We start from the raw sequence: 144,179 nt of genomic DNA on the forward strand, positions 1-144,179 counted from the left end.
GAAGTCGTATTGGATATTTATGTAGCCTAGAAATTAGATTTTTAGACCAAAACACGTTTTGGACTGCTTTGTGTTATAAGCTATTTTTATTTTATAAACCATGTAAATGTTTTCACGAAATTAAACAATACATGTTATTTGAAGTTTCTTAATGTTAATGCTAGTCAATTCAATTGGATGCACTACATAGCGCTCTCTCTCTCCATGATCTTTAGAGTCCATAGAAACATTATAATTATAATTATATCATTAGAAAGCTAAGACCTCTTTTTCACCCCATCCACATCACTAACGGAGTTGGCCACAGAGGAGACAGCCTCCAACACCCTTTTCCATACCTCTCTCTTACTTTCCGACGTGATCTAATTACCAAGCTTCCCAAGGAGAACTTTCTTGCAGTAATTTCCTCAAAAAGAACCTCCAGCTCTTGTCTACTGACATTTTTGTTTCTTTTCTTTTCCAACAAAAGCCTTCATCTGCCAACTAACAAAGGACAATGCATCTATGTGAACTTCTGCAGTTAATCCAGGATAAACTTCAAAGACATTAGTCATTAATCTTACAGTTCTTACAAAATCTTTGTTTAAACACTGGCCCTTAACACTTTTTAAACCATGACCTGCACTGCACATAAAAAATCTAATATTGGCATTATATTCATGCTGGTTAGCCAGAGGGGAACTGGCCCCCACAGTGAGCCTGGTTTCTCCCAAGGTTATTTTTCTCCATTAAGTTTGGATTTTGTATTCCTTGCCACAGTCACCTTCAGCTTACTCACTGGGTTTCTAAATACAAATATTATTTAATTACTTATTTTTATACACACTTCATAATCATATTTAATCAAACTACACAATGATGACTCTAAGACTTTATAGATATTACAGTATCATTTTCTATTAATGAATGATTTTCTGTAAAGCTGCTTTGAAATGATGTGTGTTGTGAAAGGCGCTATACAAATAAAAATGACTTGACTTACCAGCAAGACAAGTAAATTCTACTATGACAGGTAGTGTCGTTAAACTAACACATCTCATGCACTTTACATAAAAAAAAAATAAAAAAAAAAATATTGCGCGCTTGCTACTTAAAAAAAAGGTTAAGATACATTTATCATTGCGATTTGCCAGTGTTGAAGTATTGAATTTGTTGTAGGCTATTAGACAAGGCAACTTCATGAGCAGGCTAATACAGTATGATCAGACTAATGTCAAAGCCTGTCATTTTATTCTTAAGAATAAACATTTTCTTAAGAAAATATCTGAGAATTTAAGAATGTTTCAAGAATTGCACTTAGTAACATTCTTATGAACTTCTTATAATTTATCCTAAGACCTTTCTTAATTTTTTTCTTAAGAACACAGGTAGTTTTCAAAAGTATAGAAGCACAAACTATTGTTTTGGTGTCTGCAATTTTGCTCCCAAAAGCTGCTCAAACTAGAAATCAAACAGCCAAATTAATTAACAGAAACAATTTACTAAGCTTAAAACAGTCAAATTATCCATTTATGAAAACTGAAATAAATGTTACGTCAGATTGCAAATAACTATGCAAGTTATCTATGTAGAAAAGAGAAAAAAGATTGCATTAGAAGAACAAACTGATTTTTACAATTTGATTCACTAAAATATTAAAATGCACAAAGTGTAATATGTAATTTATATAGATTATTTGTACATAAAGTAAACTTGCCATTGCTGCATTTCTTATGAAATTACAAGGAAAGCTTGCTTCATGTGTAGTATTTGTAGTATAATCGCTTCTGGTTATCTCTGCGCTTGCCCAGATTATCGATTATGGTAAGCGAGCAATCAGTTCTCCTGGTCAACGTGTTGAATGCAGGAGAAATGGGCAGGAGTAAAAACCTGAGCGACTTTGTATAGGGCCAAATTGTTATGGCCAGACAACTGGGTCAGAGCATCTCTGAAACGGCAAGGCTTGTGGGGTTCTCCCAGTCAGCAGTGGTGAGTACCTACCGACAATGGTCAGAGGAGGGACAAACCACAAACTGGAGACTCATCGATGCACGAAGGCAACAAAGGCTATCCCGTCTTGTCCGAACCTACTGAATGTCTACTGTGGCACAAGTCACAGAAAATTTTAATGATGGTTACTGGAGGAATGTGTCACAACACAAAGTGCATCACACCCTGCTGTGTATGGGGCTGCATAGCCGCAGACCGGTCAGAGTGCCCATGATAACCCCTGTCCAGCACCGATCTGATGAGTCCCATTTTCTTTTATATCACGTGGATGGCCGTGTATGTGTGCACCATTTACCTGGGGAAGTGATGGCACCAGGATGCACTGTGGGAAGACAACAAGCTGGTGGAGGGAGTGTGATGCTCTAGGCAATGTTTTGCTTGGAAACCCTGGGTCCGGCCATTCATGTAGACTTCAGTTTGACACGTGTCACCTACCTAAACATCATTGCAGACCAGGCACCCCTTCATGGCAATGGTATTCCCTGATGGCAGTGGTCTCTTTCAGCAGGATAATGTGCCCTGCCACTCTGCACACATTGTTCAGGAATGGTTTAAGGAACTTGATGAAGAGTTAAAGGTGTTGCTCTGGCCTAAAAATTCCCCAGATCTAAATCTGACTGAGCATTTGTGGTATGTGCTGGACCAACAAGTCCGATCCACAGCGGCTCCACCTTACAACTTACAGGGCTTTAATGATCTGCTGCTAATATCTTGGTGCCAGTTCATATTTGTATACTGCCCCCATGAAAAACATAATCGATGGCAAAACATCCATTGCTAAACTCTTAGGCATGATGAACATACTCAAGTTTGCATTATTACACTGACAACTAATGTAGACTTGCTAGCAAAAGCGACTGTAGTCTGAACAGAAGAAAAAAATTCAGATCTGGCCAAATATAACTTGCAGTTTGAACAGTCAGTCTAAAAAAATCGGATGAGAAAAATCTGCAGTGTAAACAAAGCCTAAGAGAATCCAGAAGTGTTTCCCCCACAAATTACAACAAAGAAGATAACTTTATGAACTGCTGAGCATGACTTTTATCAAGCTATACAAAAAAGACAACAGTAATAGCCAAAGTATAATTATGAGTTTCAATAACATCCTTATGTCATTGTAATATGTGGTCATCACACACTTTCATAATTCATAATTGATCCTTTTTCTTCTTGTTGAACGAGACTGACTCATATGCCACACTTAACGAACGATATGCCTCCTCCACTCATTCAGTCAGTCAACAGATCCTTGTTTGTGAACAAAATGCCCGATTTGTTCATTTTGTTCACTAACAATATGTACCAGTACATTAAATTTTTTCATGAACAAGATGTCTCTTTACATTCAAATCACTGATTACTTCAGTAAAGCGCATATTCGTTCAGTTGATCAAATCAATTTATATATCTCATGATTTGCCCTCATGCAGAAACCGCTCTAATGTCCACTCCACAAGTGCTTTTGAACTCATTGAATTTCTTCGCTATTTTACATTCTCGTATATCTGGTAGCGCAGTGACTGGATTAAAATCAATTGGATGTCTTCACTCTCATGTATCATGTGGAGATGCGCTTAGAATGTAATGACCTGGACACGTCCTCTCATATCAAACTGAACATGTTTACCTCACATGCAGTGACATTGCAACAAATATGGTTTTTAAACCAGAAGAACAAAATAGCTTCACAAATTTACCACTTTTTCCTAACCACCTGTACGGCTGTACGCACTGTGCATACCATGAGCACTCTGACTGATCTGAGAAAAATTTTCCCTAACAACATTCCAGCAATTATTACTAGTGTCCCGCATTTCTGTCAGCTATTTGGAATCATACTGATGCCTATTTTGTGAATTAATCTCTATTTTGATTTGGTTCTTTTCAGAGAACTGGTCAAACAGGTCAGCAAAAAGGTCAGAATCGATTCATGATTCAGTTCAATTCGTTCAGACAGTTCATTCATGCACTGAATCGTTTGGAGTGTAAAATTATCTACAAATATCAAAAAGGCTTTTTTCTAGAAAGATCACAGAGAAACTGCAGCTACTGTATCAAATAAATCAATTATTTGATTTAATCTGGACAGACCACAAGAATCTGGAATACATCAGGTCGGCCAAGCAGTTGAACTCCAGGCAGGCCTGCTAGGCTCTCTTTTTGGGTGGTTTGAATTTAACATTGTGTACTGTCCTGGCTCCAAAAATGCCAAGCCTCCCCTGACACTGTTGTTTTCCTGGGCAGGGTGGTAACGATGGTGTTGTGGGGGGTCGAGACTCAGATCAGGAGGGCGCTTAGGACGGTGCCCATCCAAAGAGGGTGCACGACTGGTCTGCTTTTTGTTCCAGAGTCGGTCAGGTCTCCATGGGCAATACCGTGGTGCTAATGGTGGTGGATTGTTTCACCAAGGCTGCCCACTTCATTCCCCTTCTATTCCTACTGTCGGGATTTCGGGCTGATCTGCCAGTTAGTCCAATCTTTGTTGTCTACGTGCTACCTGTTTCCCTCACGTGTCTCTGTGTTTACTGGCTCGTTACCTCAAGCTTTGGTACCTGTTCCCTATTTGCACTCTATTTCTCTATTAACATTCTGCAGAGAAGTGTGTTTTTATATGAACTGCAGCAGTGCTCAATGATTCATATCATTAACAATATGAACGGTCTATCAATATATGAATCAAACTCACTCAGAATGCCGACAGTTTCTGATATGGTTTTCCATGCATCATTGTTTATTATATCCATGCAGACTCACATTAAAAGATAATGAACAATGAAATCCCTCACAACATTAACTCATCTCTGTCTTGCCCTTACTCTGCTCCAGTATCTCACAGAAGATGGACGACATGAGCTCCGCACGGTCTCTGAAGGAGATCCTACCGACTTGGTAGGAACTTCAATAGAAGTTGCAAGGTGCAGTGACCAGGACACTCAAGGTGGTGTAGAGGCTTCTCCTACAGCAGCCACAGTGGAGAACAGCCCAACAGGATGAATGAATAGATGGATAGATTTTTCTTTTTTTTTTGTGCAAATAATGGTATATACAATTTACACCCCAGTGCAAATAGTGGCAGATATTATTTGCACCCCAAACCTGGTGCAAATAATGGTAGATACTAATTGCACCCTGGTGCAAATAGTGTCAGATACTATTTGCACCCATATTTAAATACTAACATAGCATATGGGCATCACTGCAGTGTGTTTATTGTGTTTATTTAGAGTCCCACAGACACACTACATTAACCCCTACCCCTAAACCTAACCTTAACCTTACCTTAGAAAAAATAACCTTGGTTTTACTACAGTAACCATGTTTTCACCATGGTATTTTTTGTAAATTTACAGTAACCACAAAATTAACCACGTTACTATATTCCATATTACTGTACTAACACCATGGTTAATTGCATTAAAACTATGGTTTCTGCTAAAAAAAATAAAATAAAAAAAAACATGGATACTACAGTATTAGTAATACAGTGATGCAATCTACACACAAGCCGCGGGAACGAGTGCGATCGACAGACCCCGCCTCCGGATCAAACTCTTCACTGCACTCCCCGACATTCACTGTGACCAAATCACTGTGATGAAATCAACATTTATATTCATTTTTATCTATTATTTTAAGTAGTATTAAAGGAAATATTAAGAGTGGAAACAGGAAATTGGATGGGAAAAAGAGTGGGACAAAATGCAGGGACAAAATGCAGGTTCAAACTGCGGTCGCCAGGACAACACTACATTCACACACCATCTTTACATCCCATGCCACTGCAGTGACACCTGCTGTTTAGTTTGTAGTACATTTCTGTGATTCCACCAGACTATTGGGGTGCAAATTGCTGCACTGGGTGGCAGATTCTATTTACACCGGGGTGCAAATAGACACTGTTTTTTTATTTATTTATTTATTTATTTTTATTATTATTATTTGTAATGTATTAATGACAATAGCCTATGAAAGTTATTTGAAATTAATTTTGTATGCTAATTTTAAGATTTTTTTTTAATTCTTCACCAAAAGTAAGCTTGTGTTTGTTGTCTTGATAATTGAAAAATCTGATAAATAGGATGGACCCATATAACTTTATTACTGTATGATATGCTGTATGGAATATTTTTCCCCACTTAATTTTCTGACATAAAATAGCTCTAATAACAAAATAATTTATTTTTTTCGAAAAATATAAAATAATGTAGGAACATGGCCATATGGCAACTCTGCAGCATTATGGAAAATGGTCCTAAAACTAGTTCTGTATATATATAAAACATTTTAAAAAATCATTGAATTAAATTAATATTTCTGTAATTACATTCTTAAATTGGCTATGTTAAAAATAACCCAATTGGCAACCCAGCACTAGCCAGGTAAATATTGGACAGAACACACGTTGGGTTAAACCAACCCAGAAAATTGGGTTACAGTTGGAATTCCGACTTCAAGTGCCGTTCCATTGTAATTTTCCTTGTAGGAAGTTGGAAAATCCGACTTTCCGAGTCAAATGGAATGCAGCATAATGCAGCATAAGCTCTGGCACATGCTTATGATCTGTGATTGAACTCATCTTTGTCTCATTCCACGGGATCTATTTAAGCAGTGAACAGTATTTAACTGACACTCAAGCTTGAATTTGCCTGTGAGTTTAATGGGGTGTTATCTTGAATCTACTCTGTGACTACTTGATTATGTTTTGTTACCTGTTTGCCCCTCTAAGAGTGAGTACCTTAGTTGACTGTTTGCAAAGAGTTTTTATTTTTCTTCTCACCCCTTGTGGTGTTTGTTTGTTTTTTTTTTGTTTTGTTTTTTTTCGATAAAGTGTTTGTGTTACTTTACCTTGTCCAGCGATTGTGCTTCTTCTGGGATCCTGACAGCAAGCTCGAGTCAGCCATGTGCGCAGCAGACAAGGACCTTACCCGAGCCCTTTATAGTCTGGGACAGCAGCTGAATACACAGCAGCAACAGTTGGACCAGATGGGTGCTGCTATCCCATAAATCCCATATATAACAGCTAGCAAAGACCCTACAAGATATTCAGGAGAAGCTCCAAGCATCACCTGACCCCGTCCCTGTACCTGCGCCTGTAGATCTATCAGTCTCGTCTCCCAGGTATCCCTTCATCTCTTTGCCGGACCCTCAACGCTATGCTGGTTCTCCTGAAGCATGTCAAGGCGTCCTCACTCTGATCTTCGAGATCTCCGAGTTCCCTTCAGAGAAGGTGAAGTTAGCCTGGATGATCTTGCTGCTGACTGGGCTGGCTTTGGCATGGGCAACATCAGTCCCCCACCTGCAGTGATGCAGGAGGTGACCACGGGGGTGACTGTCAGACCAGTGTCCACCAGCAGGTGGTAGCAGAGAAAGCAAACTAGTCTAAGCTCTGGCACATGATCGTTGATCTGCGACTGAACTCACCTGTGTCTCATTCCCTGGGATCTCTGTTATCATCACCACCTCCGAATGTGAACAACAGCAGCACGTCGGAGGGATCAATCTCAATGAGCGCTGTGTCAGTGTGGACTCAGGCCAGGCGATAAACAACGCTCGTGCCTGACAGGGATAAACGGCAGCGATACAGAGCATCCCCCTCATTATAATCTCTGCCGAGCATGATTGTATCATGCACGCCAGTGTGCAGATCATCACAGTTGTACTTGACAGACGAAACTGCTTTAGATGGAGAAGAAGAGAGTCGCAAGTCTCGAGCCGGTGACAAATCATCCTCAACTTTCCGTAATCTATTCTCACATGCCTAGGAGGAGTATGGCGGGAGGAGATGGGAGCACCTTCGGCTTTCAGAATGAAAGCGAGCCGAGAGCAAAGCGTGTTGAGTTTCATATATTCACAGTGAACAGTCTCAGCGAGTGCCGCTTATACAACACAGCTCTTGTGCCAATCAGACAGAGGGATATGTCACTTTAGTTTTAATGTTTGTGGAAACATTTGCAAAACAACGTCCTTAGAAAGACATTGTTAAGGAAATAGCTCTTTAATGCTTTTGTACAGTAAGACACACAATTACAAGAGCAACAGCGAAGTGATAAAGGATACAATTTCTGTTGGAGCACACAAGGAAGTATAATAATCCACTTGCTGAAGCTGTGCAGTATCAGTGGCGAAGCGAAGTTGCATCCGCACGACAGGGAGAAGAAAACAATCCACTAGCTGTAAAGGAGTGCAGTATCGACAACAAAATAAAGATTTGGGCATCCAGAGTGTGAGAGATGATTCTATCGTGACCCTGAAGGAGAAAATTCTGATTAAATAGCATTGCACTCCACCGATTACGTGTGCATCGGGGGCGGAGCGTCAAGTGCTATCTGCCAGTTAATAGAGATTGTCACACCTGGGCAGAGCTTCCCATGGCATTAGCAGTTGACGCAGCATCAGAGTTACCGACCTGAAATGGAACCAAGGTGTGGCGAGGAGGAGGGCGTGTCCGAGCCGTGATGGTGCACGGCCGGCACTGAATTTGCTGATCAGCAGGAGAGCGAGATAATGGGGAGCCGAAGACGCCAGTTTGAGAGAGAGAGAGAGATGCACGCGGCCACGCTGCATGTGTGTGTGTTTGTTTATGTTTGTTTTATGTTTAATTTTACATTAAAAGTTACATTGACTGTTTAGCCAGTTCCCGCCTCCTCCTTGCCCGACCTTTACCTGTTACACAAGGTTTTTCCAGTGGTAGATGACCTACATACTGTATGGTCATCCACACTTTCGAAGTTGGTTGATTACATAATTACAATTATTTAATAATTAACAATGGATTTATTTTGATGGAACCTTTTGAATTTGACAAGGTTTTTTTTTTTTTTTTTTTTACTTCAAGGTGCTATGGGAAATCAAACTATTCTATTCTGTACTAATCAAACTACTTTATTTAATTAGCACTTTATTTCTGTAGAGGTAGTTATAATGTTGTGACTGTACACATGAGTAATCCATTTTACTGAGTTGGGGCTATGCTTCTAGCGAAATGCTTTTTTCCCTTTCATCGGCTTAGTGATTTAAGTCAGCAAATTTCCTTTGGCACAGCTTTACCCAAACAAACAGCTGAAATGCAGCCCAGGTCAGAAAGTGAATGACCTCCCAAATCTGGTACATATCTTTTTAGCCAGAACTGAACAAAACAGTGCTATAACTACACCAGTAGAGAGTGGTCCATCTGTATGTGGTCCATACATGGGCCTTATATGTCATTCTTGTTTGGCTGTTGTTTGAGTTCTGTTAAGGCCTGACAGCCCTTATGTGGGCCACATGTGGCTTATAGACTAAATGCCAGTATTCTCCCAGAACTGAACCAGAAGAACACCAAGCCTACTCTATACTTTAATTTACTGCACAATAAATCAAACAATAACAAAACTTTAATTACAATATTTTTTTATTTGAAGTACAAATAGCATGTTAAATATTAAAGAAGTGTGTTGATGTTGGTAGTAACATTGGAAGTGATTAGAATTGTCTAATGTATGCATTAACAATCATTTTTATTTTTAATTTAAGATAATGTTAAACATTACATATTAACAGTGTATTTCAGTAATGTTGGTAGTCATATTAGAAATGTCTATAATCTAATGTGTGCATTTTTATTTTGGCCCTGAATCAGCTGATCAGTGGGAGAGCTCGATAAAGGGGAGCCGGAGATGCCAGTTCGAGAGAGAGAGAGAGAGAGATGCACTTGGCCACATTGCATGTGTGTCTGTGTTTGTTTATGTTTGTTTTAAGTTAAGTTTGACATTAAAACCTTGTTTACTGTTCAGCCAGTTCCTGCCTCCTCCTTGCCCGACCTTTACCTGTTACAATGACTAAGAAACCGGAGTAGACAGGAACCAACCGACAGGATAACACACATAAAACTATCTGGCAGAGACATGAGGGAAGAGGGCACAATAGATAGGCAGGAACCGGGGGCAGGTTGGACGGCAGCCGCTGGACAGGGGTCAGGTTGGACAGCAGCCACTGGACACTGGACAGGGGTATTGTCCGCAAAGAGCTGGATGCAGTCAGACTGAGCAGCGGCTGCTGGCGAGGGGCCAGAATGTGTGACAGCCACTGATGACTAGACACACTCGTTGACGACCACAAGGGACTGGACAGCCTCATCGATGACCACAGGTGAAGGGAAATTAGTGGTCGCCCAGGGGACAGAAGCAGACTTGGACCCCTTGTGGCGAGCTGCAGCGGACTCTGACCCCTCCAGGGGTGCCGCTGCAGACTCTGACCCCTCCAGGGGCGCCGCTGCAGACTCTGACCCCTCCAGGGGCGCTGCTGCAGACTCTGACCCCTCCAGGGGCGCTGCTGCAGACACGGGCCCCTCCAGAGACGCCGCCGCAGACTCTGACCCCTCCAGGGGCACCGCTGCAGACTCTGACCCCTCCAGGGGCGCTGCTGCAGACTCTGACCCCTCCAGGGGCGCTGCTGTAGACACGGGCCCCTCCAGGGACGCTGCCGCAGACTCGGGCCCCTCGGTCACGGTCAGGGAGGAGTGCTCAGGTTATGAAGCCATCACTGAGTAGAGCCTCCATCTCGCCGAGACGGCCAATATTGGCCACTAAGTCCTCAGAATGGCCAAAATGGGCGAAACCACTTGATAAGGAGTAGTGGGGGCATGCAAGTCTGGGCCAGCTAGCTCAAAAGCATATATGTGACAGGGCCAACCATTCTGAGAGCTGACCAGAGTATTGTTGTATTGGGTGGTGCCCTGAGAGAACGATTCCTTCCGGGCGGGAGCTGGGTTGAGAAAAATGCCCATGTTGCCTCTGCTGGATCCTGTAATGGCCAGATTGTTATGTCACAGTAACAACAAACAAAACAAACAAGCAAACTGACTAAGAAACTGGAGAAGACCAGGAACCAACCGACAAGGTAACACACATAAAACAATCTGGCTGAGACATGAGGGAAGAGGGCACAATATATAGGCAGGAAGGCACATGAGGAGCAGGTGAAACGAATTAACATAACAAGGACTCAACGAGAGTGATGAGGAAAACAAGAAGGCGGAGTCGGGGAAGCACATGGCAGAACAACCACAAAGCCATGTGCTAACATACAAGACCAACCAGTCACGAGTGCACATGGCAATAAAGAACCACAGCCATGTGCACTCACACAAGATGCAAGACTGACAGAAGAGTGCATGGCAAGAGAACCGAACTGAACCCAAAGCCATGCGCTCACAAAGACAAGACATGGAGCATGAGTGTCCATATCCCGACTCAGAACAGAAAACGAACTAGGCTGAAGAGTCAGGACCCAGACACCATGCTCCGAACACGAAAACACAAACACAGAACATGGGAGTCAGGATCCTGTCACAACAAGAAACCTGACTGACAAAGTGACAGGATCCTGACACACACTAGTATAACATACAATTAGTAACAGACATTATTTCATGGAATAATATAAAGTGCATATTTCAAATAATATTTACATTAGCTGAATAACCCTACACACATAATTTATAGCTAACACTTTTGATCCTAGGTACTGAAGGATTGCTTTAAGAATTAAATTACTGTGTATTCGTAAATAGTCCTGAAAATATCAGTAATAGGATTTTAAAATGCCATTGTTGAACATTCTGAGGTGCGGACTGCCACAATTACATGTGTTTAGCAATGCCAGATGTGACAGCTAAATTCCAAATTTGGCCCAAAGTTTCTTGCTATTGAAATATCTGAAGGCAAACGTGGCCAATTTGCTGGCTATCAGGTCCTCCTCATTACCAAGGTTAAGGGCGAATTCCAAACGGCATTTTTGCACCCTTGAAGGCAGTAGTGTAGTCTAGGGCATACGCAGGCATACGCCGTATGCCCACCTATATTTCTTAGGATTTTGCGTATTCCCGCCTACGTATGGCTGCCAGAATGAGTTCACCGTTGAGTGAATTGTGTTTTTTTTTTTTTATTATTATTATTATTGTTATTATTTTAAAAAGTGTACAGTGATTCTCTCTAAACGCGAACGGAGCAGCGGGAGGCGGGAGCGCAACTGATGGCATGGCAAGACAGACAGTCCAACTAAGCTGATTCACCAATCAGAACGTTCATTTCAGATACGATTGGATATTTGCTAACCAATCATATTTTCCCTTTCAGTAAGGGGTGGGACATTTCCATCATCTAATATATTATATGTATATATATATATATATATATATATATATATATATATATATACAACTGTCTCCCTTACTGTGTCCCTTAATTATTTATTAATAATTTATTTATTGGGAGGGGAGGGCCCTTCATAAATTCTTCATAATATGCCCACCTCTTCAGACACTACTACACTACTGCACGAAGGGGTTTTCCATACGAAAGTGAGCACCTCAAGCCCTCCACAAAGGGCCCTTCCACAATTCCGTTAGCGAAGGGTACATGCAATGATCACTTTGAGGAAGTAATTTTACCATTTATGATCATGTGACCCTGGGTAGCATGTCCTCGGGATATACACTGGCGGCCAAAAGTTTGGAATAATGCACAGATTTTGCTCTTATGGAAAGAAATTGGTACTTTTATTCACCAAAGTGGCATTCAGCTGATCACTATGTATAGCCAGGACATTAATAACATGAAAAATTACTATTACAATTTGAAAAAAAAAACTACTACTACTAAACTACTTCAAAGAGTTCTCATCAAAAAATCCTCCACGTGCAGCAATGACAGCTTTGCAGATCCTTGGCATTCTAGCTATCAGTTCGTCCAGATACTCAGGTGACATTTCACCTCACGCTTCCTGTAGCACTTGCCATAGATGTGGCTTTTAGATGTGGTCTTGTCGGGCACTTCTCACGCACCTTACAGTCTAGCTGATCCCACAAAAGCTCAATGGGGTTAAGATCCATAACACTCTTTTCCAATTATCTGTTGTCCAATGTCTGTGTTTCTTTGCCCACTCTAACCTTTTCTTTTTGTTTTTCTGTTTTAAAAGTGGCTTTTTCTTTGCAATTCTTCCCATAAGGCCTGCACCCCTGAGTCTTCTCTTTACTGTTGTACGTGAAACTGTTGTTGAGCGGGAAGAATTCAGTGAAGCTGTCAGCTGAGGACATGTGAGGCATCTATTTCTCAAAGTAGAGACTCTGATGTACTTACAGGTGCATCTCAATAAATTAGAATGTTGTGGAGAAGTTCATTTATTTCAGTAATTCAACTCAAATTGTGAAACTCGTGTATTAAATAAATTCAGTGCACACAGACTGAAGTAGTTTAAGTCTTCGGTTCTTTTAATTGTGATGATTTTGGCTCACATTTAACAAAAACCCACCAATTCACTATCTCAAAAAATTAGAATATGGTGACATGCCAATCAGCTAATCAACTCAAAACACCTGCAAAGGTTTCCTGAGCCTTCAAAATGGTCTCTCAGTTTGGTTCACTAGGCTACACAATCATGGGGAAGACTGCTGATCTGACAGTTGTCCAGAAGACAATCATTGACACCCTTCACAAGGAGGGTAAGCCACAAACATTCATTGCCAAAGAAGCTGGCTGTTCACAGAGTGCTGTATCCAAGCATGTTAACAGAAAGTTGAGTGAAAGGAAAAAGTGTGGAAGAAAAAGATGCACAACCAACCGAGAGAACCGCAGCCTTATGAGGATTGTCAAGCAAAATCGATTCAAGAATTTGGGTGAACTTCACAAGGAATGGACTGAGGCTGGGGTCAAGGCATCAAGAGCCACCACACACAGACGTGTCAAGGAATTTGGCTACAGTTGTCGTATTCCTCTTGTTAAGCCACTCCTGAACCACAGACAATGTCAGAGGCGTCTTACCTGGGCTAAGGAGAAGAAGAACTGGACTGTTGCCCAGTGGTCCAAAGTCCTCTTTTCAGATGAGAGCAAGTTTTGTATTTCATTTGGAAACCAAGGTCCTAGAATCTGGAGGAAGGGTGGAGAAGCTCATAGCCCAAGTTGCTTGAAGTCCCGTGTTAAGTTTCCACAGTCTGTGATGATTTGGGGTGCAATGTCATCTGCTGGTTTTGGTCCATTGTGTTTTTTGAAAACCAAAGTCACTGCACCCGTTTACCAAGAAATTTTGGAGCACTTCATGCTTCCTTCTGCTGACCAGCTTTTTAAAGATGCTGATTTCATTTTCCAGCAGGAATTGGCACCTGCCCACACTGCCAAAAGCACCAAAAGTTGGTTAAATGACCATGGTGTTGGTGTGCTTGACTGGCCAGCAAACTCACCAGACCTGAACCTCATAGACAATCTATGGGGTATTGTCAAGAGGAAAATGAGAAACAAGAGACCAAAAAATGCAGATGAGCTGAAGGCCACTGTCAAAGAAACCTGGGCTTCCATACCACCTCAGCAGTGCCACAAACTGATCACCTCCATGCCACGCCGAATTGAGGCAGTAATTAAAGCAAAAGGAGCCCCTACCAAGTATTGAGTACATATACAGTAAATGAACATACTTTCCAGAAGGCCAACAATTCACTAAAAATGTTTTTTTTATTGGTCTTATGATGTATTCTAATTTTTTGAGATAGTGAATTGGTGGGTTTTTGTTAAATGTGAGCCAAAATCATCACAATTAAAAGAACCAAAGACTTAAACTACTTCAGTCTGTGTGCATTGAATTTGTTTAATACACGAGTTTCACAATTTGAGTTGAATTACTGAAATAAATGAACTTTTCCACAACATTCTAATTTATTGAGATGCACCTGTATCTTCTTGTTTAGTTGTACATCTGGCCTTCCACATCTCTTTCTGTCCTTGTTAGAGCCAGTTGCTCTTTGTCTTTTTGAAGACTGTAGTGTACACCTTTGTATGAAATCTTCACTTTTTTGGCAATTTCAAGCATTGTATAGCCTTCATTCCTCAAAACAATGATTGACTGATGAGTTTCTAGAGAAAGCTTTTTCTTTTTTGCCATTTTTGACCTAATATTGACCTTAAGACATGCCAGTCTATTGCATACTGTGGCAACTCAAAAACAAAGACAATGTTAAACTTCATTTAATGAACCAAATAGCGTTCAGTAGTGTTTGATATTAATGGCAAGTGATTTTCTAGTAACTAATTAGCAATTTAGCATGATTACTCAAGGATAAGGTGTTACGGTGATGGCTGCTGGAAATGGGGCCTGTCTATATTTGATAAAAAAAATGACTTTTTTCAAATAGTGATGGTGCTGTTTATAGTGATACTTTGTGATCAGCTGAATGCCACTTTGGTGAATTAATGTACCAATTTCCTTCTGAAACAGCAAAATCTGTACATTATTCCAAACTTTTGGCCACCAGTGTATTTTAAAGCAAGGTTGTCAATCAGAACATATTACATGTTCAAAAGTTCAGACATATTTATAACAGATACTTCTCCTTTACATTCATCCTCAAACATAAGATAGTAGATAGCCATAAGCAGATAGATACTCCAAAAACAGGGCCCATTTTTTTTTTTTTTTTTTTACTGTAGGCTACTCTAAACCCTGTAGTTTATTATTTCTTTATTATTAAGACCTAATAACTTTAATTAATGTATTTTATATACATTTATGTACAGATATATTACTATTATTATTATTAAAACAGCAACAGTTAGCAATTTTAAATAATACACAAAAGGCAATGTTTGAAAAAAATATTACAAAAAGTATTTTTATTTGCAACAAATTAACAGTAATAAATAAGAGATTATTGTTGTTAGAACAGCTGCGCTGCGTCGTCATAGTAACGTTTCAGGCGAAGATAAAGTGGAAGTCACAAAACACAGTTATTACTGCCTTTATCACGGGTGTTCCAAACGGCCATACATGAGGCGAGAGTGCCCTGCTCCCTTCAGAGTTCTCACTTCAAGGGCTCAGCCCTTCAGAAGGAGTAGGGCATAGGGATGATCACTTGAATTCGCTCAGAGCCTGAAAGCTGCGTCTCTGTGAATGTGAGAGAGCACTATGGCAAGCCGATTTAGCTTTTAATGCATCCAGCGTTACTCGTTGTAATTGTAATTGTATTTGTACTAGTAATATTTCAATCAAAGAGCTTTACAATATATTTTCTACTAGTAAGAATTCCAATTAGAGAGTGCTCTATTTGCATTTCTATTAGTGAGAATGCAAAATTTTGCAGAGCTCTACAACTGAATTACAGAGCTCTGCAATTGCCTTTTTACTAGTAACAATTCCAATTAAAGAGCTCTGTAATTCAATTCTTACTAGCAAAAATTGGATTACAGAGCTCTCACATTCAATTTTCACTAGAAAGAATTTCAATTACAGAGCTCTATAATTGAATTCTTACTAGTAAAAACTTGAATTCATTAGATGCAAAACAGAAGCGATTACACCCATTTCCCTCTCCAAATCCCACCTGAGGCAGGCTACATTTCAAAATAAAGGCCATGTGTGACATGGTAAGATATTAGCATGAAATATTTTTACAAGCTTATTTAGCAAACACATTGATTGCATTCACAAAGTGTCAGAATTATCGAGAATATTGATATGAAAACACAAATATACATTGTTATTGAAAGATAATATTTAATCACTATATTCATTCATTTCTGTATACTCTTTGAAAAGATTATGCAAAAAAGTTCAAAGACGTTTTACACATGTCAGAAACTCATACAGTCCACTGCGTTCAACAGTATAGTTTTTTAGAATCCTGCCAGTCAGACACTTGTGGATTTTGTCCCAAAAATTATACATATATATATATATATATATATATATATATATATATATATATATATATATATATATATATATTTATTATTACAATGTTTTGAATGCAAATGTGTAGATTATGTGAAAGTTTGCAAAGAGTACAGAGATGTATGTGCAAAACAGTAGAAAGACAAGTAGTTTTAATTTTTTATCATAAAGGAGGATAGCACATTTTTTTCGTGTTTTTTAATTGAATAAAATGTTTTTCTACGTATTATTTTTTCATTTACCCTGGCATTGTTTTTCCTTCTTTCACAAGTTGTGCCTAATGTACAAAATATATGACTATATTGAATATTTTTTATAACAGAATTTGTTATTGTTTTAATCTTTTTAATAATATAATAATATGTGTTATATAATAATAGTATAATAATATGTGATATAATATATAATCATATATAATCATATACTGACTGTATATCCCCCATATATATATATCCCCCATATATATCTTGAACATGAATATGCTTGAGGCACCATTACCATAATGAGATGGCACTGAATAGAGAGCTCTACATTGCAATTCTTACTAGTAAGAATCACTATTGCAGAGCTCTACAATTGCATTTTTACAAGAATCTGATTACATAGCTCTGCAATTGCATTTTTACTACTAAAAAAATAACTGCAGACCTCTATAATTGAATTAGAGAGCTCTGCAAGTTAATTTTTACTAGTAAGAAATGCAATTAAAGAGGTCTGCAATTGCATTCTTACTAGTGAAAATGTATTTGCAGAGCTCTCTAATTCAAATACAGAGCTCTGCAATGAAACATCTTTAATGTGAAATTGTTTTTTTTGTTTGTTTGTTTGTTTGTTTGTTTGTTTGTTTTTTTATTAGAGAGCTCTCTAATTGGAATTCTAACTAGTAAAAATTCAATTTTAGAGCTTTGTAATTGGTATTCTTACTAGTAAATTATGTAATTATGATGAGTAACGCTGGGAACATTAAAAGATAATTTGGCTTTCCATACGGATACTACACACGTATTTTCATGTTTCACCTAAGAATGCATTGTCCTGTCAGATCAGTCAGATTCGAGTCACTAAATCAATATCCCCAACAGTTCGCTGATATGTGCAGGAATGCAAATATGAGAGCACGTAGAACTCTCTTGCGAAAATGTTTATTTTTATTTTCTCCTACAAACTCATTTTCCCATCACCATGTCCACTCAGGGACTCCGTTAAGTGGACTTTGGAAACAAGCTCTGCCGTGCAGCTAGCTCTCTCACTCCGTCATGCTATTATCATTACTGAATGCATTAGATGTTAAGAGCTTTTTGAGCTTTCTTCTCATATCGTTACTAATTTTTGACATATGGAAGAATAAGAATGCGCCAAACTTTCCACCAGGACCATGGGGCTTTCCTTTCCTTGGCAACGTTTTCTTCGATTTCAGCTATCGTGCAATCGATAAGGTACATGTATCAAATATGCTACTTTTATTTATATTAAAGAAGAACTAATTCATTATAAAGGCTTTGGTGTGTGTTAATGTTGTACATTTAATAATAATAATAATAATTATATATATATATATATATATATATATATATATATATATATATATATATATATATATTTCCATATATTGGCGCGATCCAAAACAAGTGAACATCAACAATATGTAGTTAACATTTCGTCACGACATTCAGCGAGTCTCTAAGAGCACTTCAGTTCGGTAAAGTTCGACATATATTCACAGATTCGAACTTCCCAGATCAGTAACTCATAAAAAACTCGCAAAGAGCTACAAACTAATTTTCATCAAAACGAGCCGTCCTCCGAGCTGGACAAATAACATTTGTCTCTAAGTGCAGCCGGCTGTGAGATGAGTGCGCAGGGACCGTCTACAAAGTGCAACACCGAAAAGCGATACTACAAAAATATTCAATAACTTCACTCTTACAAAGTGTAGTGTCACCAAAATCACTTCACACATCAGTGGTCTCCTGTTGGTTATACTACAACACTTAGTTTGGAAAAACTTGTTTTTGCATAATTTGGGGAATTTTTATTAGGAAAAAATATTCAATAACTTTGCTCTTATACAATGGAGTGTCACCAAATTCACTTCACACATCAGTGGTCTCCTGTTGGTTATACTACAATACTTAGGGAAAAAAGGCTTTTGCATAATTTTGGGGAATTTTATTAGGGAAAATATTCAATAAATTCACTCTTATACGGTGTAGTACCATCAATTTCAGTTCACACATCAATGGTCTCCTTTTGGTTATACTACAACACTTAGTTTGGAGAAATGTGCTTTTGCATAAATTTGGGGATTTTTTTTTTTTTTATTGGAAAAAATATTCAGTATCTTTACTCTTATGCAGTGTAGTACCATCAAAATCAGTTTACACATCAGTGGTCTCCTGTTGGATATACTACAACACTTAGTTTGGAAAAAATGTGCTTTTGCATAATTTGGGGGAATTTTTATTGGGAAAAATATTCAATAACTTTACTCTTATGAGATGGAGTGTCACCAAATTCACTTTACATGTGAATAAAAAAAAAAATCCCCAAATTTATGCAAAAGCACATTTCTCCAAACTAAGTGTTGTAGTATAACCAACAGGAGACCACTGATGTGTGAAGTGATTTTGGTGACACTACACTTTGTAAGAGTGAAGTTATTGAATATTTTTGTAGTATCGCTTTTCGGTGTTGCACTTTGTAGACGGTCCCTGCGCACTCATCTCACAGCCGGCTGCACTTAGAGACAAATGTTATTTGTCCAGCTCGGAGGACGGCTCGTTTTGATGAAAGTTAGTTTGTAGCTCTTTGTCTACCTTACTACGGTTGGAAAGAGGCGTGGTTTGTGTTTTAACAACGTTTCGCTTATGAGTTATTGATCTGGGAAGTTAGAATCTGTGAATATATGTCCAACTTTACCGAACTGAGCACTTTTAGTCCGCATCTGCTAAATGTTCTGTTTTTATATGTACATTTTTTACTATAGACTAAATGGACAATTCTGAATGGTTTCAATGGACAATTCTTACGTAAATAGTACCACTGAAGTGAATGTGTCATTTACGTAAAATAAATAAATAAATAAAAAAGTTTACAATATAGTTTACGTACGTGTTTCATGATTAATATTCATTGTATTTAAAACTGTCCCATTTGAATTCGGTTCTCATAAAAAAAAAATAAAAAAAAAAATAACAAAAATAAAAAAAAATAAAAAAAAAAAACCTTAAAGTGTTAGACTGCTTTAAAAGACGACATTGCAAATTAGCAATGACCAAGTGACTCATTTAGCAGCTGGATGTTATCATGGTTTATTGATTTCAGAGTTAAAGAGAAAGTTCATACAAAAATGAAAAAAAATAAATAAATAAATAAATAAAAAAAATGTGTCATTATATGCTCACCTTCATGTTGTCCCAAAACTGTATGTTATGTTATTTGTTGTTCCGTGGAAGTCAAAAGGAGACATTTTGAAGAATCTTTACACAGTTCTTTTTCATACAACAATACCATACTTCATAGTGACACTGTCTGTTAAGATCCAGAAGGGACGAAAAAGACCGTAAAAGTAGCCGTAATATTCTAAATCCATGTGCTTTTATTTTTTGGTGGAACACAAAAGGATACAAAAATCACACAGCAATTTTCCATTCAGCAACAGGTCAGAGTGACCTCATCTGTCAATCTCCCAAAAGGACAAAAACAGTACATAGTCCATACAGCTTTTGCACTTCTGATAAAATATGGTAATCTGAAGGGATGCAAATTACATTTCAGTGAATAATGACTGAAATTTCGGGCTGTTACTCACACAAAGCTAGCTAAGGCTCAGGACTTATATATAGGGTACTTTAATGGTGCTTTTTGTCTTTGTTAGATCTTGACAGACATGGTCACGTGATTCCTCAAAATGCCATTACTCCTTGTTGTTATCAACATATGAATGTTATCAACACTCAAATTATGCACTGAAAAGAACTTAATTACAGTTGTTCCAACTTCCTTGTTTGTGCACTGTAAAAAAATAAATATATAAAAATTCCACCCACTTCAACTTAAAAACCTAAGTTTAATTGCTGCTTCAAGGTTTTAGGTAAAATCAGTGTGGCTTTACAGACCATTTCAACTCATTATTTTACATCTAGTCTTACATGTTTATATTAAATTCATGTATGTACTGTAAATGTAAATATGATAATATGTACACAATCAGCATTTTAAAATGTATTTATTTTGTTCATGCAGGTGACTGAAAAATTTGGCAACATATTCAGCCTTAGAGAAGGTTATGACAAGATTGTGTTGGTGTCTGGATACAAATTGGTAAAGGAGGTTTTGGTAACACAAGGGGACTGCTTTCTGGACCGACTAATTTCTCCTCTTTTTACAGAGGTGTTTCAAGGAAATGGTAAATTGCCTACTGTTGTCTCTTGTGCATTAGCAGGATTAAAGATTCGCACCCAGATTATGTACAGCTGAAGTCAGAAGTTTACATACACCTTAGCCAAATACATTTAAACTCAGTTTTTCACAAGTCCTGACATTTAATTGTAGAAAACATTCCATAATGCGGAATAACAGTAGAGAGAATGATTTATTTCAGCTTTTATTTCTTTCATCACATTCCCAGTGGGTAAGAAGTTTACATACACTTTGTTAGTATTTGGTAGCATTGCCTTTAAATTGTTTAACTTGGGTCAAACGTTTTGTGTAGCCTTCCACAAGCTTCTCACAGTAAGTTGCTGGAATTTTGGCCCATTCCTCCTGACAGAACTGGTGTAACTGAGTCAGGTTTGTAGGCCTCCTTGCTCACACATGTTTTTTCAGTTCTGCCCACAAACTTTCTATCGGCTTGAGATCAGGGCTTTGTGATGGCCACTCCAGTACCTTGACTTTGTTGTCCTTAAGCCATTTTACCACAACTTTGGAGGTATGCTTGGGGTCATTGTCCAATTGGAAGACCCATTTGCGACCGAGCTTTAACTTCCTGGCTGATGTTTTGAGATGTTGCTTCAATATATCCACATAATTTTCCTTCCTCATGATGCCATCTATTTTGTGAAGTGCACTAATCCCTTCTGCAGCAAAGCACCCCCACAACATGATGCTGCCACCCCCATGCTTCACGGTTGGGATGGTGTTCTTCGGCTTGCAAGCCTCACCCTTTTTCCTCCAAACATAACGATGGTCATTATGGCCAAAAAGTTCCATTTTTGTTTCATCAGACCAGAGGAAATTTCTCCAAAAAGTTAGATCTTTGTCCCCATGTGCACTTGCAAACTGTAGTCCGGCTTTTTTATGGCAATTTTGGAGCAGTGGCTTCTTCCTTGCTGAGCAGCCTTTCAGGTTATGTCGATATAGGACTCGTTTTATTGTGAATATAGATACTTGTCTACCTGTTTCCTCCAGCATCTTCACAAGGTCCTTTGCTGTTGTTCTGGGATTGATTTGCACTTTTCGCACCAAACTACGTTCATCTCTAGGAGACAGAATGCATCTCCTTCCTAAGCAGTATGACGGCTGCGTTTATTTTAAATGGCACTGCAGTGTGACAGATGGAAGTAAAAAACATTCCATGTAGTCTCTTAAAGGAATAGTTCACCATAAAATCAAAATTCTCTCATCATTTACTCACCCTCATGCCATCTCAGATGTGTATGACTTTCTATCTTCTGCAGAACACAAACAGAGATTTTTAGGATAATATCTCTGGTCAATACAATGCAAGATAATGGTGGCCAGAACTCTGAAAGTCCAAAAAGCAGTAATATATAACCTCTTCATAAACTTTCCAGGCATTTCTCTAAGCAATGGATACAGGTGGAGGAAGCAGCGCCACTTTACTGCCTCTCACCTGAAGACCTTTGCAGAGGGTAAAAAAGATTTGGAGTTTCACATTCAACGAGATTGCAAATTCCTATGTGAGGCCTTTGAGCAAGAGCAAGGTATGGTGCTGTATTTGCTCATTTTCTCTATCGAATTTTGATGTGGTATTTAAATGGAACAAGTGAAAAAAATAACACTTTTTCAGATAAGATTTAACTTATTTCTGGGACTGTGTAAACGCAATCGCCCAGTTAGTTGCCTGTGTTTCTTAAGACCCAATAAAAGGACACGACATGCACAGGTTATCTGTCACTCACTCGACGTTGTGTTGATTTAGTGACACTAGGGGTCAGTCTTGGGAGCCCGAGACACCTCTGGTCTTTGATAAAAGGCCAATGAAATTTGGCGAGTGGTATTTGCATGCCACTCCCCCGGACATACGGGTATAAAAGGAGCTGGTATGCAACCACTTCTTGGTTTTCTCTTCGGTCATGCTCTCTGAGCTGAATTCCCATGACTGTTCATTCACCTCTGCTGGATCTGACGGCGCATTTCAGCGGCTTCTCCCTCCTCTGCACTGGTGCACTGCAGAGAATGCCCCTGTGCGCTTCGGCAGAAATAAGAGTATATTTCTCTAAAAGAGAATATTTCTCTAAAAGAGTATATTTCTCTAAAAGAGTGGCACACACGGAACGTCTTCTTAAAGATGCGTCTTTTTAAAGATGCCTTTCCTTGTGTGTTATTCCTGGTTGCACTCGTTATCTCTCGCCTTCGTAAGAAAGCAAGCCACCCCAGAGGCTCCCCGCCTCGGTCCTTTTACCCACGGGTATGAGGCCAGCGCGGCTAGCACTGGGGGGTGATTTGGGGACCCCAATGGGACCGCCTCCGCCGGGTATCCCCCCACGGACCTCCCATTCCCCAGCATGCTCGTCTGCCCCGATCGGGCTTCCGGATGAGTCTGCCGGCTCGTCTCATGGCGAGTTTGACCTCTTATTCGGAGCCCACGAAAGTGATGAGCTCTCAAGCGCAGCATCAGAGAGCGGGCTCGTCCAGTCGGACATGGAAGCCTCAGTGGGGTTCCTCCCTTCGGGTGCGGTCGTCCGGTCACAGGCCGACACGGAGATAATGACATGTTGTCCGGGCAGCCGTGAGTATCGGGCTAGAGTGGAACCCTCCGCTCTTCCCTGAACCCTCGCAGCTCGATGATTGGTTCCTGGGCTCGCAGCGCCACTCAAAGCCACGCCCGCCACGTTCCTTTCTTCCCGGAAGTGCATGAAGAGCTGACAAGGTCGTGGGAGGCACTTTTTACTGCCCAGTCCCGATCTTTTCAGCTTCCCTGCCCTCACTACCCTCGATGGTGGGGCGGCCAAGGGCTATTCGGCAATCCCCCGGTGGATAAAGACGCTCGCGGTGCACTTATACCCGCAGAGCGCCGCCACCTGGCGCAGGTGACCAAAGCCCCTGTCCAAGGCCTGTAGGTTTATGTCATCTCTGACGGCCAAGGCCTACAGTGCCGCTGGACAAGCCGCCTCCGCCCTGCATGCCATGGCTCTCCTGCAAGTCCGCCAGGGCGCTAAAGGAACTGCATGAGGGTAGTTCCGCCCCGGGATTGATGCAGGAACTGCGCTCGGTGACCGACCTCGCTCTCTGAGTGATGGAGGTCATGGTGCGGTCTCTAGGGCGGACGATGTCCACATTAGTGGTCCGGGAGCGCCACCTTTGGCTCAACCTGGTCGAGATGGGTGAGGCCAAGAGGACACGGTTCCTTGCTGCGCTCATCTCCCAGGCTGGCCTATTCGGTGACACCGTCAAGACTTTACCCAGCAGTTCTCGATGGTGGAGCAGCAGACGGAGGCATATCCTGCCCCGGCGCGGCTCAAGATCCCGCACCCCGTCTGCTCGTCGCCAAGGGCGTTCCCCTGCGGTGACTGCACCGGCTCCGCTGCAGCCTGCCCCTTCGGCCCAGCCCTGGCATGGAGCCCACCGCAGGAAGCAGATGCCACCTGTCTCGCGGCTGCCAAGAACCCATGAAAGGCTTCAAAGCGCCCCTGAGATGGGCGACCCAGGGACGACGAAACCCGCTGCTCTGGAGCTGGTATGCAGACCTCTTCATCCCCCGGTCAGGGCCGGGAGGAGAATCTTTTTGTTACCTTTGCATTTAATTGTGCTGCATGCCCAAGTGGCTGCAGTACCCAGAGTTCAGCAAGAGCGGTTTCCTTGTTCCCTGGGTCACGTATCCGGTGTGCATGGCCATCATCACAACCACCATCCACCACTCTATTTGGCAGGTATGGCGCTCCAGCGGCTGTTTTCTGCCCCTGAGTGCCCAGCTGTGGCACAAATCCGCCCCCGATGTGACAGTCTACATGGGTCATGAGGACAGGCCTCTTCCTCCCCCGTCCCAGGCTGTTCTGGGGGTGGTCACAAGGAGCCAGGTAAGTGCTCCGATGTCCCTAGACTCAGCACAGCCACAACATGGTGTGGCACCTTGAGCTCCGCCCCGCCGTGAGGCCCCACCTGCCGGTACGTCCGACAATGTTGTCCCTTTGGTCCACCTTGCGTGGAACTTGGATGCGTGGCTTGCGCTTTCCAATCCATCGCAATGGCTGGTCCGGACCATCCGACTCGGCTACGCGATTCAGTTCACCAGGCGTCCGCCCAGGTTCCGCGGTATCCACTTCACCTTGGTGAAGGACGAAAATGCTGCTACCTTGCATGCAGAGATCGCTACCCTCCTACGGAAGGGTGCGATAGAACCTGTCCCTCCAGCCGAGATGAAGGGGTTTTACAGCCCCTACTTCATCGTACTGAAAAAAGGCGGTGGGATGCGGCCAATCTTGGACCTGTGAGTACTGAACCAGGCTTTACACAGACTCCCGTTCAAGATGCTGACGCAAAACGCATTCTGGCGAGCGTCCGTCATCGAGATTGGTTCGCGGCGGTAGACCTGAAGTACGTGTACTTCCACATCTCAATTCTACCTCGACACAGACCCTTCCTGCGGTTTGCATTTGAGGGTCAGGCGTATCAGTACAAGGTCCTCCTTTTCGGCCTGTCCTTGTCTCCTCGCGTCTTCACGAAAGTCGCAGAGGCAGCCCTTGCCCCGTTAAGGGAAGTGGGCATTCGCATTCTCAACTATCTCAACGATTGGCTAATCCTAGCTCACTCTTGGGACATGTTGTGTGCACACAGGGACTTGGTGCTCTCATACCTCAGCCGATTAGGGCTTCGGGTCAACCTCCCGGTTCAGAGCATCTCTTTCCTCGGTTTAGAGTTGAACTCAGTCTCTTTGACAGCGCGCCTCATGAACGAGTGCGCCCAGTTGGTGCTGGCCTGTTTTAAGGATGCTTATGGCATCCTCAGCAGTGGCCACCCCGCTCGGATTGATGCACATGAGACCACTTCAGCACCGGCTTCAGACTCGAGTCCCAAGATGGGCATGGCGCTGCGGGACAGACGCCTACAAAACGGGCTGGGGCACTGTTTGCATCGGGCACACAGCCGCCGGCTTGTGGACGGGCCCGCGACTGCATTGGCATATCAACTGCCTCGAGTTGTTGACAATTCTGCTCGCCCTGCGGAGGTTTCGGCTATTGATCCAGGGCAAGCACGTGTTAGTTCGGACAGACAACACGGCAACGGTAGCATATGTCAACCGCCAAGGCGGTCTGTGCTCTCGTTGTATGTCACAACTCGTCCGCCATCTCCTCCTCTGGAGTCAGCAGCACTTCAAGTCGCTGTGAGCCACTCACATCCCTGGCAACCTCATCACTACAGCGGACGTGCTGTCACGGCAGGTTACCCTCAGGGGAGAGTGGAGACTCCATTCTCAGGTGGTCCAGCTGATTTGGAGTCGATTCGAACAGGCACAGGTGGACCTGTTCGCCTTCCAAGAATCCTCCCACTGCCGGCTCTGGTACGCCCTGACCGAAGCACCCCTCGGCATAGACGTGCTGGCACACAGCTGGCCCCCTGGCCTGTGCAAATATGCGTTTCCCAGGGAGTACAAGGAGCAGGTCATCCTGGTAGCACCCTACTGGCCCACCCAGACGTGCTTCTGAGACCTCACACTCCTCGCAATTCCCCTGAGGAAAGACCTTCTTTCTCAGGGACAGGGCACCATCTGGCACCCACGACCAGACCTCTGGAATCTCCATGTCTGGGCCCTGGACGGGACACGGAAGACCTAAGTGGTCTACCACCCGCAGTTGTAGACACAATCACTCAGGCTAGGGCCCCCTCTACCAGGCGCCTGTATGCCTTTAAGTGGCATCTGTTCACAAAGTGGTGTTCGTCCCGATGGGAAGACCCCCAGAGATGCGCAGTCGGATCAGTGCTTTCCTTCCTGCAGGAGAGGTTGGAAGGGTGGCTGTCCCCTTCCACCTTGAAGGTGTACATTGCTGCTATAGCAGCACCATGGTGTCATGCACAGTGGACGGTAAGTCCTTAGGGAAGCACGACCTGATCATCAGGTTCCTGAGAGGCGCCAGGAGGCCGAATCCCCCGCGCCTCGTTCCCTCACTGTAGTTCTTCAGGGTCTACAGAGAGCCCCCTTTGAGCCTTTGCAGTCAGCTGAGTTTAAGGCACTCTCTTTGAAGACTGCCCTCCTGACTGCGCTCACTTCCATCAAGAGGGTAGGAGACCAGCGCTCTCTGTCAGCAAAATGTGCCTGGAGTTCGGTCCAGGCTACTCTCAGGTGATCCTGAGACCCCGACCGGGCTATGTGCCCAAGGTTCCCACGACCCCTTTTAGGGACCAGGTAGTGAACCTGCGAGCACTGCCCCAGGAGGCAGACCCAGCCCTGTCGTTGCTGTCTGGTGCGCGTTTTACGCATCTATTTGGATTGCACGCAGAGCTTTAGGATCTCTGAGCAGCTCTTTGTCTGCTTTGGCGCACAGCGGAAAGGAAGTGCTGTCTCCATGCAGAGGATCGCCCACTGGCTCATTGATGCCATAGCTATGGCATATCATGCCCAGGACGTGCTGCCCCCGGTAGGGCTACGAGCCCATTCTACCGGGGGCATAGCGGCTTCCTGGGCCCTGGCCAGGGGTGCCTCTCTAACAGACATTTGCAGAGCAGCGGGCTGGGCAACACCCAACACCTTTGCAAGGTTCTACAACCTCCAGGTGGAACTGGTTTCGTCCCAGGTAGTGGCATGCAATACAAGCGGATAAGCCTGGGATAGCCAGCCTGGTGTATCGCTTGCACATAGTGCCTTTCACCTCCTCTGAGCTGAAGACATGCGCCATTAATTCCCAGTAGTGTTCACAAACTATGTTCCCTGGTTGACTTCCTCCGAGCCCTGTGGCAGTTGAGTTTTCAGAGAGACTCGCTGCTGTCCCAGTACACATGCTAACTAAGAGCCCTGTTCTGGGGTAGGTGCTCCGCATGTGGTGGTTCCCTGTAAGGTAACCCCATGCAATGTATATCTTCCACTAATTAGTTTCCCTGTTGGCAAACTACGTCTTCCTTCGGCAGAGCCCCCTCTGCCACAGTCTCCATGTTTGTAGTAACTCCTCCCCCGTTGGGTAGGATCTACCATGAGACACTCCTAATGGTCGGCAAGACCATGTGACGTATTTTCCACTTAAATACCCCCCCCCCTTTGGGCGAGGTGTGGTCTCCGCGGTGTCCTCCCCTTGGGAGGGACACCCCCCGACTAGACCTGGTGGCCCAGTCGGATAATCCCCTTTCTTTTTTAGGGAGTGGAAATAAAGAAGGGGAAAAGAGACCATGACTGGGTTAGCCTGTCTCTATCTTTTGGGTAGTCGACTTGTCCCCAAAGGGCCGTTTGACACTCATAACTATGTTGGGGGAGATTACGTGCCGGCCTGGTGTGCTGGCTATGAGGCACACAGTGGTCTGCCCATCACACACCGCCAGTTCACGTAACACAGTTCAGCCAGTTGTGGCGTTTCGTATATGGACCCCTAGTGTCACTACATCGACACAACGTCGAGTGAGTGACAGATAGGGAACGTCCTGGTTACTTGTGTAACCTCCGTTCCCTGATGGAGGGAACGAGACGTTGTGTCCCTCCTGCCACAACGCTGAACTACCCGCTGAAATGGCGGGACCTTGTCTCGGCTCCTCAGCATTAAACCTGAATGAGTGGTTGCATACCAGCTCCTTTTATACCCGTATGTCTGGGGGAGTGGCATGCAAATACCACTCGCCAATTTTCATTGGCCTTTTATCAAAGACCAGAGGTGTCTCGGGCTCCCAAGAGTGACTTCTAGTGTCACTACATCGACACAACGTCTCGTTCCCTCCTTCAGGGAGCGGAGGTTACGCAAGTAACCAGGACGTTTTCTTTCCTGTATTATTATGCATTATTTTTTAAAAAAATCATTTTATTTATTTATTTATTTCCCTGAAGTCCACTAAATGTGTATATGTGCTACAGTACATCAATTATTATTTGTTTATTTTAACATAAAATACATTTTTAAATGCATATATCTTCTAAAATGTTTATTTTGTCAACTTTTAGGAGTACACTAGCATACAGATGGTCTAACAGATAATGGCTGGGTTTCCCGATAACATTGCAACTTAAGCTTTAATTATCATCTTAACTAACCTCACTCATTATTTTACGATAGAGTAATGCCTGTTTCCCAAACCAGCACGTAGATCATTTGTTATGAAGTTGAACTTAAGTGCTTCATTACGGGAACTGTCCAGTCCAAAGGTGCTGATCACTTTGACCAATAAGTCCAGGAGTTTGTCTTCTCAACATGAAAATAAGGTGGAAATACTGACAAACATGGAAGTTGTTTGTAACCTTGTCGAGGCGGCGAAATTTATTACATAACTATTACAGAATTTAATTAAAGAAATAATTATGGCTTTAGTAAGACAGAGTTTCAGATGTATTGATGCTCAGTCATAGAGATTATTGAAAGTGATGCAATAAATGCATGTATTGTGAATGTATGCGATGTGAATCATAAGGGGCTCTCATGTAGCCTGAAGTTTTTGGTCTGGAAACTGAACAAATGCACATAGAACAGGATTAAAATGAAGGGAATCAGTACTGAACTACTCATAGACCTGTCTAAATATTAATAGATCATCTGGTTAGAGTTCAAGGTTCTGTGTACTTGTAGCCTTACTGACATTATGCATCATGCAATTTGTTACTGCCTTGTAAAAAGACTATAGGCGAGCCGATTTGAACCAGCCACTGGAGGAACAAAGAAGAGGAGGAGTATGAAGAGAGAGAGAGAGAGAGAGAGAGAGAGAGAGGGAATCTTTCAGTGCACACTCTCGCTCTAATCTCCTCTGTTAACCATATTTTAATTATTTATTAAGGCATATTTATTTAAGTTTTAAACTGTGTGGTCACATTACTCACGTCTTCTTAAATAATCTGTTTAATTTGCCATTACAATTATTCTTATCAAAGAAGGCTAATATAACATTTTAACGTATTACGTGTCTTGTAAATCTAGACCTATCACGTCGCATGCACAGTTAAATGTTCCATTGTCTCTGATAAACTGTGAAAGATGCCAGAAAGATATGTTTAAGTTGCACTTAATGGATTTAAGAGCGGTTCAAAGCTCTTGTTAATTTACAGACTTTTTTACGAACTACTTAGATAACGAAGATTTTGGGAAACGACCTTAGAGATTAAGGACTACTTAAGTGCTGCTAACGTTCGACTTAGTGCTTTGGGAAACCCAGCCAATGAAGTATTTTCAAACCTAATTTTTTTAAATTTTTCAAGTTGCCAATACAAATTCAACACAAATTTCATTATGCTATGATTAAAGGAAAAAAGTTGATCTATCAGTCACCTTTGTGAACAACAATTGCAAAGCTCTGTAACCTTCATTTTAATTTTGATAAACCTCTGGACTAGCACACTGAGAAAAAAAAATCTCTCACTTATATGCTAAAGTTTTGCCAAAGTAGAGTAAACAAAGCAGGTCATGCTGTGAAAACATTAAAAGGACCAGTCATGTTCGACTTTTTTTGTTCGCACCCATCCTTATACAAGAGCAGATCACATAAACTGTGATTTTTTCTAAGCACTTTTCAATGCTAATCTTTTTTAACCATTCAGAATCTGGCCCTGATTAACTGAATTATTTGAAAAAATATTCAAATAGCATTATCCATTATCTACTTATATTAAAAATATTATCAATTGACAGGAAGACCTTTCAATCCCCATGATGTCATAAACAATGCCACAGCTAATGTAATTGGATCTTTTGTGTTTGGGAAGCATCTTGACTTCAATGGCACTGACTTCCAGAACCTTCTACATGTAAATTCAGAGTCCGCTCTCTTGAACAATATTCCAGTGATTCAGGTAATTTTTTTCACTATTCTGGCTATGAAATCTGGATTTTGTTTATCAAGTTTACATGAAGCTTACCAATGTTTGGCTTGAAAAAGACTTTTTAACTTATTTTTAGCTTTACAGGGCATTTCCTTGGCTTGTTAAACGTTTCCACGGACCACATGAGACAATTTTATCAAGCTATACAAGATTAACATCTTTCATTAAAAAACAAATTGAGAAACAAAAGAAAGATTGGGATCCTTTTGATCACCGTGACTTCATAGATGCCTACATCGGAGAAATAGATAAGGTAAGATATGAATAATTATTTCTTGCTTTCTATAGTACTTTGTAGTTTGGTACTTTTTCACTTCAGGGTATTAAAGTCAACATGAAAAGGCTATTGCAAGCCATTTTACTTCCACAGTGTGACATACAGTATTTCCTAGCAAATCAAGTAAAATTATAGGTCAGCATTTTATCCTCGAGTAACTGATTGTGAAAAGTAGACATTACATAACAGAATGGATCTAGGTGGTCCAGTGTTTTCTAATCCATTGTTTTATTTTAGAGACGCAAGGATACAGAGGCGGCTTTCACTGTGGATAACCTTGCCTATATCACCGTGGATCTGTTTAAGTCTGGGACACAGACCATGACGGACACCCTACGATGGGCTTTACTTCTGATGATTAAGTACCCCAAAGTCCAAAGTAAGTAAACTTGAAGACATCTATTCAATAAATTCACCATATAACAGTACATGACACAGTATATGAATAGAGTTAATATACAGTTGATGTCAGAAGTTTACATACACTTAGATTGAAGTCAATAAAACTAATTTTATAACCACTGCACAGATTTAATATTAGCAAACTATAGTTTTGGCAAGTCAGTTAGGACATCTACTTTGTGCATGAAATGAGTAATTTTTCCAACAATTGTTTACAGACAGATTGTTTCACTTTTAATTGACTATATCACAATTCCAGTGGGTCAGACATTTACATACACTAAGTTAACTGTGCCTTTAAGCAGCTTTGAAAATTCCAGAAAATGATGTCAAGACTTTAGACAGTTAGCTTCTGATAGGAGGTGTACTGAATTGGATGTGTACCTGTGGATGTATTTTAAGGCCTACCTTCAAATTCAGTGCCTCTTTGCTTGACATCATGGGAAAATCAAAAGAAATCAGCCAAGACCTCAGAAAAAAAATTGTGGACCTCCACAAGTCTGGTTCATCCTTGGGAGAAATTTCTAAATGTCTGAAGGTACCACGTTCATCTGTACAAACAGTAGTACGCAAGTGTAAACACCATGGGTCCACGCAGCCATCATACCGCTCAGGAAGGAGACGGATTCCATCTCCTAGATATGAATGTAGCTTGGTGCGAAAAGTGCAAATCAATCCCAGAACAACAGCAAAGGAGGTAACACTTTATTTTGATGGTCCCAAATAGATATTTAACTGACTATAAGTGACTTATCAACTGGTTTGCTATAGCTAGTAAACAGTGTTTCAACAAACATTCAGTATAAAGTGTTACCACAAATGACCTTGTGAAGATGCTCAAGGAAACAGGTAGACAAGTATCTATATCTACAGTCAAATTAGTCCTATATCAACATAACCTGAAAGGCTGCTCAGCAAGGAAGAAGCCACTGCTCCAAAACCACTAAAAAAGCCGGACTACAGTTTGCAAGTGCACATGGTGACAAAGATCTTACTTTTTGGAGAAATTTCCTCTGGTCTGATGAAACAAAAATGGAACTTTTTGGCCATAATGACCATCGTTATGTTTGGAGGAAAAAGGGTGAGGCCGAATAACACCATCCCAACCGTGAAGCATGGGGGTGGCAGCATCATGTCGTGGGGGTGCTTTGCTGCAGGAGGGACTGATGCACTTCACAAAATAGATGGCATCATGAGGAAGGAAAATTATGTGGATATATTGAAGCAACATCTTAAGACATCAGCCATGAAGTTAAAGCTCGGTTACAAATAGGTCTTCCAAATGGACAATGACCCCAAGCATAACTCCAAAGCTGTAGCAAAATGGCTTAAGGACAACAAAGTCAAGGTATTGGAGTAGCCATCACAAAGCCCTGATCTCAATCCGCTGGAAAATTTGTGGGCAGAACTGAAAAAACGTGTGTGAGAAAGGAGGCCTACAAACCTGACCAGTTCTGTCTTGAGGAATGGGCCAAAATTCCAGCAACTTATTGTGAGAAGCTTGTGGAAGGCTACCCAAAACATTTGACCCAAGTTAAACAATTTAAAGGCAATGCTACCAAATACTAACAAAGTGTATGTAAACTTCTGACCCACTGGGAATGTAATGAAAGAAACAAAAGCTGAAATAAATCATTCTCTCTACTATTATTCTGACATTTCATATTCTTAAAATAAATTAGTGATCCTAACTGACCTAAGGGAATGTTTTCTACAATTAAATGTCAGGAATTGTGAAAAACTGAGTTTAAATATATCTGGCTAAGGTGTATGTAGACTTCTGATTTCAATTGTATGGTCAAAACATATTGTTAACTGAGCCTATAAAAGTGATTGTTTTAATTTTTCAGAGGAAGTCCAAGATGAGATTGATTATGTAATTGGAAAGTTGCGGCACCCATGTTTGGCCGACAGAGGCAGCATGCCGTACACTGACGCAGTTATTCATGAAATTCAGAGAGTGGGCAATATCTTACCTCTAATTGTGCCCCGTCTGACTAGTCGAGACACTACGCTTTCTGGATACATCATCCCTAAAGTAAGAAATAAGACACTTAAGAGCTAATTGGACAGTGCCAGTGTCTTTTAAATATACAAATGAAATGGCTCCACTTGAACTCTATAGGCAAACAAGAGGCTTTTTGCGTTAGAAGACTTTTGAGCATCGTAGCAGTGATGTAGATTAGGTATAAAGTTGTAATGCTTGAGGTCAGATCATTTTTTTTTTCTAAAGTCAACTGACACTCTCGGACCCTTAGAATTAAACATTTGTTGTTTACTGTGCAACTGTGATTTCTTGGCCACATCTTGTAGATCATAAGTTAATACTTGCCACTGTTTTAGACAAAAACTGCAAAATCACCTACTAAATAATATCAACTTTAGCATTGCATTATGTAATGTAAATGTATGTACAGTAATAATATTACTGAATATTACTGAATATTACTACAGGGCAGTGGTGGCTCAGCGGAGGGCAGTGGTGGCTCAGCGGTTAAGGCTCTGGGTTACTGATCAGAAAGTCGGGGGTTCAAGCCCCAGCACCGCCAAGATGCTACTGTTGGGCCCTTGACCCAGGCCCTTGACCCTATCTGCTCCAGGGGTGCCGTATCATGGCTGACCCTGCACTCTGACACCAGCCTAGCTGGGATATGTGAAAAAGAAGAATTTCACTGTATATGTGCAAATGTGTGATAAATAAAGAAAATTATTATTAATATTAAAACTTTTTCTATTTTTCTTTTCACAAGGGCACACTGGTCATCTGTAGTCTTTCTTCTGTGCTGAAGGATTCATCACATTGGGAAAAGCCAAATCAGTTTTACCCTGAACACTTCCTGGATGACCAAAGGCATTTTATGAAACGGGAAGCATTTTATCCATTTTCAGCAGGTAATTTAAGATCTAGGTGCTTAATGGCCCAAATCAATAGATCACACCCTTAAAGCCTGATGATATTCTTCATATGGCTTGTGTCCCTCCTACAATTGGGTCCAGTCATTTTTTGCCACTCGGATCACTTAGAAATGTAATTAGCACACTCCTTTTCAATAAGCTGCACAATTTGATGTATCATTCATGTCTATAGCACAGTTTCGAGTCGGACTCAAGACCAAGTCGAGTGCGAGTCTGATTCTGAGTCGAAAACTGTAACTGTAAACTCAACACAAAGTCATTACATCAATGGTTTAAGCTTATTTTAACCTTCACAACTAAGAAAAGCAATGTGTCAAATGTAACAAAAGCATACCTCTGTTGCATTTCATATTAATATCTACAGTATATAGAAAAGAGTACACCTGCTTTAGAGTCATTACAACCAGGGTTATTGTAGTTTCAAATTTAAAGTAGTTTTTATTACTATTTCATTTTCAATTTGTCCTTTCAATTTAGCTTAGTTTTATCTATAATTATCCCTATCTAAAAAATAGTCTGTACTGAGATTTGTTTTATGTCTATCTGCCGGGGTTTGGAAAAATACACACAAATGATTTAACATCGTAATTATTAACTCGCTGAGAAGTTTGACTGCAAATGGCATGTCGGTAAAGCTGTTTACATGCATGTTTTTTGCTGAAACTGTTTATGACCTTACCACATTTAAGGAATGCCGTTTAAAGGCATTTACATGACCTTACACGTTGTCAAGGGTATATTCCTAAAGGAATATTCTGGGCTCAATACAAATTAGGCTCAGTCGACAGCATTTGTGGAAATCGGCACATTGCGAGTGGTTTTCTCAGGGGTGTTCGTGCACCCAAACCCCTGCATCTTGCAGCGAGTATGATTTTACTGGTTGTGGGGTCCTGTGCGACACTGCCTTTTATAGTATGTTGGCTACATATCTTTCTGTTTTCTTTCCACATGTCGTTAGACATTGGCAGTTGTGTCAGCCATAATTTATGTTATACATTATTCTCCCTAGTACCTTTTAAGCATTTACATTTACATTTATTCATTTGGCAGATGCTTTTATCCAAAGCGATTTACAAAAGAGGAACACATAAGCGAATCATCTTAAAAGAGACAGTGGTACGAAAAGTGCCATATTACAAAGTTTCACTAGCATCAGAATAGTAGCATTCAAAACAGATTAAAGTGCAACAAGGTTTTTTAGTGACTGGTTAAGTGCTCATGGAAAAGAAGTGTTTTTAGCCGTTTTTTGAAGACAGAAAGTAAGTCAGCTTCACAGATGGAGTTGGGAAGGTCATTCCACCAACGTGGAAAGTGTTTTGGTGCCTCTTTGTGTTGGTACAACAAGGCGATGTTCCTTAGCTGACCGCAAGCTTCTAGTGGGCGCATAACTCTGCAGAAATGATTTTAGGTATGCTGGAGCAGACCCAGTGTCTGTTTTGTATGCCAGCATCAGAGCCTTGAACTTGATACGTGCATCAACCGTCAGCCAGTGAGGAGAGACAAGGAGTGGTGTAACATGCGCTCTCATTGGTTCATTAAAGACCAGACGTGCTGCTGCATTCTGGATCATTTTCAGGGGTCTAATTGCACATGCAGCTAGGCCTGCAATGAGAGTGTTACAGTAGTCTTGTCTAGTTATGACAAGTGACTGAACAAGAAGTTGTGTGGCATGTTCAGAGAGGAAGGGTCTTATCATCCTGATATTGTAAAGTGTAAATCTACATGATCTTGCGGTCTTTGAGATGTGGTCTGTGAAACTTAGTTTGTTATCGATGGTTACCCCTAGATTTCTGACCGTTTTGGAAGGCGTTACTGTAGTTGTACCCAGCTGCGCGGTGATGTTGTGTTCAACAGCAGGGTTGGCAGGAAAGACAAGGAGTTCGGTCTTGGCTGGGTTAAGTTGCAGGTGGTGTTCCTTCATCCAGGCCGAGATGTCTGCCAGGCAGGCAGAGATTCGAGCAGTCACTGTGGTGACATGGGCTGGAAAGACAAATAGAGTTGCGTGTCATCAGCGTAGCAGTGGTAAGAGAAACCATGTGCCTGAATGATGGGTCCCAGTGATGTTGTGTATAGAGAGAAGAGAAGTGGCCCAAGCACTGAGCCCTGAGGTACCCCAGTAAGTAGCTGATGTGACTTCGACAACTCACCTCTCCAGGCTACCTTGAAGGACCTACCTGAGAGATAGGAATTAAACCAGTAAAGCATAGTTCCTGTGATGCCCAGTGAAGACAGGGTGGAGAGCGTATTGCGTATTGGTTGAATGATAAGTGTGCCTGTGCGTATGTGTGTGTGCAACACGGTGAACTGCGGATATGACATCAGGGGGTGCTTAAGCTTCATACAAACAGAGATGCATTCATTTATTTTTCTAGGACTTGGGATCCATGCCTTTTTCACGCATCGATAATCGGAAGATTTTCCCGATGATTATTGATATGTATCTGGATTTTTTTCAGAAATAAATTGGGCTGCTCGTTGCACAATAGTCTTTTTCTTTTCAAATATATTTCTCAACACAACTTTAATAAAGTGTGAGCGGCAGGGTAAATTAAAGAGGGTTGCACACCAGATGCACCTGGCAGATGACATGGCACGTTCTAAAATTAGAAACAATTATTTATTTTCTAAAAAGTACGCATCAACATTCTGCAGCGCCACGGAGCGCAAGTCGCATAGTTTTCCATTAAATTCAATCAAATCATTATCAAAGAACAAAGATTATTTACTCTAGTATAACTGGATGATATATTGTATATAAGTATCTTTCATAGAGCATACACAATGTATTTTTAGTAACAAGTATGTCGTTTTGTGGTTTGACAGCTTGAATGAAAGGCCTACATACAGAGAAATTGCAAAATAAACATCGGCATTTCTAATCGTTCAGTTTGCGCAGTTACACCAACCTGCAAACTCATCAACGTCACTTTGTTCATTCTGGTCTTTTTTGCACGTCTGGGCTTTTGTTCATTCAGAAGTACCAAAACTTTCGTAACTTTGGACTAACATCTCCTGTGCCGCATCAGCTCATCCTGTGTGTGTGTGAGATGCATATTATATCGCCCTCTTGTGGTCTCCCAACTCTATTACGCCAGGCTGTTAAACAGAGGCCAACAGTATTGGAAAGCATGCATATTGGGCTTCTAATTTAAATGTTGGCTAATTTTAATATATCAATGCTTCAAAAATATATATCGATAAAATGACGTGCCGATCTATAATCGATATATTGATATTTTATGACATCTCTAATTTCTTGTTTTCGTTATTTTATTTTTGTTTAAATTATTTTTTCTTTTTCTTAGTTTTTCAATGCATCACAAATGCCAAAGATTTCCAGAGTCCCAAAGGCTCAAGTCCAAGTCAAATGCATCCAAGTCCGTGACAAGTCCAAGTTGAACTTGAGAGCGGACTCAAGTCAGAGTCCAAACTTGAATACCACAACTCTACATTGTCGACATTACAACTCAAGGTTCTACTCAGAGTTGTTCACGTCCTCAGACTCGGAAATTATTTGTTTCTATGGTAATGCTCATAACACCAAAATGGATCCGTGTGCAGCTTTATTGTTGATGTAATCTTTAATCACTACATTAATTCAATAATTCACCTCTATGTTTTAGCAAAATGTTTAAGAACAAAGACGAACAGCTCTCCAGGTATCAGTGGCTATAATAAAATGGCATATCACATAGACATTTGTGTAAACTACTTTTAACTGTGGAGGCCGCTGCCATTCTGGTGCTTTTTACTTGACATCATGATTGTCAAATCTCAGCTTCCATAAAATTCCAACATTTATGAGTTCAGGAAAGACCGTTTGAACGAGTGAACGAGTATTACAAGTCGGAAACTTGTAATAACGGCAATTTCAACATATTGTGAGCGTTTATTTAGGGTTAGGTGTTATTTCAAATCAAACAGTAGTAGTGATGCTTGATAATTGGGTGATTCTCTGAAACCTGTCAAGAAAATGTCCTGGTTATATTTAACCCCCAAAATAAAATAAAGAAATTATATTTAGCATATTTTCCCTCCATTGTTTTCAATGCTGATTTTCATTATGTAATTTTTACTGTATTACAGTAAAACTATTTTTAATTCAAATTAGCAAAAATTAAAGGCAGTACCAAGGGAGTACTGCTATGATGTATTAATACTTTAAAATTTACATAATATGTCATTTTCTTCACATTGCAGTTCACATGCTAATTGGATTGATAAAATGTGCGTGATTGTCATGAAAATGATCTCACAATGTAAAAATTGTAATGGCCCTAAAATGTAAATTTTTTTAAATGTAAAATATAATTTATTCATTTATTTGCTTGGAGTAAAATAGGAGCAGGACATTTTCTTGACAGGTTTTGTGAATATTTCTTACTAACCGTAACCTTGTTATGAAGAGCAGAGTTTCTTTTTAAGCTTTCTAGAAAGTATTTTATATATGTATCCTACCTTTAAATTCTCCAGGGAAAAGAGCATGTCTGGGTGAACAACTGGCACGGAATGCACTCTTCCTGTTCTTTACTTCCCTGCTTCAGAGGTTTTCTTTCTCGCCTCCTGAGGGACTAGAAGAATCTTGCCTTGAGCCCCAGGAAGCAGTCAATATGTCCCCTAAACCCTTCCAGATATGTGGGACATTACGTTGATAAAGCAATGGGTCACAATTTAATTCTTCTGATTTTGTGCTAATTCCTAAGATGCAGTCAAAATGAACATTAGTCACTAATGCTATGAGTTAATACTGTATATATGCATTAGCATTTATTTGAGTGAATTTGACTTAATTTAAAAGATCCTGTGCAAAATTATTAACTTAATGACAAAGGTTATAAAAGCTTTAGATACTAAATAATAATATAGTAAACAATGCTGTATAATAGTGTTTATGGTAGGACTGTATCCTTATGTCAGTATATTAAAAAGCTTCAAATTTGATTAAGATGATTAGACTTCAGATTCTTAATTACAATTTAAATATAATGCTATGAATTAGTATGTAGTTGTTGTGATGTAACAAACATTCTGTAAATTCCTGAAGAACAAAAATATGATGTTTTTGGGATCTAATGTTTTGGTATGTCTGTGTGTTTCTTTCTTTTTTTTTTTTTTTTTTTTTTTTGCGATTAAAAAATTACAACCAAATCTGCATTGTTTTGTGTGAACTTTTTATTTAAAAAAACAAACAAAAAAAAAAAACATTTAATCTGTCTTTTCTTGTAACATAAATATGTTCCGGAATAGTTTTTATTTGTATCGACTGTTGCCTTTTGCTTGCTCACTGGGTGTTGTATGGCACTTTCTTTGCACAGCTAATTTTGAACAAAATTTATTGTGAAAAGTGCATTACAAATAGAAAAGTGCACTACAAATTCATGTCAAATATTTCTCTTCAGGTTCGTTGACATAAATATTTTTCCGCATAATGTTTTATTAGTACAATGAATTAAAATCCATTTATTTTGTTTTGTAGTATTTACTATTTTCACATAAAAATAGGTCTTTATTAGTAGTACACTAAAAAAAAAGGGAAAACTAAACTAGTACACTTGAAATCTTAAAATAAAAATGCATTACTTAATACATTTATGTTTAAGATGAGAACATAATTATATTGCATAAAGTCCAAGTGACATTCAACACAGTCATCAGAAGGTGACACGATCACATTGCTATGAAATGTTTAAATGGATTCAGACTTCTAGCGGATGGTGTTCACTCAACGTGACATTTACTGTTTGCTCAATTAACTTATTTAAAATGAGCTAATGCAACACAATTCTTTAGCATTTGGCCTCAACTTAATTTCACTGTGTACAATCCATCTATGTTCACGTGATCCAATTGTGTTGGGACTATGCAAATAATATTTGTTGCATAAATGCATTGCTGAAACCGGGCAGGAGATATCCAGTTGCCAGCATGCTTTTCAGAGGACTGGATTGAGAGAGTAAATTATAAAATTGTATCATTTTAATGTATTTCTATGCAAAATAAAACCAATAGGAGACTAGTTAGTCTTTCTTGTTTTGTTATGTTGGGATTTTGAAGGTTACCATTGTGGAAGAGTGGCAATCTGCAAGGTTCAAATAAGTTATTTGAACAGATCACATTTAAGTTAGGTTAACTCAATTCATTTAGGTTCTTGCTACACAAAGTATTTGAGTACAATGAAAAAAACTGATTCATTGCCACAACAACAACAATGTATTAAGATAAATAGATTCTCTCAAAAAATTGCACATTTCTGGCATTTTTAGTTTGACTTAAATGATTGTGGTGCACACATTAATGCATTTTAAGTAATATCATTAACTTTTTTGAGGAACTTGATGAAGAGTTCAAGGTGTTGTCCTGGCCTCCAAATTCCCCAGATCTCAATCCAACAAGTCCGATCCATGGAGGCCCCACCTCGCAAATTACAGGACTTGAAGGATCTGCTGCTAATGTCTTGGTGCCAGATACTGCAGGACACCTTCAGGGGTCTTGTAGAGTCCATGCCTCTAGGGGTCAGAACTGTTTTGGCATCATGCGGAGGACCAATAGCATATTAGGCAGGTGATCATAATGTTTTGGAAACTTGTATTAGTTGGTTTATTTTATTTAAAAATGTTTTCAATTGATTACAGCCATTTAAGTCCATCTCACTTGCTTTAAATAAATTAGACCTATATAGGCCCATTGGCATCAGCCACCCTGCTATATACCAGCATTGGCCTCGACCATTTAAAAAAACCCATATCGGTTGACCTCTACTACGTGAAAATATAGGCAATAGCTACCTTATATTGTATGCATCATGTATGCCATACTAGTGCATATCTTTGTTGGGGATCATCATATTTGTGGGTTCATGACATTAAAAAGTTTTAAACCCTGAATCTGGCTCAACATGAAACCAACATCTTCCTGCATTATCACCACTAGACGGCAGTAGAGAGCAGACTTAAGACAACATACTGTAAACTTCTCTTAAGAGTTTACGTTCATTCTTTCTCTTGGAGCAGCAATGAGGTAAGTTACTTGTATTTAGTGAAAGAATGCAGATAAAATGCAGTTTAGAGTCCTAAAATAAATCATGTAACCTTTTGCATAAATTCTTTTTTTTTTTTTTTTTTAGCATGCATCCACCGTCATGCAGTCAGACGCCTGGTTAAAGTACAGTTTACTGAAGCAAGAAGTTTTCAACCCAAGTTCCTTGATTTCTGCATCTGCTGGAAAGAATGGACACCATCATGTAATTAGACTCGAGCTTTAGAGGTGGATTGTAGAATACTGAATGGTCCGAGTTTTGGCACATATGGAGTTGTGAATTATTTGTAAGTAACGATGCTTTAGTCTGTTTTGTTGTTGTTCAAGCGCGTTTGTTTGAACTTTGGTAGCTTTGGTATTTTCAGCGGGTAGCTCACCTTCTGTATGAGCTTTCTACACACTTTAGAGCACAAAGTATAGCATTTCACCATTTTTTAGTTTTGTTATATTTTTTTATTTACATAGTGAAATGACCAGGAATTAAAGCAAGTTCACCCCGTAGAAATAAAAAAAAAAAAAAAAAATAATATATATATATATATATATTATATATATATATATTACCCTCATTCCTCTGTGGAACCAAAAAGGAGAATTTCTGAAGAATGTTCATGCTGCTCCTTTCCGTATAATGAAAATGAATGGCTACAGTGGCTTTCAAGCTCCACAAAAGACAGAAGGCACCATAAATGTACTTATAACGTAGTTCATACAACACAAAGCTATCATATGGTTTCAGAAGACTTGGAATATTGTACATGAGTGTGTGGACTACTTTTATGATTTTATTTTTGGAGCTAGACAGCGTATGTCCCCATTCATTTTCATTGCATGAAAAAAACACCTTGACCATTGTGTCTGATGGTGCGTTCAAGTCCTCCTGGGAAGTTCGTACTTACGAGGTCGGAAATCGCGGTGTGTTGAAGTGATTTTACTTGGAAAGAACCGACCCATTTTGCAATTTTATATTTCTTTATCTCTTTTTCAGTTCTTGGCAGAAAGCTTTTTTTGCACCAATGCAACAAAATGAAGAGCAAATCCATGCATTAGGTGTGTAATTAATGCTTTACCTATTTTATCTAGAGGTGGTTAAAAATATCAATTTCCCAATGCATTGTAATCTCCATTTGAATGATATTATTTAATCCCAAGATCGATCTTTTACTCTATGCGCAACTCTCTACTACAATCAGTGGAACTCGCTCGCATTTACAACCAGATTTTGCGCTATATACAGTGGTGTAGCCAAGGGTGGGCTGGGGTGGGCCTGGGCCCATCCAAATTATTAGAGATTATTCTATTACTTCAAATATATATTTATAAAACAGTTTAAAAAATGCATAAATTCTCATTTCTGAAAGTGCGAAAGAACTGCTTGAATGCGCCTCTTCTCTGTTGTTAAGGAAAATTTGGTAAAAAATCTAATTAAATTGGGGTGAGACCTCGGCCCGTCCATTTTTATTGAGGCCTACCCAAAAGTAATTTCCTGGCTATGCCGTTGACTATATATGTTACTAAAAATGTATATATTTGACAAGTGGCTGGTAAATGTTTAGATTTCACTCACCAGTGAATGAATTGTGTAGTATTCAGCAGTGAGATCGTACTCTCTGCGTGTTCCAAAGACGAGATCCATGCAACCTATTTGTCCTTGTATAATGTCTCTTTTAATACCCTTTCTATTCTTTACAGTCAGTTGTTGATCAAAATCATCAAAAAAATAAACTAATTACACATAGCAGGGATGAGATAATGCCTTTCGTGTCTCTCTCGTTAAAATGCACTCATTTACACACGCTCTGTACAGAAATGCCGGTCACCTTAAAGAGACAGTACCGGTTTTTAGCACGTTCAACAGATCAATGTAAATACTTGTAAATAGTACAAATTATGCAATTAAACAATAAACATGAAACAAAATATATATGCAATATGATATCACACTTATTGATTGAATACATTGATTTTTTCATTTTTAAAAAGCTAAAATGTGACCGAAATGATTAATAACTAATAAAATATAATTAGTCAAAATAAAATTTTCAAAATGTACCTATTTAGAAGATCCCCTGTATAATTAACAGCATTAGCTGGGAGGGAATTTCTTTCATATGTAAAAAAAAAATAAAAAAATAAAAAAAGGGACATTATAACTGAAATATACCCATATGAATAGACATTGAATCAAATCAAAATCCGAATCTAGAGCTTGTGAATTGGAATCGAAATGAATTGGGAAATCTGTATCAATACCCAGCCCTAATTTTATCATTCTTGTGCAACCATAATGATGGGAAATGTAGTTTTGTTGCAAACGCTTGTCGCTGCATAAACCAGCTAAATGAGTCTTACTTTCTGGCAAGTTTTATCTTTATTCTTCATTAACAGTACAGAAAATTCATCCAAACTAAACTGCACAGTAAAAATCCTCAAGTAAAAAACTTAATTATTACCAATAACAGTTTCCTTCCGCCATTACTCTTAGTCGAAATCGACACGCTTCCAACTCGGAAAGTCAGGGCTCGAGGAAAATCCAGAGTTTCCCACTCGTAATGATGACTTTTTGGTGGCGTTCATGTGTGGTTAACTCGTAAATACGATCATTCCGACATGACTTAAACCAGAGACTATTTAGCAGAGACGGGCCACTTACATTAAAGTGAATGGGAGAAATTGGAATGCCCAACAGTCAACGGATGTAGAAAGGAAGTCCCGCCTTACAGGTAAAAGAACCAACCACCTTTTAGATACAGACATCACCTGTCAATCAACTCGAGGACGTGCATGCGCATTAGTTATACAAGATGGGAAAATGTCGGGGGTGTTTATAGCGTAATCTGAAGTAAAAAATGTATAATTCCAGATTTTACTGCTGATTTGAAATTTGCTCTTTGATCGTAATCTTGACCAGCCACTTTGGAGATTTCGGTCTTTCCGCATTCAAGTAGATAAGAGCACTTGTATGCCTTGTATTGTTTACAAAGAAAAATAGCTGCCTGAGAGTGTTCCAAAGATGGCCGCCGAGTGGACTGACTTGCTAAAAAGACTTTGCTTGAATGCACCATAACATCTCCTTTTGTGTTCTATGAAAGTTAATGACTGAATTTTCATTTTGAGTGAATTATTCCTTTTAAATTGAAGGATCTCTCATAAATGGAAGAACACTCTACATTTTCAACTACAAAATACATTTATTATCAGTATGAAAGCCTGTAAGAGCTTGTTGTTTTTATCTTCCAATAGGTAAAGAAATCTGCCATGCCGTTTGAGGAATTCATTGCAGGATGGATTTCAGGTAATTGCTTTTCTGGTCTCAATGACAGCACTTATAATTCCTTGATGTGACTTTCAGTCCTGGAATCTATACGTTTGCAATGGCCAGTATTGTTAAATTCTTTTACATTTAATAAATCACTTACCAAAAAATTCTGGGTTATGTATGTGGGTTTTAGGTGCTGTGGGTTTGGTTTTTGGACACCCATTAGACACAGTAAAGGTGAGTGGTCTTGACTTACTGTATATTTTAAGAATATGATTTGTTTTAATTGCTCACACTAATCAAGTTATTATTTAGCTCTTTATTTTTGGTCATAGGTGCGACTTCAGACCCAATCTGTGTATAGTGGGATATTAGATTGTGTGGTCAAGACCTATACACATGAAGGGGTGAGTCTTCTTAAATTGCATAGAGAAAAAGGCCCTCTCTCAAGATTTAACAGTTACCTTTTCATCTTCACAAATTCCCTAAAGTTAATGAGTCACTTTAATGACAGATCTTTTTTTTTTTCATCAATCTGCAGTTCCATGGATTTTTTAAGGGCATGGCATTTCCTGTCCTCACTATTGCCCTTAGCAACTCTGTGGCCTTTGGGTCCTACAGCAATGCTTTGAATTATCTCACCCAATCCCATCGCAGTAACTCTGACCAAACCAACAGGTCACCACTCCCAGCGGTCTTCATGGCTGGCTGCTTTTCAGGTCTTTCACAAGTATGTTTGGTTTAAGCAAAGTTGCACTGAATATCCTAAAGAGGCATATTAACCCTCAGAACCCCACTATACCGAAATTACAACACTATGTTTAAAGCAATTAAATAATGCTTATTATTCACTAAATATGGGTAAAATCTTAATACAACAGCAGTGATATAGGAACAACTATGGAAGGAACGAATTTGAATTTGAATCACCCAGCATGCCAAAGTCACACATACTGGCTGTTTTGGATCAATCATCCAAGTAGGTGTGTGACTTTTAATATTTTTTCTCAATTTCTAACATTTTTAGCTATACTTAGCTATTTAGTTAACATAATAAAATACAAAATATATACAGTACACTTAATAAAATATACACTTTCAGGATCCCATTCGGTAATACAGATACAAATTTCATATGGTTTTGGATGTAGCCTATTGAAACTAGCCTAATGAACATATGCAAATTTCAAAAGCTTCTTAGCTTGCTGGAAAGGCTCCTTCAGAACTTCAAAGTATACATATGTACATGTACACTAATCAATATTAATGGCTGGGTCTCTGAGGGTTAAACTTTGCTGCATTCAAAATATGTGTTGTCCATTCTTTTATAAAACAGGGCAAACAAATGTTTAACTATACTGTAATGTGAAGCATTGAGATAGTATATCATTTCCTATCCAACAGGTGTTTGTTACAGCTCCGATAGACCTGGTCAAGGTGCGTTTACAGAGTCAGACCAGGGGCAGGTCAGGTGGAAATAAATACAGAGGCCCCCGTCATTGTGTAGCAGTTATCTTAAGAGAAGATGGGGTCAAAGGGCTTTTCAGAGGAATGTGGGCTCTCGCGCTACGAGATGTACCTTGTTACGGACTTTACTTCCTGCCGTACGAGCTCATCTGCAGAATGCTGACAGAGACAGGGAAGCAGACAGGTGACTATGCATGAATGGAGTATGGTATTGGTATACTGAAACAAAAACGATGTGACATATGGGCATTTCTTAGACTTCGAGTGGTTGGCTTTTATAAAAATAAAAAAATAAAAATTCTACTTTTTTCACATAAAGGGTACATTCCGGGTTTAGCTTAATCGACAGCATTTGTGGCATAATGTTGATTACCACAAATATTTATTTTGTCTTGAAAAAATTACAAATTCAATGATCTTTAAAAATAACCAAATCTGGGTTACGGTGAGGCACTTACATTGGAAGTGAATGGGGCCAATACGTTTCAAATGTATAGACACAAGACATAAACAAAATGCGTGTTAACACGATTTTAGTGTGATACAATTGATTACTAACTTTTCCTATGTAATGATATATGTATATCCAATTTTACAACTTAGGGTGGCAAGAAAAAGTATGTGAACCCTATTTGAATTAGCTGTTTTTCTTTATTAATTGGTTATAAAATTGTATCTCATCTTCATCAAAGTCACAAGTAACAACACCCAAACAGCTATATTCTTTCATGTCTTTATTGAACACATCCAATTAAACATTCACAGTGCTGTGGAAAAAGTAAGTGAACCCTTGGATTTAATAACTGGTCGATCCTCCATTGGCAGCAATAATGTCAACCAAGCGTTTCCGGTAAGCGGATTAGACCTGCTCAACGTTCAGAAGAAATGTTGGACCATTCTTCCTTACAGAACTGCTTCAGCTCAGCCATATTCTTAGATCTTGAGGTCATTCAACACCATCTCTAATGGGATAAGGTTTGGGATCTGAATACATATCACAACGTTGCTAGAACGTTATTATGACGTTTTTATCACGTCCGCAAATCTCATTTGCTATGTCCACCCTGGTTCTTCACGTTCTGTGGTCAAAATGTTCCCACCCCACCTACTATATTATATTCTAAAGCAAAAGTTTTACTGGCAACATACTAGCAAACTACGTTGCAAAAATGTTTTTTTTTCCCACGTCGTGATAATGTTTTATCCAATGTACTTGATAAGACAGATGTCTGGGTTTTTCCACATTATAAATATGTGTTTTCACAACGTTGCAGAAATGTCGTTACTACGTTTTTATGATATCGGCACCTCTCCTTGCAGAGTTGTAAGTAGGGCGTATTATGACTAGCAAGGGCCCCAGGGCCAATTTTCTTTTAGGGCACCCCCGGTCCAATTATCTTTCAAAGTTGAGAGAGTCAATTTCAGTCAATTTTCATTGATTTAAGTCTCTTTTAATACCCTTTCTGTTTTTTACAGTCAGATTAACTCAAATATACAGCACGGTCGTGGTAAAGAAACCGCTCAACCGAAGCAGGTTTGCTGAACAGCCCCCTGTTCTTAAAGAGACAGTACCATTTTAACATTTGCACTTTTCAAGCATAAAGCTTAACCCAATAAAGCCTAAAGTATTAAATAATAGTCAGAAAATTCAAATTTTTAAAGAGTGGCTAAAAAATTGTTTTCATTAGAAACAGGAAGGCAAAAGGGTCCTATAAGTGGGCTGGGGGCCCTCATAGTCACAGGGACCTATTGAGGGGTCCTTGTATAAGCTGACAGCTGTGGGGGCCACATATTCAAGCATATATAAACATTTGTTTTCAAAGTTTATGGGCTGCCAGACCTTGTAAAATACATTGTTTCTATACTTAAAATCCATGCCCTCAGTAAAGACGGTAAGTACACAGTGATATTTATATCTCACTTTAAAAAAAAAATTAAAATAAAAAAACCATCTCGTACTAAGTGATTCACAAAAATATAAAACAACAATACAAAACAAACTAAGGATAAGTGAAAGAATAAAAACAAAAAAAACCCAAAAAGAAAAGTGTTGGTAATAAAAGAAAGAGAAAATCAAAATAATAATTAGGCCTTAATATGGAAATATGTAAGCAATCCTAGTTAAAATCAATAATATACTATGGTGTTGTCACATGACCTCACTATTTAGTTTTTAATTTCTGCACGTGGCATCCAGTTATCATCTCGAAAAATAAATATGGTTTATCTGCATTTCTGATCTAATTTTTTGTCAAAATGCATTATACTTTGTCAGTCCAATCAAATAATAGGTTAAGAAAAATATTAAAATATTGTTAAAATATTGTAGTTGACCGCAAACTGCCTTCTGTTTGTCTTCTGCCTTCCATAAAAAAGCATTAGTGTCCAACTCCATATCTAATTAAAAGAGACTAGCTAATCAGATTCACTTAGATTAGTTAAAAGTGGAGATGTAGCGGTTCATATAAGATAATAATGACATATCACATGTACAGTGCATTCAGAAAGTATTCAGACCCCTTCATTTTTTTTCACATTTTGTTATGTTGCAGCCTTATGCTAAATAATAGACAAATCTTTTTTTTCACATCAATCTACAATCCATACTCCATAATGACAATGCAAAAACCAGATTTTTGATAACTGCAAATTTGGACTGTCGGTGGACAGCCATTTTCAGGTCTCTCCTGAGATGTTCGATTGGGTTCAAGCCCGGGCTCTAGCTGGGCCACTCAAGGACATTCAGAAAGTTGTCCCTAAGCCACTCTTGCATTGTCTTGGCTGTGTGCTTAGGCCATTGTCCTGTTGGAAGGTGAACCTTCGGCCCAGTCTGAGGTCCTGAGCGCTCTGGACCAGGCTTTCATTAAAGATATTTCTGTATTTTGCTGCGTTCAGCTTTCCTTCAACCCTGACCAGTCCCCCAGTCCCTGCCACTGAAAAACACCCCCACAGCATGATGCTACCACCACCATGCTTCACCGTTGGGATGGTACTGTGCAGGTGATGAGCGGTGCCTGGTTTCCTCCAGACATGACGCTCGGAATTGAGGCCAAACAGTTCAATCTTTGTTTCATCAGACCAGAGAATCTTGTTTCTCACAGTCTGAGAGTCCTTCCAAGCGGGCTTTCATGTGTCTTGCACTGAGGAGAGGCTTCCGTCTGGCCACTCTGCCATAAAGCCCAGATTGGGGGAGTGTTGCAGTGATGGTTGTCCTTCTGCAAGTTTCCCTCATCTCCACACATGATCTCTGGAGCTCAACCAGAGGGACCATTGAGTTTTTGGTCACCTCTCTTACAAAGGACCTTCTCCCCCAATTGCTCAGTTTGGCCGGGCGGCCAGCTCTAGGAAGAGTCCTGGTTGTTTCAAACTTCTTCCATTTAAGAATTATGGAGGTCACTGTGCTTTTGAGAACCTTACATGCAGCCCAAAGAATTTTGTAGCCTTCCCCAGATCTGTGCCTTGACACAATCCTGTCTTTGAGCTCTGCAGGCAGTTTCTTTGACCTCATGGCTTGGTTTTTGCTCTGATTTTCAGCTGTGAGACCTTATATAGACAGGTGTATGTCTTTCCAAATCATGTCCAATCAGTGGAATTTGCCACAGGTGGACTCCAATCAAAGTGAAGAAACATCTCAAAGATGATCCAGATAAATGGGATGCACCCGAGCTAAATTTCAAGTGTCATAGCAAAGGGTCTGACTTATGTCAAAGTGTTATTTCAGCTTTTTTCTTTTTTTTTTAAATTTGCTTTTTGCTTTATCATTATGGGGTATGGAGTGTAGATCAATGTGAATTATTTATTTATTTATTTTTTTTTTTAAAGCATTTTAGCATAAGGCTGCAACATAACAAAATGTGCAAAAAAAAAAAGAAGGGGTCTGAATACTTTCTGAATGCACTGTAATTCTTCCAACTGTGCCTTGCCTTTATGAATATGTATTCTAAAAGTATTCTTGTATTCTGTAAACCCTACTTTTTTATGTGATGTATTTGGAATACTTTACTGAATGCATTTAAGAAAGAGTATTTGAAATTCAGCCCAGAATACTTTCTTAAAGTAATCCGCACAACCCTGCGTGTTCTTCCCAAACAATTCAACCTTAATTACATCAGTGCTCAAAAGTTTGCATACCCTGGCAGAAATTGTGAAATTTTGGCATTGATTTTGAAAATATGACTGATCATGCAAAAAAACTGTCTTTTATTTAAGGGTAGTGATCATATGAAGCCATTTATTATCACATAGTTGTTTGGCACCTTTTTAAATCATAATGATAACAGAAATCACCCAAATGGCCCTGATCAAAAGTTTACATACCCTTGAATGTTTTGCCTTGTTACAGACACACAAGGTGACACACACAGGTTTAAATGGCAAATAAAGGTTAATTTCCCACACCTGTGGCTTTTTAAATTGCAATTAGTGTCTGTGTATAAATAGTCAATGAGTTTGTTAGCTCTCACGTGGATGCACTGAGCAGGCTAGATACTGAGCCATGGGGAGCAGAAAAGAACAGTGAAAAAACCTGCGTAACAAGGGAATGGAACTTTAGAAAGATGGAAAAGGATATAAAAAGACACCCAAAGCCTTGAAAATGCCAGCCAGTACTGTTCAATCACTTATTAAGAAGTGGAAAATTCGGGGATCTCTTCATACCAAGCCAAGGTCAAGTAGACCAAGAAAGATTTCAGCCACAACTGCCAGAAGAATTGTTCAGGATACAAAGAAAAACCCACAGGTAACCTCGGGAGAAATACAGGCTGCTCTGGAAAAAGATGGTGTGGTCTGCATTATATCCTATTTGTGGACTTCAGTTCAGCCTTCAATACCATCATGCCTGATCTTCTCTCAACCAAACTAACCCAGCTCTCCGTGGCCACCCCAATCTGTCAGTGGCTCACCAACTTTCTGACAGATAGGCAGCAGCTAGTGAGACTGGGTAAACTCACATCCGGGACCCTCACTGTTAGCACTGGTGCTCCTCAAAACAGTGGAGATGATAGTGGATTTCAGGAGAAATCCCTCCACCCCCATCCTGAACAGCACTGTGGCAGTAGTGGAGTCATTCAGGTTCCTGAATGACATTCAGGATCTCTCAGGACCTGAAGTGGGACACCCACATAGACTCCATTGTGAAGAAGGCTCAGCAGAGGTTGTACTTCCTTCGCCAGCTGAGGAAGTTCAACCTGCCACAGGAGCTGCTGACACAGTTCTACTTGGCTGTCATTGAGTCTGTCTTGTGTACATCTATAACTGTCTGGTTTGGCTCAGCCACCAAATCAGACAGAAGGAAACTACAGCGGACAATCAGGACTGCTGAGAGGATTATTGGTGCCCCCCTGCCCACTGTCCAAGACCTGTACATCTCCAGAGTGATGAAACATGCAGGTAGAATCACTCTGGACCCCACACACCCTGCCCACTCCCTCTTTGAACTTTTGCCCTCTGGCCGGCGCTACAGAGCACTGAGCGCCAGGACATCCAGGCTCAAGAACAGTTTTTACCCTCGAGCCATTTTCCACATGAACAATTAAACTGCCTCAGGACTCCCCCATAGTGCAATAATGTAAATACAAATCTCATGTACATATGTAAATTCACATAATTAATTCAATAACTGTACATACCCCTACCTTGCACATACATTACCACTTGCACATGTACATACGCCATTTTGTTAAAAGTTCTATTACTTGTATGTCTATTTATACTCTTACCTTGTTTTATATTCTGTGTCTCACTGTAATTTTCTGTGTGCACTTTTTTCTCCTATCATCAAAAAAAAAAAAAAAATTCCTTGTGTACGTGTGAACACTTGGCAATAAGGCTCATATATATATATATATGTATATATAAATAAAATGTTTAAAAAAAAAAATTAATTTCCATCACCATCATTTCCACCACTTAATTCTATGGAGAACACAAAAAAGAGTTTAAGATGTGGTGGAAACGATACTGTAGTATACATTTTCAAGACTTTAACAAAAAATAACAGAAATAATATCTCTCCTCTCCTTGATGGCTAATTTATGAATAAATCAAATTATACAACAGTTCCGGTTCTTGAATCGGATTGGCCAAGCTGCGTTCCAAGAGTGCTGATATTTAGTGTAACAGAACTGGGACAAATCACTGTTTGTATCACTCTACTTGTCTGTAATCACGCTGTTCTACATAGTGGTGGGGACTTTTATTTATCCTATTGACTGGAGACGACTTTTGAATCCGTTCAGTAATACGATTCGTTCACTGATAATTTCTGCAGATTACATCTTTACGGCAATAGGTGTCAACAAATGAGCGTCGTCTTTGTTAAAGTGAGTAATTGAGTCATTTACTGATTCCTTAAAAACACTCGCCCATTCACAACCGAAACAATGGAAGCGAATGAGAATGATTTGTTCACATGAAACACTAGATTGAAACTACAGAGTGGAGATGTGCTTGATGCTTTTGCCTCTTTTGGAACTGTTTTGGCTGGTGAACAAGAAATGTACAAACTACCTGGCCAGTTTTTATCTGAAACTCAAGTTATTCAATATCATTTACTTTGCCAAGTAGACTAATGCAGAGTCTTTTTAAGGTGTGTTCACACATGCAGTGAAATTAAGCAATATCACACAAGCAAGAGTGCTGTCAGTTTGAATATCATCACAGCCGTGAAAAGGCTCCGCATTCATCTAGTTAGCAGAGTATTAAAGGAATAGTTCACCCTCAAATTAAAATCTGTCATCTTTTCGGGCCCATTCACTGTCAGTGCATGGAAAAGAGCACCGTGAACATTCTGCCTAATCTCAAAGTTGAGAAATGGATTGGAACGAGGGTGAGTAAATGATGACAGTATTTTCACTTCTTTAAATTAGTCACGATAAAGTGATAATAACATCATGTGCTCATGTGGTTTAGGTCCCTTTGCAGTGCTGATGGCTGGTGGTGTCGCTGGTGTGGTTACATGGGCCTGTGCCACACCCATGGACGTGATCAAGGCTCGACTGCAGATGTCAGGAGCTGGTGGTCGCTTGTACAACGGAGTCCTACACTGCATTACTGTGAGTGTACGTGAAGAGGGCATGCGGGTGTTCTTCAAAGGCCTTCTTCTCAACAGCGTGAGAGCGTTCCCAGTGAATGCTGTGACCTTCCTCTGCTTTGAGATGATAATGAGAGCCATGACAGATTACTCCCAGGACTGAGGGAGCGTCCTCCATCACTGTTGTGTGGAGGTATTGCGTATATTCCAGGAAATGCCCATAAATAAGGCATTGGATGGCCAACGCTGTGTGAGATCTTACCATTTTTAGTTGTGGTCGACCAATATAGATTTTGTTAATGGTCAATATCTACAGCCATGGCCAAAAGTATTGGCAGTGACATACATTTTGTGTTTTGCAAAGTTTGCTGCTTCAGTATTTGTAGATTATTTTTTCACGTTTCTGTGGTATACTGGAAAACTGTGATTCATAAGTTTTAAAGGCTTTTATTGGCAAAAACATTCAATATATGCAAAGAGTCAATATTTACAGTGTTGACCCTTGTTCTTCATAACCTCTGCAATTCGCTTTGGCATGCTGGATATCAGCTCCTGGGCCAAATCCTGACTGATGGCGATCCATTCTTGCCTTATTAGTGCTCGGAGGTGATCACAATTTGTGGGCTTCTGCTTGTCCACTCGCCTTTTGAGGATTGACCACAGGTTCTCTATTGGATTAAGATCCGGGGTTTGCCTGGCCACGGATCCAAAATTTCAAATGTAATGATCTCCGAGCCACTTCATTATCACTTCAAATTGTCACTTACATGGTGCTCCATCATGCTGGAAAATGCACGGATCACCAAATTTCTCCTGGATTGTTGGGAGAAGTTGCTCTTGCAGGACGTTTTGATACCATTCTTTATTCATGGCAGCGTTTTTGGGCAGAATTGTGAGAGAGCCCACTCCCTTGGCTGAAAAGCTACCCCACACATGGATGGTCTCAGGATGCTTCACTGTTGGCACGACACAGGACTCGTGGTAGCATTCACCTTTTCTTCTCCAGACAATTGATTTTCCAGATGTCCCAAACAGTCGGAAGGGGGCTTCATCAGAGAAAATAACTTTGCACCAGTATTCTGCTGTCCAATCCTTGTACTTCCTGCAGAATTTCAGTCTGTCCTTGATGTTTTTCTTGGAGAGAAGTGGCTTCTTTGCTGCCCTTCTTGACACCAGGCCGTTGTCCAAAAGTCTTCGCCTCACTGTGCATGCAGATGTACCAACACCCATCTGCTGCCAATATTGAGCAAGCTCTGCACTGGTGGTGACACGATTCCATAGCTGACTCCTCAGGAGGAGATGGTCCTGGCACTTGCTGGATGCTCTGGGACGTCCTGAAGCCTTCTTCACTGCAGTTGAACCTCTCTCCTTGAAGTTCTTGATGATCCGGTAAATGGTTCTTTCAGGTGCAATATTCTTTGCAGCAATTTCCTTGCATGTGAGACCATTTCGATGCAAAGCGATGATGGCTACATGTCTTTCTTTGGAGGTAACCATTGCTAACAAGAACACAATGATTGGAAGCACTTCTCTCCTTTTATAGCAATCAGTCTGCTCTTGTAATCCAATCAGAATGATTGAGTACTAGTCAGATGAAATCACTCTTTCACACTTTCCCAGGTGCTGCTGATATGATTAGGGAAATGATGGTAGCTGGTCATTTTGTGCCAGGGCCAAAAAACAGTGAAATTTGGGTTTTTGTGATAAAGTTAATTTTTTTGGCCAATGAAGCTTTTTGCAATTATTGAAAATGCATCTGATCACTCTGCACAATAATCTAGAAACAATGTGAATCAACACCGCCACAAAAACTGAAGCAACAAACTTTGCGAAACACAAAATTTATGTCACTGCCAATACTTTTGGCCATGGCTGTAGAGAGTAGGGTGGGCAATGGCGATATTCAATTATAAGACAATTTAATGATATTAAAGTCTGTTATCTGGCCAAGCAGGCAGGGTTATCATCTGAAACCAAAAATCTCACAATGGCCGAATATCGATGATTAATCAGCTTGGTCAATATATTGGTCTATCGCTACTTTTTATTCATGTTGAATGTTATAAATGTAAAGGTGAAGTGTGTAATTTCTGCACCACTAATGGCAGTTTTCAAACAAGTTTCAAATACTTAATTACAAGAAAGGGTCTTATAATAATGAGATCCTGAGTCATTATGGTGAAAAAGTTTTTCAATATAATAAACTAATTATAATTCAAACAAATGTATCATTATAATGATAAATTATGAAATTATGAAAATGAGAATATTTTATGACACTAAATATTAAATCAATATTTTATTATAACTACCTTTAACAGAAACCGAAGTAATTACTTAACCCTCATGTTCTGTTGAGATTGAATTGTACTGTTGTTATTTTTGGAGTCCCAGAATCCCTAATGCTGTACTTGTAAAAATAATAATAGCAATTTAGAAATGTACCTCTTATTTTCCCTTCAAATTTTTAAAACATGTTTAATATTTTTTATGATTATATTTTACCTCAGAGCAGATGCACATTTTAGAATGTTCCATACGTGTCCACTGGCGCATGGTGAATGAAGCGGATGTTTTCAATTTATTCTAATGGGAGCCGAGCGCCACACTCGCGAGGTGGATTCTCATTGGAATTCATTGAAAACTACCACTTTGCTTTGCTCACCACGTGCCAATGAACACTTACGGTCAACTTTGCATGGCGAAATTCCGTGGGCGAAGAAGGCGTAGGCGGCTATTGAGCGCATGTAAAACCAGCAAAAACTAATTGCCAAGCAGCCTCTTTTTAATGCTGCACTCAAAACTCTGGGAGAGTGATGTTAAAAAGAAATTCCCCACTAAAATGATATCCTTGTCCATTGTGAATATTCAGCGTAGCTGTATACGAAGCATCGCCCACACAGAGTTAATTGCAACTTCCTATTGGTCAACGCAACTCCATGCAAAATTTGCGAGGGGAAATTCTTTGCCACCGGAAGTCCATTGCGCAAAATTCTCGATTCCGCGGATTCCACTTTTTCAGCCGTCTGGGTTCCGGACGCATTTTTCCCATTAATTTTTTTTACCATAGACTTTTCATAAAATCCTTCATAAAAGTTGTAAGCCATGACCAAACCAACCAGCTCCGAGGTTAAATCACAACATCACAAACTTTGTTTTGAGCCAAAAAAGTATTTGAAAATCAGACAAAAAGTACAATACTGTGTACTTACCATCTTTCATGACAGCACACTGAGAGGCACGTTTCACAGGCTTGGTTGGGCGGACTACTCCTATTGGTGAAGGGTTCTCTGCTGGACCATGGGTAATGTAGTTGTTTTCCATTACACTGCATGCCCAATTATTAGGCAAATGACTATTCTGATCTTATCATTATTTCCATGCACATTTTCCAACTCCAAACCATATGAACTTGAATGCTTATTGGATTCAATCATTTTCAGGTGATATGTATTTGTGTAATGAGGGAGGGTGTGGCAAAAGTGACTAACACCTTATATCAAGGTGTGCATAATTATTAGGCAGCTTCATTACCTCAGGTAAAATGGGCCAAAAAAGAGATTTAACTGACACTGAAAAGTCAAATATTGTAAAATGCCTTTCAGACAGATGCAACACTCTTGAAATAGCTAAACTATTGAGGCGTGACCACCGGACAATCAAATGTTTTGTTGCAAATAATCAACTGAGGCGCAAAAAACGCATGGAGAAGAAAAAGCGCAAATTAACTGCAAAAGACTTGAAAAGAATTAAACGTGAAGCTACCAGGAACCCATTATCCTCCAATGCTACCATATTCCAGAACTGCAACCTACCTGGAGTGTCCAGAAGTACAAGGTGCCAAGTGCTCAGAGACATGGCCAAGGTCAAGAAGGCAGAAATACGACCACCACTGAATATATTCACAAGTTGAAGCATCAAGATTGGGCAAAGAAATACATGGCGACAGATTTTCAAAGGTTTTATGGACAGATGAAATGAGAGTGACTCTTGATGGACCAGATGAATGGGCCCGTGGCTGGATCACTAAGAGACACAGGGCACCACTTCGAGTCAGGTGCCAGCAAGGTAGAGGAGGGGCACTGGTGTGGGCTGCTATCATTAAGGATGAGGTAGTTGGACCTTTTCGAGTTGAAGATGGATTGAAACTCAACTCTCAAACCTACTGCCAGTTTCTGGAAAGTACTTTCTTCAAGCAGTGGTACAGGAAGAAGTCCTCAGCATTCAAGAAGGTCATGATCTTTATGCAGGACAATGCTCCATCACATGCATCCGAGTACTCCACTGCTTGGCTAGCCAGCAAGGGCCTCAGAGATGCCCAAATAATGACTTGGCCCCCTTCCTCACCTGACTTAAATCCTACTGAGAACTTGTGGGCCCTTCTCAAATGTGAGATTTACAGTGAGGGAAGACAATACACCTCTTTGAACAGCATTTGGGAGGCTGTGGTTGCTGCTTCAGCGAAAGTTGATCGTGAACAGATCAAGACACTGACAGACTCCATGGATGGAAGGCTCATGGCAGTTATTGAAAAGAAGGGTGGCTATATTGGTCACTGAATATTTTTGAAAGGCCAAAAATGTTATTTAATTGTCATTTTGTGTTACTTATTTGTTGCACATACTCTAAAAATTGAGAATAAACAACTGAGTTGGAAGAAATTATTTTTGTAATTTAGTTGCCTAATAATTGTGCACACCAATAGTTGCCTAATAATTGTGCCTACTTATATATTCCCCTGAGAAAGACAAAACTCACTTTTTCTTTGTTAAACATTCAGGTTTGAGGTTCAATAACATTTTGGATTGACTGAGAGCATTGTGTTTGATCAACGATAAAATTAATACTGAGGAATACAATTTGCCTAATTATTGGGCACGCAGTGTAAATCCACAATCACACATGATTTTTAAACAATTAAGTTTAACACACACTGATGTCTTCAACAGAAGCATATACCATCAATGAATAGGTATGTCTTTAAAAGTTTGTTATCGTTGAAAATCAATTTGTCTATGGAAAAAATGAATGTGATTTTTACAGACTGTAGCGCTCTATTGAGAAGACTGTATTTCGCCCGCTGAATTTTGCCGTGCTAAGGTAAATGTGGCCGCACCTTTACTCCTGAAAATCAGCTCATTTAAAAAAATCAGACAAAGCAAGAAATCTGCATTTACAACAGATTTGAAATAACTAGTTATTCTCTGATGCAAAAACCATTAGCTATTCAAGTATCTGCCCAACATGTTTTTTTTTTGCACTTAACATTGTTCTGATCTTTAGTAGAGGTTTAATAAAATATAAGCCTTACAACAAACAGAAATGTAGCCTTTTATTTCACCAACTCTTTCCTAAGCCAGATAGCTTTAAAATGACAACACTTTTCATGTTATCAAGTAAGCAATACTATTTCTTTGTCCATTTTCTTTTACACCTTTCAGAAAGTCATTTCAGTTTTCATTTCAGACTTCATAATGTTGAAATCAATTGGATTATTTCATCTTTCAGAATGTTTAGGTCACATCTGTCATTGTACCAACCCTTTATTCTATTTCAAACATTAGCAAACAAACCTAGAAGTCACTATTGAAGCCTGTTTTAACTTTCAGGATCCAGATTTAAAAACCCTGCTACTAAATACTTTTCCTAATTGATCACTCCTGGGCTCTAGAACATGTTCAAGTAAACAAAGTAATATGTAATAGCACAGATGTATCTTTGAAAAGAATTACCCCCAAAAAACAAATAATCTTCAAAGCTTAAAATAAAAAAGGTCCTCGTTTATTTTTCATTGGCTCATTTGTTTAAGGGTTAATGTGGGCAATATTACTTCATTTTCATATGTATACACTTTATTTACTTGACATCAACACCAAGCCTAATATGTCCTACAAAAACTGGCCACAAATTACTTGTGATGCTTTTAATGGCAGGAAGTCCCAACCCAATCCCTTTATGAATGAGTTTTCCTATATGAACCAATTTAAAAACAAATAAAATTAAGTAGCACAGTCAATAATCCAATATGAAAATATAATAGTTTCTCAGTGTAAAATGTTTTGCATTCCTGGAGGTGAAAATTCCAAAATACTTTATGACCTGAGACAAAAAAAACAAAACTTCCTCTATATTTTCTCTGTTTTAACTTCCAACCAATTATTAAATTGCTAAATTTAAAGGAAAAATGCTAATATTCGCAGCCTATCATGTGAACTGAATCATGTGACGTTTAAGAGAGTGTGTTTTTAAAAATTTCTCTAATTTCTGGTCCCCTACAATTTCCTCAAACAAACATCACCAATACATATTTTCCATTCATTTTTATCATAAATCATACTGTCAACAGTTCATCTTAAAAACATTCAAATCTCAATTATTTCCTCTGCTCATTTCCGTTTTCCGTCTGGACTTTTTTTTTTTTTTTTTTTATGTTCGTGCATCTGGTCATCTAAGTGCTGTTCTTCCACCTGTTGTTTGTGTGTCCATCCTTGTGTTACCGCAGAAGGACGGTCCAGTCTGCCCCTGCATTGACCCCTGGCTTGCGTAGAGTTAATACTGCAGTCGCAGAGTCAAACTCAAACTCTACAGCTGACTCTATACCATCTGAAAATAAACATGACATGACACCAATAATAGGAGAATTTCTGAAAGCAGAAAATTGTTTACAATTCAGCCAATGAGCTATAACTGGTTTCCATCCAACTATTTTTCTAAGAAATCCTGAATGGAAATGCTTGATGTGCGAATTAACTCAAAATTCGCTTAAAATTTAAATGTGCAAGACAGAAATGGATTTTCTCAAATTTTGCATTAGTTAAAATCCACATTAAGGTGTTGGAAACAGTTTATTTGCAAAACGATGATGTTTTGTCGATTTGTTCACATGTTATGAGTTTGCGATAGCTTGATGTGACTGACCCAACAAAAAGTCCGACCTTGGCACACAAGTCTTTGAACATAGCTCTTGACATTCGGAAGTGTTTAACCGACAGCAGGTCTTTAAAATGTGTTTTGAGAGCAGGTGCTCCCAGGCATGTGGTGGCTGGTGGTGTATGGGCATCGCAGCCATTTTAGCCCTCATTATATTACACTTATTTTGCAGTGTCTCCTGGCAGCATTTTATAAAACGAGGTCGGCTGCTCCATCAAGACAAGGCAGCTCCCTCAAGATAATGTGCATGATGTAGTGGATGGAACTGCGCAATGATTAATATTTTCTTTAGTCCAATTTTTAGAAATGTGCATAAAAAATGCTAAACATTTAGATGGAAACCCAGCTTGTGTTACTAAGTGGAAGAATTGTTTGTGTTTTCGACTACACCGATGAGCCAAAAATTATGACCACCTGCATAATATGCTGTTGATCCTCTGCCAAAACAGCACCAACCCGCCGAGGCATGGACTCCACAAGACCTCTGAAGGTGTCCTGTTGTATCTGGTAGCAAGACATTAGCAGCAGATTCTTCAAGTCCTGTAAGTTGCAAGGTGGAGCCGCCGTGGATCTGACTTGTTGGTCCAGCACATCCCACAGATGCTCAATCGGATTGAGATCTGGGGAATTTGGAGGCCAGGGCAACACCTCAAACTCTTCATCATGTTCCTCAAACCATTCCAGAACAATGTGTGCAGTGTGGCAGGGCGCATTATCCTGCTAAAAGAGGCCACTGCCATCAGGGAATACCATTGCCATGAAGGGGTGTACCTGGTCTGCAACGATGTTTAGGTAGGTGGCACTTGTCAAATTGACATCCACATGAACGGCCAGACCCAGGGTTTCCCAACAAAACATTGCCCAGAGCATCAAACTCCCTCCACTGGCTTGTCGTCTTCCCACAGTGCATCCTGGTGACAACACTTCCCCAGGTAAACGGCACACACGTACACGGCCGTCCACGTGATGTAAAAGAAAAAGGGTCTCATTGGACCAGGTGACCAGGTGCTCCACGGTCCAGTTCCGACGCTCGCTTGCCCATTGTAGGCACTTTCGACAGTGGACAGGGATTATTTTGGGCACTCTGCGGCTACGCAGCCCCATACGCAGCAGGGTGTGATGCACTGTGTGTTGTGACACATTCATCCAGTAACCATAATTAGAATTTTCTGTGACTTGTGCCATAGTAGACCTTCTGTCGGTTCAGACCAGATAGGATTACCTGTGTTGCCCTCACGCATCTATGAGCTTTAGGCACCCAAAACCCTGTTGCCAGTTTGAGGTTTGTCCCTCCTCGGACCACTTTCGATAGGTACTCACCACTGCTGACTGGGAGCACCCCACAAGCCTTGCCGTTTCAGAGATTCTCTGACTCAGTCATCTAGCCATAACAATTTGGCCCTTGTCAAAGTCGCTCAGGTCTTTACTCCTGCCCATTTCTCCTGCATTCAACACATTGACTATGAAAACTGATTGTTCGCTTACCATCTAATCTACCCAGACCTTGATATGTGGCCCTGTTAGGAGATGATCAACATTATTCGCTTCACCTTTGAGAGGTCATAATGTTTTGGCTCATCGGTGTAAATCAGATATGTAGGGAACATTAGTGTTTTAATCACAACTTTTATCAAGCATATTTTTCACACATTTTATGTTTATGCTATGGGACTAAAGGTATAATAGACTAGTGAAACTCACCTGCGTTTCTCAGAGTGACAGAAGATGGCCCGCTGCCTCCAATAATGACAATCTTCTCTATCCATGAGCCAGTGGAGAAATGAGAGTCTGGGGCCAGATTTCTGATGGGAAAAAAAACAAAAAAAAACAGGCATAAAAAGATACAGCTTAGCACTGATGTGTGACTGCTCTTTTCTGCCAATCTTTGCATTGAAGTACAATGAATCCTACAGAAAGCTATCAAAAATATTGATGCTAGGGTGTTCTGGGTGGTTGACAGGGCATTGCTGCTTATTGGCCAAAGTCAAAAGAGCCTACCTATGATATTCTGGTCTCTAGATATGGCTTTATTCCCTCCTTTAATGCAAGTCTATGGGATTTTATTTTATTTTTTTTGGACAGGCAAAATCTGTTCATGTTGAAGTAGAAGTAAAAAGTAAAGAGAAATGAGCAGACCCACCTGGAGGACAGTGTATTGGCAGAGAAAGACAGATGCCTGTGGATAAACTGCTTCTCCTTTTCAAAGCTGAATGTATGGAAGTCATCAATGTACAGCTCTCCTTCAGCAAAGTCCTAAAGCACAAGATAGGACTGAATTTAGACTGTTCTTGCTGTGCACATGTCTCAGAAATATTGGTTGCAGAACACTCTTTCTGTTCAAGATGCAGAAACATTAGTTCATGCATCGATGTCCATCAATAATTTAAAAGGATTTGAGGAAATACTGAATTACCTGTGGACTGAGAGCCACATAGAGGGTATATGGATCATTCTCCATACAAGAGGAAGATCTCCTTACACGGTCCTTCCTGCAGATAATAGACCCTCCTCGCTGGAAAACTGGGATCTGAAATGTGATGAATAGAAAGAATGGAGAATGGAGATGCAGGGGGAAGAGAGGTAGAGTAGTTGCTTGATAAAGATGACTGGACCGAAAACAAACACAAAATAATGGGCTAACTAAGTATGATCAAAAGAACTATAGTGGGTTGACCACTATGTGGAACTGTCCTGAAACTCCAGAGACCCTTATGTCACCTACTGTAAGTTTCATGTTGACAAGCAAAAGCATTACCTAGATCTAGCTTTAGTTAATGTTTACCAGATTTATGGTCAACTATGTTAGCACATTAAAGTAGCGAAAACAGTTTGGAATAAGATCACACTAGGTCACACTAGGTTTTGAGCATGCAACATTTTTTCAGACAGCACAACGCGGACCAGGACATGATGCAACGCACAAGGGCTTCTGATTTTAACAAATCACAAACAACATTGTTACATTTTAAATGTACCATCAACTCGGGTTTCTGTAACAATAAAAACATGCATCTTTGAAATACGTGTTCTTTGAGGTAAGCCAAGAGATCAGCATGTGACATTTTGATCTTCTATTGGTCACACGTCTTGTCGTCATCCAGATTCACAGGTCAGAGTTCACCAAACTTGAACTTATAAATGCAGAAAACTGGAAGGTTTCTTCACATGAGCTTGTGTTTCCGGTTTCCCACATTTGGGTGCGTTTGAATGGGAGTGAATGGTGCATGAAGTGTAGTGTGACAGAAGATACATTTGATTTGTCAGCCCAATTTTTGTCAGGCATTTCCTAAAGATCATCTGACCCACATTTCCTTCGAATTGGACAAAATTTGTAGATAGAGTAATAATTAAAAAAAAAACCTTAAGATGGTGGAAGTTGGATAGGTTAAATTATTTTAAAGTTAGAATGATTTTTACCAGTTGTTATGATGTTATTTTTTCGACCTCTCCAAATCAGGGCATTTTAGGTCACATATCAAATGTAATTTTTAAAAGGCCAAAGCTTACCAAAGTACAACTACACTTCCTATTTTGGCAACCTCACTGTCAACTATATTAGGGCATAACTGGGGAATGGTTTCGAAAATCCAATAAATCCAAAAAGCAAAGGGAATATTTGTAGGAGAAGCCGCAAAAAAGAAAGTTTTGAAAAGTTGTGGACAATCTAATCAGCCAGAAAACGAAACTACCTGGTTCACTAAACTCAGCATGACTCAAGGAATCAAATTATGAATCACTTTTTTTAGACCAAAGATTTTTGGTTTGGTTGTGGAGAAAGTTATAAGCAGAAAAGTGCAACTCTGAGCTCTTGGTGGTGCTAGAGGGTTTAAAAGGCCAACCCTAAAATTATTCAAACTCATGATCAGACCCTCTTCAATTAGTCTGCCAACTTTTTACCACGTGGTTTTAAGACTGCCATAGACATCCAGCCAGAAGTAGAAAAAAGGACAATCGATGCCTAGACACCTTCACTGCTTAATGCCTAATTCATGCAAACTTTAAAAAAAAAAAAAAACATATCTGTGAACACTTGACAAAAATGTATGCATCTACTCTTTTTTAATATTTGTTTTAACTCCCCATTCTCTTTCCGTTGTCTCACCAACATCTCTGTACTAGTTTGTACTTTTCTGAGCAATTCTGGAATTCTGAATCAGAACTTGTCATGTTCCTGTACCCCTAGGATGAATCACTTTTCTCAATTCCTCAAATGTAAGTCTCTTTGAATAAAAGCGTTGCATAGATTAATCTTACAAAAAAAAATGTCAAGTCAAAAACTGAAAATGTGTGGACTTACTGAGCTCATGGTGACAGGAATATAGAGACTCTGAGACCCATCATGTTTCTGGAATGTGTGAACATCGTACCAAACCTACAAAAGCAACCCAGATGTAGAGTTTGAGACTTCAGAGAGGATTCAAAAAACAAGTTTTTCCATTCAGGGATATTAAAGTGTTGGCAAATACCACGTTACCTCGCCCTTCCCAGGCAGGTAGGCAGTAACGCCTCTAGCCCCCTCATCAGTAACAGGGTGCACCAGCAAATCCTTCCCTAAGTCATGGAGAAAATAACCCATGTTAGCGTGCTCTGCCATAACATTTATTTGGGGTAACTGCAATTCACATTTAAACACTCACCAAGCAAATACTCGTTCTCAATTGAGAAAGTAGCAACATCCTCAGGATACTCCACCCATAAAGGTCTATGAGGAGAATAATGGATAGAGAGAATCAATAATACAATCCTTTCATTTAAAAGTGCAGTGTGCAATTTCTGCACCACTAGCATCACCAAACGGAGCTGCAAAAATAACAGGTTTCGAGAATACTCCAACCTTCTGCCATTGGTCGGACAACCAGATAGTCCCACCCAACACAAACGCCATTGCTTGTGCAATTGCCATGTTGGGTTGGTCAAGACGCTCAAACAAAGAGCAATGTTTGGAAGCACTAAAGAACCACAATGTTTATAATTTCCAGGGATATCAACCAACGAATGGCTTACTTATAGTTGCCTTTGCATAAGAAGGTGAGATGGAGAAAGTATTTTAACATTGAAATAAATTACACATTTCACCTTTAACACTGTTTGAGAATCGCAAATCTTCAAAACCTTTCCTCATACCACATTATTTATGGGTTTCCTGCTGGAAAATCCAGCTAAAACAAGCTTCTAATGGTAAACAGTTTCACATGCTGGTCTAGAGCAGCTGGACTGCTAGGCCAGAGGTCGACCTTATAGACCATCTTGGTCAATGGTATGCCACTTAGACCAGCAACAAACCTGGTACCATGCTCCAAAAAACAGCTTAGGCTACTTAGCCAGGTAAGTGTGACCTAATTCTCTGAGCGAATTATGTATTCGCATGGCTTGAGGCAAAGCACATGACTTTTTTGATGACCATCTATATTCCCATTTAAATAGGAATATACAGTATTCCATAAATATGTTTCCATTGTAGTTTATGTGCATGTCGTCTTATCAAATAAAAATATATATGCACCACAAGCAAGCATATACAATTTTTATGCGCATTTTGTAAACTTCTTGGTGTTTCTATACAGCATTTTTTATGTGATATCCCAAAAATTGGCATAAAAATAAGTGGATGGAATCAATAAGTCAATCGTTTATCTTTGTGAAGCCCCACCTCATAACTGGCTGTCCGGTGCGGTATGCATTGTAGAATAGCTGGTACCAATAAGGCAGGAGGGCATATCGCTGGCGCAGCACCTCCCGGATAAGTGCAGTGTTCTCTGGGCCGAACAGCCAGGGCTCCCTGCGGGGGGTGTCCAGGTGAGCGTGTGCACGGAAAAACGGCTGATAAGCTCCCGCCTGGTACCACCGCACCAAGAGCTCTGTGCTGGGATGCTTAAAGAAACCACCAACATCAGCTGATAAAGAGAAGGAGCAAGGTACCGAATGTAAGACCAAAGGAAAAATAGGACAGAACACAATTTTCCTCGCTCATTTCAATTTTTTTTTCCATAAAGCAGTCCTTGAAGTTAACTGGAAGAAATCTAAAAATCATGTTGACAACCTTGATTTAAAATGTACTTTTGCTAAATTTTAAAGTAACATTAACGCAGAAGAAACAGACTCTGCAGCACTTTTCAAGTGGAAATCAAGGCAGCGCTTTGCATCAAGTGGTGAGTTGACGCCCCGGCGCGAGTCATGTGGAAGCCCCTTTAAATGTAGTTGTTTGTCTGTATAAACATGTATCAGCAAGTCTAATTACTAGAGAAACTGCTCACCTCCACAGAAAGAGATGCCCACTAAACCCAGACTCAAGCACATGGGGATGGAGATCTTCAGATGACCCCATTCAGCTGCATTATCTCCTGTCCACACCGCACCTGCGCAACAGAGAGAGCAATTCAGCACTAAATGCTCTATTAAAAACATGCAAGGCCTGTCTGATGTGAATGCATCTCTCACCATAACGCTGTGACCCCGCAAAAAACGCTCGAGTCAGAACAAACGGTCTCTCCATTCCTCCTGAACGCTGAATCAGTCCGTCTGCAGTCGCCTTTTGCTGATAACACAGAAAGACTGTTAAGAGAGAAAGGCCACTTTTCACCACAACTTCTTTCTGTACTAGCTTCTCGTTATCAGACACAACCCATGATTTTATTCTATTAGTGCTGTCAACAGGGCTGAAAAACTCAATTAGAATTTATTTTAGGTAGGGGAAATAAGCTTCATGACATCTGACTTTTAAATCGACATTGTCTCCTACGTCTACAAGAGGGCGCAATGGCCAATCTGGGCTGCGTTTCTCAAAAGCATCGCAAGCTTAAGTTGATCGTAGAGACCATTGGTGCCTTTTGGGAAACTGCCCAGCATTGTGTTATAGCAGTTGTTTATTGCAGAGAACATATATCTGGTTGTTAACAAAAGTGTGCAAAATATTTAACCAGTTCATATTCTCACATCTTAATTTGAAAAGTAGTACGAGAAAAGAAACAATTCAGTAGACGGTTCTATGTTAACTTAGTGTTGCACAGTAGCCTATACCAGTGCCACAGTACTACTACGAACTCAAGCTTTATAATACTGGCAGTACCACAGTGTTTTTCATTAAATACAGCTGTATGTACATACCTAATGCTTATGCAGCGAGACACTGATAAGAGAACAAGACATAGCCAAGACTGCCAAAGACCTCCACCTCTGTGAGGCGTTCAGTCCGGACAAGTCCATCTTTTTTTATATAAGCATGCGCTAGATAGGTGTCTTTGACCGTTGTGCTATCTGGCTGTTTTTTAGGTGTCTCATGCAGGAACGCTGCATTTTTTAGACACTGCGTCAATTTAAAAGGAAATGCAACATTTTAAACGCATCTCGAGACACCTGTGTTCTGTTTTATTCGTTGCACTGTGTCTGTTTTAGCCTAAGAATGCGATCGGTATGAATTGCCCGTAATGCCGGTGCCAAACTAGTCGATTTTTTCAGTGATTTTCAGGTGTGAGCTTCATTCGCCGGCCAGGTGGTGGGAGAAGAAGTGCACATTCGCATGAGAATGAGAGGTTGTTAATCACTTGACTGTCGAGAAATACTAGATTATAATAATGAATTTAATACAAGCCAGTGTGTTACAGTCGTCCCGTTACAATTGCCCTCCAACCATAAAATTAGTCCAAAATACGTGTTCACGATATACATTCACGATACGAGAACATTGAGCAATCTTTTACTCACCTGTTTCTCTTTTGTCTTTATTGAACTTTAATGCTTTTGTGCAAGTGCTCAACTTCCTACTTCATCACAGAGCCACAGAAGTAGCATTGAGCATAGACATGTCAGTTTCAGTAAAAAAAAAAATAAAAAATGATATGTGTGATAACGAGTGTCTGTTGGTTCCAACGTGTTATAACTTAAACTCTTGCAGTCAAGCTGTATAAAGGACCTGTTCGGACATCCTTATCAATTAAGTTACAGACTTGCATTGTTAGCTTGTTTTAAGTTAGCATTTTAGTCAATATAATCGAGTTCGCATTGACCAAATGAACACATTTTTCTTCTCACTCCCTTGATCTGAGTGGTGCACAATCTCTCTTTCCCCTTAAACGTTATTGTGAGAAATATTCGAGTATTGATACAATATCTTGAGGTAAAATATAGATTTTTTTTTTTTTTTTGTTCCACCTCTAGTTTAAAGTGAAATAAAGACGAGATTATGATAATAGAATGTCATTTTTGAGCTAAATATCCCTTTAATATATCAGAAAAGGGAAATGGTCTCTTACCACATAGAGGCCATAAACGTTGTGAACATCCCTATGCTCCCAAACACCATGACGAGCGTCTTTGTGCATGGTCACCTCAGGCCCATTAAACACAGATGGCTCATTCATGTCGTTCCAGATGTACTGATTCTCCATGGATCCCTGGACAGAGACGAAAAATAATGTAAAGGAGGAAGAGACAAACAGAATAGGGGAGAAAGGTCAGGGTTCTGAGTGTTTTTTAGCACATTGCTATATGGTTGCTAGGGGGTTCTGGGTGGTTGCTTAAAGGCTGAAATCAATAGAGCCAACCCGCAAGTCTTTATGATATTCTGGGCTCTATATATGGCTTGGGTCTCTCCTTCAATGTAAGTCTATGGCTTTTTTTTAACCTGTCTCATCGTACATTAGGGAAAATTCAGCTCACCTCTCTTCAAAAAGCCACATGATTTGAGGTATCGTTAATGTTGCATGAACAATGAAGGATGAGTTCCATGTCAAAGTTTACTACTTAGGGTTAGGGGTTTATACAAATTCTAAGTATAAGCAATAGTGACGCTTGCTTTAGCAACACAACTACTTACGTTTAAAATAAATGAAATCATCAGTTTTAAAGACTTAATTGTAAAAGGTCAGAAAGTGTAGCAGGTCTTGAAGTTCAGAGATGCCCTCACCTCATACTGGTCATAGGCAAACATGCTGGACCACCACACTCTCATCTCAGGGTTAGTGAAGTCAGGATAGCCAGAATTACCTTTACCAAAGAAAGAAATATACATTTCAGCATTGGGAAAAACTAGCAACTATTCTTTACTAATAGTAAGTGAAATAGTAGACAATTTTCCACAGTAAACTTTATAAACAGTAGTACATTACATATTTACTGTAGAAGTCGTTTTCTATTTAATACTATTCCGAACACAGCTATTCAATTTAACTATGATAAACAACTGAATAGTTACTACACACCTGGCCAGCACCAGCCTTCATAGTCTCCTCCATCTTTGTTCTTGACATAGAAGTTTTTCGAGCGAATCTCATTGTGAATCTTGTAGCTACTGTCCACCTTAATGTGAGGGTCCACAATGGCCACTAGCTGGGGGACAAAAACAATATTACATGATGTTTATAAGAGATGTTTTGACAAAGAGTTTTAATAGAGTTTTAATGTCTCTGATTTAAACTTCAGTGGCAAAAACGCTGAATCAGTCCAACCTGTCGGTTTCAATGAATCGATTCAAAACTCTGATTCAACTCTGATTCATTTGCATCATCAATCAAAAGTCTCTGTGAACATGCCTTGATTATTATACTGTATTTTACTTCTAGCATTAAAGGGGACATGAAATGCTCTTTGACCCTAAGCACAAGGCCAAGTTGTCCCTCCAGTGGTTACAGCAGAAAAAGGTGAAGGTTCTGGAGTGGCCATCACAGTCTCCTGACCTTAATATCATCAAGCCACTCTGGGGAGATCTCAAACATGCGGTTCATGCAAGACGACCAAAGACTTTGCATGACCTGGAGGCAGCTATACCACCTGCAAGAATTTGGGGCCTCATAGACAACTATTACAAAAGACTGCACACTGTCATTGATGCTAAAGGGGGCAATACGCAGTATTAAGAACTAAGGGTATGCAGACTTTTGAACAGGGGTCATTTAATTTTTTTCATTGTTGCCATGTTTTGTTTTATGATTGTGCCATTCTGTTATAACCTACAGTTGAATATGAATCCCATAAGAAATAAAATAAATGTTTTTTGCCTGCTCACTCATGTTTTCTTTAAAAATGGTTCATATATTACCAATTCTCCAAGGGTATGCAAACTTTTGAGCACAACTGTATATACATAGGAAAGATACTGTATGGGGTTCAGGGGTAACCCCTGAGAGAAAATGTATGTAAAAGTCTAAATGAACCATTTTCCATAAAATGCAAATCTACCAAAAACAAACAAACAAACAATGTACATCTAATAGTGCAGTTTAAAAATACGGTTTGCTATAGTTAAGAATAAATGGACTGAATATCAAATAATGGAAATGTTTTTTATCATAAGCAGAGAACTCGTAATTTCAAAGTTTTGGCTGTCTTTCTTGCCATCCATGCCAAAGATGATGTTATCTCTGATTAATTTTCACAAAATGTAAACAAATCTCTATTTATTATCAATAGGCTTGAAACATATTGATTAATAAAGCTAATGTTAGACAGGAAAAAAATTGTTAGAAAAATTATAAATATCGGATCCGATTATCTGCCAGGCCGATAATCGGTCGACCCCTAGAACAAACCCCCAATATTATAAAACTACATTTCAGGGTTTACACATAATACACATCCAACACACTGCATCCGAATATATTAAACTCTTCATCTCAAATGCAACTGTTAACGCTAAGCACCATAAACTATCAAACAGTCACGACATTTGAAATACTCATGAATGGAACTGTTTACTTACTGTTTTGCATCAGGTCTAAGTGTTTTTAACTGCCCCATCCTTCAATAATAGTTCCTTTGCAAAGCTGGAATCGTATTATGACTGGTTCACAAACAATCCACACTGACATGAGCCGAAAAAACATACAATCCACGCTAAAATACGATGAAGACACATCCACTCAGTCCAAAGCACGATGTGAACTAGACGCATACAGCATCACATCGCTGAAAACATACAAAAACGGTCAAAGACTAGAGCATGCTTTCATAAAGCAACAATTAAAAATAGCGCAGATGGGCGAAGAACGCGTCCATGACGTGTCTGTGCTCAAAACAACAAGAGGCAGGGCAACTGAATGAAACCGAATGGAGACTCCTCTTCAGAGTTGTAACTTGATACTGCATCTTTTAAAAGTGGCACGAGATATGTATCAAGCAGTCAAAGAATATATACAAATTCAAATGCATATTCAGCGTGAATATATACAAAAATAATCCGAAATAGTCCAGATGGGTCCCCTTTGGTGTTTAGGAATAGTGAGGCCATAGTAGGACTATGTCCTGCTCTTTCTCCGAGTACGAACAGAGCGCCAGTGGGTGGGGCGGTGGGTGCGATGATTTTAAGTAGGCGTTGATGTTTTATTGCTGTAGAGGCAGTCATGAAATAATGGCCCCCTAGTGACGTAGGTTAGACGTGGAAGTAGAGAATGAGGCGTTTTTGCAGCTTGGTTTCAATAAATGCTTTTATTGCACTGGGGATTAAGTTTTGAGTTCTGAAATTTACAGTATGTTTTTATAGTAGAAAGACCTCTTATATGTCAAAATATCAAGGAAAATTTGATTCCTCATGACATGACCCCTTTAAACGTTTTGAATCTACTTGACTACAATGGCTGTTTGGTTGAAAAATAATCGTTCCTCTGATTGAAATAGATAAATGAATAACCCTTTAAGTCATGAAATATCAAGATATTCTGTATATTTAATATCATCAAAAGGCTTTTTTGCTCATTCCGTGTAACCCTAACTTCAGTCACAGAAATACACAAACACACCTTGCGTTTTTTGTCCATCAAGCCCTGCAGCATGTCTTTGGGCTGGGGGAACTTGATGGGGTCCCAAGTGAAGTAGCGCTTTCCATCTGTGTGCTCAATGTCCAGCCAGATGAAGTCATAGGGAATGTCATGATCATCAAAGCCCTGATCAACAGCCTTCACATCCTCCTGATCGTTATAGTTCCAGCGACACTGATGGTACGCCAGTGCTGAGAGCGGAGGGAATGACTGAGTGCCTAAAGAAAAAAAAGTTAAGTTTAGTTGGAAAGGGCAAATGTAATCCTTCTAAACTACCTTGGATTTGTGAAATACTCCAGGTTATTTTCCACCTAATGGCTACATACCACATGTGACCGCGTAGCCGCGACAGTCACTAGTGCTTGCACATATTCAAACTTGGCACGTAAACACGAATTGCAACAGATTTGGCATCAATGATGTCAAAAGCTATTTTTCTTTAATTTCTCCAAACTGTTCACATCTTGACAGGCCAATATATGCAAAGGTGCAAATGAGATTTGAAAGCAACATATAATTTAGTATTCCTCACACAAAGCTATTGCATAGCTTTGGAAAGCAGTTGTGTGGACTATTTTTATGATACTTTCATGGTGCTTATTTATAATTTTTGTAGCATCAAAACCCTCTGGTCACTTTCCTTGTATGGACAAGAGCCACATGAAAATCCTTCAAAACAACTAATTTTGTTTTCCACAGAAGAAAGTCAAAGGGGTTTGGGACGACATGAGGGTAAGTGAATGACAACAGAACTCTTAATTTCTGGTTAAACTATTCTTTAAAGTTGTAAATACCCTTTAACAGAAATTATGTTGGTTATTTGAATCAAAACCATTTTATTTTAAGCACTGAAACCAATTCTGCCTTTCTGAAGACTGACACCAATCAAAATTTTTGAAAGACTTTATAACCTTTCAAAAGCTTTGAGTAAATAACTAGTTCAGTCTGAAATATGGTGTAGGGCATTTTGTCTGTTTGTGTACCTGTAAGTGAAGCATATTGAGTGAAAACATCAGTAGGTTTGGGTCCCAGCATGATAAAGACATCAATAATGCCACTCTCAGAGATCCAGCGTACATCAGTCTGAGGAGCTTCACTGGAGCCCTGCACAAAATCCAGCATTTTGCCAAACATATGAGCACATCCATTTCAATGAATTTAAATGAAGATTGCACCGATACAATTACATGCACATGCTTAATGGCACATAATTAATGTCCACTAGTAAGTAATGGCCAATAACAAAAATCAAAGGCATTAGGCAACATTATAAACTAATACTGTTTTGCCTTTGCTCTTCTTAAAACAGAGCTCACAATCCTTTTGAAATAAAGTACCAATCTAACATTTCATTTGCTACAAGTGAAATCAGGCATCAGAACGTTATAGTTTATTGTACAGTAAAAAAGAAAGATAACAATTTAATGCTTTTGAAACCTGGTATAGAAAGACAGAAAGAAACAGAAGAAAGACAGAAGGAAAGAAACCAAAAAGACGGACAAAAGATGGACAAAAGAGAGAAAGACAGACAGAAGGAAAAAAGAAAGAAAAAGACAGAACGAAAGACAGACAGAAAGAAGGAAAGATAGAAAGACAGTACAAAAGAACAAAAAGAAAAAGACTAAAAAAAGACAGTACGAAAGAACGAAAGTAAAACAGAAAGACAGAGAAAAAGACAGACAGAAAGACAGATAGATAGAAAGACAGACAGACAGACACACAGACAAAAAGAACCATAACAAAAGACAGCAAGACAGACAGATAGAAAGACAGACAGGCAGAAAGACAGAATGACAGACAGAAAGAAAGAGACAGAATGACAGACAGAAAGAAAGAGACAGACAGAACTAAAGAACAAAAGGCAGAAAGACATAATGAAAGACAGACAGACAGACAGAAAAACAGACAGACAGGCGTAAAGAAAGAAAGAAAAAAGAAAGACAGAAAGACAAAATGAAAGGCAGAAAGAAACACATAAAGGCAGACAGACAGACAGGTGGAAAGAAAGACAGACAGACAGAAAAACAGACAGACAGAATGACAGAACGACAAACAGCAAAAACAAAAGGCAGAACGAAAGAAAGTAAAACAGAAAGAAAGAGAAAAAGACAGACAGAAAGACAGACAGACAGACAGGTGGAAAGAAAGAAAGAAAGAAAGGAGACATAACGAAAGACAGAAAGAAAGACAGAGAGAAAGAAACATAACAAAAGACAGAAAGACAGACAGATAGATAGAAAGACAGACAGGCAGAAAGACAGAAAGAAAGAAAAGAGCATGCTTCTCACTCTCACCATTCCTGCAGTATTTGAGCTGATGTCCACCCATGTCTCTGCTGCATTAAGCCAGAAGATGCCCATGGTGCGCTCAGTACTGTGAGATATGAGCACAGGAACTGACCCATACAGAGCCATTAGATTGTGCAACTCATACTGGAAAACATCCAAGTTGTAAAGCCGATACGGGTCTGACCCACTGAGCAAAAACAAAAGGACAAACATCTTATTTTGTCCCAAACTGATGTTTAATGCTATCAAAGTTAATGAACATGTTGAATACGAAGTAAAAAAGGCCTGTAATTTTAAGATTTCTGTTTTTTGGGGGTCCTGGGTAGCTCAGCTAGTAAAGATGCGGACTACCACCCCTGTAGTCACGAGTTCGAATCCAGGGCATGCTGAGTGACACCAGCCAGGTCACCTAAGCAACCAAATTGGCCCGGTTGCTAGGAAGGGTAGAGTCACGCTGGGTTAACCTCCTCGTGGTCACTATAATGTGGTTCTCGTTCTCGGTGGGTGCGTGGTGAGTTGTGCGTGGATGCTGTGGAGAATAGCGTGAAGCCTCCACACACGCTATGTCTCCGTGGTAACATGCTCAACAAGCCACGTGTTAAGATGCGCGGATTGACTGTCTCAAACGTGGAGGCAACTGAGATTCGTCCTCCACCACCCGGATTGAGGCGAGTCACTATGCCACTACGAGGACTTAGAGAGCATTGGGAATTGGGCATTCCAAATTGGGGAGAAAAAAAAAAAAAAACGATTTCTGGTTTTAATTTGAAAAATCATGTGTCGTGCATCACACTGATGTAAGAACTCACTCTGTGCTTTTTAGTTTGAGGGTGTCCGCATGTTCTGGAATGCCATAGACATGTTCCACCCGAGGTAGGGAAAAATCTAAACTAATAGATGTTGGACCTGAATTGGAATGACAATGAAAAAAAAGATTAAATAGGCCTAAACAAAGAGGCAAACAATGAAACCGTGTTTATCTCTCCAATATTCTATTGAGTATAATGTAGTATAAAGGGGGAAGATTCAACCAAGTCTCAACGTACCATTGGGCTTTGAATCACTGTGAGATTTAAATGTTTCCTCCCACATGCCAGGCTTATCCTCTTCTTCTTTTTTCTGTCCATCCTAAAGACAAGCAAACAGGTGATGTTTATCTAACAAAGGAATACAGATTTAAATTGGAATTCTAATGTAATGTATACTCTTCAATATCTGAGCTAATCTCTTATATTAACTCACACTGTGTTAGTGTACCAAGATTTGCTGAACAATCATTTACCAACCAAAGAGCTCAAAGAGATCAAACTAGACCTTAAAATGGAAAATCATAACAGATACTATCTAGACTCTTAAATGAGTATAACAACAGGGTTATTAAAACCACACACCTTCTCTTCCGCTCGCTGCTCCACGTTCTTCTGCACTGCATCTTGCTCCGAATCTGATTCACTTTTACTGCAAAACAGAAACACGTTCTCTCCAATGCTTGTCTAAACAACTAACGCATGTAAAACATTAAAATAACAACAAGCATTGGGGTCTAAGCAGATGGGAATTTGGGAGAAAATGAACACAATTAACCAATTTTTAAGTGCTGTTCAACAACAATTCAGACAATCTGACAAAAATAAAATCTTCTAAATTACCAGACTGTGATTTTAAAGATCCCCACCAGTGAAAATCAAGTTTTTAACCTTGTTTACATGTCCATAAGGCATTTTTTATATGCTAGAAGACATACCATGAGTGAAATCAGCAGTCAACGCCATGGCTGAGCATTTTCGCCTTGGAACTGCAGTGTACCAAAGACAATCTCAAAAACACGGATTCAGACAGCCAGTGTTTCATACGTCACAAACCTAAGAAACCAATCCTGTCAACTTGCGGGGTGGGGCTTTCCATAACAGTAGCATACGCTACGGCAAAGCAAGGGTATTAGGAGAAGCCAGGTGGAGCTACATATCGGATGCAAAGTTGCGAAAGGACAACTGGTGAGCCTTCATGTATTACCAAAGGATCTGAAAATCTGAGATAAATGAGTGCAGTTTATTTGGAAAAATCGTACTGTCCCACCAAAACTTCCAGAGAAAACTCGGGTTTGCAGTAGTCATTTTCCAGAGAACTGTTTTGAAAATTTTACCCAAAAACAGATGGGTTTTGCCACTAAACTTATTTTGAAGCTCAACACGGTTCCATCAATTTATCATGGGGACACAGTGAGCCTGAGCTGCAGGTAAGCAGTGCAGGGGTGAGTGGAGATGAGGCGGGACTAATTTGCATATTCATAGATCTGTGCATACTAAATGAGGCAAAGGTGTAGAGTTATATCCAAGCCATTTTAAGGCATGAAGGGATTATTTTCATGGAAAAAAAATTAAATAAAGATGAGTTTTTAGGGGTTAAACCTGTGAATGGAGAGGGACTTTAAGAGACATATTCGATTCTAAGACAAAACAACTGATTTGGTTGGGTTTGTTTGGTTTAAAATGGCAAACATTAAAATATTCAGAATATTAATATTCAGAATGTATTATCTCTATGTATCGGATTATACCCAATGTCCAGTAAAAGTATTTTTTGGAGAAGAAAAAATAGTTTTCCAAATAGTTTATTTGTGATGTTTTTACAAAGCTAATAGCTATACCACCTTAATCAATGCAAAACCAGCAGCTATCACTGATCAGGCTGTGTTGTTAATTCTATATTTATGTTAATAATGTGCCAGAATTTTTGTTTACATTGGTTTCATTGGTGGGATCGGTAAACTACTCATTTACAGATAACATGTTACTTTAGTTGCCATCAATAGTATTTTAATATCATATAAAACATGTGGCCCGGGTAGCTCAGCGAGTAAAGACACTGACTACCACCCCTGGAGTTCGCGAGTTCGAATCCAGGGTATGCTGTGTGACTCCAGCCAGGTCTCCTAAGCAACCAAATTGGCCCGGTTGCTAGGGAGGGTAGAGTGAAATGGGGTAACCTCCTCGTGGTCGCTAGAATGTGGTTCGCTTTCGGTGGGGCGTGTGGTGAGTTGTGCATGGATGCCGTGGTGGATAGCGTGAAGCCTCCACACGCGCTATGTCCCCGCGGTAACGTGCTCAACAAGCCATGTGATAAGATGCGCGGGTTGACGGTCTAAGAAACGGAGGCAACTGAGATTCGTCCTCCGCCACCCGGAATGAGGTGAGTCACTACGCCACCACGAGGACTTTGGGAATTGGGCATTCCAAATTGGGGAGAAAAAAATTATATATATTTTCAAAAAATATATATATCACATAAAACACACATTTTTAATATACTGAGGAATATGTTATATGAAATATGGAATACCTTTAGACAGTAAGATTAGGTTTATCATTAGTGTACTTGTATTAGAAAATTTGACAAAAAAAATTTATTGTTCTTGGGATTTGCAGATATTAAAACTCTATTGACGCATAAAACTGAAACATTACTAATAAATGATAAATATACACACATTAAGAACATTTAATAAAGAAACATTGTAAACCTGTGACTTTTAAGCTTAAGTGCAAAATCAGGTGCATCCACACACACAGTTAAGAAGGGATGTTACCTAGAGAAAATGCTCTTGAGCGAGTCCCACATGCTACCAACTGTGCTACTTATTTTATGAGAGATACTGCAGAGCGTGACAGAAGAGAGGGAAGAGGAAAGATGACGAAAAGAGGGGAGGAAAATAGAATGTGATGAGAATTCCAGTTAAAACATTTACATTATTATATCTGAATGAAATAATGTCTGACACTACTAAATTATCTGTTGTTGTTTAAAAGATACAAATCCCAGACCTCAATATATCAAATGAAAGTGTCATTTTAACCTGATGTTTTTGTTGTGCCAACATTCTCAGATTAACAAAATATCACAGTCATTTCAAATACTAAAGAAATAGCATAACAATTATAAACAATTCTACCTTTCAACAACACAAAACAAGTACAACACCACAAAGATTATTCCAGAATTATTCAAGATTATTACAGTCATATCATCCAATAAATTTCACCCAAATGTTATAAAGAGCATGACAGTAGGATTCCAAAAGTAAAAATAACATTCAAAATCTCCATAGTAAAGTTATACTAACGTATCATGTATAAACATTTCAAGACCGACCTACGATAACACCATATGTTGCTATATAATGGTAAGCTTCTGTAAAACTGACAAGTCGATGTGATTTTGACTTAATTTTTTAAAGCATTACTTTTAACTGCCAAATTCCTAGTGAAGTACTACACTACCCATAATCCTTAAGCAAGATCCACCAATCAGAGAAATTGCTGTTACTATGGAATAAGGAAATGCAGCAAAAAGAGTGCAACGGTCCATAGGGATTTCATAAAATCTTTCATAAGAGCCATGAACCAAATCAACCAGCTTCAAGGTGAATCATGACTAGTGATGTTAATGAATATAATAATTTGCTTATGGATTGTCGATTAATCAATTTCAGCACAAATGCGTTTAAGAATCATGCCAGCACACAGAAAAAAAGGGAAAGCTGCTCTATTGAAAACACTGAACCAGCACACTTGAAATCAACTTAATACATTTATGTTTAAGATGAGAACATAATTATATTGCATAAAGTCCAAGTGGTACTCAACAGTCATCAAAAAGTGATGTTATTACATTGCTATGAAATGTTTAAATGGATTCAGACATCTAGTGGTTGGTGTTCACTCAACGTGATTTTTACTGTTTGCTCAATTAACTTTTTATAAATTAGCTAATGCAACACAATTCTTTAGCATTTGGTCTCAACTTAATTTCACAATGTACAATCCATCTATGTTCATTTAATCCAGTTGTGTTGGGACTACATGATTAATATTTGTTGCATTAATGTATTGCTGAAACCAGGCAGGGGATATCCAGTTCCCAGCATGCTTTGCATGGGACTGGATTGGGAGAGTAAGAGTTTTATATTAATTTCTAAGTAAAATGAATTTAAGTTAGGTTGACTCAGTTCATTTAGGTTTTCACGACACAAAATGTTTGAGCAGAGACAACATTTTAATTTCATTTCAAAGAAACTCATTTTCATTGTGTGGAACCAATGTCCACAACTGAATTAATTTAAACAGATAGAAAAAAGACAGTCTATATAAAAATCTCTGATATCTCACCATCATCAGTGCAGAAGTATGTTATTAACTGTATTCACACAGTTATTATTTGACTTAATAAAAAAAAATTTCTGAAATATCCCACGATCTACAACTTGAAGTAAATAAACTTGAATCTGAAATATTTATGAATATAGAAATATTTATTAACAGTAATACATTAACAGTAAATTTAACAAAGCACAAATTCATACTAATTCATCTTCATTGTTTGTATTCACCGCTCTGTGGAAGAATGCTTGTGCGCGCAGGCGCGTAGTGTTTCTTTACAAAGTGACATCGCCAACTACTGGCCTGGCATGCATAATAAAGCGTTTTTAGTCATTTCCGCGGATCCATGTGAACGGGGATCGTTTTGACAACGTTGTCGTCTGTACGCGAAAATTTTTAAAAACACAAAGGAAAAATCATTTCAGTTTTTAGTACATTGTTGTCGTGTAAACTTACCCTTAGATAGTAGGCTACGTGCACATACTTACTTTGGTGGCTGTTTCGTGTTCACATTTCCTTCTACAGTAAGGAATTTTCATCAGATGCAATGTTGACATTGAGTGCGTTTACATGCACGTTCTTACACAGATTATGCTTAATAAGCCGACAACGTGTGTGGTCATGTAAACGCAATAAACGGCATTCCTTTATCGGTGTAAGGTCATAAACGGCATAAGAATAAACCAGTTGACACGGGTAGATTTTTGCCCATTATGGCGATTTCGTGTGGCATGTAAACTCCTTTACCGGTGTTCTCATTGGCTTGTCCAATGTGCACGTGTTGAGCATTTCTCTCTTCACGGTTTCACGTTAAAAGCAGAGAATAACGTGATTATTACAAATCTCATGTAAACACGATTTTCTTGCTTTGTCAGATTTTTAAATAAGCGGATTTTTGGGAGTAATTAGCATATTGGTGTGCATGTAAACGTGCTCATTTTCAAGTTTGACAGTCGCTGCTGGGTTCTTTTACCGTGATTTGTTCATAGCAATGGTCTGATTGGTAGATTTTTTCTCCCTCAGGATCATGGGTAGTGTAGTGCTTCAGTAGGAATTACACTATTAAACACAATTTTCTGATGGTGTCAACAGAGGCATATCCCATTGATTAAATAACACTGGAGCTCACAGTAGGTCTGTCTTAAAAGGTTTATATTAAGTTATCATTAATAATTAACAGTGACTGCCCACTACTATAAGGCATAGTGAATTATACATTTTCCTTGCACTCTAAATCAACTCTACAGTCCGGCGTTATCACCAGCCTCTAGAGCTACTACGGTAATTTACAAGAAATAGAGTTTTTATATGTATTCTGAATAATGTAATATTATAAAATGCGAGAAATTGGGAAAGTGGGCAGTCACTGTTGTGCTCCATCAGGCTTGTACGGATGCAACCCTGCTTTAATTAAGAATTAATGAAGACAGTGGGAAAGTGAGTAATGAAAAAAGATGCAACAGCAAGAATGAAAGCAGAGATCTTAGTCTCTGTGCCTAATCTGACCATATAAACAGTGACCAAACACATTTATTGCTTTCGAGGCCCTAATGCACCCAATGAAAATATTTTATTAATTTGACTACTTTTACAGTAATGGTTGTATAAAAGGAATTTTATTCATGGATGATTAAATAAAAACATTTCCCCCCAATTCTCATTACTGTAATGCAATCTGACCGTATAAACAGAAATTAAAATCCTCTTGTCTGGACATAATGATTCTATTTCGTTAAAATCTGCATACATTAAATTCAATACAACAAATACTGCCATAATGTATACTAAAATTTTAATAATATATCAGTGTTTATACATTACATTACTAAGAATTTAGTGGGGCAGGAATGTGCTTACCTGTCATGAAAATAATGTCACAATGCACAAAAACTTATTGGTCCTAAAAAAAACAACAACTCTGTTTTCTTTACGCAAAATGCAATTCCTTTTTTTTTTTTTTTTTTTTTTTTTTTTTTGAGGTGAAACATGACCCTGAAATTTCTTGACAGTTTCTGTGAGATTCTCCCTAATACTAAGTCATATTCATATTAATGATTATTAATATTTTCAACTGTGTTAAAAATGCAAATAGTAATTAATATAATTGAAAAAGGGTGTATGTCATGATTCAGTAAAGGCAAGCACACACTACCCGACTTGCAGTAGGCGCCCTGCGCACACTACACGACTGGGTGTATCAACTACACGATCATTCGTCCCCGACTGAAGCCCTGTTTAAACTGGCTATTAAGATGCGTTTTGGGTTATCCGAACAGAAGTAGATCTGGTCGTCACCTTTGACTACCAGTATTGTGTTCAAATTTTGAGGGGACAGTCTCTGATTTCATGACGGCACATCAATCATTATGTCAGTGTATTCCTGCATGATAATAAAGCACAAAAAGTAAATGAAGAAAAAAAAAAACGATATAAACCGGTGCACCATTTCTCTTAATTGTACTTGCATTTAATATGAGCACAAACATGACATTTAGAGCAGAATTCTGAGTTATTTTAGTGAAATACCTGTATTAACTGTCAGAAGTGTGTGCTTCTCATCTGTGTCACTGTATGTTGATTGCAGTTAAAGACATTGGTGTTGTATTATTTTATTTTGTGTATTATTTTGTCTCCTGCTTCTCAATGCATTGCTCTACTCTTGCTATCTCTCTGTTCTTCATTAGCAGTTGCTCATTGTCAGTCTCTCGCTCGTCGGGACACCTGACAAGACGTCTAGATATCAAGCAGGTTTGAAATCCGTCGTAGCGTCTGTGACTAGTCTGGGCATGTCGCAGAAGTGCGCACACTACACGACCGTTGGTCGTGGGATCTGAGAATCTTCATTGCTGACCAGTCAACGACTCAAAACATCAAAGTAGATGAGCTTGAGTTGTGTAGTGTGCACTAAGCTTACCATCAAGATTTGTTGACTAAATCTGCCAGTTATTGACCAAATTAAAAACATAAGCACATCGGTTATAAGCATGAAAACGCGATATGAAACCTAAGAATATTTAATATTTATTTTGTCTCCTTCTCACGTTAATGTGGAAAAAATGCCATAAATGGACGTGACGGTTGTGAAAGAGGCACTTACCTATAAGCTACATGATGATGGAAACCTTTCAAAATGTTTTGAAACCAGCAGGCTTTGGTTTCTGAGATATCGGTATGATATCCATTAACGCCGCACGATTGATTGAATTAAGATTGAAATAGCAATATGGCTTTGTGCGATTACTAAACCTCAAAAGGCTACGTTTTAAACTACAAAAAAAGAAGTGCAACAATATTTTAGAAGTACAAAATAATATTTTTTCATATCAATCATCAGGTTATCATATTTAGTCATGTTTTGTATATTTTTTTTTATCTTGTATGTATTTGTCACTGTGGCTCTTTTTAACATTTTGTCTGTCATGTGTTCAACAGATCCAGTGCTATATTGGCAATAGAAATTATTTATTGTTTATTAACAGTGAAAAAGCTTTTGCACCTCTTTGTACATTTTATTAACCATTCCTGATTTAAACAGTGATCTGATGGCAAAATAAGGTAGGATGCAAAATATCGGTATCGGCCTGTGGTTTTTTGTTAAAAATAGGTATCAGTATCGGTCAAACATTTTCATCTTGGTGCATCCCGGGTCAATAAAAAGAGGACAAGCTCTACAGATTACAGATAACTGCTGTGCCATACTGATCTGTTAAGACTAAAATTGCCTATCTATAAGTGTAAGGCTTAATCAAAAAACTGTAGAAAAGGTAGAAAGAGAGTGAAAAATTAGTTTGAAGTGCAGATCACAGTTCATTTATCATATATTTGTAAAACATCTAGAATATTCATTCAGAATCAGCTGCAGCTACCATATCACATTTATATTTATACATTTCATCAGATTATTTTATCAGCATTATTTAAGTGTGAACCATACTACTAAAAGGCAAATGTTCTAGTAATCCAACTCCATACTGATGTATTTCTACTGGGCTACACTTCCTAAATGTGATGCCATTTCTGGACTCACGTGTCCTTGCGTGCTCTGAGGTGCTCAAAGGCCAGTAGACCACGTGAGTTAAGGGACATGAGCACTTGAGAACCCTCCATGATGTCCAGCCTGAATGGTAGAGCTCTTACGATGAGACGCTGATCGTCCCCACCCAGAGACAACACCAGACCATTCTCATCCTGAGTCACCACTGACAACCTGACCACACACAGAAGTTTTGCTATTAATTCATTAGTATTACAGTAATAACACATAAGGCAGCTGTCAATTCTCTGAGATTATAATGCAATGTGTGTGAGAGAGAGATCTGGGCCAATGATGGAACTGTTACTTGCCCTATAGGGCCAATGCTGTGTTTCTGCTGTTATGTCACCCAGGTGAATTTATCTAGCTGGATAACAAAGATGTGGTTTTGTTAAAATTGTGAGAATGATTTGTGATAATCTTGGAAGCTATTGTGAATTTATAGCTATTTGAGGTTGTATTATAGCTGCATAATTTCCAGCTATTTTTGTAATTAAAAAAATGAATACACTATTTGGTATATATATATATATATATATATATATATATATATATATATATATATATATATATATATATATATATATTTTTTTTTTTTTTTTTTTTATATATATATATATATTATGTAGAAAATTATTTTGAATTAAATAGTGTATATGTATGGTAAAAATTTCATTTTAATTAATCACAGGTGATATAATAAGTGTGGGTGAGAAACAGATCACAATTTAAGGCCTTTTTTTTTACTATAAATTCTCCTCCCTGCCCAGTAGGTGGCGATATGCACGAAGAATGCAAATCGCCAAAAACAAAAGAAGAAGAATATGAAAGTGAAAGTGGAGATTTATTGTAAAAACTGACTTAAATATTGATCTGTTTCTCACCCACACCTATTATATCGCTTCTTAAGACATGGATTTAACCACGTGAGTCATATGGATTACTTTTATGCTACCTTTAAGTGATTTTTTTGAGCTTCAAAGTTCTGGCCACCATTCACTTGCATTGTATGGACCTACAGAGCTGAGATATTCTTCTTAAAATTTTCGTTTATGTTCAGCAGAAGAAAGAAAGTCATACATATCTGAGATGGCATGAGGGTGAGTAAATGATGAGAGAATTTTCATATTTGGGTGAACTATCCCTTTAATATCAGTTTTGCAGAGACACATTTACGTGGCTAAGTGGAACGTGCATACCCAATCGGACAGGCATCCGATCGATCAGGACGCATGAATAGGCCCATTGTGTCAAAAGCGTCTTTGATGGTATGGGTAGACTTGACTTACGGTTCAGTAAGTGGATCAGTGATGAGTATATCTGGAACCTCATAGCGAGGCTTCAGTGGTTTGAGCTCATTAATCTTCACTCGTGTCATGTTCCCCTGCAGTCTGTACAACTCAAGCAACAAGCGAACCTACATAAACACAATCACAGATGAGATCTTGTTCATATTGCAATGTTTTGTCCTACACAAACAAATTAAATAGAAATTACTTTTACACATAATTAGCCTGTAAGCGAACTGTACACCCACTGACCTTGTTGTTGTCGTTGATGAGCTGCAGGGTGAGTCTGGAGTTGCTCAGCTCCAGCGTATCCAACAAAGCTCTGTATGGAGACTGACCGGGCTTCAACTCCCTCTGACGCCTGCAAACATACACACAGAAAGCGCTTTTACAAATGCAAATCTTTTCATATACAGGGGTGGTTGCTCAAAGATCTGGTTCGGATTATCAAACCACGGAAGGGATAAGACATCACTGAGCCAGTTTACACTCATTTGGTATCAAAGCTTGTCATTAGTGTGTAATCAAGTGGCAAATGATATCGGATCACAACTGTTTCCTACAAGACATTACAGTCTCTCCATTGAATGCCATTGATATCTCAGGGCAATTTTTGTCTCATTTGAGATGTTTGTACACTAAAAATTATGATTGTTTAAAACAATTTATCGAAGGATTGTTGTTTGATTTAAAAAAAAATAAAAAATTAAAATAGAAATACATCCCAGCAATCTTTGGTAAATGATGGTAAATGCCTCATCCAGTTAAAAAAAAAAGACTATTATTTAGACCAATTGCAGTTGTCTGAGATAAACTGCTATTCTGCTTCTATGGTGTGAAATGATACTCACTTGCAGAAGGCGCTCTGATCGCATGTTTTAAAGTTGCTGCGATCCACAGCATAAGCACTCAGACAGAAGAACAGCAGAACCAGTGGCACCAAACTGGAAAAAATAATTCGCTATATTTCACATGACGGAAGACACAAAACAGCAGGACTCTTGCGCAAACTTGCAAAGTCATTTGAGGAAACTATGGAAAAATCAGAACCAAAATATTACAAATACTTTTAATGAAAGGAAAATGTCTCCAACACAAGTGTGCAATATTTCAGAACAGGTAAAGTTCATTTTTATTGCAGCTGTCAACCCGTAGTAGAATTATATTTGCAAGAAATAAGCTTTTAATGAGGTGTTTGTCGGAGGAGGAAAACATAGGATTGCTACCCTGTCCAGGATTTTCCAGAATCGTCTCGGTTTTTGGCCATCTGCCCTGAAAAAATTTCATTCCATTCCGGGACGCAAAATGTCCCAGAATTTCACCATTTTCCCAACGCGTTCCCACTTATGAACCCTTGTTTATAAGCACACTATAATCAAATGCATTCTCATATGAATCATTAGAAAGTTCGATTCATTTTAGTGAACTGGTTTGTTCGGATGATTGAGATTTTCACTTTCGTGTGAACAATTCTTTAAACTTTAGTCTATTTGCTACAGTGCTTTATATTCTGGAAAACATGTCCAAAATAGGAATGTCCTTCCTTTTACTGTCAAATCTCATAGGTTCATAATGGCCAAAAAAAAAAAAAAAAAGCCTATTTTTAAGAATTACGCATTAAAATTTCCTAACAAATCTCCATCTAACTGAATTTTGTGATCCTTAACTAAATTTAATTAGTAAAACTTAAAATATCTTTTTTTTTTTTTTTACTTAATTATTTTACTCAATTCAATATGATGGAAATTTGGTATTAAATTGAAACGCGTAGATGTTGAAATGCGTACTGCAAATCTTAGTGAATGTTTACAATTATTTGAGTTACTTTGGTTTAATGTACAAATGTTTTTTTTTTTTTTTGTTACTTTATACATATTTACATTTTAAAACATTTAAATGTTCAATGTGAACCATAAACTCAAGAAAACTGCTTAGGGTCTGAATAGGTAAATTATATGTTAAAGGAATGTTCCGGGTTCAACACAAGTTAAGCTTAATCGACAGCATTTGTGGCATTATGTTGATTACCACAAAAATTTATTTCGCCTCATTCCTCATTTTTTCTTTAAAAAAAGTGAAAAAAAGATGTGTTCCAGTGAGGCACTTTCAATGGAAGTGAATGGGAGCCAATTTGTTAACATTAAAATAGTCACTTTTTCAAAAGTATAACCACAAGACGTAAACAATATGTGTGTAAACATGATTTTAGTGGGTTACAATCACTTATAAACCTTTTCTGTGTAAAGTTATAGCCAATTTTACAACTTCGTTACCATGACGAGGTAATGTCAACAAACCCTAAAATGACTGTAAAAATTACAATTTAAACAACTTTACAGCTCAAATAATACACAAATTTTAACAGAAGAATTAATGCAAGTGCTTTTATAAAATTAGAAGCTTCAAATTCGTTTAAGCCCTCCAAAAATTGGTCCCATTCACTTTCATTGTAAGTGCCTCACTGGAACCCAGATGTTTCCTTCTTTTTTCTTTTTTGTTTTTTTAAAGAAAATGAGGTACAAGAGGAAATATTTTTTGTGGTAATCAACATTATGCCACAAATGCTGTCGACTGAGCTTAACTTGTATTGAACCCGAAATATTCCTTTAAACCTTTCATAACAAAATTCCATCAAATTGAACTGAGAAATCTTTAACAAAATAAAACGAAATATTACGTTTTATTTCATTTTGTTAATACATTTTGTGTAATGATGTTGTGTTATTGAATTATATGCTATATAATAGCAATAGTAATTTCCATATAAAAAAAAAAAAGAGTAAATAACATGTTTTATTTCTTGTATGATCGCCAGCAATACATTTATAAGTCATTTATAAGGTGTCTAGAAATTTTACATGGCCAAGGTGGCAACCCAAGGAAGACAATAAATTCACCATAGCAATACCATGGTATCTGAATACAGTAATCATTAAGTAAAATGGTATCCCCCTGTGAAAACATAACTTTATCATGGAACCATCACAGGACTTCTAGTAATGGCAAAGATCTCAACATTTATTCAGTCGTCAGGAATAACTCATATGCTGTGGAGTCGATTACGTATTTAACGAGTAATACGAACGGTTTAAAAGTAAAAGACGCCTTTTAAATGTACGTGTCATGCAGAATATTTTACTGTTTTAATCCTCTTACTCTGTCTGAACAGCACAGTACCTGTCACAGAAAGCCGCCATCTTGCGTTGTGAACTTTGCCCTTCGCCCGACAGATATCGACTATATACACAGCGGCAAGTATGTGAATTGGGTTCGACTTTTTTTTTTAACCCTTGTGCGTCAATAAAAATAAAAAAAAAGTTACTCAGAGGTCCTTACAGAACAAAAATGTCCGCGTCAAAATACTGCCATATATAATAAATGCTATTTATTTATTTAATACATTTTTAATAAATACAAATCACAGTCTGGGACATGTCAATGATTAGCAACAACACTGATTTTCATTCAATATAAATTTTTGTGCTGTGTCACATAAAAAAAAAAAAAAAAAGGTACTCACTCAGTACCTTAGAGGACAAAAATGTCCGCGTCAAAAAACTGCCATAAAAATATTATATATTAATATTATTTTCCACTTTCACTGACTTAGATTTTTTTTTAACCAACATCAGTGCTGATCATAACTACCAAATATTCATTCATTTTCAGGATTTTAACCATTTAAATGCAAGTTTTGCAAAATTAACATAATGCCACTGTTGATTTTTACACACACACACACACACACAAATTTCTCAATACACGCATACATAACACACTCTGACATCCATACCAACACACCCACACAATTTTAGCTGCATCATTTATTCAACTGGCCTGCAGTGCTCTATAATACAGCAAATAGAAAATAGGGGAAAAGCATGTATTTGCTCCATAGGCTAAACATGAAAAAATGGCGCCATCTGGTGGAGATATAAAATATGTAAATTTTGAAGCCAGGACTCCGGAATGAAAGCATAATATCATAGAATTCATGATTTTATGCTTTAATGGCACTGGGATCAAATATTGCCGGTTTCAATGGGCACATTTTTGTCCTGAAGGTCCTGAGTGTAACTATTTTGTGTACACAGTGTATTATAGATGTATTATAGGACCTGAGGTTGAAATATCAACCCCCCCCCCCCCACACACACACACATACACACCCACACACACACACACACACACACACACATGATGATGTTTCCGTAACACAGAGATAAGCCAGAGATCTCCTATATCAATATAACAACCTCAACGTTTTTACTATAGGAGAGAGCGTCACTGTCAACTAGCGTGTTACGACAGTAAGTCACCGTTTGCGGATACCATACAAATGAATGAGGAGAGCCGTAAACTGACACCAACCTGTCGCAAAATTATTCGTATCTTCTCTTATAAAACAGCAATTTTATCGTAGTTAAATCCACACAACGTTCATTCCAAAATGATTTTTTGTGTAAAACATGTTTGTGATTATCGTAATGGCGGCCAAATCATTAAGTGATGAGCTGTTTCCTCACAAAATCAGTTTATTCAGCACACTGAAGCATCTCCTCCATAGACATCCATTTAAAAATAACGGCCTGTGGTCTCCTCGCCAGTATGCGGTATGCGCATAGAATGTAGATTTAACTATGTAGAAGGGCCCTGGATAAGCTTCTCAAAATGGGCGGGGCTGAACGATACGGACATTCATTGGTCAAAAATGGTGGGTCTAAATAAGATTAGTGTTCCTATTTTAACTTTTAACTGTGTGCTTTATTGCTATCAACTAAGAAGTTTGAAGTAAGCTGAAAAAACGCCATGAGATTTGAATGGTGCCAGAGACAACTGAGCAGAAACAGACTACTGGTATTAAAATGAATGGGACAAATTGGAACGGCCAACGGATGTAGAAAGGAAGTCCCGCCTTTCTGTCTATCAAATCTAGAACGCGCATGCGCAATAGCTGAACCAGCCTGAAAAATAGCGTTTTTTAGCGTGATCTGAGCTAAAGATTGACAATTTATGATACTGTTGTTTTTAGATTTTACTAATGATTTTAAATAAGTTTTTTGATCGACCAACTGTTTTGGAGATGCCGGTCTATACTAATTTAAATAGATAGGAGCTGTACTGTTATGCCCCTTGTTACATAGAAAATAACTGCCCGGGAGCGCTCCAAACAAAGATGGCCGCCGAGTGGACTGACTTGCTTTGAAAGGGACTTTGATTCAAATGAAGAGTCGGCTTATTGAACCCTTACTGCGCCCTCTGGCGGAAGACATGCGACATTTGCATCCACCCACTCCCGCTGCTTGACGCGATTGGCTATTTTCGTTTCACGCTAACATGACGACACAGTTCTTATAAAAACACGCGAATGCTTCCTTCTCTTTCTCTGTGCTGTGGCAGTGCTCAGAAGAGGTACGTAACGGTGTGTTGTTACTTTTATTAGCGTGCTTTTAACGCAGTTTGTTTGAACGTTTAATGAACGTATTCTGTATGGCCTTGTAGTAGAGCCCTCCATTCTTGACATACTCGAGGTTGTGTTGTACTCTTGTGTGTATGTATGGAGGTATATTAGTGCCAGTGCAACGTCCGGTGCCAGCATGTTTCCCATCGGCTGGTTTTATCCTCAATCACTGGGACACATTTTAACTCTATTTTGTATTAATGTGAGTAGTTATTTCTGTCTTGTAGTCTGTGTTAAGTTCTTGTGCGTATGTTGTAATTGTACGTCTTAAATTTTCTAATGTCTTCATTACATTTCCTAATGGTCATTTGTCTTCTTTCAGGTTGTGCGCTTTTTGCAGTGTCACTTTTGCAAGGTTTGGGACACTGATGTGAGTATTTGTGAGCCTCACGTCGGCATGCTTGGGTTGATCATGTAATCTAAGATGGAACGGAGAGTTATCACAACGTAACAGAAATCGTGGAGGTTCTCGCCTCTAGAGACTGCCGTTTTGAATGTCTTGATAATTTTGCCTTTGATTAAAGTGACCCAGTTGTAGACTTGTGCGCACACCAGGGGCCTGATTCACAAAATCATCAACGTTTATAATTTTATATTGACGAACTGCTTGTTTATCCCTAACTAGTTTTACTTTAAAATTTGTCGGGAATCTGGCCCCAGGGATGTCGTTTCCAGTGATCATCAGATGGCTTGATAAAATGGTATCGGGTCTGCATCGTTTTTGAGTTACAAAAATCTGTTGTAATGAGCGTGACGTTTTTTTAATTTAGTGTTTGGCAGCAACTAATCCGCATGCACACTTTGTTTTTATTACTGAACATTCCTTAAACAACTGACATGTTTAACCTGTATAAATTGTGTTCCTGATGTAACAAATACAAATTTTTTTTTTCTGGTCTGACTTGTCATTGAAATCATTTTTTTGAAAATTAATCCATGCTGACATGGTTTCTTGCTCATGTAGAATTAAGCAATAGTCTGCAATATTTAAGGCCCAGCAAGGGTATTTATCACAAAAATCTGATTTCATCCAGAACATTATATGTGTGTGTGTGTGTGTGTGTATGTGTGTATATATATATATATATATATAATATGAGGTTTCAAATGGAAAAACTAAAAAGGAAAGTCAGAAATCATTGTAAGCTGTAAAATCAAGACACATTTTTGGAGCATGTCAAGATACATTTTAATTACTGCAACACTTTATTTTTTTTTTTTCTCAAATTAATCAAACGGGTGTGTCAAATGATTGGTCTAAGGCCAAATGATCATAATTGCCATTTAATAATTAAGTGTGACTTGGCTGTGTAAGTCTATATGGTAATGTTATGTTTCTCTGAAATAAGTTGCTGTTGAATTTCATTCACAACTTGCAGTAAAATCCATACAAATTTGATAAGATAATTTTGTACACCCTCAAGTACCTAAATAATTTTGCATATTAATGTCTGTTAATAAATCAGGGGTATTTGCACACCAGCTTTAGCTGTCTAATAATTTATTAAAGAACAACTGATGGTACAAATACACAACACATCAATTTAAGAACAATGAGAACTTTTATCATAAAACTTGGCATGCTTTGTGAACAGTAGAGAAGCTAATGAACTGGCAAAATTGTATTATTGCTTATTTGGACCCTAATTATATAATGGTTATAATTGGTTTATTTTCCACATTTTTGTAAATGTGGAAAATGAGGATATTTCATTTTCCTAAAATGTTTCCATTCTATTTATATATGAATATTTAATTTATGATTTTTCTTAATTTTTGAAAACATTTGACATGCATTAGCTTTAACTCATTTTATTATTTTACATTTATAGAAACAGTGTAAGTACATGTATTTAAAAGGTAAGTAAAATATTAACTTTGAGGTCTGACTAAAAGTGGGCACAACAGACAACGTGACTGTTTAATTTTATTTTAAAGGTGCATTCAGGCATTTTTTTTCCTCATTAATAAAGTTTAACTCCTAAAGACATGAATTGTAATTTTGCAATATATGTAGGAAATAATGACCACACACATTAAAATGAAGACTCCAGTCATATCAGTAACCTTATAAAAGCTGTTTTATTCTACATGGAGAGGGTCCGCACATGGGGGCTGCCATGTTAGAATCACATGACCAGCTGAATACTACTCGCTTAATCTCAGTAACCGTCCTGTTATTTGACACTTTCACTCATTGATTAAAGTAATCTTGGCTGACTGTGAATACTAAACTTCTGAAACTGGAAACTATTGATTTTAAATGATGCTGCATCCAAGCCGCTAGGTGTCGGTGTAAGTCCAAGATGACACAAAGACAAAAGTAAAGGTGCACTCAGTAATTTTTTTACATTTGTTTAAACTTACACTGACACTTAGTGGTGTAGATGCAGCATCATTCAAAAGCAATAGTTTTCAGTTACTGATGCCACTGTAGAAATTCACTATTCACGGTCAGCTTTGAATAATGTTATCCATGAGTGAAACTGTTTAATAATAGGGTGGTTACTGAGATCTCCATGTAGAATGAAATGGCTTTTATAAAGTTACCTATGTGACGAGTCTCCATCTCATATGAGTGTTTATTATTTTATACATGTTTCAAAATTACTGTTCATTTCTTTTGGAGTATAACCTTTAAAATGAGGGAAATAATACTGAGTGCACCTTTTAAAGTCTTGGCTACAAAAAAATGCTAATGAACATTTTCACAGTTATTGCTAAGGAAAAAAGATACAGCTTTTGGGAAATATTGCCCCAATAGCGGGGCATGTTAACACACTATATGGGGTAAGTTGTCACACAAACAGCCTATCATAGTGAGGCACAAAATGATTAATAAAATAACAAATGGAAAAGTTAACACAAGTACAGTATATCATAACATTGTTTTGTCCAATATTCCTCTATTGCTTAATGTTGCCGATCTAACTTCAGCAGCAGCCCTCTCTCTTTCAACCTAGATAACAATATAATGCATTAATAACATTAAAACGCTTTCATATTGAACTAAAAAGACAATTTTAAGTTGAAATACTGAAAAACAGAATAGTTTCTCATTACAGAAACAGTTATACAAATGTTTTAGTACTGATAAAGTGTGTTCTGGTAATGAGGTGACCTAACACAAAAGCTGTAATAACGGGCACACGTTACAAATGAGTAAAAATTATTGCTTCATCTTACAGAGGTATTTAAAAACTAATTTAGTTGTTAAAATTGATCATTAAATCCACTGTCTAACAAATTTAGCATCAGGCAGTGCAGTTCAGTAGCCTGATCGCCTGGGGGGAAAAACTTTCTCAGTCTGAGAAAGTTCTTCCAGATGGTAACGGGCAGAACAGTCCTGTGGAGGGATGAGAGCTGTCCTTCACAATGTTTGTTGCTCTTCTTAAGCACCGCACTGTGTGGATGTCCATCACGGAGGGAAGACTGGACCCAGTGATGTTCTGAGCAGTATTCACCAACCTCTGTAGGGCATTTAGGAAAATCCACTTAAGAAAAACAAGTTTTTTTTTTTATTTATTTTTTTACCCCAAATACTATCCTTTCACAATATTGTCAAACTTCTGATTTAATCACCTTGAACAATTGAAAATTATGTCTAAAAATATGTGCAGAAATGTAATATTTGAATTTGTATGTTGGTTTCATATGGTTTTGATAAACATTTACCCCATTATCAACAAAAGTTTTGATTTAATGCCAGGTGGTATAACCATATAGTAAATTAAAACTATACCTTAAAGCTTGAATATATGTGTACACATCTTAACACATGCACACATTCAGTGGCGTCTCGGAGTCTTAATTTCTGGTGGCGAACAATCAATAACTAAACCCGATTTTTTAAACATTGATTGATAATTCCAAATGCTGTCTGTCAAATTGACATAAAAAAGAAACTTGAAAAACATTTTAACCTAGTGCATCAGTTTTGACTTTACTCTATTTCTCACATTTCTGCTATATGTGTGTGCCCTATTTATTCCCTGGTATTACGACGCGTTAAGAAGCGTATTAACAGGCACCATCAACATTGCCACCTGGTTTTATGCATCTCTTTTGTGTTTGGATTTTGGGTAGAGGCCTAGAGAGTCTCTGATTTCATGAATAAAGTGCAAAAATGCATTATAACAAAAAGAAAGTGCAAAAAAAGCGGTGCATCATTTCAGCCATATATACAGCAAACAGAGCAGAATTGTCAGTTATTTAAGTGCAGTATCTGTATTAACTGAGCTTCAGAGATGTGCTTCTCATGTGGCACTTTATGTTCAAATCAGGGACAATGAACAAGTTCTGTAAACTTTTGCATGCATGTATTCACTTTAACCAGCAAAGTTTAAAAACCTCATTTTAATGGGGTCTGGGTAGCTCAGTGGTAAAGACGCTGGCTACCACCCCTGGAGTTCGCTAGTTCAAATCCCAGGGTGTGCTAAATGACTCCAGCCAGGTCTCCTAAGCAACCAAATTGGCCCGGTTGCTAGGGAGGGTAGAGTCACATGGGGTAACCTCCTCGTGATTGCTATAATGTGGTTCGTTCTTCGTGGGGCACGTGGTGAGTTGAGCGTGGTTGCCGCAGTGGGTGGCGTGAAGCCTCCACATGCGCTATGTCTCTGTGGCAACACGCTCGACAAGCCACATGATAAGATGCGTGGGTTGACGATCTCAGACGTGGAGGCAACTGGGATTCATCCTCCGCCACCTGGACTTAGGCGAATCACTACGCGACCACGAGGACTTAAAAGCACATTGGGAATTGGGCATTCCAGATTGGGAGAAAAAGCAAAAAAAAAAAAACAACAAAAAAAAACTCATTTTAGCACAGCGGTTGATTGACAGGTAGATCCTTCACACTAGAACATTCCCTAGAACTCTTTGGTTTCACCCATAGACTGTATATAAAGATGGACAACACATCTCCACTTCCTCCCACCAGGAGTGGCTGGCCATAGGGAGAACCGGGAATGTTTCCAGTGGGCAGGCCGTGACAAGCCGCGACTGGCTGAAGAGGGCCGCAAAATGGATGCAGAAAAGGACAGCGAAAAGGATAATGACATGCCAGCTTCGATGGCTATTTTCATGGCAAAAACCAGGTTAAAATAATTAAAGTAAAACTAAAGATGTTTAAGATTAAATTTGGACTAATTTTGTTAAAAACCTTTTCATGGGTGTCAATGGAATAAAAGAGTTTTCTCACAGGTGTAGAAATATTACAATCTAAGATGAGTGGTGGTGGCGTAATGGACTAAAGCACTGAACTGGTAGGCAAAAGGTTGTTCCCCACATGTGACTCAATCCCCACAGCCACCACCATTGTGTCCATGAGCAAGGCACTTAACTCCAGGTTGCTCCAAGGGGGGTTGTCCCTGTAATAAGTGCACTGTAAGTTGCTTTGGATAAAAGCATCTGCCAAATGCGTAAATGTAATAAAATATTTGATAGACAGTGGGCTCTGACATGATGCACAGATGGGGGGATTTTCCCCTGATAGTTAAAATTTGTGTGCGAGTCTTGAGTGGCCTATCCAACATCTCGAATAAGCAACTTGGTCCCACTGGTTACTAAAAGAGAAGAAACTGCTGGTCCCAACAAAAGGATTTATTTCATGTCATTTGTTTGAGCACTGATCCCATTCTGATTGCCACTTGTTTTTGACATGCAAATTTATTATTGGTTTCAGATCTATGGAAGGTATTGAGCACTTTTTGAGTTCTGTAGATAATGCTTCTTTGGCAGCATTTTGGCTTGCTCATTTCCAGAGATTCCACAGTGGCCAAGTACCCAGCAGAAGATAATGTAAAAATGTTGAGCTTCAAAGGATGACAATTTGATTAAAATCTTCACAATTGTTGGGTGATCAGTTTTAATAGATTCTAGTGCATCAAGAAATGATTTTAAATCAGAAATAATAATAAAAAAAAATCCTGTTGTTGTGCAGTCTCAATGAACTTCAGTGCCAACAGTAGAGCACTGGCCTCTGCAGTGAAAATTGAGCTTTGGTCAGGAATACGTATACCCTGACGTAGTTGATTTGTTGCAAAAGCCACAGACACATGATTTTCAGATTTAGATCCATCTGTATAAAGTGGAATATGTAATGGGAACATTTGTCTAATATCCAGAAGTTGTTGGTGAAAATCATTTGGATGAGTTTTTGACTTTTTGTTTCTTGTTAAATCTAGAAAGATTTTTGGTTTTCTGAGGTCCCATGGAGGAATTTTGCAAAAGTGAGTTTGTTCCAAAATGTTTAAATCCACTTTTAAATACTCCAGATGAGGTGAATGTGTAGACCAAGAATGTAACTTTTTTTATTTATTTATTTATTATTATTTTTTTTTTTCATACATTACTGAAAGTTGAGGTGGAAACACTGCTGGATAGGCCGGATTTTCTTTATTTGTGTTAAGCTTGATTGCGAATTGTAAAGCCAGCTTCAGGCGTCTGTTTTCCAAAGAAAGCTCATTAGCCTCCACAAATAGACTTTGGATCGATGACGTTCTGACAGCTCCCAAAGCCAGTCATATACCTTGGTGGTGTATAGTATCCAAAAGTCAAATGTATGATTTTCTGGCTGAGCCATAGACTATACTTTCATAGTCCAGCTTTGAGCGAATCAGTGTTCTATATAGATTTAGGAGGATTGAGCTGTCTGCACACCATTTTGTTTTAGATGAAACCTTTAAAATGTTCATGGCTTTAAAACATCTCTTTTTTTTTAATAACTTAATATGAGGGATAAAGGACAGTTTGTTGTCAAAGGTGATGGCAAGAAATTTGGTCTCTTTTACAACCTTAATGGGGACTCCACCATATGCAACTCTGGATTCTTGTGTAGAGAGCGAAGTTGGCAGAAATGCATGCAAACAGTTTTGCCTTTGAAAACTTGAAGCCATTTAGCATTGACCAAGACTGTATTTTATTTATCTTCAGTTGAATTTTCCGCACAATATTGCTCATGTACTTGCTTCTATAGCATATGCAGATGTCATCTGCATATAAGCTACAGTGAATATCTGAACCAATTACTTTTGTATTGCTATTTATTTTAATACTAAAAGAGTTACTGATAAAATACTCCTTGAGGCACTCAAAGTTCTTGTCTATGTAGGTCAGACAAGATGTTACCTACCTTGACTCTAAAGTCTATTTCATAAAAATCTTTCAACAAAACTGGTAAACATCCTCTAAAACCCAGTTGATACAAATCCTTTAAAATTCCATACTTCCATGTTGTGTCGTAGGCTTTCTCCAAATCAAAAAAGACTGCTACAACATGTTCTTTCTTAATAAAAGCATCACGTATATAGCTTTCCAGACTGACGAGGTGGTCTATTGTGCTTCGACCCTTCCTGAATCCACACTGGGCATTACTTGTATGATGTTTGATTTCCAGTATCCAAACTAGACAATCATTGACCATCCTCTCCACTGTTTTGCATAAGCAGCTGATCAAGGCTATAGGGTGAGAGTGGTTGAAATCATTATGGTCTTTCCCTGTCTTTGGAATGGGTAAAATTTCTGCTTCCTTCCAAGCGGGTGGAATATTTCCTGATATCCAGATGGAGTTAAACATTTAAGAAGCATAGTTAGAGTAGTGTGAGGTAGATTTTTAAAAATTGGTAGTGGAGTTTGTCTGGTCCAATGGCTGTGTCGTAGGATCTTTTTATAGCTCTTAGTAGTAGCTCTTCCATGGAAAATGGCTGGTTATATGGTTCCATACTGCTTGAAGAAAAGTTCATATTTCTTTTCTCTTGTTGAGCTTGGATTATTTGGAAGGCAAGAAGGTAGTTTTCAATCGATGAATCCTTTTCAAATGTTTTTGCTAAGATGATTGCAATTTCTTGTTTTGAAGTTAAAAGTGAATCTTGATGTTTGATATGTTGTATTTGTGGACCACTGTTCTTGTGCTTGCTGACAAGCTGGACACAAATCTTCTCAAGCTTTCCTTTTTTGCTTCATTTATTGTTCTTCTTGTTTGTGCTCTACTTCTTTTGAGTTTAATAAAATTTTCAGTAATTAGATGTCTGAAAGTGGTCACTTCCACAGAGGTCATGCCAAACTTTCCATGAGAGGTCTAAAAATAACTCAGGCTGGCAGACTGTTAGATCAATTGCTGAGTATGTTCCATGCCCTGGGTGTAAATAAGTATGTGATCAATCATTTAGAAGACATATGGGATGGTTATCTATAAAATCTTCAATCCTCTTTCCTTTAGTGTTGCAATGGTTACTGCCCCATAAAATGTTATGGCTGTTAAAATCTCCCATGAGTATAAAAGGAGAAGGGAGCTGAGCAACCAGATTATCCAGGCCCATGTGCGTTATATTCAAGTTAGGAGGAACGTAAATAGAACAGACTGTAATGGTTTTCTGCAGGGTAAAATGCATGGCCGTTACCTGTAGATTGCTGTTAATACTGATATGACTATGAATCACACCAGTACTGATTAAAATAGCTGTACCTCCAGAAGCCCGTCTATTGTTAGGTCCAAAGGTATTAAAAGCTGTACAATTTTTAAAAGAGAGGGTACAATCTAATGATAGTTGTGTTTCCTGAAGACAAATGACTAGAGGATTGATAACCGCAGCTAAATGATGTAACTCAGTATAATTAGCCCTGAGGCCACGACAGTTCCATTGGATCATAAAACTCTCCATTAACTGTTTTTTTTACCCCAAATACTATCCTTTCACAATATTGTCAAACTTCTGATATAATCACCTTGAACAACTGAAAATTATGCCTAAAAATAAATGTTATATAATATCATTAGCTACATTTACAAACGTAACTAAATATTAGATGAAATTACATCAAATTAACTTTTAGTCATTGCATGTGATGACGTTGTGTAGAGTGACAAGCAGGTGTTTGGGAAAATTATGTGTTAGTTTGTTTCTATTAAGTGTTTTGGGAGAATTTTAAATCAAAATTGACTTTTACACCTGTACATCTCAATTTTAATGTTTTTGGGTCAAGGGGAAAGATTCTGTTTAAAAACCACCTATTAAACTGGACTGTTAAAGAATAAAAGTTGTGCTATTGTATTCATCTTTTTCCAATTATACAAAAAAGGGGTTATTAAAGATTTAATCTGCAGTGGCACGGTTGCCCTAATTTTTAGGAGATGGGCTACTATAGTGTCCACCCTCTCTCATTTCAAAATCTTTAATATGTTTTGTCTTTGAAGTTTCATCTTGGGGTACTTTTTTTTTTAATTATTATTTATTTTTGAAGTTTGATTTTCAGTTGTTGAACTCTGATTGGAAGAGGCTCACTTTGAGTTCCTGTATTCTTGGTCCTTGGCAGAAGTTTATTATTGTTAGTAGTTTGGGGGTTGTCTTTATGCATCCAGGTGAGATCTGTCAGGCAATCTATTGTTCTTATAGCTTTTTTGACAACAGAGGCAAACATTTTATTCAGTGTATAAGGGACAGCAGCCACCTTTTTTTTTTTTGTTGTTGTTTTTTTTTTTTTTTTTTGCCTCGGGGTAACAGATCTTCATAGTACATCTGATCCTCTGTATTTCCTTCTCCATTCTTTTGATGCAGCTGAATGTCCTCCTGTACAATTACAGCACTTGGGTGATTTCTGACAACTCTCCTTATTATGGTCTTCCTTGCCGCAGTTGCAGCAGATGTGTTTGTTTTTACAGCCATTAGATCCATGTCCATACTTTTGACAGTTAAAACATTGCAATGGGTTGGGTACAAATAAGTCCACTGGAACTCTTAGATATCCATTAAAACTGTTTCTGGGGGTAGAGGTTCGTTAACAGTAATGATGTACGTACCAGTCTTTGTCATTCATTCTTCTCTCTTGATTATTATACTTTTCACATTATTACACCTTTAGTCTTGAGTTCGTGGGTTATTTCTTCTTCGTCTACATCATCCAACTCTCTGATATGGATCACTCCTTTGCTGTAATTCAGCATTGGATGAGGAGATGCCTTTATCTGTACTCCAGCTAACAGGTTGGCATGTAGAAGGTTCTCAGCATTGGACTTTTTACTGCATTCCACAAGAATTTGACCAGATCTTAATTTTTTAACTTCTTAAATATTCCTGCAATACCCTTATGTAAGGCAAAAGGGGAAAGCTTAATGACTGGCAAATCTGGTGATACAGCTTCAATGACAGTACATTTTGGCCAATCATCACTACTTGACATGGGAACACATCTATTTTCTGAGCTACAATCTGTATACAGGTCCAAAAATAGCTTTTTTGAGGTGTGTTTTGTAGGGATGGGCATTTTAGTCATTTTGTCTACTCGAGTACTTGGACTAAGTACTCGAGGGACAATGACATTTACATAACTATATATATAATAACATGTCTGACAAACATCTTTGGCTGCTGCATTACATCTTGTTGTTCCAGTGCATCGTCTATTTATTATTATTGGCTATTTTAAAATAATCTGTTACAAAATGTACAATAGGTTGCATAATCAAAATATAATGCATCATATTTTGTCATTATGTGATGATTCGCTGCCCAACTCAATGAAAGAATGTGCACAACACTCATCTGTCTGTTCTCCCTTCAGGTTACCGTAGTAATCTTAGTAAGTGTGCATCAGATTTTTTAGTGACTGTCTGAACCGTCTATTTTCAAATCGCAGTTGGCTTAACAGGAAACGTGTATTGTTGTTGCTGTGATGATTCATGATGCGTTCTATTTAACTTGGAGAGTTGGAATTTCCACCTTTCAACTGGGGAAAGTGCAATGGAACGACACTTTATGTCGGACTTCTAACTTGGAAACTCGTGCAAAAATCTTCAACTCCCATTTCGTCAAGATACAGGTGTGTTATGTCACCCAGGAGGCAAGGAGGTTTTCAGTCAGTGACAAACATTCACTTTTATTAAATAATATCCATTAACCAGTCCAAGTTCTTACATTAAATGATAATAAAACGTGTTTAGCAAAAGTTTTGCAGAGACAGGCGTTCAAAATACAGTTAATTACACTCTCTTTTGATTGTCGTAACTATAGTATTGTAGCGTCGTACTGTATATCAGTTTGGTTGCTGTGAGACATCTCTGACAATCAATGTACCCCTCAAAATCACAATGTAATCAATCTCAAAATTAAAATTAACACGTTTGTGTTTAGTTGTCAGGTAATTGTCACTGACTTTCGAATTAAGTGACAGTCACATCATGCATGATGCACCATTGATCATTGTTTTCATGATCGATCATTGCTGCCATGTCCGAGTACTCAAGTACTCGTGCCCATTTCTACTGTTTTGTAGCCATGTTTAAAGTTTTCAGTTTCATCATCTCTACTCCCCACCCACCTTGGAGCCCAAAAAAGAGGGATGCACAGCGCCGCGGATTATGCATCAGGGATATAGGGATGATGTACTCGAACAAAAAGAGGAACAAGGTGCTTAATTACCTCGATTGAAACCTTAGCCACCGCCTACTGGGGAACCTGAAAAGATATCAGATGTTGAGTTATCACTGAGTTTTCCCAGGGCATGTCTTAACCAGCCGATTGATTGGAGCCATTCCAACCTCCCATATAGGTGAAGAAGGAGCCAAAGTACTGTGCTGAAATAGAGGCAGCTGCAGCAAACCACTGTAAATGTGTTAGAGGGAAAGGAGGAGACAAGAACCGGCTTGACAATACAAATAAAGTTTAATGATAAACTTAAACAAAAAGACACACACAAACACATACAGGGCAGCTGCCCGTAATTCTCTCTCTCTCTCGAGCTGCCCTCTCCGGTCGCCTTTATCCCTCGCCTCATCAGGCCGATTGGGGTCCAGGCGTGCGTCATTCCGGCCCCGCCCTCCTCCGTGTTACAACCACATTCCTCAAAGACCAGGATCTCTTCCTCCACCGACCCGAGTCGCAACTCATGGCAAAAGATGGACCCATGCCGTACCCGTTGACGTCATTTGGAGGCAGAATCTGCGCAGTAATGATCATGGGGTGGAGCCGTGGTATCGAGGTCCCGCTCATACACCCGCCCAAAACTCATGGTTGTACTATGGTACTGGCTTTTTAATTCAAGTTCAAGCACAGTAGAACGATTTCGTTAGACAGAGTATAATTCATATTTTTACCAATTCGTAATTGCTAGCTATGGATAACCTGTTTTTTTCCACATTGCTAATGTTAGACTGCTTGTTGTCTTAGCTAGCTAGCTAATAACATTAATTTACTGATTAGCTTACAAAGCACAAATTTAACTTATCGAAAAATCTGCAATGATCCCTCAGATCCCTTAGGTCGGTTAGTACAGTTTACTGCAGAACAACTCATTTTGCCGTTTGAAACAGACAATCACAGTTATGGAAATTTCAAAGTTAAAGTTAATGCTTCATCGCCTCCACAACTACTTCACTGAGAGAAGCTGTCAATCACAGCTGTCAATCATGACATCACACCCCCTTTTTATAGCATCAAATAACTAATTAAAACCAAACTTATTAGACAAATGAACACTTGAACATACATCAACGTGATAAGAACTACCTAAAATGACAGAAAAATTTTGGGAAAAATGTATTTGAGATGTACTTTGATTTTTAGTTTGGCTCATGTCCCATCCGCTAACATGGAGGGGGCGGGGTTTATGACCTATATTGCAGCCAGCCACCAGGGGGCGATCAAGATGTTTTGGCTTCACCTTTGGGGAGCTGTCATGTTGTCCATCTTTATATCTACCTTCTTTTTCAGTGTGCCACCATTACCAACCTTGAATGTGGACCTCTTCCGGTATAAGCCACCTCCAGCCATTTCAGCAATACAAAAATACTAATTTATACCGCTTTGTATTGCAGGCTGACAATACATGTGATCATATTATTATCATTCATTCTTATATTCATGAACACCTTGGTTTGTAGTGCATATAGTTTTACCGTTTATCGCATTTTGCAACCGTTTTATCACACACTGTAGCACAGGCAGAATGAATAAGAGCCATCTATAACAGCTACCACAAACTTTACACAACCAGGAGTGAGCAAAAAGCAGCTGGGAAAATGCTGCTTCAACTTTCTTTGCCCCAAACACTGCATCTCGTTTCATTTTGGCAAAATAATAAACGTATTATTCTACCATTTCTTGTCAGAGAACATTCCCACTTTCTTTACGGTGTATATAGACACGCAGATCTTGCATCCAGCATGGTACATGAAACATCGCTTTTGGAAATAATTAAATAAAGGCATCATCAGAGGTTTCGCAGATAAAAATATGAATGGAGGTTTACATGGAGACAAGAAACATGGCATTGTCACGCTCTCAGTAAAGTAAGAAGCAGATTTTATTATTGTCTCTTCAATACAACCCACAGCAACAAGTGAGTGATTTACTTACTCTTTTACTATAAATGCTGATGTTAGAACATTATCAGAGATTAGCATATTACTCTGCTGTACATCCTGTGGTTGTGTGATAGTTTATAAGCCCATATCACTGAATTTTGGTCTATTATCCTTCTAGTTATTTACATTGTGGTCAACGAGAGTGGAACTTTGTCACATTTTCCGGAAACGCAGCCGCTGCTTACTTCCGCGTTGCAAAATAAGGTGGATACAATCTATGGTTTAACCACACTTAAGCTTGTTGAGTCAAAATATCAATCATATAAGCCTACTGCCATGAATATGCCAGCAGAATGGATGCTACACCCCTGAATGAAGCTCTAGTACTTTTAAAATGAAAACAAGTATGAAGGATAAAAATAGATCATGACAGAAATTTCACAGAGAGTGACGGATAAAGATTTTTACTCTAGCGCAACCTGAACATGATGCCACACACAAACATCCCTAATAATTTCATCTCAGCACAAAACACCACTAAAGCATACACATTCTTGTCAAAAAGCTCAAATGACAGTGAAAATAAACCATAATGGGCAAATCGTCAAAGGCTGTGTGTATCATCTCGCATGAACAACATAACAAAACTAATTAAAACGAACAGACTCTGAATATTTAGCAGTTGTTGTAATCTAATACAAACCAATGCATCAACAACACAACTCCTCAAAGCAATAGCATGCAATTCACTGAAATGATGAGTGGTGGGTGCACTTTAACTAATCCAACCAGCAACAAATTAGAATAAAATTAGCTTTTAATACTTTCCAATGAAGTTCACTATGCAGGTCTGCACTCAAGAGCGGTCATCTTCGAGGCTCATGTCAACAACTTGACATACATATTATCAAAGCTTTTGATTGGCTCAGGGGCAAGGGCAAATGAGCCCCACGGGCCATCATTAAAGGCTCATGGCACATGCGCATGACGTTCTCCAGATCTCCGTTGATTAACATTGAGAACAATGGCAAGCCACTGATATATATATAGAACTGGATCGCTGATGCAACGTTAAACTGCCTGCAGGAGGTGAAGTCAGCGGAAGTGTTCGAGCGGCCATCTTAGCATGCCCAAACTGCCATAGAGCATCAATGACAGGCGAAAACACCCTTTTTCACTATCTCCAAACCTGCGGATATGACAGTTGCATTTCACCTCTAGTGACAATCATGTTTAATGTTTAATTAGCTGTTATGGATAATATTCGTTTTACGAGGGAGAAGATATTTGCGGAAATATTTTTTTCTTTTGTAATGATGTTATTACAAAATTACTCTTCCTCTCCTACAGTTGACATTATATTTATACTTGCATGCAGTAGAAGCCTTTTTTAATTTTGTCTCACATTATACATTTTGCACATATACAGAGCACAGGGTCAGCCATGATACGGTTCCCCTGGAGCAGATAGGGTCAAGGGCCTTGCTCAGGAGCCCAACAGTGGCATCTTGGCAGTGCTGGGGTTTCAACCCCCAACCTTCTGGTCAGTAACCCAGAGCCTTAACTGCTGAGCCACTACTGCCCCATAAAGCCCAGCAGTGGTCACAGATATAGGTTATTTACAACCACTGTTTTTATTTTTGTACATTATTTAACTCATTATTCAAACACAAACGCTACTGAACAGAAATGTGTTGTCCTTGCATTATTCCACCACAAGGCGGCACTCTTATAACATGTTGATTTTAAATAAGAATACTTTATCTTAGAATATTTGGCTTGTTGTAGATCAAAATCTAAATCAAATGTTGTTTTATAATGGTAAGTGTTGTTTAAGAACCCCAGGGAGGCAATAGAGAGAAAGCTATGATAACTCTTAGTACAAAATAGAGCTATTTCCTAATTAAGACAACTGACGAGAAGGGTGTAGCTGCAGGCATAGCTCCAAAAAGGGCTGTGAGCTCAAAATCACCATTAAAGATATAGGGAGCCCCTAACCCAACCCTTTCCCTAACCTTAACTCTTTTGGACTTGGCACAACCCTCTTTTGGACTAACCCAACCCACTTTTGGAGTAACCCCACCCTCTTTTGGAGATTGCATCCCCATTTGGAGGTCTCTGGCCTGCAGCTATCCACCTTATTTTGCAACGCGGAAGTAAGCAGCGGCTGCATTTCCGGCAAATGTAAGAAAGTCCCGCTGGCATTGACTGCAGTGTAAATAACTAAAGGTTATAATACCAGAATTTAGTGATATGGGTTTATAAACTATCACACAACCACAGGATGTACAGCAGAATAATGTACCAATGTCGGATAATTTTCTGTGGTGATGGATATAAGGGCAGTCCAGACCGCCAGAGGGAAGGGAGCAATGCACAAAGCCGTATGTTCTGATGAAAAGCATTATTTTGCGTGTGTTTCACTGAAAAGTGTTGTCAATAAAAGTCTCACGTTGACTGTTTACCTGGCCCCCGCTTCCTCCTTCATGACTACTCATGGGATCTATCACATTTTCTTACATCAGCATTTATAATATAAGAGAAAGTTAATCATTCACTTGTTGCTGTGTGTTGTATTGAAGAAAAGGTAATAAAATCTGCTTCTTTCTTTACTAAGATCGTGACAGTGCAGTGTTTCTTGTCTTCATGTAAACCTCCGTTTATATGTACCTGCATAACCTCCAATGATGCCTTTATGTATTTATTTCCAAAGGCGATGTTTCATAAGCCATGCTGGATGCGTGATATGCATGTCTGTTTACTATACACCGCTAAGAAAGAGAGAATGCTTTCTGACAAGAATGGAGAGTAAAATACGTTTATTATTTTGCCAAGATGAAATAAGATGAGGTTTGGTGCAAAGAAAGTTGAAGCAGCATTTTCCCGGCATCTTTCCTCTCTCTGCTGGTTGTGTCAGATGGTGCGGAGGACTGTCCTGTCAGTGCCTGATTTAATTCATTCTGCCTGTGCAACAGTGTGATAAAACGATGGCAAAATGCAATAAACGGTAATTTAACCTATAATACACTATATGCGCTCAAAACCAATGAGTTTATGAAAATCGTAATTAATTATAATAATATGTCGACATTTATTGCCAGCCTGTAATATAACGCAGCATAATGTAGTATTTTTGTATTGCTAAAATAGCTGGAAGTGGCTATTACCGGAAGTGGTCCATATTCAAGGTCGATAATGGCGGTGCCCTAGTTTTGAGGAAAAATAAGGTGGATACCTACTTGCTGACAGTTGTTTAGGTGACTACACGTGCGCGCACTCACACACACACACACACACAACAGAACTATCTACATGCCATTCACACGTTTCCACAGTACTAAAAAACGAAACACTTTATAATGTTAATAATATTTTTAATCACAGTATCTAAAACCGAATGTTTCAAGTAGTATGCCTAAATAGGTGGGCAGTAGTAGTGTTTCAAATTGCATACACCTATGCTACTGTATACATCCCCCTGTCCCCTTGCAAAAGACTGAAAGGAAATATGGGAAACATAACATTTTATTCAGTTCAGCCTAACCACAGAGCCAAGGTTTTTGACATACAATTTTTCGTCATTCAAAACACAAAATGTCTGATCACCTCCCCTTGTCTTTTGATTGCTGAACTGGTTTTTAAGTGCGGAGGACTAGTGCAAATTGCAACAAAAAGCATCTTGTTTGCACTGCAAGCAAGGAGTTTTAGATGCTATTTACACTCCTAATTAAATACTAATATACAGTCTAATGGCATCACTGCAGCGTGTTTATTGTGTTTATTTAGAGTCCCACAGACTCCCTACACCAACCCCTACCCCTACCCCTAAACCTAACCCTAACCATACCTTACAAAACCATAGCATCAGCATGGTATTTTGTAGTAAAATCATAGTTACCAAAAAATTAAACATATTACTGTAGTAACACCATGGTTAATTGTATTAAAACTATGTCTTCCGCCAAAAAAATACATGATTACTACAATATTACTATAGCAAAACCATCGTTAAAGCTGATGTAATTTCTGCACCACCAAATGAAATTGCAGAAATACTCTTTATTTTCAAAACAGCTTTCTGAATACGCCCCTGTCTGCTGTTGGTCAAACAAAGAGATCACACCATTGTTTGAGTCAATGTTAATGTCTCTTGAGACGGGTCGCTCAAAACAAATAGAGGAATTTTTATAGTGCTTCAGAGACACGATGCTTACAGTTTTCAAGAAAATTAACCTATGAATGGCAACATATTAAGTTTGGATAGGAGAAAGTATTTTAACACAGAAAAAGTTTTATTTTTACATACTTCAGCTTTAATTTTATCCAGATCAAACCTTTCTCTCAACTGCCCGACCGAGGAAATGAACCTATACATTTATTTTTATTTATAATTATAAGTAGCATTAAAGGAGATATTAAGAGTGGAGCCAGGTAACAGGATGGGAAAAAGTGGGACAAAAGGTAGATTAGATCCCGGTTCATCCACACGAAAATGCACATCCACACAGTCGATACAACCCACTCCACTGCAGCAATACTAGTGGTGCATTTGGTCTTTCATTTCTGTGTTTCCACCAGACTACTGGAGTGCAAACAGCCATGCTGTGTGGCAGGTGCTATTTACACCTAGTGCAAATAATCACTCTGATTTTTTCTGTCTGGCTTGTCAGGACCAGTTTGTTTGATTGCTAATTTGTCTTGAGAAACGACACACTGTTACACACACGTTTATCGATAGCGCTCTCCATGTTCGCAATCTGCCACACTGCTGGCGCACAATTACTACTTACCTTTGGTTTGGTACTAGGTTTATTGGCAGATTAATATCTGCCCCAATGGGTTTCAATGAGGGCTTGTTGCAGTACCATATTTGACCACAGATTTCCATTGGGAAAACTGAGAGGCGCTGTGAGTTCGGGAGGGCAGCAGTTTCTCTGCCCCACATGCTTGTATATACTATATGTCAAACACAGTGTAACGGAGCTTTCAGCTACATCATGACTTAAAAATAAAATAAACTTATACTAGGCCTGCTTTTAAATACTTATGACAGCATTTTGAACACATTTACAGGCAAACAAATTACATTATTGGCAGTTTATAGTATGGATCTGTTTTCAATGGGATGAATATTTAGGTGGGGCTCTGCCTTACCTGCCCATATAGACGAGCCACGCCTGCTAACACGTTAAATAAAATTTCATTTCAAATTCAGTCTGCAATACAAATACCAGAAGGCTACTTGTCTACAGTACTTACAACTTCTTTGACAGCATGGGGGCCCTCTGGCGGTTCGATGGGCCCATACAACGTGCGTAGTTTGCAGGGAGGACTAGCACTGTAGTTGTACTAAATGAAATAAAGAGCAGTAGAATGGCAGTTTGCATGAAGTGGTCTGTTGCAACCATTGGGCAGCAAATGCTGTCGGCTAATAACTGTGGCCTATGAGAAACAATGGTTTCTTCATCTAGGGGTAGTTAAATGGCCTGAAAAGCTAAATCCTCAATAGAGCATAACAGTCAGTTTCTGTAAGTAAAAATCCCATTCATTTTTTCCATAGTCAAATTAATTTTTAACAATAACTTATAAACCTTTAAAGACAGACCTACCGTGAGCTCTGAGGTTAAGCGATGGTATATCCAACCAGAGAATCGCGGCCAACGAAGCACACCAAACAAGCACTACTGCGACCGTCCACTTGCATGACCTGTGAATGTCTCCCTGCAATCTCAACCCAGTTATATATTTGTAAATAACTATAATAGTCAGTATCAGAATAGATATTTTTTCCATGCTTATAATCAACAACTTAAAATCAATAGTTTTAGTTTTAAAATCATTCGTACTGCTTTGTGAGATTGTAGTTCATTCCATCTTAAAGACATTAACTACACAGCCTTTTTTTATTTTCAATTACTTTTTTTGCTTCAAATCAAAGCTGATTCACATCAGAGCTGGTTGATTTGGATCATGACTTAGAACGAAGGATTTAATTCAGTCCCTATGGAAGAAATGAATTGGAAAAATACTTCTGGGACCAAGATGGCAGAAAAGGTGGGCAGAAACTGTTGTGCTTAGGTGGGCCGCATTCAAGTTTCCATTGCAGCAGCACCCCAGTTTCATGCTAACTGTAATTCTACAGGTTATTTCTATGGTTGCAACAACCTGGATGATTTTTCTGATTGGTCAGTTACGATGACACTCACTCTCCTGTGACATCATCGGTCAGAGAAAGCATATTATATAATCTTGTTTTATTATAGTGTTTAGTGCAAGCTGTTGTCGTCCAAACACTGAATAAGCGTGAATAAATGTGTGGTCATGTGGTTGTTTTTCTCAGCTCTGGCAGAGATGGACCGGATGGATGTCTTAGGCAGGCCAAAAATGAAAATTCTCTCATCATTTACTCACCCTCATGCCATCCCAGAAGTGGATGACTTTCTCTCTTCTGCTGAACACACACAAAGATTTTAGAAGAATGTTTTAGCTCTGTAGGTCCATACAATACAAGTGAATGGGTACCAAAACTGTTAAGCTCCAAAAGCATATTAAGGCAGCATAAAAGTAATCTATACCACTCCAGTGGTTAAATCCATGTCTTCTGAATACACAGCTGTGGCCAAAAATATTGGCACCTTGGTAAATATGAGCAAAGAAGGCTTTATTGTTTATCCTTTTGATCTTTCATTCAAAATATTCACAAAAATCTAACCTTTAATTGAAGTAAAACAATTGAAAGAGGGGAAATATCTCATTATTAAATAAATATATATTTTATTTTAATACATCTGGGTGACAGGAAACATGAAATTGTTCAGCCATGACTTCCTGTTTCACAGGGGTATAAATATGAGGTAACACAGGGCAAATTCCCTTAATCATCAATCACAGTGGGTTAGACTAAAGAATATAGTTCTGATGTGCGGCAAAAGGTTGCTGAGCTTCACAAAATGGGAAGTGGCTATAAGAAAACAGCCAAAGCATTAAAAATGCCCATTTCCACCATCAGGGCTAATTAACAAATTCCAATCAGCTGGAGATCTTAAGAATCGGCCTGGAAGAGGACATGTGTCTATATTGTCTCCATGCACGGTGAGGAGGATGATTCAAGTGGCCAAAAATTCTCCAAGGATCTCAGCTGGGTTAGTTCGGTCTTGGGATCAGAAAGTCTCCAAAACTACAATCAGACGTCACCTACATCACCACAAGTTGTTTGGGAGGGTTTCAAGAAAAAAAGCCTCTCCTCTCATCCAACAATAAACTCAAGCATCTTCAGTTTGTCAGACACTACTGTCATTTCAAATGCGGCTGGGTTCTATGGTCAGATAAAACAAAAATAGAGCTTTTTGGCAGCAAACACCAGAGATGAGTTTGGTGCACACAGAGAGGTAGCCATATTGAAAAGTACCTCATGTCCACGGTTAAATATGGTGGTGGATCTTTAATGTTGTGGGGCTGTTTTTCGTTTTCTGTTTTTCTTAGATACATGGCATCACGGACTCCATCAAATACCAACAGATAAAAAAAAATCAAAACCTGACTGCCTCACCCAGAAAGCTTAAAATGGGCCGTGGTTAGATCTTCCAGCAGGACAATTATTCAAAACACACATCAGAATCAACACAAAAATAGTTCACTGACCACAAAATCAAGGTTCTGCGATGGCCATCCCAATCTCCTGACCTGAACCCCATAGAAAATTTGTGGGGTGAACTGAAGAGGAGAGTCTGTAGAATCTGAAGGATCTGTAGAGATTCTGTATGGAGGAATGGTCTCAGATCCCTTTTCAGGTGTTCTACAACCTCATTAGGCATTATAGGAGAAGACTCAGAGCTGTTATCTTGGCAAAGGGAGGTTACAAAAAGTATTAAATAAAAGGGTGCCAATAATTGTGTCATATATATTTGACAAAAATATTTGTTTTAAATAATATAAACAAAGAGGATATATTTTTCACAGCCTTCCTTTCTCATATTTACCAAGGGTGCCAATATTTTTGGCCACAACTGTATATAAGTGTGGGTGAGAAACAGATCAAAATGTTAAGTCCTATTTTACTATCAATCTCCACTTTCACTTTCACATTCTTCTTTTGTTTTTGATGATTTACATTCTTTGTGCATAACGCCACCTACCGAGAAGGGAGGAAAATATATAGTAAAGAAGGCATTATTATGATCATTGTTTGTCTTTTGTCTTTAAATGTTTTGATGATTGGCGTGTTCATTTTGTTTTTGTCCTCATTAAAAAATGTTTTTTCTTAAATGGATAAAAAAACAAAAAAAAAAAACACTGAATGCAGTGGCATGTATATCGAATATTTCTCTGCATTGTGGTACTGTGGTAAATTGTAAGCCAGTGTCATGTGTCTGACATAATTATTCAGTCCAAACAGCCTTGTGCATTCGTGGCTACCCCGGCATTTTTTTCTGCAGCCGTAAACTATTTCTCTCACCACTATTCTATCATATGTCCCCCGCGTTATGCGAGTAAAGAGCCATCAATTGCCAAATCAATGACACAGCCAGAGACGTGGAACATTTAATGCAAGTGACATCAGAGAAACAGAATGAAGCAACACACTGAGCATTTCCAGCAAGAAAGTTCAGCTGAATCAGGCAAACTATGTTTGTGATGGGGCACGTAAACATGTGGTGCCCTTTCGTTTTATTACAGAAACTCAGGAGAAAGAAAAGGGGGATAATAGTGTCAGTTATTGACAGTAAATTAGTATGTGATTAAAGAAATTAATTTTTTTCAGCCCAACCACAAACTAATTTATTTTAAATTTGAATTTATTTATTAAAATACAAAAAAGTAAGTAGGTAATGGTTTCCCTGTGAAATATAAATGAATGTACACAATAACCAGGGTGACATAAACCATGAGGAGGAGGACTGTTGTTTTTCTGTAAAGTTCAGAAGTATGGGCAACTACAATGGACATCATCCTGCCCTACAGCCAGAAAGTGAAAGTAAATGAAAACCTCTTATCAGATTGAGTTCTTTAATGCATTCTCTCTCATCACATGCAAATTGATTACATTCATTTTTTTTTTTTAATCTATGACTATGTAGAAATATAGATGAATGGAGCTAGTTGTCGCAATGGCTATTTCAATAGTTTTTGAATCCAGTTGCACAAAAACTTGTTTTTTTAGTTTCTAAGTTGGTTTTAAACAACATATTTCAAAACTTAATAAAATTTAACATAAATTAGTCTTAAATTCTGTCAATTCTGTTCTCCAAACTAAAATTGTAATATTGTCTTAGAAAAAAAAGCATTTAATTGAATTTGAGCAGGTAATTTCTTTAATTCAAATTAAGTCAGTTTCATTGAGCCAACAAAATTTAGTTGGATTAGGTCAAACCAATGTACTATAGTACTTTTAACTCTATAGGTTCGTCAAACTAAATTTACTGATGTTTAATTAAATTAATTTTCTTATGTTGGTCCAACGTAATTTATTTTTAATAATCATTAGTATATGCCAGGTGATCAAGTGTAAGGACAGTTAAACTGTTGCACTGTCAATCAACTGCTTGTAGAGCTAAGCAGCACTCAAATCATACATCACCGGAAAGTGTACGTCCATCCTCAACTGAAGCACTAGCGCCAATTTTCAACACTAACTCCAATACTCCAGCATAACAGACACTCTTTTAAAATACCAGTATATCAGAACATTAAATATTGACATATCTCTTCCTATTCTCATCTTGCCTATTCTCAACACTTAGGGTACGTTTACACAACAACCATGTAATAAAAACGGAAACGTTTTTCCTTTGCGTTTTTTTTAAAGTTTCGCGTACAGACGACAATGTTGTCAAAACAATCCCCGTTCACACGGATCCGCGAAAACAACTAAAAACACTGTATTATGTACGCCAGGCCAGTAGTTGGCGATGTCACTTTGTAAAGAAACACTACACGCCTGCGTACATAAGCATTCTTCCACAGAGCGGTGAATACAAACAATGAAGATGGCGATCGCTGGTCGTAGTAGTGATGTTGTAAATCTAAACTTTGCTGGAGAAGCGTCAATAAACTCAATCTTGAGCAGCACAAACACAGTCCTCCATTGTAGTTTTGAATGTCTTGCGCGTTGTTTTGGAGTAGTTGCGCGCATGCCTATAGACTGAACCCGTAATACGCGTGCGCATGACGTCATCATTTCACAAATTCGTTTTCAAAAACGTGCACTTTGAAACCCGTTTTCAAAAGTTTGCATTTTCAGGCCCCAAAACGCCGTTGTCGTGTAAACGAACAGCCAAAACGCATAAAAAGTTTTCAGTTTTTAGTTTAATAATGAGGAAAAAATTACTGTGTGCTCCTTTAAGTTTTGAAATATGTTGCTTAAAACCAACTTAAAGTCCACAAACTCACCAAGGCCTGCAACATTCTCTGCCAGGAGGTATGTCATTTCAAACTTAAATCTAAAATTCCTTTTGTGGATTGACCAGTAATTCTGATGACAGGTTAAGAAATAATTTACTTTTCTTTGCCCCTAGAAAACATGGGAAAAGACGAAACAAGTTTCCAGGAGCACATCACAGCCATAAACACTGCACTAAGCAGACTGCACTGATATAAAGAGATGAATTGAGCTCTATTAAAAAGAAACTAAGATTATCAAAGAGAAAAAGTGTTGGAAATGTTTCGATTTCTGTGGATTCAACAACTTTTTGTGTTTTTTGTCGTTTTATTGTCATTTACAAAAATATTATAATTTATGCATTTTTTATTGAAGATTAATTAAACATGGGTTTTAGTAAAGACCTTCACCTAACTCAGAGAGCACTTTTGTAGTTCTGGCCACCAACATCTTCAGAGTGATGGGAAGTGAAAGTCAAAGGGGACATTTGACTTCAAAACAATGACATAAACAATGACACAAAAAGGTACATTATTTCTCATTATTACCACCTCCAAACTTTTCCATTGGATCGAGGTTTTTTATGATACTAAAAAAAAAATGTTCTAATTTCTGATCGTACTGGCATTGCAAAATCTGAAATGCAGAATTATTTGTTTGACCATCTTTATAGAGAGAAAATATAACACTCCTCTTCATGTAAGTTTTAAGATGTAATTTAGAGAGATGCCAATTCCTTTCTGTTTTTTATTACTCTGCATACTGTCAGCACGTTTAACAAATGTTTCTCTTACTTACAGGGATCAGCATCCTCAACCTAATCTTTCATATGGTGTCAAGACCCCTCAGTGCATGAGAGTCAACTGGCGTAGGTCATTTGTTTTAATTTATATTTTTACTCCTTTTATAAATATTGCATTATGAATTGTATTATTTATTGCTTGTGTTATTGTAAATACAAACTATTAAAAATGCTTTACGAAATACCTAAATGTGTTTTATATGGTTATTTTCCTTTCTTCTGGTGATAGAGTATCTGCTGTATATGAACTATTTAATTCAAATATGCATTTAATATGATGGTAATAAAACAAATTATAAATAAAAAAATAAACATAAACCAAATGTTATGATTCCATGTTTTGAAGGTTCTATACAGAACCTTTTCATCTGGCTCAAAGAACCCTTTACAAGTTCTTTTGATAGAACCATTAAAAAGGCTTCTATATAGAATGTTTTGGGGGTTCCAATATGAAGCGAGCGACTGAACCCTTTCAGGTTCTATATACAACCTTATCAAGTCAGTTAGAAATACCAAGGGTTCACTCAAAACAAGGTGAGACAGCATTTAGCTATTATGCCACCTGCAGTTGGAACCAGCTTCCAGAAGACGTCAGAAGTGTTCCAACTGTAGCCACATTCAAATCCAGTCTGAAAGCTGTGCATTTACTGACTATTGTGCTGCACTTATTGATTGCACTGCATCATTTTATTTGTGTGTCCTTTACCTTTTTTATTCATTTTAATAATTGTATTTTCTTTCTATTATTTATTTTATTACCTTTTATTTCTTGTTCTTAATTTACTTTAAAATGATTGTTTTATGTAGCTTGTATTTTCTTTATCATTTTTATGTGTGGCACTTTGAATTGCCATTGTGTATGAATTGTGCTGTATGTTGTAAATAACCTTGCCTTGCCTTCTGAGTGTATGTTTGGTACAAGGGAAAACATTAAATCACACTTGTATTCAAGACTTTAACCCTAAAATGCATACATAAATCAAAAGTTGCACAGCCGTCTACTTTTTGAATATAATTTTTACTTGAATTGGACTTTTTCAACATTAGTTTAGAAAATGTTTAGAATATATATATTTTTTAATTATTACAGAGATTGCATTACCTCTAGTATGCATATGTAGGTTCTTTTTTTAACAGCAGAATAAACAGGGTAAACAAAAAGCATATGGAACATTATACCTCCTTCTTGATGAATAACAAGTATACTTGGAAATCTAATTAGATGACCTTAGAAAACCATGCAAACCAACTGCCTTGAAAAATAGTAAACGTACTTCTTTGGATCAAGTAAACGGAGCTTTATTTTTTAAGTAACGTTAACTAGTTACAAGTAAACCTAACTCATCTGTGATTAAAGTATCATTGTTTTTATTTAATTATTTAAATTGGGTTATAGCATGTCTTGTGCAATATAAGGGAAATTATGACTGCACTCTAGGTTAGCCATTTGGCACATGGGATTCTACTCAGTACTTCTTAGTGCACATAAATCTGCACTTTTGTAAAGTTCATTTGAGTAAAGAAGAATGATAATAATAATTAAAGCAGCAAGTAGCAATGTGGATTCCTCCTCAAAATGGCAAATTATTTAAAAACTGACATGGTATAGACATGTACTTCACACATGTACACAACAATTTGTTATTAAACATTGCAAGAGATATGAACTAGTGATTGAATCAAAGTATTGGTTTTATGACTAGCGGATTTGTAAAGCATTATTTTAGCGTTAGCGATAAATAATAATAAACTGTAATTTTGTCATCTTTTGACATATCAAGGTGAAATTATGCACAGTACTTCAGAGTGATGTCATTTTGAAGCCTGTTAGGTTGGAAAAAAACATTAGACAAAATGGCATTAGATTTGACATATCAAGGTGAAATTGTGCACAGTACTTCAGAGTGGTGTCATTTTGAAGCCTGTTAGGTTGGAAAAAAACATTAGTCAAAATGGCATTAGATTTTTTGGACATATGGGTATTGAAACAATGTGGACAGTTACATAAATGCGCACCTTTCAGCCACTTTATATTGTATTCATTTTTGCTAAATATCAAATTGAAAGACATGTATCCTACACATACATACCAAGTTTCAAGTCAGTTGGAGCTATGGTTCAGGAGGAGAAGATTTTTGTAGGTTTTCCCAAATTTTCACTATACAGGAAAATCCATCATGTCGGACTTTATGGGTTCTAACGGCTTTTTTGTTCCTCATGAGAAATGTGGCACATATACTAGGTTTCAGAAATTTTGGAGTTATGGGGTGGAAATGGAATCACTTTGAAAATGGAAAATTGGGGCGTGGCCTGTAGCGCCACCTATAAGCTCACGTGGGCCATTTTCGGTGTGTTAGTTACTCGTGGCCTGTAGTATCAATGTGCCAAATTTCTAACCTTTTTACCAAGGAGATCTTGAGTTATTGGGCAATTTAGAGCTATAGGAATAATAATAAGAAGAATACTAACAAAAACAATAGGTTTCCTCCTACCAGAGGAATCCTAATAATCCAAAAAAAAAAAAAAGAAAAAAACACTAATCGCCCTCAACACTAATAATAAAAAATAAAAATAAAAACAGCAAAAACAACAACAATAGTCATAACAGTTAAAGCTATATACTTTTTTAAATACCAATTAGTATTTTTTCCATCTAAGTTGTTTTGACCAAACGTTTAAAGAACGTATATATTTGAGTTAGGATTCCATAATGTGACATTTCAAGTACTGTTTCATTAGGACACTTAAATGTTTTTATTAATGACAATTTTAGGATTTAGAGAGTAAGGGTAACTTCATTTAAATGAGTGAGAATAGTAAAAACTTAAGCTTAAGTTAAGTAAACTAATGTTTTTTTTTTTTTTTTTTTTTTTTTTTACAATTTGAGATTACTATAAGTATTTACAGTGGGTCTGCTTCGAATGAGAGCTGATGACTCACTGATATGAACAACCTGAGAGTGTGATACTAATGCGTGGGAAATACATCTGACATTCGTTCCCTGGCCAAGACAGGGTTTATTGCGTACAAAAATTCGCGCTTCTCCGATTCGAACGGATGGAAACGCGCGTGCCGACTTAACACTTGCCCGGACAAAATTGTAAGCCCAAAACGTGTTAACCTAGGTCACAGTTTAGCCTTTTGTCCCATCATTAGCATCCCTCTGATGTCTGGGAGTCTCTCTCCAGCATTTTTTAAATCAAGTGCACTAGAGAAGAGCAAATCGTATTGATCCCCGTTGAAACTGCTGTTTTGCAGCGGCAAAACAGTTTACACGAGAGCAGTCAAAATATGTTCTTTCTTCATTTTGTTTAGGCTAGCCTACTCATAAGAAGTGTTCTCATGGGAGACTTTATGTTTGTAATGGGACATTAAAAAAAAATAATTTTAAACACACACACACACACACACACACACACACATAAAATAGCCTATAATTACAACAGATTGGAAACATTGTGGTTTGAAACATATAGCTATAAGTTTAGTAAAAAGTCTTTAGTAAAAAGTCCGTTTGTGCGGCATAATGGCACGTGGCGCCTTTTCGCGCCCTAGGCCTATTTATGCATTTATTTGCATGCGCCAACAAATGAACAGAGGAAGCCAGAGGTGTAAGAACAGAAGTCGTATGGAAGTGTGCCAGCAAGTGTAAATTATCTCGGGACGCCTCAAAGGCTGACACTTGCGCGTCACATTTGGAAGCGCGCATTTCAAAGGATGTGAGGATCAAAGACGATTGCAAATCTTCGGCGCGTGCAGCAAACGTCTTAAATAGCCTTATTGTTTATGCATGGCACGTCTTTTGCCTTTCAAAATTTCATTACGCTAAATAATAATGAAAATAGGTTATTTAAAATAATAATAATAATAATAATAATAATAACAATAAAGAAATACAAATGGAAAGGTAATTTTTTAAGATTTTAATGATGGAATGTATTTGTTTCAGCCCCAAAATATACAACTATATATCTGAGCATAAAAGGGAATGGCATGAATAAATTAATGTGCAAAATAGATAAATTCATACATCAGTTATGTATTCTAAATGATCATACATAGTACAAATCATGCATTTAAAAAATAGATTGCCATCATTTATCATACACTATGTACACGTTTTACATTTGTTATGTCAGATCATAAAATTATTACACAACAACAGTTTTTGGAAATAAACATGTCTCTCTACAGCTTCATTTAGAAGAGATAACATTATTACACAAGCCCCAGCATTCTGAGTCCATTTCTCTTAAAATGTCTTTAGATTTCTATTAAGGCCATGGTCTCCAGACAGTTTCACTGACTGGTGCTTGGTGTTGGGAGGTTGGCTGGGCTACTGTATGTGTTTTTCCATGACTTTGCATTGTGCTTGGTTCTGTGCTTCTGAACGGACTTCTGTTCAGGTGAACCACAATGTTCCTGCCAGCTGATGAAAGTCCTTGTCTGCAAACCAAATTCTGCTGCTGCTTCTCCAGATGCAGATGATGCTGTACAGTTGAACCTGGAACCTGAATTCTGGAGGAGTTCTGAATTCTGACAGGCAGTCTGATGTTGGCCGGGACACTGGGCTGGCTCAGGCGTTGACACAGCGTGGCTGATACTGAACCCTCCAGTCCACGAGCCTCACCTTCATCTATCATGAAACGGGCAGCTTTCTGAAGACATGTTGAGAAGCCGTCAATAAACTGGTGTTTTTCTCTTCCCTCCTCATCCTTTGCTTTCTTGGCCTGAGCGACAGAGTTTTGCAAAAAGAGGACAGTGTACTCCAGGATTTCTGCTTTCTCCATCCTTCGCTGAGTAGAGCTCTGCAATAATAAGAAAGTTGGATTCAGACAAGGCTCCAAACCTATTCAGACACCTTAGAGAGCATGAATGTGTAGACAATAAAAGCCAGAAGATGACATTATCAGAGAGCCATTGATTTGGGAAGTGTTCTATGTTCTTACATTGTGCTCAGGGCCTTGGAGTAGCAGAGTTCTCAGGTTTTCCAGACTCCGATTCATCCTCTCTCTTCTTCGTCTTTCTACCTGAGGCTTTAACAACTGAAAGAAACATATGGAAAACGAATGTCAGTGGACAATCCTGATTATACTAACTTGTATCAAAATACACACCAGTCTGCTCAGTGTTTCCATTATTTGTTAGGATTCAAGATTTAAAGATAGAAATGAATATTTACCTTTCTGTCCATCTTTATGTTCTCAGTCTCTCCAAGCATTTTCATTGTACTTCAATGTACTTCAAAGAACAGCTTTTTATATTATATAAATATTAGTGCTTATATCCAAGTATAGCGTTGTATTAGGTATGCTGGAAAAATCTCTCTTCGCGTCACGCAAACAGTTGTGAGATGAAAGTTGAAGTTGAGCACAGGTATTTATAGGCATTCAGGCGAACCGTGTAACAAACCACGCCCACTGTCTATCACAGACCAATCCCTGTGGTGCTACTATCTGGTATTGGACCCAGTTGTTCACAACTAAAAGCCTAACAACAAAATAACTAAAGGAACAGACTATATATCATTCTAATATTATAATATTAAAGGTAACTATAATATAAATGGTGATATAGGCCATAGACATTTAATATTAAAGAAGGATATAAGAAGTTGAAGCGTTAGACGAGGTAATTAGCTAGCTAGTAAATTAATGTTCTTAAAACATTTTCCAAACGTTACATAGTGGTTTTGGGAACATGAAAATGTCCAGTTTTCTTAACGTTAGTAGAACGTTCTTTAAGGTTAAGAACGTCATAAGGATGTTCCATTAACGTTTTATTTACAACATTAAAATAATGTTAGCCAATGTTGTTGGAACGTTCCCTGTTAGGTGAGTAGCCTACTTGGAATGATGTGTAGGCCGACATATTTAACATTAACTACTTTTTTTCTTTCATTTTTTATTTACGTTTCAGCAGTTTACAGTAGTTAGCTAATATTATCTGCGTTTAAGACATTCAGGGGTAACCTTAGATCAAAGTGACTGAAGGCACGCGCTGCTTAACACCTTGACCTCAGTGGGCACGAGCGAATAAATGCATATCAATAGACCACGCGTCGCTGGTGAGACAAACCCTTTACAGTAACAAAAAAGTGAGCGCACCCATTTTTATCTTCCAGTGTCTAATTTCATGCAATGGCTTTATTTGTCTGTATCTTAGCTGTACGCTCTCGTTCCTGTTTTTAGGAAGGCAACTTGGCATTTTTTTTATCATTGAAAGTGAGGTCATCGTCCTCATTCCACATGTGTCACATGTTTAAAGGAATATTCCGGGTTCAATACAAGTTAAGCTCTGTCGACAGCATTTGTGGCATACTGTTGATTACCACAAAAAAATATTTCGACTCGTCCCTCCTTTTCTTTAAAAAAGGCATCGAAGTTACAGTGAGGCACTTACAATAGAAGTGAATGGGACCGATTTTGGGAGGGTTTAAAGGCAGAAATGTGAAGCTTATAATTTTATATGACCACTTAGCCTACATTAATTCTTCTGTTACAACTCCTGTATTATTTGACCTGTAAAGTTGTTTACTTTGTCATTTTAGGGTTTCTTGACATTACATCGTCATGGCAACGAAGTTGTAAAATTGGCTATAACTTCACATGGGAAAGGTTAATAAGCGATTTTATCACACTAAAATTATGTTAACACGCATGTTGTTTATGTCTTGTGGCTATACTTTTGAGTATTTTAACTGATTGGCCCCCATTCACTTCCATTGTATGTGGCTCACTGGAACCAGATTTTTGCTTTTTCTTAAAAAAAAAAAAAAAAAAAAAAAAAAAGGAGGGACAAGTCAAAATAATTTTGTGGTAATCAATATTATGCCACAAATGTGTTAACTTGTATTGAACGCAGAATATTTTATTAATGCAGCTTGAAACTAATAGGCTATTGCATAAATAAGCCGAGGAATCGTGCGTTACAGTGGTTCTTCATTATAAGATAAGTAACAGTTCTTCATTCAAGTAGGAATATGAGAATGTCCGAAATCGCTCACTCGTTCATTCATTCGCATTTCCAAATATAGTGATTACAGTAGAGTGCACTATATAGGAAAATCGTCGATGTCAGACATATACAGGCTGCTTCATTAGTGTAACTAGGCTCTTTAAGGTTGTCTCTTTAAGCGACATAGAAAACTTGCATTAATAATATTACATTAATAATATTAATAATAATTATATATATATATATATATATATATATATATATATATATATATATATATATATATATATATATAGGCCTATTGCAATAGAATGTGCGTTCACAGATGTGATTTTGTCGGCATTTTATAGCCTCTCCAAACGCGACTCATCCAATCACAATTTAAAGTCGGAACTAACCATTTTATAAAATATATGTTGAAAATATATGTACCCTGTAATAAAACGGGGAAAGTGCCGCTGCCTTGCTTGTTATGCCTTATAAAATACGGAACCTAATTTACTTGGCTTTACAATTCTATTGCATATGTATTATTTTTCCTTTTGATGTTTTTAAGCTTGTTTTGCTCAAAAGCACAAAGTAACAGTTGGTTCTAATAAAGGTGTTAGACATCAGGGGGTCACAGAGAGAAACGTGTGTTCACACCTCCTTACAACTTGGATGGGCGCGTGGCACCCTCACACCTGTGAACAATGCACGCGCGTGCGGACAGTCTCCACGTGTGCATATGAATGAGCATGTGTCTATGGAAAGAGCTGGGATATTTTAGAGAAGGTAGCGTATGTTTGTTACAAGCTTTTTTGAACGTAAAACAAACACTAAAGTTCCAGACCAAAATCTGTGATTTAAAGGTGCATTCAGTCATTTTTTCCTCTTTAAAAAAGTTTAACTCCTAAAGACATGAATTGTAATTTTGCAATATATGTAGGAAATCAAGACCACACACATTAAAATGAAGACCCCAGTCATAGCGTTAACCTTATAAAAGCTGTTTTATTCTACATGGAGGGGGTCCACACATGGGGGCTGCCATGTTAGAATCACATGACCAGCTGAATACTACTTGCTTAATCTCAGTAACCGTCCTGTTATTTGACACTTTCACTCATTGATTAAAGTAATAATGGCTGACTGTGAATACTAAATTTCTACAATGGCATCTGAAACTGAAAACTATTGATTTTAAATGATGCTGCATCTAAGCCACTAGGTGTCAGTGCAAGTACAAGATGACACAAAGACAAACGTTACTGCGTGCACCTTTAATAACCTTGAACGAAACTGAAAATGACAAATAAGTATTTTGTCTCAAAATAAACGAGATAGGGTACAATGGGGTTAAAGGCACTTATGATTTTATTTTCTTCCAAAACACTAAACAGCAACTAGAACTACTATAGTATTTTCCTTAACACCTGCTTGTCATTAAACACTGCAAAATATTCCTGATCCATAAGATCATTGCATGCAATGTCTAAAGTTTGATTTTGAGGTAATTTGATCCAATATTTAATCATTTTTATAATTTTGCAAATTTATGTAGATAATGGGAATCTATTATATATGTATATTTTGAGACAAAATACCTTTTGGTCATTTTATGTTTTGTTCAAGGTAATTAAATCAGAAGTTTTTTACTAGCTGTCCCATAAGTGAAAGGATAGAATTTGGGGTAAATTCCCCCCCTGTTGCAGGGGCTAAAGGCCTCTCACAAAACACATTGTTTTTAGTAATTAAGGCGAATAGATTTGTTTTGAAAAATTTTCAGTGTCGGCTCACATTGACTGATCAAGTCACTATGGAGATTACTTTGTTTATAGAATACTTGATATCATGAAATGCCAAATGTGATTAAAATTAACAGGAAACGGTTAACCCTTTTCTGAAAGTGATTATTTGAATAAGTATTATCTCAGTTTGTTTCTCAAAATGCATCTTGCTGTCTCAAAAGTATTTGCCTAAGCTGATAAATTTTGCCCTATAACTATTGTTCCTATATTTACACAATATCACTATAACCTATCTGGGGGCCCTTTACCCCAAGTAAAAAATTAATTTTAATCAAAACAACCTTTCGTTATTATTTCTTTTCTCACAAATAATGTTGCTCCCTCAATAGTCAATACAATTTATTTTCCTTGATACACTTTGTGAACAGAAAAGAAGCATGTTTTCCTTAAAATATGACTTCAACCCAGTTGTACATAGCAGCCAATAATGTAATAACTACCGTTAATGTAATAACAGCCAATAACGTAATACATTATCCATTCTTAATGTAATAAAAGTCAATAATATAATAACTTACCAATAATGTAATAACATTTCTGAATAACGTAATAACTTTTTGTCCATAAGTTCTTACATTATTGGCTGCTAGATACGCTGATTTCAATGATTCTCATTAGCTGCATACATTTGCCTTATTATAGATCAAACTACCTCAAAAACAAATTTTAGACATTGTACTCGATAGACTAATGCTTCAGTAACATTTTGCAGTACATAGTGACAAACAGGTGTTTAGTAAAGTACTGTGGTAGTTTTAGATGCTATTTTGGGTTTTTTGGGAGAAAATCTAATCAGTGAAGCCTTTAGCCCCGATGTACCCTATGGGATCATCAGCTGGGAACCACCCAGCATAGATGTTTCCCCCCATGTATCCCGGGACATCTCCTGGTGGTGGGGCAGTGATCAGGGACGTCTCATTTTAAAGTTTAGAAATTACGTCCCCATGCCTTCATAAGGCTACTCAGAGTAAATAACTCTGATAACCAGATAGACGGTAATTAATAAAAATGGCTAATCACCCGTCCCACCAAAGTGATGAAAATAGAGACCATATGTGAACTATTCTGTATAGCATACTGCATTTTCCCATGCACTTACGTGTTTATTGGAGATTAGCGTGGGAACCGTCTGTGTGCTCGGTTGATAATGTACAAATTCTGACAGGTAATAAAACCTCGTGGTAGGCCTACTGGGTGAGGTGTAAGCGGTCAGTGTTACCGGCAGAGCGTGGTTAAAAGTTGGTTCCCACCGTAGCACCTTGAATTTACCTGTTGAGAATACACGCACCAAAATAAAACATTTCAAGTAGTCATATGCCCATTATGTGACATCACAAAAGAAAGCAAGTCTGTCGCGAATGTTTGATATTTACGCTTTAACGTGCATTTTCTAAAAGGGTTTTTGGAATATTAGAAATATTTTTTCCTCTTTACAAATGTGTTTTAAAAAAACTAGTTTGACCAATCTTAAATGACAAACCAGCCCGACGATGGCCGTGCAAGATGGCATGACAATCAATTACCAGGAACGCAAAACTTATTATAATAATGTAAATACGTAAATAGAAGTTGGCTATATTACGCTTATATCCCCCGAAAGACAGCCATGTCTCACCAACGCCATTCTCATTCATATGTGCGCAAACAAGTAGTCTACCCTTTGGTAGGCTATATCACACTTAATGGTCGTACGCGTGCCATTTGCTTTAATCTTTGGCTTTAATGTGCAAATGAAGATACATTGGGTGTCACTGAGTAAAAGACAGGCAGAAAGAAATTTGAGAAACTTTCCATTTTTAAAAGTTTGAAGAAGAAAATGCGTTTCCATAACTTTTATACTCAAGGACAAGGTAACATTGCTTTGCATTGACTTGACGGACATCATTATAAATGGACGTTCACCAAAAGTACCACCAAAGTGATGGAAATGAAGACTATGTGTGAACGCAGGCTGCATCCCATGCACTCTCGTGTTTATTGGCGAGTAGTGTGGGAACCTTCATGCTCGTTTGGTAATGTACAAATTTTGACAGGTAATAAAAAAGAACTGAGGTGTCTAAGCAGTCCGTGTTACTAGGAGAGCGCGGTTAGTTGCTGGTTCCCATCATAGCACTCATTAAATGACCTGTAGGTTATTGTCGAATTTTAAATATTTACACAACCAAACACACACACACACACACACACACACACACACACACACACACACACACACACACACACACACACACACACATTTTGCTTGATATTGTCCATTTACGCTCCTGGTGTCTTGTTCGTATTAGAGTCAATTGGGCAATTCGAGTAGCCTATGTTACATCCTTAGGTGCAACGTCAATTTTAAGATTTAACACATTAGCAAAAAATTAAGAACTTAAATTATTACTGATTAGCCAAAAAGTCAGCTAAACGCCAAATGCTAAAACTAATACGCAACCACAAATATATAACAATCAGCAGGGGGCTTAGGATATTATAATATCCCTTTTCGCCAATGTCTCAAGTTCTCAACGTGTGAAGTCTCAGGTCGTTTGTCCAGTACATACGTTTGGTTCACCGACACACGTTTGGTGTTAACAAGATGTGTCAAAAGAACCATAATACGAATAGAACCACGCAGAGAAGGACGTGTGCTCCCTCACTTATTAGTGAACTAGTGTAACTTTCCCACGGGAACGGTAGTAGACTGCGCTCTCAGACTGTAACCCGGCCCGTGCCTCAAATCGTGGAGTACAAAAGAAAATAAATAAATAAAAAATCGTTGGAATCGTATTGGAAATTGAAATACACTAAACCTACAACGTGTAGTCTACATCATAACAGTTAACAATGCTCCTGAAATAACAATCAACAGCCAAGCATTTTCTGTGCATGTAGATCAAGACTAAAAGTAGTATGTATTTACCAAATTTATGACCCAAGAGCAGCAGATTCTGGAACAGTTCCTACCCTCAAACCAGCAACCATTTTCAAAGATCAAATCAAATACTGGCATACTTGCTGTCTCATGGAGTGCCTGTTTATCCACATAAGGCTATTATTTTTTTTATGGCAGTATCAACAAAATCAGTCATATGGAACCAACTGGCACCAACAAACATCCATGCGATAATCTAATCAGCCAATCGTGTGGCAGCAGTTCAGTGCATAAAATCATGCAGATGCAGGTCAGGATCTTCAGTTAATGTTCACATCAACCATCAGAATGGGGAAAAATGTGATCTCAGTGATTTTGACTTTGGCATGATTGATGGTGCCAGATGGGCTTGTTTGAATATTTCTGTAACTGCTGATCTCTTGGGATTTTCATGCACAACAGTCTCTAGAATTTACTCAGAATGGTGCCAGAAACAAAAAACATCCAGTGAGCAGCAGTTCTGTGGACAGAAACGCATTGTTGATGAGAGAGGTCAACAGAGAATGGCCAGACTGGTTTGAGCTGAAAGAGTGTAATCTTTTAATCTTTTCCCGGATTTTGTTATTAACATTTTTACTGATTCATAAATTGACACAAAAAATACAACAACATATATATATATATATATATATATATATATATATATATATATATATATATATATATATATATATATATATTGAATCAAACACTTTAAACATTAAACCCCCACTATATACCCTCCCCCTCCAAATTCCCACACCACCCTGACCCCCCCCCCCCCCCACGAACATCCCTGTGGTCAATAGAATATAGACACACACACAGAAAAAAACTAAAAAAACTAAAACAACAACAAAAAATAAAATACTATATTTATATATAAAACTAAACCCTAAATTACTCCCTCCACCGCCCCTCCTTGAGATTCCCCCCAAAATGCTAAGTAATTGCCCCATTTCTTATTGTAAGAATCCCTAACCCCCATCCTTATGCTCGACCCCTCCTCGAAGGCAGCCACCCTCCCCATGTCTGCGCATCACTCCGGGAACGAGGGTGCTCCATCCGACTTCCAACTCCTCAAAATAACCTGCCTACCAATCATCACACTGGTCAAAACCCAGTCCTTCATGTACTTATCCTCCAAATCCATGACCTCCCTATCTCCCAAAATACAGAGTCTGGGGCAGAACCAGACCTGTGTGCCCAACACATCACACACAAAACTTTGCACCTTCAGCCAAAATTTTTGGATCTTACGACACCCCCAAAAAACATGGGTGGTGTCTCCATTATCAGAATGGCATCTCCAGCAGATGGGTGTGTCCTTAAGACCAAGTCTATACAATCTAGAGGGGGTCCAATAAAATCTATGTAAAATCTTAAATTGCATAAGGCGAACACTTGCATCTCTAGATGCAGACTTGATGTTTTTTAGAATCCTTGCCCACACTCCCTCCTCCAATAACAAATTTAAATCTTCCTCCCATAATCTTTTGAGAGAATTTAAAGCTCCGTCCCCCAGACTCTGAATTAGCAGGGAGTAATACACTGATGCCTCATGACCCTTCCCAAAAGCGGTAATCACCACTCCCAGAGTATCTGCCACTCTAGGGTGGTGTATGCTACTCCCAAAAACAGAGCAGAGCAGGTGACGCAGCTGTAAATATTTATAAAATTGAGATCTGGGAATCCCAAAATGTTGAATCAAATTTTCAAAAGATCTCAATACTCCACTCTCATATAGCTCACCAAGTGTATTAACCCCCCTCACAATCCAGTCTGACCAACAGAAAGGGGACTTATTAATACATAGTTTAGTGTTCAGCCATATGCTCGAGGCTATGTTTAAATCAATTCACTCGGAGGCCGCATAAAAGTATATACCATGACTTACACAATCCGTCAACTTTATAAAAGACATCCTTTTTGTGAGCATGTAGATATTTTGCGGTCATCCGTTGTGTCCACTCTCAAACTGGCCAGGAACTTCATTGCAAAAGTAATCTTTCATCAATGCAAAAGTTTCTTTAAGGAAAAGTGTTATTCACAAAACAAGCTCCAGCCACACGGCGGAGCCAATGCAAAAAGAAAAAAGAAACCAAATTCGACCCACTCACATGAGAAACACCCAGTGGTTTACTCACCCATTGATTCAATAAAAGACATTGCCTGATTGGGACATGTAAATACTTTGCGTCTGTCCTTCGTTTCTATTCTCAGTTTGGCCGGAAACATCAGAGCAAAAGTGATCTTTTGCTGATGTAAGTGTTTCTTACATTCCTTGAACCGATCGCGTTTCTCTCTTGTCGAACTCGCAAAGTCCGGGAACAAGAAAATATAATGGTTCTTCCAAAAAAAGCTTCCCTTTACTCCTCGCCTGGCGCAACACAAGATCTTTATTGGATGATCTCAGAAATCTGGCCAGAATCGATCTGGGCCTATTTCCCTCAGCAAATCTGTGAGCTGGGACTCTGTGAGCTCGCTCGATTTCCAGCTTGTGGCCTGTTATGCCGAGCAGACTCAGGAAAAGCTCATCTAGGACTTTCACCATATCTCTGCCCTCCACATGCTCAGGAATTCCAACAATTCGAACGTTATTCCTGCGGCTTCTATTCTCAAGATCTTCAAGCTTTTCAAGAACACGTTCCAAATCAACTTTGGTCGCGGGCGGATTAGCGGTTAACTCCCTCTCCGAAGATTCCAGATCATCGATTCTTCTCTCAACATCAGACACTCTTGTTACTAAATCAGTGAATTTTATTTTCATCGCCGTAATCGATCGCTGTATTACAGCGAGATCCTCCAAGTCAGCAAGAACCTTCGTCAACATCACCGTCATGTTGGACAACTGACACTGGATCTCCTCTCCCGCTGCGCTATCCAAATAGAGTCCCCGGTCTGTAGGCTTGTCGGGGCTTTCATCCTGAACACGTAAGTGTCTTTTAATGTCTCCAGAGCCCGAGGATTTTGACTTTTTGCCTCAAAAAGCAATTGTATAACTGGGTGTATCAAATTTCATCAGATTATAACATGAAAATAATAAATAAATTTGCAAAGTGCGCAGAGCTCATCGCTCACACGTCTGCTTCTTGCATGGCGTCACGTGACCATTTCCCGGATTTTGAATATTCGGACGTTTTGTTTGACATTTTAGTGCGGCTGTGTTGTTTAAACACGCTATGAGATGCAGGCGAGGGAGACGAGCCGGTGCGCTGGTCAAGCTCCGTCGGCGCGGCTTTTGAACAATGCTGCCGAGCATTCATCATAACAAAATGGACGAACTACATCTCCTCACCCGCACAAACAAGGACTTTTCAACCTCTGCTGCCTTGTGCTTCACAGAAACCTGGCTGAGCGAAGCTATTCCAGACAGTGCGTAACATCTGCCGGGCTTTCAGCTGTTCAGAGCAGATCGCGGAGTTAACAGGGAAAATGAGAAGCGGTGGAACATGCTTTTACATCAATGAAAGTTGGTGTACAGATGTAACAACGTTAAAGAGGATGTGCTGTCCTAATTTGGAAGCGCTCTTTATTAATTGTAAGCCTTTCTACTCGCCACAGGAGTTTTCCTCGTTTATTCTGGTGAGTGTGTATATCGCGCCAAACGCGTATGTGAACACAGCGCTGCAACAGCTGGCTGATCAATTCACAGACATGGAACAACAATATATACCCAGACTCAGTTATTATTATTCTTGGGGATTTTAACAAAGCAAATCTCACACATGAACTGCCCAAATACAAACAGCACATCACATGCCCCACCAGAGATAGGAACATACTGGATCATTGTTACACAACAATAAAGGATGCATATCGCTCTGTCCCTAGAGCAGCTTTGGGACTCTCTGATCACTGTCTGGTTCATCTTCTTCCAACCTACAGACAGAAATTAAAATCTGCTAAACCTGTATTAAGGACTGTAAAGAGATGGACCAACTAAGCAGAGCTGGAACTACAAGCCTGCTTTGACTGCACTGATTAGAGTGTTTTTGAGGCTGCAACCACAGACCTGGACAAGCTCACAGATACTGTTACATCATATATCAGTTTCTGTGTGGATATGTGCATTCCTACTAGGACTTATTTAACATTTAACCACTACAAACCATGGTTTACAGCGGAACTCAGGCAGCTTCGTCAGGCCAAAGAGGATGCTTACAGAGTTGGGGATAAAGTCTTGTACAATCAGGCCAGGAACACACTGAAAAAGGGAATCAGAGTGGCTAAAAGAAGATACTCTGAGAAGCTGAAAAACAAGTTTTCAGCTAACATCCCTGCATCAGTGTGGAGTGGCATGAAACAATTTACAAATTACAGGACTCCTACCCCCAACCCTGTAGGGAACCAACAACTGGCTGATGACCTTAATGTGTTCTACTGCAGATTTGAAAGGCCCAATCTCACACCCCACACCCACTCTGACCTTCACTTTACACAAACACCAACACCTCCTGCAACCCCCCTCCTCCCCCCTCCTGCTACTCAATCTACACTTAAGATCTGTGAAGATGATGTGAGCCGTGGCTTTTGAAAACAAAGGATAAGGAAAGCACAGGGCCCAGATGGAGTTTCACCTGCATGTCTTAGATCCTGTGCTAACCAGCTGGCCCCCATCTTTACACAGATCTTCAATAGATCACTGGAGCAGTGTGAAGTCCAATGCTGCTTCAAATGTTCCACTATCATCCCCATCCCAAATAAACCAAAAATCACAGGACTTAATGACTACAGACCTGTAGCCCTGACGTCTGTGGTCATGAAGTCATTTGAGAGACTGCTGTTGGCCCACCTGAAGGACATCACTGGACCTTTTCTAGATCCCCTTCAATTTGCTTATCGTGCAAACAAGTCTGTGGATGATGCATCAACATGGGATTGCATCATATCCTGCAACATCTGGACAGACCAGGGACATATGCAAGGATCCTTTTTGTGGACTTCAGTTCGGCTTTCAACACCATCATCCCAGCTATTCTCCGGACTAAATTACACCAACTCTCTGTTCCCATGTCTATCTGTCAGTGGATTACCAGCTTTCTGACAGACAGGCAGCAGCTTGTGAGACAGGGGAAACTCACTTCTAGCACCTGTACAATCAGCACTGGTGCCCCCCAGGGATGTGTGCTCTCCCCATTACTCTTCTCCCTCTACACCAACGACTGCATCTCCAAGGACCCCTCTGTCAAGCTCCTGAAGTTTGCAGACGACACCACTGTCATCGGCCTCATCCGAGATGACGATGTGTCTGCATACAGAAGGGAGGTTGAACAGCTGGCTGTCTGGTGCAGTCAGAACACCCTTGAGCTGAACACGCTCAAAACAGTGGAGATGATAGTGGACTTTAGGAGGAACACCCCAACACTGACCCCCCTCACCATTCTAAACAGCACTGTGGCAGCAGTGGAGTCATTCAGGTTCCTGGGCACTACCATCTCAAAGGACCTGAAGTGGGAGACCCACACTGACTCCATTGCGAAAAAGGCCCAGCAGAGGTTGTACTTCCTTCGCCAGTTGAGGAAGTTCAACCTGCCACAGGCGCTGCTGATACAGTTCTACTCAGCAGTCATTGAGTCTATCCTCTGCACTTCAATAACTGTTTGGTTCAGCTATGAAATCAGACATCAGAAGACTACAAAGGACAGTTCGGACTGCTGAGAGGATTATTGGTTGCCCCCTGCCCCCGGTTCAAGAACAATACACTTCCAGATTGAGGAAAAAGGCTGGAAAAATCACTCTGGACCCCACTCACCCTGCCCACTACCTTTTTGAACTGTTGCCTTCTGGCCGACGCTTCAGAGCTCTGAGCAACAGAACCGTCAGGCACAGGAACATTTTTTTCCCCTAGGCTATCCATCTCATGAACAGTTAAAACTGCCCCTTTGAGCAATAATTAATGTGCAATACACAGCTTAGTCTTTTTATATTATCCAACACATCCTACCTCTTCTGCCATTACATTCCCTTGCACTGTACATAACCTTTATGTTTTAGACATTATATTTGCACTACGTATGTGTATGTGTGTGTGTATGTATGTATGTATATATATATTCATATATGTGTATATATGTGTATATGTATGTATATGTTTATGTATGTGTGTGTGTGTGTATGTGTGTGCATGTATATGTATGTATGTATGTGTGTATGTATGTATGTGTATATATATATATATATATATATATATATATGTGTGTGTGTGTGTGTGTGTATGTATGTGTATATGTATGTATATGTGTGTGTATGTGTGTGTATATATATATATATATATATATATATATATATATATATATATATATATATATATATATATATATGTATGTAGTCTATTGTGTATTCTATATATACATTTTTCTTTTTAATATTTATCTATTTTTTTGTGTGTGTGTTTATGTATATGTATGTGTATATGTATGTATATGTGTAAGTATGTGTGTGTGTGTGTGTGTGTGTGTTTCTTTTCAATATTTATCTATTTTTTATTCAATTTTAATTATTTTTTAAAAGTCTTGTTGCTGTTTTTGTATTGTTGTGTTCTGGAAGCTCCTGTCACCAAGATAAATTCCTTGTATGTGTAAGCATACTTGGCAATAAAGCTCATTCTGATTTTGATTCCGATTCTGAAAGGCTACGGTAACTCATTAAATAAACACTCTGTACAATTGTAGTGAGCAGAATAGCATCTCAGAATGCACAACATGTCGATCCTTGAGGCGGATGGGCCGCTAACACCCATCAGTCATTGCTTGAATGCCACAGCCTATTTGAGTACTGTTGCTGACCATGTGCATTACCCATCTTCCAATGGCTATTTCAAGCATGACAATGCACCATGTCACAAAGCAAAAGTCATCTCAAACTGGTTTCATGAACATGACAATGAGTTCACTGTTCTTCAGTGGCCTTCCCAGTCACCAGATCTGAATCCATTAGAACACCTTTGGGATGTGGTAGAACGGGAGATTCGCAGCATGAATGTGCATCTGACAAATCTGTAGAAATTGCGTGATGCAGTCATGTTAACATGGCCCAGAATCTCAAAGAAATGTTTCCAACATCTTGTGGAATCCATACCACGAAGAATTGAGCCTGTTTTGAGAGCAAAGTTAGGCCCTACCCAGTATTAATATAGTATTCCTAATAAAGTGCTCAGTGAGTGTATACACTGATGAGCCAAAACATTATGACCACTCACAGGTGAAGCGAATAACGTTGATCATCTTCTAACAAGGCCACATGTCAAGGTCTAAGTAGATTAGATGGTAAGCGAACAATCAGTTCTCGTAGTGAATACAGGAGAAATGGGCAGGAGTAAAGACCTGAGTGACTTTGACAAGGACCAAATTGTTATGGCCAGATGACTGGGTCAGAGCATCTCTGCAATGGCAAGGCTTGTGGGGTGCTCCTGGTCAGCAGTTGTGAATACGTACCAAAAGTGGTCCGAGGAGGGACAAACCACAAACCGGCGAGAGGGTGTTGGGTGCCCAAGGCCCATCGATGTGCAAAGGCAAGGAAGGCTACTGTCAGGTCCGAACCGACAGAAGGTCTGCTGCTGCACAGAAAATTGTAATGATGGTAACGGGAGGAATGTGTCACAACACACAGTGCATCATACCCTGCTGCATATGGGGCAGCATAGATGCAGACTGGTAAGAGTTCCCATGATGACCCCTGCCCATTCACGCTGGTGAATTAAACACTGACATCTACAGTTATCATATAACCATTTCTCTATATCACATTTTGTTAAAATTCATAAAAACATATTGGCACAAACTTAATTAACACTAAAAATTATTATATACAAACATTCAAGGCATTAAAGGGACAGTTTACCTAAAAATGAAAGTTCTCTCATCATTTACTCACCCTCATGAAATCTCAGATGTGTATGACTTTCTTTCTTCTGCTGAACACAAACAAAGATTTTTAGAAGATTATTTAAGTTCAATAAGTGAATGGGTACCAACATTTTGGAGCTCAAAAAAGCATATGAAGGCAGCATAAAAGTAATCCATACGACTCCAGTGGTTAAATCCATGTCTTCTGAAGTGACATGATAAGTGTGGGTAAGAAGTAGATCAACATTTAAGTCCTTTGTTTTTAGCAATTCACATTCTTCATGCATATTGCCACCTACTGGGCTGGGATAATAAATTATAGTATAATTATTTATTTATTTATTTATTTATTTTGGTTATTGTTGATCTGTTTCTCACCCACAACTATCATATCACTTCTGAAGACATTGATTTAACCACTGGAGTCGTATGGGTTACTTTTATGCTGCCTTGACAGTATATGCTTTTTGGAGCTTCAAAATTTTGGTGCCCATTCAGTTGCATTGTATGGACCTACAGAACTGAAATATTCTTCTAAAATCTTTGTGAAAGTCATACACATCTGGGATGGCATGAGGTTAAGTAAATGATGAGAGAATTTTCATTTTTAGGTGAACTATTCCTAAATCAGACAATAATGTAGCATACAGTATATCATATGAATCTAACTTACTCTTTTACGCATACACTGTCCGTCCATATGAACTTGAGCAAGCAAGAATAACTGCGTTCATAAAGCACAATTGCGCCACCGCATGACTTTATTCACCAACTACTCCGTTTACGCAGCAACGCATATTACGTACTGCTCGCGCTTATTCACGTTGCTCCACGAACGCGCCAACCCTGAAGAATTCTGAACACTCACGGTCGTTTCAAAATACCAATAATGTTCCAATTTTTTTTTTTTTTTTTTTTTTTTTTGGTTTGTAAACATTTCTAGGTCACTTAAACAGAGGATGTTTCGTATGTTTTAGGTAGGCGTGCTTTTCTCAGCTATACTAGCTATTTAAATACTAGTATGTTATATATATATATATATATATATATATATATATATATATATATATATATATATATATATATATATATATATATATATATAACATAGCCTTTATATAATACAAATATAAATATTATACTCTATATAAATACTTCTTCACACAATAGGCTATTTTTCAGGCTCTTTGCAATTTACATGCCTATTAGAGACTACGAAGCCTGTCTGTTCAGGCGACACGTGCTCACACCTTGCTCTAAGTGTGGCTAATTCACACTTGGGCGCAACAGGCGCTCAGGTGCCAAATGTTTCCACGTGCCCATTTGTTGTGTTGTTCAGTAATGGTTCAGCAGCTTGCGCCAAGTTTAACATTTCCGAATTGATCGACGGTCACCAGACAGCTGATGTGTATAACAAATCAAACGTGTAACTTAATGGTTTTGCATTGAACAAGATGGAAATGATTGTAAATTACCCAAGCACCTTTCTCTACGAAGCAACTTCAAAGCCTGATTTCTGGTTTAATGTCCAGTGATGTAAAAAATAACAATTCGGGGATTTTAAGTTTCACAATGTCTCTTGCCGTTTAGGACCTCATGTTCATAACCTCAATGTTCTATTAAAGTCATATACAGACAATATAGCATACAATAATTTTTTTGTTTAACTAGACCTACATACATGGCTTATATAGACCCTGTTTTGGGCAGCGTATGGGGCTGCATAGCCGCAGACCGGTCAGAGTTCCCATAGAGTTAGTTTTTGTCACAACGCTTTTGATCAAATTATGGTCGGTTTCTTAGTTTGTCATGAAAACTCAATCAAATTTCAACATTCATGTAAATGTCATCCCCCATTTCAACCTCTGTGGTCATGCAAGATATTACCATGTCTTTCCCCATCCCTAAATCCGGACCGTTTGGCCATGCACCATATTCACTGTTAAACAGACGTGTTAAAATAATCATAACACTAATGGAATTATGAGCAAGGGTGTGCATGCCATCACTCTGCTCGAACTAACATTAAACGTTCCCACGGAATTTTTCTTAAGACATGCATGGTGCCCATATACAGGGGTCAAAAAGTTAAGCAACACATGGCAAGTGCAATTATATTATAGGAAAAAATTAAACTTTATGTCTTCTAAATTTTTGACAAGCAACATATCTCATCCTAAAGTTCCCATTGCCATTAATGTAATTCGTGTGCATGAACTCAATGGAAAGCCACATTATTTGCAACAACACCTATCTTTGCTTTCGTCGAAAAAATAAACTTTAAATTGCGTATATATACTCTAGCTCAGCATGCTACACTGATACTTTGTTGTTGTTGTTGTTGTTGGTTTTACGTAATTCAATTATGGACATTGGTTCCACATAATGAAAATGAGTTTCCTTAATATGAAATGAAAATGTAGGCTCTATTTACATGTTTTGTGTTGTGTAAACCCAAAGGAATTAAGTTAATCGAACATAAATTAACAAGTCTCCTATTTCTTTCATTCTTTGTAGAAATACATTAAAATAACACCTATTTCAAAATGTACTCTCCCAATCCAGTCTCATGCAAAGAATGCTGGGAAATGTAAAACCCCTGTCCCTTTTCAGAAATACTTTGATGCAACAACATTTTTTCACATATTTCCAACACAACTGAATTAAGTAAATAAAGTTGGATTGTATACATGAAATTAAGTTGAGACCAATGTTAAAGAATTGTGTTGGATTAACTCAATTTAATTAAGTTAATTGAGAAAGCAGTAAAAGTCATGTTGAGTGAACACTATATGTTAGAAGTCTAAATCCATTTGATAATTTAATATCAATAATCAAATCACTTTTTTATGACTGTGTTGAATTTTACTTGGACTTTACACAATATGATTATGTTCTCATCTCAAACAGAAATGTATTAGGTTGATTTCATTTATTGATTTATTTATTTTCTCCAGTGGATGTGTTATTTATGGAAACCTTCGAAATATGACTAATAATTAACTTCCGGCCGTTTCAACTTTTTAAGCAACATAACTGCTTTTGAAAAAGTTGGAACACGTCAAACACAGGTGCGAATATTTAATAGGCCTACACCCTGGACTGAACATACATTTAGACCTACAGATACACAAGGCGTGCAATTATGGACATATTTGATAGGACTATGTATTTGAATAATATAACAAAATAGCTTAAATTACGCATTGCAAGCTCAAACTCTGCACGGAGGTCATTCAAAGTTAAGCCCAGACCAAGCCGACCATATTCCGTATTGGGTGTTTATTCGTTTCTGCGCTATTTTCTTCTGACCGTTGAAAGGCAACATGTTCACGCGCTACAGGTGCGAAGGCAATGCGCGAGAATCGTTGCGCATCTGATGAAATGCTAAACACCCCTGCAAAGTTGAGTACCCTAATTTCGTAGTGCGAGTGTGTTCGTTTTTACACGTTTTCAGTTCCATAACATTCTGTTCCCACAAGAAAAGCTGGACTTTGCATCGCACAAATAGGTTATATTTATTTTAGGAAATTGAGTTTAAAAAGTGGAACACACTTGAACACGGATTGTGGCCAGTTATTAATAGATCAACATTATAAGCAATTTGCCATGACTGAAGAACATGTAGCCTACATAGGCCTATTATAGCTAAGATTTGATTTTAATAGCAATAACATTGGGAGGGCTTTGAGACAACATTATCATCGCGTGCCATGTAATGTAATTCAAAATCTTCAATTGCTGCCTTCTCCAATGATCGACCGTTGGGAGATTGTCGTTTCTATAAATTGGCCTACAAGAGTTTCTGGGAAAAAAATATTGATTTATTATTATTTACTGTTGCGTGTAGTAAGTAACATAGAATTTGGACAATGGTTAAGTATACACATTTGTGTGCGTGTGCTTAAAGGTCGTGAACTTTGAGAGGAGCGTGCTGCATAGAGAACGGAGTGTCAAGAAGTCAGTCCTCAAAATGCACTGATTTGCCTGTGTATGGACTTATTGGCGCAATAAAGTGAACAAACTATAGTCAATAAAGGCATAAGCGTTCAATTACGTGATTGGTTATTCTTATCACCCTACGAACAGCAGTCAAGGTGGTCAGATCTAGGCCTATTTAAAGATAAAGTCTTTAGAACCATTTATAAGACGAACTTTAGTTTCGCAATTCTTAGTTAATTAGATTCGCTAGCACAAAATGTGCAGCAACGATCTTTGATTTTACTTAATCGATTTATAGTTTCTTATCTGGGAATATATTAAAAGGTTAACCAGCAAAGAGTCATATCAGGGAACGCGGCCATACGGTTAAATGCGTCATTCACACCTCGCCACCAATGAAAGGCCGACAGCCCCTATAAAAACTCGCCTAAGCAAGTTCCTTCATTATTTGAAGAATATCCTCATGTAAGCAAGACCAATCGGAATATACTCATTTTTTTCTCTGCTCAACTCTACTGAACTCTCGCTTCAACTCGAACCAGTTGCTGCTGCAAACTCCTGCAAACAGATTATGGTCATTCCAAAAATGGCAAATCGTCGACCAACTAAAAGAGTGAGTGATTAAATTGGTCACTTTTTGTGATATTTCTGACTGTTATATTCTTTGACACTGTTTCTGAACTGATTTTCAGACTACACATCATAACATTTAGCCTATTTATTTTCAACTGACATTTTTAGGATTTTCATTTTTTAACTGAACGTTTTAAAGTTTCATTTTCTAACTTATAAAATAAATTCATCATATAATGTCCGTCTAGATCTTGAAACCGGTAATAGAGAAGAAACGGAGAGACCGGATTAACCAGCGTTTAGATGAGCTGCGAAAGCTTCTCCTGGATAACACTCTAGACACGGTAAATTCAATGTTTCATTGTAAAACAATGACTTTTTAACATAAGTGGAAACGGAAATGTTTCAGCAACATAATGCATTTACATGAACTTTTACAGCGACTCCAAAACCCTAAACTGGAGAAGGCTGAAATTCTGGAATTAACTGTCGAGTACATCAAGAAAAAACCGAAAGATGCGAGGGAAAGTCAAGGTAAGTTTTCTGTCTGCATTTAAAAAAAATGTCAAATGTGAACTGAACTGTGCCCATACCAATCTGTTGTATTTAGCCTATATATGAACATATTTTGACCTCGTAATTATGTAGGGATCTAAAAGGATGGCTTACTATTTACTGATTTATTGACTGAAAGATTCTAATTTATTTTATGTCTCTGTCTCTCCCCCTCCTCTTTATATCATTCTCTGTTCCTTAATCACTACCCTATTCTAACCTGAAAATAACTCCATATTCCTAACTTTCCAACTCATTTTGGCAATCAATAATACCATGGTCCTACCCCCTAAACACTTCTCCTCTGGCTTTACTCCATTTGTCCCAATCCCTTGATTATCTTAACTTTTCTTGACCAACCTTTTAATTAACCCTTTAATAACAACAATGTACACTAATTATTTCCTTCTCATCTCATCTGAACACTGCTTTTTAACCCCCTCATTCTTTTTGTATTTTCAACATTGCTTCATTTTACTCCCCTTATCTCCTTTCTTTCCTTTTTTTGCACACCTTTAACTCCATGACCCCCCTTGTCCTTAAACCCACCCCCACCTCAGGAGATTCTAACAAGAACTCAGACCCACATGATGCTAACCCTCCTACTCTGCTCACTGGGAGACTCCATGTACCATTTGCTTCATTCCACGAGCCTGTCAATGCCCAGAAACAGATACCCTCAAATCCAATCTACAAAGCTGGTTTTAAGGAGTGCGTCTCTCGCCTGGCCAGCTTCATCGAGTGCGTAGAGGCTTCTCAGCGGGACGGCTTCATTCAGGGGCTGTGCCAGCACCTTGACTCTTACAGCAGTGCTCTTCCCCAGGCCAGGATTTCTGCTCAGGCTGCCCACCATCCTTGGATCCCAAGTGCAGAGTTGACATGCAGGCTGGACTTGCCTGCAATGGGACCCACAAGAGCCAACAACGAGTCTTTTTCCTACACCAATAGTTTGTATCCCAATTCTTTTATGCTCCACCACCCACATCCCACAGGACAGTCCATGACACACCCCTACCTCTCTCCACCATACTCCAATTCTCCTCCACCCTCTCCTTGTTACTCAAGCAGCACTCCCCCTTTCTCCAGCTCTCCCACATACCTCTCTGTACCCTGCCACTTCCATTTCCCTCCCACCGTCTCCCCGCTCTCCACTGACTCTTCATCGTCATCATCCTCTCTCAGCATCTCACCTCCTGCAGCGGCAGTAGTTCCTGGACCCCATCTTCAGGCCTCCTTTGGCTCACCCAAACACGTGCGACCCACGGCATCAGTGCCGCCTGGCCAACCACGGACTCTGAGACGAACTCTGTTCCAGAACCAAACACATTCTGTCTGGAGGCCCTGGTGAGCAACCCCCCAAAACAGTGACTCAAAACTTAGCAGTAAAATACAGAGCATTGTTCTCTCAGTTATAATAATTACTTACATATCAGCAACCAATACATCAGTGCATCCCTTCACACAATGTCATAGTTCTACAACAGACATAGTTGTTATCAATGTTTTTGGGTGCATTCTGGAATCTTTGTACTTGCCACTGCCACATTCCTTTGTACTGCATACTATCTTCCTTTCTGAATTCTTTATTGTATACAAAATGTGTAAATATATTTATATTTTCCCTCATGTACATTGTAAATTAATTGTACATCTTTCACTTAATAAATCTATATAATTTTGTTAATTTGTATGCCTTTTTATTTAAGTACAATACTTCTTTGTATGAGTTTTCATTTTAGTATTTTAGTTTCTCAGTTAATATGAGGACATAAAAACTGCATGTAGGATAATTATTTGGGCTGTGAATCTATACGTATTTCAAATGAATTAATCTCAGTTTTCTGTATTTAATCACGATTAATCAAGGTACATGGTGCATTAAAACCTTAAAATATAATCATACATGTATTAACTTTATACTTTGTCTCAAAGAACTTGCAAGTAATTGGTTAGTCATCATGTATTTTAAATATGCACATGTTAAAATGTTCAGTTTTTTTTTAGCAGATAGTTAATTAGACACATTTTAACAAGTATAAATCTTTGATTCAAGTATATACTTTAAAATCAGTGGGCATGCTGTAATTAAACATTGGGGAAAATCTTCTGGCCTTTTTCACTGGACTTTTTTAATGATAGGATAAACTTGGGAGATTGAATTCATATCAGTGTTTATTGGCAAGATAGCATTACTGTAAGTGCAGGCTACATTGCCAGTTCATTATTAGACACTATACAGATACTAACAAAATGAATGCTTAAGTTTAATTTGCTGAAGTTTAAAATCTCAAAACTATTATTTTCTACAAAACTATTATATTATGCATAGGACATGCATCACACGTAATAAAGCGTACACTGCTCCACACAATCAGTAATTTCTGCACAAGGATGTGCAGTCCAGTGGAGCGTGTGGAAATGTATATATGCCAATTTTAGCCACAGGAGGTGGGGAAAACATTAGTGAAGTTTCAGGAAGTGAAAAAACCTGATGCTGCATAATTTTTTTAACGCATTAAACAGTCATAAAATTGCAGAAATTAACGCGTTAAATTTCCCAGCCCTAATAATTATACAAGAAATTGATTTAAAAAAAAATAGTTTTAGATAATTTAAAGAGTATATAGCATGTAACATTGCAAGAGGTTATTTGGGGTTCTAAATAGAAACCTAGTTCTTTTTCCATCTCAAAAGATCCCTTTATGCCAAAAAGGTTCTATTTACAAAGATTTACAAAGTTTTGATCTTATTTATTAGTCTTATGCGTACAATTTTGACTTATAGTCAATGTTAAATTATTAAATTTGAATGATTTTTAAATAGGCTACAGAATGATTACTAATTAGACTTTTAGCTTATTATTACAAACCTATAGATTTATTAATTCTCATTACCACTGCATCATGTAATTTATGCTTGTGTTATTGTAAATACAGACTATAAAAATGCTTAACTTTATTAAACTGTGCTTAAATGTGTCTTTATATGGTTATTTCATTTTTTTCTAGTGGTATGGTATATATATAAATTATTTAATTCCCACATCCATTAAATGTTCTGGTAATAAAACAAAAACTCAATGAAAAACTAACCTATTAGAACCTTTTAGGTGTTCAAAATATGAAGTGAGTGATAGAACCCTTATGGTTTCTATCCAGAATCTTTTCTGCTAAGAGTGCTGCTGTCACTGCTTGACATGTCATGTCAACTACCCATTAATAAATTACACCGATCAGCCACAACATTAAAACCACATGCCTAATATTGTGTAGTATTGTACTAATATTGTCCCCCCTGTGCCATCAAAACAGCGCCAACCCGCATCTCAGAGTAGAATTCTGATTTGATATTCTTCTCACCACAATTGTACAGAGTGGTTATCTGAGTTACCATAGACTTTATCAGTTCGAACCAGTCTGGCCATTCTAAAAAACAAAAAACATCCAGTGAGTGGCAATTCTGTGGACGGAAACGCCTTGTTGATGAGAGAGGTCAACAGAGAATGGCCAGACTAGTTCGAACTGAACATGTTACCATGCCCATTTTTGCTGCACTGTATCTTTTTTCCTGGGCAATAATTGAGGAAATGTTCAGTAGCTTTTATGTAGTCAAGGCCTTAAGGTATGTGACTGTACAGAAACTGATCTTAAACATCATCATCCATCCTGAGAAATATTCACTGGTGTAAAAAGTGTGACGTCTAGCAGAAAACCTGTTTTCAGATACAGATGGCTCTCAATTTTTTGACCAATGAAAACATGCCCTCTGCTGGACAAAGACAGTTACTGCCAACATTTTACCTCCACAAAAAAAAAAAAAAAAAACAATGGTTCAACAATTGTCACGTTTTATTCCCCACGAACCTGATTTATTTGAAGATTCATGAGATTTGTATCTTATGGCATTTCAGGAAATCTTCAGGACACACGTGGCAACTCACATGTCCAAACTCACAAATAAAAACTGTCAAGACTAATGTTCTCATTCCCTTCACTGTTTCTACTTTAAGGGAACATAACAGAGACGGGTTGAGTTGTTAGGACAGGACTTCCTTTGTAATCTAGGCTAATGTAGGTCTAACTAACTACCTTTATATCACGCTAGAACTAATCTAGAAGCCAAAATGGACATCTTTTGATGATTGTTTCTCTCTAGGGGACTTCCTCTATGGTCAAAAGAAGTAGAAGCGTTCGTTGCCATTAACTTTGCGAGTATGTCGCAGCAGTCACGAAAAACTACAAATCCCAGTTGCCAATGCACTGTAACTACACGCGGGGGGCGGGAACCGAGCGACAGCTTCTCTCAATAAAATGTCAATACAAACAACCTCAGAGGTAAAGCAAGCTTATTTATCATTGCAAGATAAGTCATTAGTCATCTTCTAAAACACGTGCATTTTAGAATCCGGTCTATACAACAAATGTTACAACATGACATTTATTTACATGCTGTGGGGTATTTTCTGTGGCTGCCTGTGAGGAAGTGTGCAATGTATGAACAACAACCGAAAAGCATGCATGTGCGAAACCAGTCACTTATTTTGTAATGTGTAAAATAAAACATACGCCATATATTGGGGGTTTTAACAAGGCCCGTCCGCAATTCATGAAGTGGCGAAGCCTGTTTAAGAAAGTTAGCTTTTTAACGCAGGCACCAGCTTAGGGCACCTGTAAAGTGGAAACTGGGGTAATCCCTCCCCGAAATGTCCATAATTGGACAGTGAAACGAGCGTTTCCACACAATTCGAGTGCTATTGGCTGCCTCAGCTGCTACTCGTGACGTCATCGGGTCGCTTGGCGTATAAATATCTCGCTGAAAGCCCCGTTCCTCACAGCGAGATTCTGCAGCTGACTAGTAAGTTAACTAGAGTACGCGCAGATGTTCAATCGAAGAGTTGGGGTTTAAAATAATAAAAGAAAACGATTAAGGTCATTGTGATCCTTACCTCCACACAGCCCTGTAGATATTCTAAAAAAGTGTTTTTTTG

General features: G+C 38.5%; 6 protein-coding genes, 1 long non-coding RNA gene and 1 other non-coding gene across 11 annotated transcripts in view; 6 read left to right on the forward strand and 2 right to left on the reverse strand.

The window, feature by feature from the left end:
• The first annotated feature begins 17,882 nt into the window (after positions 1-17,882).
• On the forward strand, positions 17,883-39,555 carry LOC127426173 (cytochrome P450 2J2-like). The gene is made up of 9 exons (XM_051672788.1): positions 17,883-18,119; positions 20,929-21,091; positions 22,479-22,628; positions 30,675-30,835; positions 30,942-31,118; positions 31,380-31,521; positions 33,395-33,582; positions 34,295-34,436; positions 38,934-39,555. The coding sequence occupies exons 1-9, from the start codon at positions 17,940-17,942 to the stop codon at positions 39,110-39,112; spliced, it is 1,482 nt and encodes a 493-aa protein (XP_051528748.1). The 5' UTR covers positions 17,883-17,939; the 3' UTR covers positions 39,113-39,555.
• Positions 39,556-41,447: 1,892 nt separating this feature from the next.
• Positions 41,448-53,414, forward strand: LOC127420853 (solute carrier family 25 member 45). Its single transcript, XM_051663430.1, has 8 exons — positions 41,448-41,477; positions 41,584-41,782; positions 44,739-44,790; positions 44,948-44,991; positions 45,090-45,161; positions 45,296-45,484; positions 46,159-46,405; positions 53,131-53,414. Exons 3-8 carry the CDS (start codon positions 44,754-44,756, stop codon positions 53,412-53,414), a joined length of 873 nt encoding a protein of 290 aa, XP_051519390.1. The 5' UTR covers positions 41,448-41,477; positions 41,584-41,782; positions 44,739-44,753.
• Positions 53,415-58,570: 5,156 nt separating this feature from the next.
• ganaba (glucosidase II alpha subunit a) lies at positions 58,571-87,916 on the reverse strand. Of its 4 annotated transcripts, none has more exons than XM_051672388.1 (25): positions 87,872-87,916; positions 85,546-85,638; positions 84,947-85,055; positions 84,695-84,822; positions 83,400-83,579; positions 77,803-77,868; positions 75,608-75,674; positions 75,263-75,344; positions 75,026-75,122; positions 74,223-74,403; positions 72,912-73,032; positions 71,911-72,146; positions 69,379-69,505; positions 69,084-69,163; positions 68,431-68,571; positions 66,620-66,716; positions 66,436-66,537; positions 65,832-66,075; positions 64,819-64,883; positions 64,656-64,732; positions 64,479-64,553; positions 62,595-62,708; positions 62,322-62,434; positions 61,883-61,983; positions 58,571-59,854 (listed from the first exon to the last, which is right to left on the reverse strand). In XM_051672388.1, exons 1-25 carry the CDS (start codon positions 87,889-87,891, stop codon positions 59,745-59,747), a joined length of 2,826 nt encoding a protein of 941 aa, XP_051528348.1. In that variant the 5' UTR covers positions 87,892-87,916; the 3' UTR covers positions 58,571-59,744. The 4 variants fall into 4 exon arrangements, with proteins under 4 accessions (XP_051528348.1, XP_051528339.1, XP_051528357.1 ...); XM_051672379.1 differs by having other exon boundaries at positions 87,851-87,906; XM_051672397.1 differs by lacking the exon at positions 77,803-77,868 and having other exon boundaries at positions 87,851-87,906.
• A 1,870-nt stretch (positions 87,917-89,786) lies between these two features.
• LOC127426475 (uncharacterized) lies at positions 89,787-91,053 on the forward strand. Its single transcript, XR_007894781.1, has 2 exons — positions 89,787-90,106; positions 90,478-91,053. It is a non-coding gene; the product is annotated as an uncharacterized LOC127426475 (long non-coding RNA).
• Positions 90,203-90,335, forward strand: LOC127431319 (small nucleolar RNA SNORA57). Its single transcript, XR_007895570.1, has one exon. It is a non-coding gene; the product is annotated as a small nucleolar RNA SNORA57 (small nucleolar RNA).
• A 27,777-nt stretch (positions 91,054-118,830) lies between the features above and the next one.
• LOC127426395 (transcription factor HES-7.1-like) lies at positions 118,831-119,859 on the reverse strand. The gene is made up of 3 exons (XM_051673183.1): positions 119,815-119,859; positions 119,582-119,677; positions 118,831-119,440 (listed from the first exon to the last, which is right to left on the reverse strand). Exons 1-3 carry the CDS (start codon positions 119,857-119,859, stop codon positions 118,907-118,909), a joined length of 675 nt encoding a protein of 224 aa, XP_051529143.1. The 3' UTR covers positions 118,831-118,906.
• An 18,689-nt stretch (positions 119,860-138,548) lies between these two features.
• Positions 138,549-140,808, forward strand: LOC127426274 (transcription factor HES-7-like). Its single transcript, XM_051672968.1, has 4 exons — positions 138,549-138,677; positions 138,886-138,981; positions 139,078-139,171; positions 139,753-140,808. Exons 1-4 carry the CDS (start codon positions 138,636-138,638, stop codon positions 140,538-140,540), a joined length of 1,020 nt encoding a protein of 339 aa, XP_051528928.1. The 5' UTR covers positions 138,549-138,635; the 3' UTR covers positions 140,541-140,808.
• A 3,226-nt stretch (positions 140,809-144,034) lies between these two features.
• Positions 144,035-144,179, forward strand: part of mepcea (methylphosphate capping enzyme a) — a 13,790-nt gene continuing 13,645 nt past the window's right edge. Inside the window, exon 1 of the mRNA XM_051672588.1 lies at positions 144,035-144,179. This exon is cut by the window's right edge and continues 423 nt beyond it. The gene's annotated coding sequence lies outside the window, so the exon portion shown is untranslated.

The sequence above is a fragment of the Myxocyprinus asiaticus genome, chromosome 3 (assembly GCF_019703515.2).
Source record: "Myxocyprinus asiaticus isolate MX2 ecotype Aquarium Trade chromosome 3, UBuf_Myxa_2, whole genome shotgun sequence".
Taxonomy (NCBI): Eukaryota; Metazoa; Chordata; class Actinopteri; order Cypriniformes; family Catostomidae; genus Myxocyprinus; species Myxocyprinus asiaticus.

Bases quoted from the DNA above. Each gene is read 5' to 3' on its own strand.
- LOC127420853 (XM_051663430.1), top strand. From the start codon at position 44,754: ATGCCGTTTGAGGAATTCATTGCAGGATGGATTTCAG. The intron at 44,992-45,089 runs GTGAGTGGTCTT...TTTTGGTCATAG, and splicing joins ACCCATTAGACACAGTAAAG to GTGCGACTTCAGACCCAATC. The intron at 45,162-45,295 runs GTGAGTCTTCTT...ATCAATCTGCAG, and splicing joins AGACCTATACACATGAAGGG to TTCCATGGATTTTTTAAGGG.
- ganaba (XM_051672379.1), bottom strand. From the start codon at position 87,891: ATGGCGGCTTTCTGTGACAGGTACTGTGCTGTTCAGACAGA. The intron at 85,639-87,850 runs GTAAGAGGATTA...TATTTTTTCCAG, and splicing joins TACTGTGCTGTTCAGACAGA to TTTGGTGCCACTGGTTCTGC. The intron at 75,345-75,607 runs GTGTGTGGTTTT...GCTTGTCTTTAG, and splicing joins AGCAGCGAGCGGAAGAGAAG to GATGGACAGAAAAAAGAAGA.
- LOC127426395 (XM_051673183.1), bottom strand. From the start codon at position 119,859: ATGAAAATGCTTGGAGAGACTGAGAACATAAAGATGGACAGAAAG. The intron at 119,678-119,814 runs GTAAATATTCAT...TGTTTCTTTCAG, and splicing joins ACATAAAGATGGACAGAAAG to TTGTTAAAGCCTCAGGTAGA. The intron at 119,441-119,581 runs GTAAGAACATAG...TTATTATTGCAG, and splicing joins TCCAAGGCCCTGAGCACAAT to AGCTCTACTCAGCGAAGGAT.
- LOC127426173 (XM_051672788.1), top strand. From the start codon at position 17,940: ATGCTATTATCATTACTGAATGCATTAGATGTTAAGAGCTTTTTGAGC. The intron at 18,120-20,928 runs GTACATGTATCA...TTGTTCATGCAG, and splicing joins GCTATCGTGCAATCGATAAG to GTGACTGAAAAATTTGGCAA. The intron at 30,836-30,941 runs GTAATTTTTTTC...ACTTATTTTTAG, and splicing joins ACAATATTCCAGTGATTCAG to CTTTACAGGGCATTTCCTTG.
- LOC127426274 (XM_051672968.1), top strand. From the start codon at position 138,636: ATGGTCATTCCAAAAATGGCAAATCGTCGACCAACTAAAAGA. The intron at 138,678-138,885 runs GTGAGTGATTAA...ATGTCCGTCTAG, and splicing joins ATCGTCGACCAACTAAAAGA to ATCTTGAAACCGGTAATAGA. The intron at 138,982-139,077 runs GTAAATTCAATG...GAACTTTTACAG, and splicing joins TGGATAACACTCTAGACACG to CGACTCCAAAACCCTAAACT.